Source organism: Semicossyphus pulcher, unplaced genomic scaffold (assembly GCF_022749685.1).
Source record: "Semicossyphus pulcher isolate SPU_LCO1_2020_fin unplaced genomic scaffold, fSemPul1.0.p SCAF_7, whole genome shotgun sequence".
NCBI lineage: Eukaryota > Metazoa > Chordata > Actinopteri > Labriformes > Labridae > Semicossyphus > Semicossyphus pulcher.
In genome coordinates, this window is record NW_027211748.1 from 21,644,821 (window position 1) to 21,770,000 (window position 125,180).

At 43.5% G+C, this 125,180-nt stretch overlaps 5 protein-coding genes across 8 annotated transcripts; 3 read left to right on the forward strand and 2 right to left on the reverse strand.

The window, feature by feature from the left end:
• Window positions 1–18,370: 18,370 nt before the first annotated feature.
• ednrba (endothelin receptor Ba) lies at window positions 18,371–23,015 on the forward strand. The gene is made up of 7 exons (XM_069684694.1): window positions 18,371–18,784; window positions 19,749–19,861; window positions 20,642–20,846; window positions 21,365–21,514; window positions 21,825–21,958; window positions 22,066–22,174; window positions 22,821–23,015. Exons 1-7 carry the CDS (start codon window positions 18,371–18,373, stop codon window positions 22,953–22,955), a joined length of 1,260 nt encoding a protein of 419 aa, XP_069540795.1. The 3' UTR covers window positions 22,956–23,015.
• An 11,032-nt stretch (window positions 23,016–34,047) lies between these two features.
• Window positions 34,048–48,467, forward strand: LOC138611504 (ETS-related transcription factor Elf-1-like). 2 transcript variants are annotated; one of them, XM_069684658.1, is made up of 8 exons: window positions 34,048–34,247; window positions 38,664–39,046; window positions 39,165–39,291; window positions 42,491–42,595; window positions 42,779–42,916; window positions 43,007–43,081; window positions 44,932–45,127; window positions 45,211–48,467. In XM_069684658.1, exons 2-8 carry the CDS (start codon window positions 38,987–38,989, stop codon window positions 45,800–45,802), a joined length of 1,293 nt encoding a protein of 430 aa, XP_069540759.1. In that variant the 5' UTR covers window positions 34,048–34,247; window positions 38,664–38,986; the 3' UTR covers window positions 45,803–48,467. The 2 variants fall into 2 exon arrangements, with proteins under 2 accessions (XP_069540759.1, XP_069540760.1); XM_069684659.1 differs by lacking the exon at window positions 34,048–34,247 and adding an exon at window positions 37,809–37,996.
• A 1,105-nt stretch (window positions 48,468–49,572) lies between these two features.
• On the forward strand, window positions 49,573–81,024 carry sugt1 (SGT1 homolog, MIS12 kinetochore complex assembly cochaperone). Of its 3 annotated transcripts, none has more exons than XM_069684660.1 (14): window positions 49,573–49,684; window positions 49,783–49,831; window positions 51,899–51,989; window positions 52,321–52,390; window positions 52,760–52,830; window positions 55,564–55,617; window positions 58,385–58,413; window positions 58,636–58,661; window positions 58,855–58,951; window positions 62,255–62,362; window positions 73,944–74,034; window positions 74,884–75,056; window positions 80,309–80,403; window positions 80,680–81,024. In XM_069684660.1, the coding sequence occupies exons 1-14, from the start codon at window positions 49,671–49,673 to the stop codon at window positions 80,711–80,713; spliced, it is 1,002 nt and encodes a 333-aa protein (XP_069540761.1). In that variant the 5' UTR covers window positions 49,573–49,670; the 3' UTR covers window positions 80,714–81,024. The 3 variants fall into 3 exon arrangements, with proteins under 3 accessions (XP_069540761.1, XP_069540762.1, XP_069540763.1); XM_069684661.1 differs by having other exon boundaries at window positions 58,639–58,661; XM_069684662.1 differs by having other exon boundaries at window positions 49,786–49,831.
• Window positions 81,025–81,975: 951 nt separating this feature from the next.
• On the reverse strand, window positions 81,976–93,237 carry LOC138612050 (leukocyte cell-derived chemotaxin 1-like). The gene is made up of 7 exons (XM_069685350.1): window positions 93,052–93,237; window positions 92,692–92,832; window positions 91,392–91,532; window positions 89,305–89,418; window positions 83,936–84,086; window positions 83,446–83,552; window positions 81,976–82,800 (listed from the first exon to the last, which is right to left on the reverse strand). The coding sequence occupies exons 1-7, from the start codon at window positions 93,121–93,123 to the stop codon at window positions 82,576–82,578; spliced, it is 951 nt and encodes a 316-aa protein (XP_069541451.1). The 5' UTR covers window positions 93,124–93,237; the 3' UTR covers window positions 81,976–82,575.
• Window positions 93,238–94,446: 1,209 nt separating this feature from the next.
• LOC138611792 (protocadherin-8-like) lies at window positions 94,447–98,397 on the reverse strand. Its single transcript, XM_069685033.1, has 3 exons — window positions 95,702–98,397; window positions 95,379–95,604; window positions 94,447–95,277 (listed from the first exon to the last, which is right to left on the reverse strand). The coding sequence occupies exons 1-3, from the start codon at window positions 98,162–98,164 to the stop codon at window positions 94,925–94,927; spliced, it is 3,042 nt and encodes a 1,013-aa protein (XP_069541134.1). The 5' UTR covers window positions 98,165–98,397; the 3' UTR covers window positions 94,447–94,924.
• Between the last annotated feature and the right edge of the window lie 26,783 nt (window positions 98,398–125,180).

The following is a 125,180-nucleotide window of genomic DNA, read 5'->3' on the forward strand; positions in this document are numbered from 1 at the left end:
ACTGTATAGTAAATGTCAGCATTTATTTAGTATGTTATCTCCTCCTCCTGCTGGTTTTCATTCAGCACAGACACAAACAAACAGAACCAATGTTGATGATGATCGTTCCCTGCACTGCTCTGTCTCTTTCTGTACACGTGTTAGTACTTACTGTTCATTTTTACTGTCCTCTTCCTGATGTTAATTTACAGTAAATCACAAAATACACACACACACGCACACACAGTCACTCCCATGTAGGATCCGTGGATTCATGGGGAGAAGCTGAAGCTGTAATGGGAGGCATGCATCACCATTCATGGTATTAAGAATCCATTCCAGTGTTAATCTACTTACAGTGGGTCTCTCTATCTCTCTCTCGTCTCTCCTGCAAGCGTAGCACAGGAATGAACAGATTACAAAGCTCAGCATGAGCAGCATTAAGGGCATGTGTATATCTAGAAGAAAGATACGATCAAATGGGTTTGAAAGTATGTCCAAAATAACACAGTGATGTTTATATTGGTTAAAGTAAGACAGGAGACATCCAGGAATCACAACCATTTAGAAAACATCATCTAACTTTACTAAATCTAACTTTTACAGTGGACCATGGCAAAAATAGAAAAATTATATATTTTTAGTAGTATATTAAAACAAAAAAAATGGAGTCTGCAACCATGCTAGCAGCTCTGTTAGGCCTGTTAGTTTACTTATTGTTGCTGTTGGATCACCTGGCTGTGCGTGTGCGTGCATAATGCTGGACAGTGTATTAATATCTATGGGCATGATTGTAAGTGACACAGTTATGTTTGAGATTTATAATAAATTCACCTCTTAGTTCCGTGTGTGTGTGTGCGTGTCTGTTTCTGCGTGTAATAGACGGAGCGAGCATCAGAATGAGCGCGCATGATGGAGAGCTTGGTGTGGGTTTCTGGCTGTTGTTGGCCCGTGCGCGGCTCGAGCAGGAATCTCCCTGAGGTGAAGCAGGCGTGTGTTGAGGAAGTGGTGAGCTTTTCCTCGTCTTCTGGCATCACCAGCGTATGCACGTTGTGCCAATCTTTATCAATACTAAACAATAAAATAACGTTTACTCCTGCAGAGATGGAAGAAGACACAAAATCAATGGATCTCTATCGTGCAGGCAGGAATGGCCAGAATCTTTGCGGGAGCGGGCGGGAGTGGAAAACTCACATTGCGGGAGCGGGCGGGAGTGGTCAGAAATCCAATGGGAGCAGGATTAAGAAAACAGTCCCACACAGGGCTCTAGTATAATGTTCACCATCTTGCGTGTTAGCATGCTGCCAATAACTGCTGATTAGCCCGTAACACACAGTATAGCTGAGGCAGATTGAAACATCTTTAGTTCACCGATATTTTAAGAGTTGAAAGGAGAGTTCATCCTGAGGGGAACATGAACGTGAATGATTAGCTCCAAAAAGATCAAAGCAAGCAGTTTCCCTCTTCTAATCACTTAAAATCTAGGAAAGGAAGGAGAGGGGAAGATGAACGTCTGTTCTTCATTTCTTGGCAATTTATCCAGGACTTGTTGAGATATTTTACTTAAATCCATAAATGTCAACGTCATGCGGGCACTTGATAAATCGGAGGGACGGACGGACAATGAATGTCTGTACTAAATATTGTTGAATTACAGCCACTAGATTTTGAAAAGACAAAATGTTCACAGGCTTGTCAGACTTGATAAAGGTCTGGAGGTCAGCGAGGTTCAAAAGTTGGGGAGGTATATAGTTCTGGGCCAAAGCAGTGACTGAGCGATGGATCAATAATACCACACATTCAGCCATGTGAATATAGCGGCTATGAACAACTAACATGTTGTAGCCTCCTCCAACTTAGCTATTTACTCCCTACATATTAAGGAATGTGAAGAGATGACCCTTTAATGCATGTTTTCATATATGGCGTCTTTTATTTTGAAAGTAGTTGGAGGATTTCCTCTGTTGTGAGAGAAATGGTCAGATTCCAAACTGGAGGGTGGGGTGGACCTCAATCTGTTTGTCTTGGATTGTAGGCGAACCAGACCAAACAACTCCGTTCATTTGTATTCCATCTGAAACACATTAAACTTTTAATTGTTTCCATGAAAATAATATTGGGGACACACACACGTCTGGCTAGATCAAACCGACAAAAGCAAGCAGTTTTCCTCCTCTTATTACTTCAGATTAAATCAATCCCAAGGGAGAAGACAAAGACAAAAGTACCAGACTACATTTTTCCAAACAACAGTGATGCATCTGCTGTACCACAAGAAGAGAAACATCTGTGGGTTTGTCTCAGAGTCACTACCTCTGCTCTTCACTCAGGCTACAAGTTAAAACCAGCACAGTGCCAACAGATGTGTGTGTGTGTGTGTGTGTGTGTGTGTGTGTGTGTGTGTGTGTGTGTGTGTGTGTGTGTGGACCTTCAGGGATTTGTTCCAACAAACATTGTGGCCCTCAGAAGTTGAACTCTAATGACTTTAAAGATTCCAGGACTTTTATTTCCAGAGCCAGCATAAGGTTCACATTTGAAAATTTGAGTAAAAACTTTTATGTGGTTTGTCAAAAGATTTGTTGCGCACATTCATGTTCAACGAAGGATTCATTGAAGCCACTTTCGTGATCTCTAAATATCCTTGCAGAGCGATTATTTCAATCTGTCCAATTCTTCGATTTACGTCCACAATTAAGGAAAATCCCATCTACCATCATCCCATCCCATTGGTTGCACTTTCAGTTTGGCACTATTTAGCAAGTGTAGCAATGCAAATACTCTGCTAAGATGGTGAACACGGTGTCACAATCCAGGGGCTGCATCCTTCGAAGGACGTATTTGAAGGCTGATTGCGTGGCTGTCCCATTTCAAAGGCTCTTTCAGATGCGGCGGGCAAATGCGTCCTCTTTTTCCTGGGGCGAGAAGGTTCCATCGGGTGCATTCTTGAAGGCCCAATGTATCCCAAGATTCATTGCCTGCCAATTGAAACAAGATGGCGGACTCCGTGTGAGGCCGATGACGTGTTTTAAAGCAGGTGTGCGCAGCAGACGACAAGCAGCGGAGGAGCATACTTCCCAAACAAAATATCCCAAGCCATATAGACAGAGAGTCACATCAGTGGAGGTCCAATATGCTCCATGATCCGCCATTGTGATGTTGCCACTCTCTCTCTCTACGGCTGTGAAAGTACTGTCACTCAGTCAGTCAGTCAGTCAGTCAGTCATTCACTCACAGACCTATGTGTAGGGCTGACCCCAGAGGTCAGCCAAAAACTAAAGCAGCCTTGAAACAAATTTTCTTAAAAATAATAGGTAAAGTTAGGTGACCCTAAGATTGCTAGCTACCGGTTGCTAGGAGATAGAAGTGGCATTTGGTGGCACAAGGGTAAGGGCGGGAGCAGCTAGTGACACAAAAACAGGAAATCCTCGGTAGACCAGACCGGACTCATTTAAGTTCGGCCTTAGCGGTCCACGCTCCTCGTAGCCTGTGTCGTTATAAGGATGCAGCCCCTGAATTGAGACAGACCGTCTTTCATATTCATTAGCTTAAGTAATAAGGTTAAAATACAAACAAGCTCTCAGCATCAGCACATTTTTTACTCTATTAACTTGTTTGCCTTGCTTTGAGTGGATTTTATTTGGGGATCAAACAAAAAGGGGAAACAATAACAAATGTTTATAGCTACGTTAGCAGCGTGGCTTTAAATATGGCTAGTTTATTGGTTGGTTGGCCACTTCCTGTACTGAAATTTCTCAACAACAATGCAGCTTTGCTTTTTATAGATTGAATAGAAATTTTGAGGTTTTGCATTACATTTCTGGACAACAATGGATGGATTTGATGTTAAATTTAGTACAACATGTCACAATGAGTTGTACTAGCTTTGATGAAAAGGGGGGCGCGGAAAAGCCAATTAAAAAAATGCACACAGTTTTGAACTGCTAGCATAGCATGGCTAATTTTGTGAAAGGACTGGCAGGTAAACGTAAGGCTGACGATCGGTCTACACCAAATGTCTTAACGACTAAGACAGAAAATATGACGAGTCATATCTCGGATATGGTAAAAAAAAAAAAAAGGACTGTACTAGAGTTTTTCTAGTCTTCCGACCAGTCAAAGTGCTTTTTCACTACATTCGCGCTTTCACACTCACATTCACACACTGATGGAAAAGGCCCAATCTCCAATCAGATCTATGCCCATTCATACCCGATGGCTATGCCACCGGGGGCAATTTGTGTCTTGCCCAAGGACAACCACCAACCTTCCAATTGAGAGACGACCAACTCTACCACTGAGTCACAGCTGCCCCTGGATATGACTGATCAACAATGAGGCTGCAGTTTAAGTCCAAGACATCGGCTACATTTTGGATTGAATTGGAAAAGCAGTATCCACTGCTAGGCAGGAGAGCCCTGGCTACCATCCTTCCTTTTGCCACATCATACCTGTGAGTGTGGTTTTTCTGCAGTTGCCTCAACAAAGACTAAATACAGACCAAAGCTGTACATTGCAAATGTACTAAGAGTGGCAGCCTCACAGCTGCATCCCAGCCTGGAGAAGATTTGTAGCACAAAGCACGCAAATACCAGAAGTGTAAATCTTGTAAAACAGATTTTCATCAAGTTGTTTATTCCCAGGGAGTTGGTCAATTTGAAAGCTGTTTCACGTTAAAATTTTGGAATATGCGTGCTGCAGTGACACTTTTAACTGCTTCCTCTGTAAAAGTGGCTAAGTGGTTCGTTTCTCAGTTTGAAGTCACACTGAAGTTGTAATTCTGTATTTTTTGCAGACAATGTTTTAAATACATTATGAAGATATAGGAGTTTGTTAGTAAAGGACGTGTCTCATAGTGTGTTTTAGTGTATATGGATGTGTGTTTAGGTGTTGATGTGTATGGTGACGGGTAGGGGGTGGGGGGGTGGAAAATATTTTCACGTACCAAATGGGGGCCGGCAGAAAAAGTTTGGGAACCACTGGTGTAACTTTTCCATCACAGATCATATTTTAAATTTTTTCAATAGTTTAGTTTCAGACCAAGTTGACTTTTGTTCGTGACTGAAATACAAACACTCATCAGCGGCAGCAGTGCTTTACAATAAATGCTAGTAAGCATGCTTATCAGCTAAAAAGATGGTGAACATGGTAAATACGTCCTAAACATGAGCATGTTAGATTTGTCCTTGTGAGCATGTTAGCATGCACATAATAGCATTTAGCTGCAGACTTGTTTTTGTTTCTTTAGCTAAAGTGAGATTAAAATATAAATTATAACACATCCTCTAAGTTTTATCTACAAACCTGCATCAATATGATTTTTATTCAAGGAAATTGTATGTTGTGGATATCTCATAGACTGTTTAAAATCATGGACGACTTGACAGCTCCCTATGAGTGAAACCAGAACAACTCTATTGCTCCCTTCTGACTGGCTGCAGTATAGGTCATAAAGCCCGCCTCCTCCATGTTAACAGATGGGACATGAGTCAAACTATAAAATCAAAACACACGTCAAATAAATGTTTCTCAAACATGGTTTCTGTCATTATAGTTCGTTCTTATCATGCTGATTTACGTCAAAGTGTTTTTCTGACAAGTTTATGCGGGACAGCAGTAGCGTGGCTCCACCAGCCGATCTCTACTGCATAGACTCTGGCTCCAAATAAGGAAGATGGCAGCGCCTGTTTCAGGGGTACTTTGGCTTCACTTTGATACAACGGGCAGGTGGTGGAGACTGTCCATATACAGTCATTGGGATATCCAACCAGTGTTGATGGTAAATGTTGGCGGTTGAAAAAATAATTTGTCAGTGCAGCTTTACTGAGTTCTCATTACACCTGAACAACCACAGCCTCGGCCTTGCTGTTCTGCGGTTTTCTCTTACCAGACTTGACTCAGTCAAAACTCTGTTAAACACATCCTTGTACGTAACATCATCCGCACTCATACTCTGGGATGCCATTTTTGCTGTTCCCAATTAGTTTTGGCAGAGACTAGAAGCCCAAGCGGATATTACCTTTGGATCTTCCCGGGGTTTTTTATATTATATCAGAGAGAGATAAGGTTGGACTTTGGCAGAATTTCACTTTAATTTTTCAGTCTTTACTTTAGGTTGGATTCACATTCAAAGGTTGAATTCAAGGCCAAGGAATTGAAGGCCGATCGACTTGCAGGGAAACTGTGTTAAAGAGAGAGCGACACAGGGAGGGAGAGGGAGTCTTTTTGGGCATCTTACATGCACTGAGCTCTGTCACTACACCATGTGAAGACTATCATGTGGTAAGTTTCACTGCTGGGGGAATGAATGGTGTACAAATGCAGTTTGAGCCGGTTTGATTACTGTGAGGGTCTCTCTAAAGGACAAGAGTCAGAGAGGGAGAAATTGAATTAGCAGAAGTCACAGATTCTCTCGTACTGAATGTTTTATAACCCTTCTACAGCAGCAGACGTGTCGACACCCCGCTCTCCCACCGGAGGAGACTACATTATTGTCTTTTTCAAAGATAAGCACGGCTTCGGTGGTGATCCTGACCCCGTCTGAGGTGAAAGTGTGTCTGTAATCGATTCACTCGCCGACGATGCTTTTGTGTGTGTGTGTTTCAGAGGTCCACATGTCAAATAAACACAGCCGCTTCCCTGGGAGGGAGGAGGAAAACAACGGAGACGGTAAAGATTAATCTCCTCTTTCAGAAGGGAGGGAAAAGGAGAAATAATATGCGCATCAGGGAGGCAGGCGGGGTGATATCTTTATGGTGAGAGTCCAAAGCGTGGTGGAAGGAAAGCAAAGAGTGCAGGAGTTCATGTGTGTAGGAGAGGACAGGGAGAGATGTGCAGACAGTCTTTATCGCTGCAGACAAAACGGTCACATAGACATTAAACATCTGGTAAACGTAACTGGAGCACATGCAGCAAACACGCATCATGTGAGCTGATTACACGTTATCACGACTTTCTATCAGAGTCCACATTTCGTATTTATCCCCGTATGTGTGTTTGTGCACGTGTTTCCTGCGGCTGTGTGATCTTTCAAGGAATATTTTTATTGAATTTCTTAGACAAATAAACAAAGACTACAAGAAGAAGGAAACTACATCCCTGGAGTAAGACAGGAAGGCACAGAAGGTCGGGTTTTATATTTACTGAAGTAAGAAAAAGAAGAAGGGTACAGAAATTAATCAACTCGTGTAAATTATCTTATAGAAACCAAGAAATTACACCATAAGAAAAACATCTGCACATATGTTTGCACTCACAGCCGCCCTCACTGCCAACCAGCAGCATCTCTTCTTGTGCAATGTGAAATATTTCAACTTGACGCCTTAAAATCGGCTGAAAAACAACAACACATGTACCCAGCAACAGCTAAATAGTTCAGATACGTCACACGCCTTTCCTTCCCTGTGGGTGAAAATGCAAAAAAAATATTGCAGGTTTTCTCCCAATTAGCTGTGTGTGTTTTCTCTCTCCTTTAGAGAGAGACACACACATAAGGGAGTATTGTGTGGATGTCATGAAGGGCTCAGTGTTAATGGACCGTTATCACAGGAGGACAGAGAGGGAACGAGAGAGGAAGATGGCCTGAGGGGGGAAACACGCACACACATACACACAGCATTCAGAGACAATACAATGCACACACACACACCCAAGCACATGCAGAGCTGCATCCTGGGTAGCGGGGTAGCCCGAGGGCTGCAGTGTAGTCATGTCACCGGTGCATAATGTCGATGTGAGGAGTGTCTGAGGGGCACAACCTCTCGTTGTTGTCTCTGAACAGAGCGGGAATCAAACCCTGGAGATGGTTGGAGGGGGGAAAGGACCCAGGCAGAGGAAGAGAGAGAGAGAGAGAGGGTGAGGATAAAAGGGGGAGAAAAAAATAGAAGAGAGGGAGATTTTACAACAGGTTCCTACCTGTGTAACAAGGCTACAACTGTAGGTCCCACCTTTGTAGAAGAACCTTGTAATTTAAACATGTTTAGCCGTTTAAGCTAAATCATTGGTCATTCAAAGAGAAGAGGACGAGCTCCGGCTGGGACTGTGAGTAATTATAAGTAGCCTACTTGTGGTGAAATATGCTAAAAGTTGCTTAAGTGTTCCTGTAAACTGAGTACAAACAGCAGTCCTACAGCGCAAGTAAAGATGAGATCTCCTCCCACAACCCCAAGGATCGGGTCGGATCATTTCTGCAACTTTCCACAACAAATAATCCCTCACTCACGCAAAGAAAGCCTTTCTGAAAATGTGACTCTTAATCCTTATTTTAATAACCCCCCCCCCCCGGCGTTATATTTTCAGTATTGTGCATCAATCAAAGATTTAGGAAAGGAGACATAAGGCTCTCAATAATAAGCATGCTAATGGTCTGCTAGCATGCTTGTTAGCTTAGCCTGTAGTCAGCAGGGCAATAAATTCATACTGTTTTATGCATTTGTCCCATAAACTCCTGTTTCATGACTTCTTAAAGTAATTTGCTGTGAAGTAGTTTAGAGGCAACTCGAACAGAAATTAGTTTCCCCCCCGCCCAGATTTAGTTGAGTGATATTTTAGCCTTATTCTGTCAGTGTTTGCAACATGCTAGTTAGCTTGTATGCTAATAAGTCAAGTGCAGAACTTTTTTCACACATAAATCAAGCCCCTTAGCCTGACTTGCAAATAAAAGTATATTTTTTAATATGAATCAAAGCGTTAATAAAGCACTTTTTATATTGCGTTTCCACATTTCAGGTGGATTACCAATCACTGTTGATGGTAAACATAGTTGTTTAAAACAGTGAATTCCTCAGTGTGATGTATTGAAGGAGAAAGTTCTCCTGCTTGTAGAGCCATGCTGACAATACGTACATGTAGCTGAATGCAGCCGCAGCCTCGGCCTCTCTCTGCTGCATTTCAGCCGTCTCAGTGTCCCATAAGCCAACAGCCTCTTTACCTGCTCTTACACATCGAAAACAAGACTCTGAAGCCTTCGAACACTAACATAACATTATGACCACCTGCCTAATATTGTGTAGGTCCCCTTTTGCCACCAAAACAGCCCTGACACATCGAGGTATGGACTCCACTAGACCTCTGAAGGTGTGCTGAGGTATCTGGCACCAAGACGTTAGCAGCAGATCCTTTAAGTCCTCTAAGTTGAGAGGTGGGGCCTCCATGGATCAAACTTGTTTGTCCAGCACATCCCACAGACGCTCGATTGGATTGAGATCTGGGGAATTTGGAGGCCAAGTCAACACCTTGAACTAGTAATGCATTATCCTGCTGAAAGAGGCCGCTGACATTAGGGAATACTGTTTCCATGAAGGGGTGTTCTAGGTCTGCAAGAATGTTTAGGTAGGTGGTACGGGTCAAAGAAACATCCACATGAAGGCCTCCGCTGGCTTGCCTTCTTCCCATAGTGCATCCTGGTGCCATGTCTTCCCCAGGTAAGCGACGCACACGCACCTGTTCATCCACATGATGTAAAAGAAATCGCGATTCAGACCAGGCCACCTTCTTCCATTGCTCTGTGGTCCAGCTCTGATGCTCACGTGCCCATTATAGGCGCTTTCGGCATTGGACAGGGGTCAACATGGGCATGCTGACCGCTCTAACATTAACTTTGTCAGCAGTTTGAGCTTCAGTAGCTCTTCTGTTGGACCACACGGGCCAGTCTTCACTCCCCACGTGCATCAGTGAGCCATGGCTAAGCACAAAAAAGGCTTGCTTTCATTGAAGCTTGTGTACCGTGATGGAGACATAGCCATCATTACTAATCAGATTTTATTCACCCACTAAGCTTTAACAACCATGACAATGTAGAAGTAATGGCTCGAGTACACATCTTTAATCCTATTCATCATGGTGCATTACATTTTCTAACATGTTGCAAATAATGATCAGTGCTTTCTGTCTCATGAAGTTGGACTTCTTACTGACACAAATAACCTCATTATATTTATCTAGCTGTTACCTGACATCACGTCTCTCTTTTAAATCATTATAGTTTAGTACACAATCCATAAACGCTACAAGCTGCTTTATTACATCTCTTGGAGGAACTAGTCGTGTCAGATATCGTCCACCTTTTAAATGGAACTGCAAATTTACCTGAAGGAAGGTTTGTTAATTCCCCTCGGTGATTTCAAAGCTTTTATTGTCTTATGCTTCTAAGACTCTTGTAATTGTTTCGCCTCTTTGTCGAATGTGTTGTCTTATAATGAATGTTTCTTGTTCTCCGATCTTTGTTGAACAAGAGATATCAAAATAAAGGCTCTGCCCTTGACGCAGATGGGAAACACCTTGAGCACAGTGAATTACAACACTTGTTTATATTATAATATTACTGTTGTATCCAAACAGGATTCCCGTAAGACTTTCCTGTAGGTCCGCCTTGTTTTTTTCCCCGAAATCGGACTAAACAGCACCTTTGAATTAAACAGATGACAGCAACATCAGATGAGGGGAAGCAGTGAGAGTGTGAAACAAGCTGTTAATCTCACTGTGATGTTCAAACGGAGTACAGCATCACTGTGAAAGTCCACGATCACAGGGAATCTGAAGTTCAAAAGAATTTAAATATTTATTTGATAGAAACAGAAGCTGCTTTCTTAGTGGAACTTCAATATGCAAATACGGTTTGTAAGAGAGATCCGGTGGAGATGAAAGGACAAAGACACTCGAGGACCAAACACAGAGAACAAAAGAGGTAATAAAGTGGCAGCTAATTACTCTCCGTTAAACCACCATCCACTTCACAGGGCAAAGGGCAAAGGTCAGCTGTCCTGTCAGACTCTAAGGGACAAGGACACACACAGGATATATGAGTAACAACGTACCTGTGGGCACAATCCAGCTGTAAAGCCAGCGTGTCCTGCTGCTAACAGAGTCACATCTGAGGCTGCATTATGTGTTCGCTAAGGTGCCCTCTTCTTGACACTGAAGGCAGTGAATCCTCGCTTGTTCAACACAAGTCGGCCCACTGTTCCAGCCGCTGTGGTGAATCTGAAGACGATTTTATGCTTTTGAAGAAACCAGCTTTGAAAGTTTCAATGGGGGGGGGGGTCTCCACATATTAACCAGCGCAGAGGAAGAGCTCCCGTTGTGCTTTTAATGTTCTGTTTATTGGGACATCAGTCAGTGTCAGACAAGCGCGGTGAAAGTCTGTTACTAATATAAGAAAGACTAAAACATTAGACTGAGTGACCGCTACATATTTTAACCAGTGCTGTCAGGGATTCTTTTAAAGTGAAAGTTGTGGAGTCATGTGGGTTATTTGACCACTGAAAAGATTCCTGGGCAAAGTTGAAACATATCAATAAAACACCATAAAAAAGGAATGACTGCAATACAGCAAGTTATTTAATTTTCTGTACTCAGCCCAACTTTCGGCAAAAGTCCCTGTAAACAACTATCTACTGAGCACCAACAGTTAGCTTAGCATTAGCCCCAGTGACTGCATGAAATTCAGGTATCATTGACTGTTAGCGAGCTGCCTAAGAAGACACAGCGTGTTTAAATAGAGACTCTTTGTAAGTACGTTTGTGTAAGGCAAAATTATTTTCTTTTGGTCGTGGCTTACTCGTCAAAGGCCGTTCGTCGAACGCGTTACAGGCTTAAACTTTAAGACTAGGAAACAAGAAACATGCTTCAATTTCAGAAACAAAATCAATTCCAAAATACAGAGTTCCACAGAAAATACAACAGAAACGTGCTGCAGATGGAAAAACATGCTTCAAAAAGAACTAAAATAAATACATTAACAGCAATTATGCTGCATGTACGTAAACATTGCGAAGTAAAAAAAAAAACATGAACCCAGAGATCAAATACAACACAGAACTGCGGGAAATGACCAGAACCCCGGATAGCGGTAGCATGTCATAGGTTTAAAACATAAACACATGGAAACAATGCAAAGTGTGATACACGGTAAATCTGGGAGTACTCTTCCCACTTTAACGAGACGTCTACAGCTGCCTCCCTTTGTCACGGTTGTCTTGATTTTCCTGGCTGACGGTCGCTTTCCTTTTTAGACTGTTTGCCTTCATCTGAGCGTCCAATTTGTTTCTTTTTCTTTGGATTTTCACTTATTTTTGAAGTTGTATCTGTAGTCATCCATCTTTTCTTTGTTTGTTCAGCCATAGTAGATTACTGTTTACTCGCAACACTTGCAGAGACCGGAAAAGCAGCCGCTTAGCTCCGCCTACCCTCTCTGGCAGACCAATCACTGCTGGGTGATAGAAAACACGTCACTAACTGGGCGCCGCTCGTGATTTTTTCTGCAAATGTCACCACAGAGATCCAGTCCATAATAATACTATGTACTGCAAATGCAGTGCCGTAAGCTCAGCCACCATTGTGTTACTTCTTTCGGCGATAGATAGTAACAGGCATTTATTTACATGAATATCTTTGAGATTATTACTTTAACATTACATTATGTTTCTGTACGTTATGTTATCATAACCTACATTTCCATACGTTACACTATCTTACGTGACATTATGTCAGGTAACCTTACCTTATGTTACTGCATTACAAAACACCTGTCAATCACCTCTGACTACCACCAAAGACAGACTTTATCGCTGTTCACACGGTCACCAGACTTTTGTTTTTTGAAGGACTTGTGTGTCAACCACAAAAATCCTAACTGACTTTCCATTTGCATTGTTTTCGTGCAGCTAGGATTTCATTGTAACACTTATAATGTGGTGTAAAGAGGTCACAATGATTCCTCATATTAAGACAACATACAAGTTGACCCACAAACTTATAAAAGTAACAGAAATAAGTGGGGAGTTACTGTGTTTAGTAACTGTAGTGTTGATGTAAAAATTGCACTACTCTTATCTGAACAAAGTTAGAGCATCACTGTAACATGTTGCACAGTAATAAATCACAGCCCACCGCTGGTCCTGTGAATATACAAACTGACGTCTTGATGGTGGAAGAAATATATCTGATATAAAGAAAAGCTACAGAGGAGATGTTTAGTGGTAGCTGGTTTACTGGGGGCCCCAGGGGTGATATAATTAGCCTAATATATTTAAAACTGTTGCAAGGGTTGTTTTGTTTCCATTGGACTGTTAATTTGCCCAAACGCCATCAAATCCCTCTCATTTCAAGTGTTGTAAATATTCCCGTCATAAAGTGGAGTGTGGTGGGGTTTTTATATTTTCATGTGATAAAAACGATTTTCACGATTCAACAGAGGGAATGTTTCACTGTTCATTACAGACTAAAGTTAGTCAGACATGTAGGGCCTCAGTGTTTGATAACCGTTGCCTCGGGGGGCTTGAACCTGAGCCAGAGGACTGTCTCTCCGCTCACAAGGCTCGCCTACTGCTCATAACATCTTAGGCGTGATATTGTAATCGCTCTGCCATCACATGGCATGTGGGAGATTTCACAGTTTCAAACATGAACATCGCTGCAAGCAGACGCAAACCACAGACGGGGAATACATGTTGAAATGTTGTTTAAGGACAAAACGTATGAGGGGAAGTTTGTGGTGAAACTTATTTGCACCGTTTAGTTTAGAAAAGTTTTAGTTTATAAACTTCTTGAAAAAAGTGACACTTGCATAAGAAGCCTAGATAGCACAAACATGCTCAAATGGAAAAAGTGAAGAGGCAAAATTTCAGTCACTTGACCAGCATCAGTCTGTTACCAAACACAGGAGGAAGAAGATGTATGACCTCAGAAGTTTCCAGTTACAGATTATCAGCGAACTCTTTGGAAACTTCGTATTCCGGTATCCAAAGGAATCCTTTATTCTGACAAAGGTCATACACAGACCTTGGAAAAAGTAGTGAAAGAAATCTTATCACAAGACTCTTAGTGAAACTTTTTGGAGCTTCTCTCGGCCTTTGTCAGAGAACAGCGTTTGCCAGCAGTCACGGAGATATTTCAGCGGTTTTGACCTCACAATGTCATCCTGTCTAAATCAATACATCTATACTGCAAATAAATGCACCACATGGTAAATGTACTGCACTTATACATTACAGCGCTAACTCCTCCAACACACTCTTTTACATACACACACACACTTATTGTGCAAGGCATCACGCACACGTTCATGCCTGATGGCTATGCCTTTGGGAGCACTTTCAGAGTTTTTGGAAGACTGGAGGAGCTGGGGGTCGAGCCGCCCGCCTTCTGATTGGAGGACGACACACTATTCATCTGAGCCCCAGCCGCCCAGATGTGGATACAGGCAAAGTATCAAAAGCAACATACAACCTGGTGCTGCAGTGAATGTTAAACTATAATCTATAAATGCATTTTATTTTGTAGGATCATTACATCGGGTCAATGCAAAGGCTTATTTTGTTTAGTCACTAATAAGTACAGCTGTTGTGGACTAAATTAACTATCGTGGATTGTTTTCTGACTCCCTCCAGCCTCAAAATAATTTGTATACAGTCCCTAAGTTTATCATGTAATAAGGAAATGACATTAACCTGGCACAAACAAACTCTAAGCTATCAGGACAAGGATACAGATCTGAGTCCACTCACAGATAACCCTCTCAGGTCTGGTGTTCGAGACATTTAAGCGAGTAAAACACAAAGATAAGCATCTTTTTCTTGAAGTCTGTAGCCAAAGTGCTGTATGGAAATGGTAGAAAAACACACAAGTCTCCCTAACGCTGGTTTTTAGGGCTCCACTGAGACGGTAATCTATCAACAGAGAAACACATGTGGCGCTGAGAGCTGTCTGGAGAGGAGAGGAACTAATCAGAATATCTGAGCCTCATGGGAAGGACAACACACGGCCAGTACAGGTGTTGTCTAGACTGTGCCAGAGACACATTTCAGGTCCTAAATGTAAAAAATTTCAACTTCATAACCTTTAAGAGAGAAGATTGAAAATACTCGCCAAAAGAATAATAATGTTTTACCTTTTATAAAGTGGAAAGGTGACAGAAAGGGAACTTCCAACGTTCACGACACCAGTAAAATAAGTTTTCATACATACCAGTGGCTACAAAAAAAGCTTGGTGTCATCTTGATCAATGACCAAATTGGAAATTAAAACAAAGTTCAAAAGTTAGACACTTTTTTAATGTTTAAAAATGTGACATAAAACGCTTTTAACACGTTCTGAGTACTGAATGTTTGCAGGTTTCTCACTTTAGGACAGTGTGAGGCACATTTTTAATCAATCAAATGATGGCCTGGTCTGTTCGTTGGTCGGTTAACAACTTTTGACAAGGTTCACAAAAGATTGTAACAAATTTTGGTGCCCTATTCATGTCCGCTACTGTTAAACTTCCATAGAGCACTAACAAGTAATTTTGACCAAAATACCTGTTAAACTAAAAACATTCCCACTAGCCTCAACTTTAGTTTGTTTACTAGAGCAAATTAGCAAATTGCATGTTAGCATGCTGAAGTTAGCGTATAGCTTTAGCATTGTTGTGCAGGAGTCACAGAGCCGTTAGCATGGCTGTAGATCTCTATTCTAAGAGTCAACATGCACTAATCTTTGAATCAATAGCTTAATACGATGAAGTATTGGACACATTTTTTTAATCAGTTATATGTTGGCCCTGAGAGCTTAACACACAGCAACTTAAGAAAACACATGCAATTTAAGAAAGCTTCATCCATTAGACAACACATGCAGCATTTAGAAAACGCACCGCAATACAAAACCGCTGCAAACAGAAAAATGCAGCCAAAACAAAAATGCCACAAACACAAAAACGCCACAAATTTTTTAAAAAAAGCACAAATTAAAAAAGCATCGCAAACACAAAAACGCCACAAATTTTTAAAAAAAAGCACAAATTAAAAAGGCATTGCAAATACAAAAACACTGCAAACACAAAAAAGACGAATAGAAAAATGCTGCAAATTCTAAATGCTGCGTTTTTTTCTGTTCATATGTTGAAAATTATTCTTACACTTAAACGAGTCACAATGTTTGTTTCCAATAACTTGCAGGTAGAAAAACCCCTGCATCCTGTAGGCAACATACAGAGGCGATGAGCTAACGGGCAGGAAACCAAAAGTGTTATGTGTTGTTGTGTATGGCGTGAAAGGTAATGATAAAGAGTGGAGTCAGTGTTTTTAGATTTCCATCTACAAAGAGCAAACATGCTCCGAGACAGCTCTGGATTTAGCATCTGAAAATGAAGATTGTTCTGTTTTTAAATTAGTGTTATCGAAAAAGAAACACTGATTTTATGGTCTGTATGATCGATGTTTCCACGGAGATGCGTAGACGGGGTTAAGAGCGTTTTTGTCTTGTGACGTCAGGCTGTGCGTCGCTATCTCCTTTGTGAGGCGTCACAAATGAAGCCACATTCTTTGCGGACGGACGTGACAACAACAGCGATGCTTCTAACCGTGCTAACGGGACTTTCTACATGTTTACACATGTGTTCAGTTACTCGTCCATTATATTGATATACCATCCCCCTTCATTGAAGCGCCATTGCAGCCCGCCAGATAGTCTTCCGGCAATAGATTTTTTCAGACTTTTGATTGGTCGCGATTTTCTTTTTCTTTTTTGCATGACTGGGTTATATCGGCGCCTGTTGGTGTGGCATTCTCATTTTCTGTTGTGTTTTACGTTTGAACAAGGTTTTTTTTATAGCTATGCTTGTGTAGATGGGGTTTTCTTTTTAAACAAAGGAGGAAAAAACTCTGTACCCGTGTACATGTAGACATGGCCTAAGTCAGTACAGTGAGAGGTTGGTAGGTATCAACGACGGCAGCAAAGCAACACAGAACATGAAAAGTAATCACTGCAGACAGAAAAGAGATCAGTTAGACCTCCATGTTTAAGGTTTATCTTTAAATGTTAAAGTTATGGCTGAAAATTCCTACAGGAATAAACAAGTGTGCAGATTTCACATAGCGTTATCTCCATAGAATCTGGTTATCCCTGCCGGGTGTGTGAAGTGATGTTTTTAGCGTGACATCTGGGGGACTACAAAAACACGGTGTGCCTCTCAAGCCAAACAGGTTAGATAAATGCTGACAACAACCAAGTAAATGAGTCAATAATTGAATGTTTCAGGGACTAATGTGTATTCTGCATGTTTTGTCATGTGATTCCACATCACAGTCAGTAACAGTTTGGCTAACATGGTGCAGCTATCTGCACATTGACAGCCTGATAAGGTCCACGTGACAGGACTGTTGTTGAAGCAGACTGAATGAAATGGCTCAATATTCAACACTGTTTTTATCTCACTGTTTACAAAACAGAAAAACAACAGGGTAAGACTGAAAACATCAAACAGACAAATAAAATCACCACTATCAATCCCTGTTTTTTATGACTTTATCATTAATTAAAATGAGGGCACTCTGATGAATAACTGAATAACTCGCTCACATCCTGTCTGCACTCCTCTGTCGTCCTCCACCCCTCCTCCTCTGATGTAAAGGAGGAGGGGTGGAGGAGGGCAGGGATCAACTCAGCAGATTCTTCAGACTGGTTACACTGACACTCAGTACTGGAGAGGAGTGAACTACAGACTGGAGCCTCTGGATCACAGACCTGGAGCTTTTTTTCACTGTGACACCAGGGAGGACAGCTGCTGGTGGAGATGACTGGACTTTCACTGCGAGGACCAAAACCATTAACTTTGGGAACTTTTCTCTGTGCAGAGGACTCAAGAGTTACTGGGGGAGTTTGATCCAAGGGGGAGAAATATTGGAGGAATTAACCTCAGTTAGGAGTCAGGTAAGTAAGAGGTTAAACAGGAGTGACTGAAGAACATTTATTGGTTTAGGGACTGTGTGAAAATGATTGAGGTGGCGAGGGGCTTTGATTTCAATTACAGATGTTTTTCCTCATAGCATGTCAAAACAGATTTAAATTGGTATAACCTGTTTAATAGTTAAAGCCAATCGTATGCATTAATAAAACCCGAGTGAGACCGAACCAGTTACTTTTAAAAATGTGCATCTTTATGTCAAAAGTATTGTTTTGATGTAGATGTTAAAGTAATTATATAGCAAAGAAAGGCGCAAACAATACTAATAAAAGATCCTCTGATCCTCCAAAAAGGTCAGACCCCATCTTAAACCCTAATATAACTCAAAATACCGCCCCCCTTTTTGACCCCCTCTCCCTCTAGTAATTTTTCAACAGTCCCTAAACTAAAATCCACTGTAAAGTTTTTGCAGGGTGTGTCTGCAGATCTTATTTGTGAGTTTTAATTAGTTAAGAAATGACAGCTGAGTGAGCTAAAGTCACATAATAAATCCTGCAGACTACATCCCTGCCAGACAATGAGGTTGTTTGATTCTTTAAGATGGATTTATAATGTTTCTGTAGTCACTTAACCACCCTGAAATCAGTACTTTCTTGCGATTTGTTTTCCAGTCAGAAAGGATCAGTTCAGTCATCCTTGTTGGATAAAAATTATTGACAACCAAACTCCAGGATGAAGACTCATACGTTCTGCTTGGGGATACTCCTCTTGGCGGGTGTCATCTTCACTGCCGGTGCGCAACAGGAGCCAAAGAAACAAGTGCCGCAGGACCCTCTAACTATCACCCAGAGACTGGGCCTCGTGGAGCGGGACGTTCAGGGTCCAGTGAGGCCCAACATCACTATGCCCCGACGCCGGCTGCCTCCAATGTGCACAGGACCCACGGAGATCAGAGACACCTTCAAGTACATCAACACGGTGGTGTCGTGTCTGGTGTTTGTCGTGGGTATTATCGGTAACTCCACTCTGCTGAGGATCATCTATAAGAATAAGTGCATGAGGAACGGACCCAACATCCTGATCGGAAGTCTGGCGCTCGGAGACCTGCTGCACATCATCATCGGCATTCCTATTAATGTTTACAAGGTGAGCTCTACAGGTGTATATGTACATACTACTTAGAAAATAAAGTTATAATTTAAGCTCGTCTCTTTAACCTAAAATAACGTGCATGGTTGTATATGTTTAATATTTTAAGGGAGACATTTCTTTTTTTAAAATAGTACAGTTACAGGCTTAATTTGATTTTGGTGGCGATAACAGCGTCCTATTTTCAGTCAATTCAAAACTCCCTTTGCTTTTTAATGAATTCTTCTTTCAGTCTTTGTTGTGCAAAATATTCCTCTCAAGTTTGACACAACAGCTTTTAAGGTCATAACTAAATATTTTGCTGCATTAGGACTTTAAATCCTTAAGACGGGAACCCTGTCTTAACAGAAACACACATGCGAGCACACACTTACACACTTGAACAGGGGGCTTTCAGGCAGTTTTACCTGTTATTACTTTACTGGATCCTGAGCCCCTCTTTATCCCTTTCTTTCTCAGGCATCTCTGTTGGGTTCAATCTGTGTGTGTGTGTGTGTGTGTGTGTGTGTGTGTGAGTGAGAGAGAAGCATCTGTATATTTGGGTAAGGGGGCAGGCATGTTAAAACAGCTGGTCATGGTTGCATACCAGAGTGGAGACAGGAGAGAGAGCGGGTGGTATGTGCAGATACGGAGCTACATATGAATCCAATTGATCTGCAATCAGTTGCCAATTTAAAGCAGATTTAAAAAGTCTCATACTGTAAAGGTTAAGCTGAGTTTTGTTGCTCTTCATCTCGCCGTGATACGATGCGTGTCCAAAGATCCTACAAACGTATTAAACGTGACAAAGAGGGGTTAAAACAGCCCTGGATATTCGCAGAAACCGATACGTTCAGGTTCACGCTTATCTGGTGAACGCTGGATGTCAGACGCTGGGAAAAACAACACGGGGGCCAGACGATTTGCTCCACTCCCTGTCATGGTTCGACTCAGTCATCAACTGTTTGTGTCCCTCTCTCAGCTGCTGGCAGAGGACTGGCCCTTCGGGGTGGCTCTGTGTAAGCTGGTGCCGTTTATCCAAAAGGCCTCGGTGGGGATCACAGTGCTGAGTCTGTGCGCTCTGAGTATTGACAGGTAACAATCAGACAACAACCCTTCCTCTCATTTAGCTGCTATTTGCTTGTACTAACGCTAAACCATCAGTCAGGGATTACGGACATGACCTTTGACCTGACTTTTGACCTCCTTCTTTCTGGTTTATTTTTACTTTGGTGATCTGTTGATTGATATGTTGTCAAATGCACTAAAGTCTCTCTGGACCCGACTGTAGACTACTATGTGAGCATGTAGTACTGTGGTATTTATAATCTTCAGATGTTACTTCATACCTGCCGTATATTTGTTTATGAAAAAAGCCTTTGTTAGTCAAAGAGCATATCTTTCAAACTCGCACCTAAATTATATAAAGAAATTAAATAAATTAAAAGAATAGTATGTGTGTTGGAAAGCACATTTTATTTGTTTTGTTTGTTTTTGCTGAGAGTTAGACGAGAAGATTGATACCAAACTCATGTCTGTACAATAAGTATGTAGCAACAGGCACAAAAAAAAGTTAGCTTAGCTTAGCACAACGGCAGGAAGTATATATACAGTATAGTATATAGTCTATATAATAACTCGCTCCCTATTTACTTTAAAAACAGCATGTTTATCTTAAGAAGTGCTGGTTAGCTTAGCTTAGCTAACACCGGCACACCGGCTCTTGATATATTGAGTGTAAAGACACAAGAGTGATATAGAGTGAGATAAATCTTCTTAAGAAAGTCGATGTGTAATGTTTCCCAAAAGGTCAAACTGTTCCTTTACCTTATGCTCAATTGTTTGATAACTGACTGCACATGTTGCATCTTTCAGGTATCGTGCCGTGACCTCTTGGAGCCGTATCAAAGGGATCGGAGTTCCAAAGTGGATGGCTATTGAAATAGCTCTCATCTGGATATTATCCATCATCCTGGCTGTGCCAGAGGCGATAGCCTTTGACATGATCACCATGGACTACAAAGGAGAGCACTTGAGGATTTGTTTACTGCACCCCATGCAGAAAACAGGCTTTATGAGGGTGAGCTGCGACACACAGACCTTCAGACGTTCATCATTCACACAGCTGTGACATTTCAGACCCTGCACACACTGACCCGTACAGACACACATGGCGATGCAGATGTTTGCACACATGCTGCACATGCATGAATATATGTGTATACTTAACATTAAAGCACTTACACTCACAGTCTTACTGCGAGAGTTTCCTGGGTCAGGGTTACAGGGAGTTTACGAAGTGACAGAAAGGGTTAGTAACTGCTCTTTTTGCTGACAGAAAATACTGTCCTGTCTGCATTTACAGTCACACGTCTTCAATCAACCTTAAAATAACAACCAACAGTTTTAAGTCTGCTGAGGTACCGTGATATATGGATTTTTTAATGCAAGTCAAGTCTGAATTTGAGACACATCCTGGAGGCCCTCACTCCGGTCCAGACCAGAGCGGGAATACGCTCCACCTAATTTACACCTGACTTGTTTCACCTGAAAGCTCCCTACAGATGTTGATACAGATGCTGCTTTCTCTCCGTGTAGTTTTATAAAACAGTGAAGGACTGGTGGCTGTTCAGCGTGTATTTCTGCCTGCCGTTGGCCTGCACCGCCATTTTCTACACCCTGATGACCTGTGAGATGCTGCGGAAGAAGAACGGCGTCCAGATCGCTCTCAGTGACCACCTCAAACAGGTTAGATGACGGCTTTCATCTTATTAAGCCCTATTTCTTATTAATACTGATGGTCCTCTTATTGTGGAGTTAAAGTGTGTCGCAAGAGCTTTAAAAGTTACAGTTCAGACTGTGATGCAGCCTAAAGCAACTTGACACTTCGACTTCATCTGTTTTCATTGCTGAAGAAAATTTTGTCCAAAAAAAAAAAATAAAAGTGTCCAAAGATACAAAAGTCCTCTGTGTCCAAACTTCATCATAGTCCTTTCTGGGCAAAAGCTGTCAGCACAATCTGTTCCAGTGATTTATCTGTTGTTGTGTGCGTGTTCAGCGAAGGGAGGTGGCTAAGACAGTCTTCTGCCTGGTCCTGGTCTTCGCTCTGTGCTGGTTGCCGCTCCACCTCAGCCGTATCCTGAAGCTCACCATCTACGACGAGAAAGATCCAAATCGCTGCGAACTGCTCAGGTGTGAAAAACAATACCTGTCCAAAATAGAGGACAGAATGGACGAGATAATTTGGTAGAAAAATGAGAGGTAGGAGAGTAATGTGTCGTGTCTGTGTCTCTTTTTAGTTTCTTTTTGGTGTTGGACTACATCGGCATCAACATGGCTTCTGTCAACTCCTGCATCAACCCGATCGCCCTCTACATGGTCAGCAAGCGCTTCAAGAACTGCTTCAGGGTAAGAGGCAACTTAGTGTCAGGAAATTATACTATAAAGTTAAAATATCTTACAGGAATATCGTCACATTTTGGGAAATACACTAATTTGCTTTTTCACAGATTTGATTGATAGAAAACTACCACTAGCAGCTGGTTAGCTTAGCCTAGCATAAAGACTGTAAACAAAGGGAAACAGGTAGCTTGGCTTTTGACAAAAGTAGCAACAAGCATCTAATAAGCTCGATATATTTTTTTGTTATTAAATAAAATAACCTAAAGACTTAAGAGTGTGCTCATGCTAAGCTGAGCTAACTGTCTGTTGGCTCCAGCTTCATAATGAAAAGAAAATTGGAGTGCCATCAATCTTTTCTTTATTTAGATTTTCAGCTATTTCAAACTACCTTTAAGGCAACAAAATATGAAAGAGAAAAGACAAAAGGGAACTATAGAAACAATTAAAATGCCTACATTTACATGTCTACAATCTACATGTTTGGGCATCAATCATCAGCCCAGAGACCACCTCAAACCTACACTTCTTTACGTCCAGGAGGCGCTCATTCCTGTGTATTCTTTTTACAAAAATGATTCATTCTTTTACACAGGTGTGTATTCTGTGCTGTCCAAGCCTCAGCTCTCTCCCTCCGCTTCTCTGTCTCCTCTAGTCCTGCCTGTGCTGCTGGTGTCTACCCGCAGAGATGCTGTTGGATGACAAGCAGTTGTGCATGAAGACGAAAGTCACTGAACGAGCCTCCGACCAGAGCAACTCCCGCATGACCAACAAGTCTACCACTGCCTGAGGAGGAACCACGCAGTTATATGTGACGACAAAAACTAACTATTAAAGTATGGATGACAGAATGAGGATGAGTTCTTGCTTCATCTAGAACTTTAAATGAAGTGTTCTTGAACTTTCAAGAGACGCACAACTGAGACCAATCTTTTTCTAGCCTAAAGTTCTGAACACTCGGCCATATGGACCTCTGCCTGCTCTCCCTGTCCGAGAAGAAAGCAGCATCAGAGCACTTTAGGAGCTCTTGAATAACAAATGCTTGTGAAGCAGCACAACTGGTGTTAGTAAAGCCAAATATCAAGAAACATGAGGTGACAGAGTTCAGCACAAGTGTCATGTAAAATGAGGGGGCAAAGGTCGGACTAGCCGTCATAGACAGCTCATCAGGCTAACAGCCTGGATAGTGAATGTTAACTAAGTCCAGCATTGTATGGACTATGTTTGAATGTGTGGTGCTGTGCTACGCGGCAACAATGCTACTAATGAAGTTTGTTCATGTATTTAGTTACTTATAAGAGATGTTCAGATACCATCTTTCCTTCCTGGTACCGGTTCCTTAAGCTACATTTGCGTATAGTCTGATACTGAGAACTCTTCCAATACCAGTACAATAAATAAATAAACATTATTATTATTATCATTAACAGCTTTAAGCTTTACTACTAACCCTGTATGGATGTGATATGATTCCTTACATCGTTCGAAGGCCTTGCTCTGTAAACTAAAGGAATCTTCACCTAGAAACAAGCTATGCTAACGTTAGCGGCTAGCAGCCTCTCTTGATGTCCCATGCCTGATGAAGAGTGTTGAAGAAACCTGGTTTTTAAGCTGAAACTGCCTTATTTTGTATTTTTACCGACATGTGTTGTATTTTTTTAGCATATAATTTTTTAAATACAGCCTTCAAATGTGTTTTGGTTTGACACAGTTTGCTGACTAACTTTGACTAACATTACATTCACTGCTAGCAAGGCACATTTCTTCTTTAGGCTAAAACATTGCTCGCAAGCTGCGGCCTTGATTTATATTTTTGCTCTCGGGGCTTCTAAGAAAGGAAGACACAAGTAGGTTTTTTGGTGGGGCTTATAAATCATGGTATCCAATTGGTGCGTTGACTTTAGTGTTGTGACGTTCGCGACGTTCAATCCGATTCTTTTGAACGGTTCTGTGGTGCGAACAACGAGAAGCCAGTCGTAGGTGAGAGCCGTTCTTTATATAGTTGTACCCAAATTTCAGTGTCTGCAGGTCAATGCAGGTCGAGTAATTTCGTGCTGATAAACCTAGTCCACGCATGCAAATTGAAATTATATGGGCGGGATGTCGAAGTTCGAATCTGATCCAGATCGTACCCTATTATTATCAGAGTGATTATTTCGCAGACGGTGAGCAATGAGTGGCTCTCGGAAAGGAACAGCGCCATAAGATCTGGCTCCCTTCAAAGAGCCGTAATTCCCATCACTAATTGACTGGCATACTCGCAAATACCCATTACCGCATTTCAGGCTGTATTGGAGGCATTTTTCGATACTGGTTTTGGTTTTGGGCGACTTATTGCCTTCAATATGTTTGTATTCTAGTATGAAGTTCCTATTTTGTACATATTATCAATTGTTGGTTCTTAAACGTATCGTCTCTGTGTCAATTTACCACTAGTTATTGAACTACTGATGTGTGATTTCAGCTGTGTGACTTTTCATCTTTTGTTTTATACTGTTCAATACTGGGCCTGTTCTCGAGGCTTTTTATGTATCCTGATGTATTTGATTCACACGATGTTACTCTGACTCTTACCTTTGATTATATGACAGTGAAAGGCGTCTCTTTTGCATTTATAAATAAAATTGTCTCATGAGAAAGTTATCATATGTGTGCATATTTAGAGAAAAGCGTTGACTTTCTAATAATTTATGACTGTTAATCTTTAAACTTTTAAGCTTGGTTTCGTGGCCTGACTCTGTGTGTGTGTGTGTGTGTGTGTGTGTGTGTGTTTCTTTGGGTGTGTGGCCTTGCATAAAGTGTGGAGGCAGGCAACATCATGTGATGGTGAATGCCAGCACAGAACATTACTGTGATCTCTCTATTTGTCTCAACTTCTCCACTCCGAGACAGAGAGAGAGAGAGACACACACACACACACACACACACACACACACACACACACACACACACACACACACACACACACACACACACACACACACACACACACACACACACAGCTCTGACCTGGGAATGTTCCTCCAGGCTAAACCAGTGTCACGCATGTCACATTAGCTGTCAAAGAAGCTCTCTGTCCTGTGATCTCTCACCACCCGTCCTCGACTCATCTCTTCATCTCTTCTCCTTGCCTTCTCTCTCTTCTTTTTCTGCCTGTTTTTCCTTGTTTTTCCTTTTTTTTTTTTTCACCTTTCTCTGTCCTCTACCCTTGTCTCCCTCCTGCCCTTTCTGTCTGCATTCCTATCCCCACTCCTCCCTATAATCTGCCTCTGTTCCTCCATTACACTTTCAAACAATTCAATGTGGTTTGACATTAAATCAAACCCACCGGCGCTGAGAGCAGACCTAAGTGAAATAAATCACATTCTGTACATTCCTGCCTAAACTGTCTCATTTTCTACTCCCAACTCAGAACTGATGGATCTGCTTGTGAAAACTGGCATCGGCCCTCCACTGATGTGATGGATTATCCTCCGAAATCACAGCTAGGAGAAAATCAGTCATCGAAAGTTGCAAAGAGGGCTCGTGTTCTTCAGGGAGCTACGTACTGAGCTGTCTATAAATCAAAGTGTAATTAGCTCAGGGTCAATTTAGAATCTCATATTTTGCTCCACAAAACGTGTGTTTGGAATTAAAATCATTTATTGGCACAGGCAGCTCTGATTTATGGTAATTTAGGAAGCATTAAGAACTGCCATAATCTATCATTGAGTTCATGCTAACACTTAGATTCAGTAACCTGCATTAAAGGAGTAGTTTTAACCTTTGGGAATTACACTTGATTGCTTCCTAGAAGAGATTTAAATGAGCAGGTTTATACCACTCTCATGTATGTAAATGGACTGCTCTTATATAGCGCCTTTCTAGTCTGCAGACCACTCAAGGCCAAATTACCCCCCGTGACAGGCACTGCCATCTTGCGCTGGTGACGTTATTTGGAGCCAGAGACTGTGCAGTAGAGATCGGCAGGTGGAGCTGCTGTAGCCGCTTCTGCTAATCAAAACACACACTTACCGAAAAAACAGCTTCTTGTGTTGGTCTGAAGCAGACGTTCACACATATGTAAACTTCATTGACTGTAGTGATTGTTTTAGTTACGTCTCCTCTCGCTGTTCCTCCTCTACTCTGCTAATCAGGAACAGATCGGCTGCAGGAGCCGTATCTGTCAACAGAGCTGTCAATCATCATTTTTACAGCATCAAATAACTACTTAAAAGTAAACTTGTCAGAAAAATGTAAAATGGACGTAAATCAGCATGATAAGAACTAACTATAGTGACAGAAACCATGTTTGAGAAAAATGTATTTGGCTTTTATTTTGATTTTAAAGTTTGACTCATGTCCCATCTGTTAACATGGAGGAGGCGGGCTTTATGACCTCTACTGCAGCCAGTCAGCAGGGGGCGATAGAGATGTTCTTGCTTCACTTTTAGGGAGCTGTCATGTCCATCTTTTTATACAGTCTATGTTTCATACACACATTCATACACTAAATTAGTGACATGCAAGGCTACCAATCAGTTAATCATTCACGCACATTCGGGAGCAATTTGGGGTTTAGTATCTTGCCCAAGGATACTTCAACATGTAGGCAGGAGGAGCTGGGGATCAAACCGCCAACCTACTGATTGGAGGGCAAACAACTACCTCTGAGCCACAGCCACCCTGAGCAATATCAAATAATAATCAAGTAAGCAGTAAAAATGATATTACAATATATATTTATATTCATTATCTAGCCTTTTTAGTTAATAGCTATATTGGATTGATTTACATTTGTCTTGTTTCTAACATTAGATGGCAGCTGGAGGAAACGGAGTCCCTGTATGGGACTATTTTACTGAGATAGCCCCAGTAAAGGCACAATGTGGTGTGTGCAATAAAGTCAGAAGTATGGGATCAGCAACAGCCAAAACAAAAAATACCTCAAACTTGTGGGCTCACCACTGCACTGCCATCCAGAGGCCCATTCTGACGCCATGAAAAAGAAGTTGGACCATCGAAAAAAGTCTCAACCACAGGTTACAGTCCCTTAACTCTTCAACGGACAAAATGGACGGCTTCAGACCACCGGACAAAGAAGATGGAAAAGGCAATTATAGAGATGATAGCTACAGATAACCAGCCATTCACAGTGGTCTCAGGTGTTGGTTTTCAGCGGCTTATGAGACTGGCTGAGCCTAGATACAATATCAAGGATGAGAAATTCCACCGTACACAGATGCTTGACAAAACATATGCTGAGGTTGTCACAAAGGTGACGACTCTGATCTCACCAGAGGAGGCACCACACGTGGCCGTCACAACTGGCTGCTGGTCAGGCACTAGAGAATCACTGATGAGCCTCACAGGACATTTTATCCAAAAGGACTGGAACAGACAGCAGGTTGTGTTAAATGTGATTGGATCACATGCAGCACAGTACATTCAAGAGATTCTTGTTCTAAGGGATGAAAGAGCCAACATGGTGAAGGGCTTGAGGCTAGCTGAGCTTCCAGACTTAAGCTGTACAGCTCACACTCTAAAGCTTGTGATCAACGATGGCCTTCCAGTCAGAGAGCTGTGCTTGACATTATTGCCACATTGAAGAGTTGTCTTTGGCCACTCAGTACTGGCCAAACAAAGGTTGAGGGCAATTCAAGAGGAGCTTGGCCTGCCAACACATGGCATCATCCACGCTTTTCAGACTCGCTGGAACTCAACACTGCACATGATGCAGAGGATGTATGAGCAACGGCGTGCACTGAGTGTGTATGCCATTGACCATGGCCATATCACCTCTCTATCTGCTGCACAGTGGGATATCGTTTCAAACCTGACCGAGACACTGGAACAGCTCGAGGAAGTGCGTAATCCCCAGAGTATCTGTGTTGAAACTGATGCTACAACAGCCGGGTCCATCTTCAGCAGGTGTCAAAACCTTACGGACGACCATGCTGGACAGCCTGACAAGGTGTTCACCGAGGCAGAGGACACAAAGTGTTTGGTTTTGGCAACTGTTCTTGATCCCCATTGACTCACTTCAGCAGAGACACTGGAGAAAGCAGAAGAATGGCTGAAAGAAGAAGCTGCACATGACTTGGCAGAAACAGTGGAAGAGACTGGTGAAGCGGAGGATCCAGCAACTAGTCAGAGAGTCCAGACCAATTCCCCTCCAACTCTTGTAGGCAGCCTGTATGCAAAACTTCTTGGAGCAACTCACGCAGTTGAAGAAGACCAGTCCAGCTTCGAAACTAAGCTTGAGTGTTACCTGAAAGAGCCAGTGGTGGATAGGAGGGCAAAGCCTTTGGAGTGGTGGAAGAGAAATGAGGGGAGATTTCAAAGACTTGCTGCACTGGCCAGAAAATATCTCTGCCTGCCACCCTCCACCGTCCCAAGTGAGCGAGTGTTCAGCGAGGTCGGGATCATTTACGACAAGCAGAGATGCTGCCTTTCTGGAGAGAATGCGGACAAGCTCTGTTTCCTTCATTACAATATCAGGCTTCTCGACTGGGACTACTGACTTGAGGGAGGGAAAATTGCTACAAAAAACCCCCCCACCTAGATTTTTTACAGTTAGGTGATGTTCAGTTCCAGATTTATACATTTATTTTATTTATTTAGGTATTTATTACTTTGAGATTGAGGTTCAGTTCCAAATTTATTTATTAATCATTTGAGTTTGATGTTCATTTCCAGATTATATTTTCTTTACTAGTTACTTTATTTATTTAGGTATTCATTACTCTTTGAGATTCATGTTCTGTTCCAGATTTATGTTTTTATTTTGGTACTTATTTGACTTTGACTTTCAGTTCAACAGTTATGTTTTCATGGGGTTGGGAGATATCGACCAATTAATCGGCTATCAGCTTTTTCCTGCTACAAATTATCGTTATTATATTGGCCTTTAAAAATCCACTATTGGTCGACCTCTACATTAAATGTGTTACCGCCTAATTGGTTTACCGAGCTTAGCATTACAATAGATAAAGTAAACGGTAACTTGGCTAGCTAATGACAATGTTAGCTAGCTATCGGTAAAAGGAGTTTGAGGCATAAACTCCTAGTCAATGGTAACTTGGCTAGCTAATGACAATGTAAGCTAACTGTCGGTAAAGGATTTTGAGGCACAAATTCCTAGCTAATGGTAATCATAGGTAGCTAATGACAACATTAGCTTGGTACTGGTAAAGTTAGCTTGGAATTAGTTGAATTCTTAACACTTGTCTGTCTTTCCTCATGAATTTAATTATGTTGTTTTTACTTGAAATATGACCCAGTGCCCCTCCGGATTATCACTATCTATTGTCTTTGAGCTGTTGATCAAAAGAGAAGGAAATTATAATGATTTGTCAGATTCTCTACTTTTACATGCCTTACAACCTGGGACACAGATGTTAAAGATTATCCTTTTGAATCTTTTCAGCTTTCCTCCCACCATGTGAATGTGGTGTATCAAGAGCCAGAAAACAGAGAGGGAAACCTGCAGCAGATTGATGCCAAAAGGTTAATAAAGTAAACTTTTGACAGACTTATCATGTTAGCTTGGCTGAGAGCTTTTTTACACTCAACAATCATTGTAGACTTTTCCTTTATTACATTCACTAAACTCGGGGGGGAACACTGAGGCTGTAAACCCTTCTTGGTAAACACAGATAGACACTCTGTCTCTCCAAACCCAAACACAGACATGTGTGCAGTGCTGGATTAGAGAGCTGGGGGTAGTTTTGTGTTGTGGGTCTCTGGGGTTGGGGTGTGAAAGGACCTGTTTTGACCCCATTGTGCTCTCTTTTTTCTTTAAACATTCTTTAATGTTTTTCTTCCCCAGCAACCCACCATTCTGCATATTTTCTCTCAACATGTGCAGCAGACATGTGCTAGTATACTGAATTCACATCCTTTTCTTACCTTTTGACGCACATCAGAATATTCCTGCATGCCAAACAGCACTGTAGGAGTATGCAAATATATGACACATTTAGCTTTTGTTACCTTCTTTTACCTTTTTGACTGTCATTCCTCTCTTTTGATCTCATTTGAAAACCCTGCGTCTGACAGAAATGTCATAATTTAAAGCACATTCACTGATCTTGAAGTACAGGACTTGCCTAATTCCTTCTTAGTGTTACAATATTTATTCTGGATTGAAAGCACAAGCTGAAGAGCTTTCAGTCTGGCATAGCTTCTACTAACATTTGGAAAGAACAAAGAAAATATGCTTTCATTATGACTGTGAAAGTATGTGTGCGTGTTGCCTGTGTGTAGTTCAGCCATGGAAGTACTTCAAGGGAAAAATGTTGAAGCAAACTCAGACCATCACATTTTCTATGAGAACAAAATATGAAGGTATGTGAGCTGGAGTCTCTGACTCGGTGCAGGTGTGTGTGTGTGTCGACAACAAGGTTCTCCAATTTGATTTCACACTTACAGGAATGCTTGATGAATGACACAAAATTGCAACTCATCGCTCACTTTCCGCTGCCTATAAATGTCACACACTTCAACAGACAACACACACACACACACTTGGTGCAGCAACAGAAGCAGCAGAAGGTGAGCAGACGTGGCCAGCAGAAGGAACAGATCAGACTGATGAGCGCGGACATGATGGCATTTCTTTCATCTATTTCCCTTCAGTTCTACATCAGAGGACATTCAGACTTTGTGTAAGAGTTCTACTCTGTTAATTAACCTTCCTTTATTGCTGTTTTGAGATTGTGACGACAAATCAGGCAGAGTTCACAATGAACAAGATACACGTGTGCTGTTTGCCCGAGCCAAATACTGCAAACATAATGTCAACATATGGCTGAAATCTAGTGAATGTGCACATGTTTGTAGTTTGTAGTTGAGATGTTGGATTATAATGATATCTACAGTATATTGGACAACAACCACAACTTATGGCAGTATCAGGGCTGCAACTTATTTTTAGAGCTTGAGAACTGAAGAAGCCTTTCAGATGAAGGGCCAAACGTCTTCAAGATCTTTAACCAAGTCCGGTTCAATTTAGAATTATTTTCAGCATCAAACTTTCTTCTTGTTATTTCCTGATTAAAATAAAATTCTAATTGTCGGTTTAATACATCTAATCAATTATTCAACTAAGGGACTGTCCACAAAGTATTTGGATTTGGTTTTCCCGCTCTGCCGGTCATTTGGTGCAATGTCATCCCCCACTCTCTACTTCCTGTCTCTCTTCAGCTGTCCTATCAAATAAAGGCAAAAGCCAAATGAATAATCTTAAAAGAAAAAAGAATAGACTGCAACACCGCCAACACAACATGTCCGAACATAATAACCTTGTTAAATAAGTATGAATTTCTTTAATTAAGCAATATCACATGAGAGGGAGTGATGTACTGAATATCATCACGGCTGTTATTTGGTCCCAGCCTCGTGCTGCAGATCATCACAGCAGTGCTGATATCCAGTACAACATCACGACCTCGAGTGTGATTTATTTTTTTATACAACAGTTATATAAGCAGCAAATAGTAGTAAACAGTAATAATCAACAACAGATTCTTTTTTGCTCCACTAAGGGCCCGATCAGACAGAACGCGCTTTGCAGGCTGTAAAACGTTGTTAAGGCAACCACCGAATCATTAGCTGTCATTAACCTAACCGTTACATTGTAAACTGACAGAAGGCTCGCCTCTCCTTTCATCCGATTGGACAATGAGAAAAAACGCCCATGATGTCAGGCGCTTTACTGCTTTGAGTTGAAGTTTTTTCAACTCGAGGCGCTTGGAGCGTGTCCTCGAAAACGCGAGGCTCACAGAGGAAAAAAGCGAGGCGCTCTGCAAAGCAAAAGCAGCGCGCAAAAAGCGTCCCTCTCATTGAAAACAATGCCAAAATCGCCGCCCCCAGCTGCTAAAACGCATCCTGTCTGATCGGGCCCTAACTCAACTAGTTCCACAACTTCACTGAAACTGGACTGTTGTTGCCAAGCAACCCAAACATTCTCCTGCACTCTGTGTCTACAGGTCACCACAGATCAGCTGATTTTATCATTTACATTTATCCGTTTGTTTTAATTCATCATCAACCAGTGAAATAAGAGTCTGCTGTGTGATTCAGAGCTTGATCAGTGTAGACATACACGGTATTCAGAACGCCTGGCTGAGGCGGAGTGATACACAGAGTGAAAAGTCCCAGTGATGTTGTTCTCTGTACCAACACTCATGGAATGTCTCTCATCCAATCAGATGACTTGCTCTGAACTAACTGTTGTATAATCATATCAATAATCATATGTCAGTCAAAATTGCGATTACTTAAGAACTTCTTGTGTGCATCACAAACTTATATGAACCCTGATCAGAAGCAAACCTTGTTGAAAAATGAACCTTGATGCAAAAGTAAGTTGTCTAAATGAAACTATTTATGCAAAACTACATTGCGAAAGAACAAAGAGACAAAATATAAATTTAGTAGAAGACAAAACGACTCATTTTCATACAGTCCCCAACTGTTGTATCTTAATACATTAGGCATTTTTTCACACTAAATTTAAAACAAACTTATCAGAGTTGTGACTCTGGGTGATTAGTAGATGACCTGAAAGTAATGTCTGTACTTTATTTTCACTGGACACCTTGCAGGTAATCAAACATTCCTCAGTCCCCCTCCCTCCTCCTCTCTCACACGTTTGGTGATAATAAAATCCTGCCCGTTGCTACTTTCTCACAACAGTATGGGAGTTCACTTTGTGTTTGAGCCAAACCAGCACATTCTTGAGGCTGCCTGCTGTCGCTAAAAGGAAGAAAATATTAGAAACAAGAAATGAAGGAATGAATGGTGTTGGAGGGGGGGTTGCTTTATTTATTCGGTTTTACCAGGTCAAATCTCACCACTGATCTGGGATGTATCAGATCAGATCAAAGGCAGAATAACAACAAGAAGATGCTGCTCGTTGCTCTTATTAACAGATGGAAATGCTCAAATCCTCATAACTTATCTTTGTAATAAATGGGTGACTTTAACATTCATAAATACGGCACATCTTTCTTCTGATCTGTTTGTTTCATTTCATAGATTATTCCTGGAATGACTGTGTGACCAAATCTTTTACATCAACAAAATAATCTCAAGAAACTAATCATGCTCCATTTTTATCTACATGTTTATACACACGTGACGTCTTTTCACCACAAGCTCGTTAATCTTTTTTGAGAAGTTCACAGAGTGGTTGATTATGCAACCGCTTGAGCAGTGACAGTACGCAGAGACAGTGCGGCGGGCTGCAGAGGGGCCTCGATCTCATGAGAGAGCCGGAGATTTCCGAGAAACAGATCACACAGTCCGCACCAGACCGACATGTGTTACTGAACCACAATCTGATGGTCAGAGAAACTCAGTATGTTGTGTTTTGAAAAAGAAAAGAGAAGAGATAAAAGGACAGGAAATAATGGTTTGCTCACACTTTGTTGTTCAGGGTGCTGCTGCAGAGCTCGGCCACTAGGGAGCATCAGGGACTGGATAAAGACAGACTTCTGTTTTACTGGCTGCATCTATGTTGCTACTGTGTGTGTAAAAGTATTTTTTTTGAACATATTTTTAGCGCCATTTATTCAGCCTAATTGTCAATTTAAGTATAAAATAAAACTGAAAAACACTTTTGTTTATCTGAATTGAAGATGAAATAACATATTAAGTGCAATGATTACACGTCCGCTGGCTGTCCACCCACATATAAACCCTTCTGCTGTTTGCTCTGCTCTCCGCTGCTTTACATTGCAAATACGCCCGTGTTTACATTTGCTCCGCTCTGACAATGGTCACTACGGGTTACCTTGACTCACAACACAGGTAACCAATCAGCGGCCACAGGGGGGGCTGTTCTGAGTGAAAAAAAAAGAGGAAGCAATAACTGACAAGAGCTGACGGGAAGAAGAAGAAGAAAAAAAAATCAACCCGATCAGCACTGATCTAAAGTCTGTGAGAGAGTTTCACTGCTGAGTGGAGATTCACAGGCGGAAACTGATCCCAGGTCTGTGAGCACACGAGGTTTTCTGTTTGCCAAAAGGGATGAGGACAATTTCCGTTTCACTTGTTGATCCTTAAGGCAGCTACAGACACAAGATATAAACACAAGGTAAGACCACTGCTTCTTACTCTGGACTACTACTGTATATATTTATTAATACTTTATACAAATAAAGAGCATGTTCGCAGCTCTTTGGGCGACTGTGTGCTGCATGACATGTGCTGAAGGGAAAGTGAAAGTGTTTCTCAGAGAGTGTGAGAGAGTCTCATGGCAGTTTGACGCAGTTTTAACACTTAGACAGAAAAGTTTATTAAAGAATAAGAGAGTTTAGTTTACTGTAAATGAGAAGCTAAAGGGGAGGGCAGCTTTATTTATATAGCACATTGTTATGCCCCACCCTGAGGTGGCCCTGTGGGGCGAACAACAACCCGCAAACTGACCCAAAATTAACTACGCAAAACAACTTAAAACAATCAAATGTCATGGGAGTTATTAATAGACACATTAAGGAACAAACGATTAAATAAAGATTAAAACAAACTTTAAACGCAGACGAAATTCAAATGCTTTAAAAGAGAAGAAAGAAGTGTTAAAGAAAAGCATTTGAAATATAAAAAGAAAGAGAAATAAAACCTAATAATGAAACACGATAAAACAAAGAGCTTAAAACCAGAAAATCTATTTTAGAAAACACACACATGCAAACACCAAGAGGTTGTAAAAACAGGTGTGTGCTGTTACCATCTCCACTATTCCCCGATTTCAAATCTCCTACACTCCCCCTCCACACACACGCCATATTTCACTGTGTTCATTTAACAAGGCCCGGTTACCCCAAGCAACAAGAGGGGCTTATCAGCTGCTCCCTCACTTGCTTGTTGTTATCAGCCTGGCCTAGTTCACACATACACACTCTCTGCCCCTTTCTGTCAAACACACCCGCACTCTCTCTATCTCCCTCTCTCTCTCACACACACACACGCACAAACTGGGGAATGAATGTTATGGGGGCTTATCAGTGTCCTGAGGGGCCTGGCAGCCACTTCACAGGCTCAGATCGCAGCGCCGAGGCCACAGAGACAAACCTATGTGAGCAGAGTGCTGATGAACACAGGCTGTGTGCTGTCACAGACGCTCTCTATACAAGCTGCAGGCTGCAGGGCACGCTAACAATGAACACACACACAAACACACACAGGGCACAATGGCAGCGAGTGGTGGCAACCAGTCAAAGGAAGAAAAGCACAAGTACAGATGTTTTGTTCGGCTGTGATATCACATCTGTGAACTGTAATCGTCTTTTTTACTTCTACGAAACGCGACATGTTTTGAACTACATTCATGGCCTCTGTGATAAACATGGCAGTGTGCCACAGTTCATCCAGAGCGTGATTTACAGGTTAGGTTGTTGGAAGCAGTTGTTATTATGTTCAACCTGTGCTACAACTTCAAAACAGTATCTAAATGTATAAAAGAAAAATCAGGTCACCTTAATTTACTTCAATATAACTGTAAATAAGATGAAACCTCTCTCCCCATGGGTGCAACTACTGTTTATTTTGTCAAAAGAAAAAATATTTGTAGTAAAAAACTGTAAATAACTTTTTCCCGGAACCCAAGACGATGTCAAATTTCTTGTTTTGGCAGACCAACAGTCTAAACCCCAAAGACATTCAGGTTAGGGGTGTAACAATCCAACAACGTGGATTCATATATTAGCACCATGGTCAATAATTCAATATCAATTCAATGACAAAGTGGAAACATCAATTCATATCAGTTTAAAGGAATAATCTCAAACTTTTTCATTTAAATAAATGTCAAGTCACTATCGATCCCCCAATTAGGTGACACAATGTGATTGAGCCTTATGGACTGGGTGTCTGTGGCGACATTCGCAGGAAAAAAATCACAAGTGGCGCCCAGTTAGTGACACGTTTCCCATCACCCAGCAGTGGTTGGTCTGCCAGAGAGGGTAGGCGGAGCTAAGCGGCTGCTTTTCGGTCTCTGCGAGTGTTGCGAGTAAACAGTAATCTACTATGGCTGAACAAACAAAGAAAAGATGGATGACTACAGATACAACTTCAACAATAGGTGAAAAATCCAAAGAAAAAGGAACAAATTTGACGCTCAGATGAAGGCAAACCGTCTAAAAAGAAAAGCGACCGTCAGCGAGGAAAATCAAGAGTTGCAACCATTACAAAAGGAGCCAGCTGTAGACGTCTGTTACCGATTATTGTCAGTGGGTGGCGCTCAAGATTAAAATATTTGAGATATTATCTTTGAGATACACAGACCAAAGACATTGTTCTTTGTATTTAAAGAATTGTTTTGTATTTAAATATCAGGAAGAGTTCATTTTTAAATCATATTTTAGTTGTTTATTGCGAGTTGGTATAATTTGTAAATTATTGCATTGAATGGGCCTTTCAGAAAGGTGGGCCTTTCCTTGTGGAGTTTGCATGTTCTCCCCGTGCATGCGTGGGTTCCCTCCGGGGTCTCAGGCTTCCTCCCACAGTCCAAAGACATGCTTGTAAGGTTAATTGGTGACTCTAAATTGCCCATAGGTGTGGGTGTGAGTGCGAAAGGTTGTCTGTCTCTATGTGTCAGCTCTGTGATTGACTGGCGACCAGTCCAGGGTGTACCCCGCCCTTCGCCCAATGACAGCTGGGATAGGCTCCAGCCCCTCGCGACCCTGAACAGGATAAGTGGTATAGATGATGGATAGATGGATGGATGTATTGAATGGGGCTGCACGGTGGTGCAGTGGTTAGCATTATCGCCTCACAGCGAGTAGTGGGCCTTTCTGTGTGGAGTCTGCATTTTCTCCCCGTGCATGCAGAAGTACCTCAGCTTCCTCCCACAGTCCAAACACATGCTCATTAGGTTCATTGGTGACTCTAAAATTGCCCGTAGGTGTGAGTGTGAGAGTGAAAGGCTGTCTTTCTCTAAGTGTCAGTCTTGTGCTTGACTGGCGACCAGTCCAGGGTGTACCCCGCCTCTCGCCCACTGACAGCTGGGATAGTCCCCAGCACCCCCTGAGAAGGATAAGCGGTATAGATTAAGGATGTATTGAATGTTTTTGATATCAGCAAATACAAAAAAATAAAAACAGTCATCCAAAGAGTCCATTTTTATCTTATCTTATGAAACTTGATTAACACCCCTAAGGGTTAGGGTTAGGCATTGCTGGTATATAGAGGGAAAAATGGATTCTGAAAAAGTCAACCTCAAGAAAGAAGACATTAAAGATACAAAGAATTTGTTATATTTTTGCTTACAGAATGATTCAAAGCAATTAATCGGTTATGCAAACTGTGACTCTGTTTCTAATCCCTCAGGTAACCAAGCTTTGCACTCTGTTTAGGTCATTATTTAAAAAAAGAAAGACTACCCCTCCTTTCAAGCATGAAAGTTTTACCCTGCTTCTAAACTAAACCATCCTCCATTTCACTTCTGTCCGTCGTGAATCATTGAGCGCCAAACAAACTGCAAACATCAGAGGAAGTCGAAAAATGAGAGGGCCATGCAGAGCTGGCATTGAGAAGTTGGCAGCGGTCTGGTGCAGGAACTCAGGAAGCGGTGCCTCCTAACAGAGCTGTGCTTCCTGTGTGATAACTGACCCAAACATGTTGTGCCTCAATTACACACGCACATCAACAAAAGAAGAGGAGCGCTCTCACTCTCTTTGGCAGAAAAACTCAGGGACGGTGACACTTTTTGAAGCAAAATCCGGATTTAAAATTGAAGTTTAAATGTCGGATCTAACTTTTTTGGAGTAATTTGTTCACGGTGGGAGATATATTGTGCATAAAACCTAAAAGCGGGCGTTATTTTTCAACAAAGTGGAGCTAAAGGTGAGTGCAGGTGTGCCAACTGTGTTTACAACTGACAGTTATAAGAGGGAGGCCGCTGAATAGGGGCAACAGAAGAGACTAAATTCACTCAACGGTTAATTTTATCCCCAGAAATTCCTACAAATTAAGGGTAAAGCAGGCATGGTCAGAGGAAAATAAGAGCACTATGTGATTTAGGTGGAGTAAAAAAGTTTGTTTTTCTAGTTCTGATATGAACGTCTGTCAGAGTAATGTTGTAAGGAATGTGCGCGTAACGCCCCTGAAACCTTGAACATTGTGCAAAGACATGATGTTTCGAGTTCAATACCAGCTGCCTCCCTCCTACGTGTACTACACACACACTCCAACACACACACATAGCTCAGGCAGGCACACATTGCAGTGCAAACGCTTCCTTCCTGTTTCTGGTTTGGCCTCTTTTAGAAGCAAGATAAGAGCAAAAAGAATGAGAGACTAAATGAAAGAGGGAAGCGAGCAAACTGTGACGTTTTCTCTGCCTCTGACTTCAGACTGTGTTTCTTTATTTGGACATTTTATTAAAAAGTCTAACTGGTAACTACCCGATATTCTCTGCAGGTGTTGTGCGCTCATTTCTCTAACGGCTCTCAACCTACCCCCACTAACCACCACTACCTCACACATTTGTTCTTGTTTCTCTTTCTGGCAGGTTCTGGCACACCACAGGACAGTTTAGCAGCCCCCACTTCCTCATCAAGAGCCGAAGCAGAGCAAGTGAACACGAGTTTCCTGTGACGCCTCCGTGTCTCTGGTCAATTACTTTACTCACATCGCTCTGCTATCACTCTCGAGCTGTGCTGCATGGGAAGAGACCGGCCTCATCGTATCCTTGGCAGAGCTCTCATTGGAGGATTTGCTCCGAAAACTGGACCTGTCAGGACACAAAAACACGTTATACCAATTTGTCTTCAAAAGAAAGCTGTGATGCCGTTTTCACACAGTTAAAGTCGTGTGTGCTTTAACAATTCAGTCATGCTGCAGCAGTCAGAGCTCATCTTTGACTTTGCAAGTGACCATGTTAACCTGTCACAGGTAAGTCAGTGTTTAGCAGGGAGGAACTGTTGATGCAGAGCTTGCAACAGTTAAAATCTGACTAATTGTAATCTGACCTAATCTAATCTTTGTGTGTGTGTGTGTTTTTGTGTTGCAGTTGGGGGGTTACTCAGATTACCCAGCGGTGATTGTGGAGCAGGTTCCCCACCCACACCTGCTCTCATATGCAGGTCTAGCATGTGAACAGACACAGACAGAGCAAGACCACCAGCAGCTGTTCAAAGGTCAGTACACACACACACTATACTATACACACACACAAGTTCAAGCCTTTACCCTTCACATTTCATGATTGAAACTCACCTGCCGTCCAGTGCTCTGTTCTAGTGTTTATTCAAGGGTCTAAATAAAGTCAAAACAAGCTAACAAAGAAAGCCAAGCCAGGCGCATGCGCAGTCGCATTCCTCGCACATGGATGGACCACCCTCGGCAAATATTCAGGAAGTGAAACAAAACATTCCTGGCTTCAGCCTGGGAAAGACAGTTAATGAATCATATTAGGATGTAGACGTGGTCATCTCGGGCTACAGCACACATGCTATAGCTTGTTCCTCACCAGTGCTGGGAAGTAAAAGTAAGTTGTATCGTTGTGTCGTGGTGTTTTTCCGGCATTATGCTGTTTGGAGCGAGGAGTAGAAGTTGGGCATGGCGAGGCTCGGTTAACGTTAGCTAGCGGTTACTGCAAAAGGCAACAGTTGCGGACAGTTACGGACGTCTAACTTTAAAACTACAGCCGTGTTTGTGACAACAACTCACCTGCCGTGTTTCTCTAAACATGGCTATTTGTTTTGGCAGGTCTTTTGCTGGTTTTATCAGGAGCAGAAAGTGTTTGAGCTCACGACAACAGGCAGCTGTTAGCTAGCAGATGTTCTGTAGCTGCATCACAGCCTCGTTACGTCACATAAATTAATCCGCACAAAACCATACGCTTCCTCTAAAAATGTTTTGCATATTGACATGTTTGTCGCTGGATTTGTTAAATAAATAACCCATAGCTGCCCATAATGTTTGTTTGAACATAACAACACTGTATGTATAGAGATATTACATTCAGATATTATTATTATTTTTTTAATCTAGCTCTGAACTTTAATTAAGGTTAATGGGTGGAGGGGAAAAGTAGGCCCACTTGATGGAGTCAAGGACAAATCACCAAAATGAAACTGTTTTCAGTCATCCGTTTTGGTAACTTAAGGGTCAGTTCAACCTCAAAAACCCATTTTCTCTCCAGTTTAGTGAATCTGAACTAGGGTTATATGCAACACGAACTAAAATTAAATAGAATTGCAGGTAAAATCAGATTAGTTTTCCAGCTCGATTCACAATGCGGTTGCACTTTGTCCTGCTCTGTTTGACTTCTCGAGAGGCACTGGCCTAATAAAATGCATTCTTTCATCCTACCCTTTTCGGCTTCTTTAAATCCAGGCTTTCCTCTTAATACCTGAAAAACGAAAAGTAACATGGAAACTAAATAAAAACTAAACTAAAACAAGTCAATTCCTCAAAATAAAAATACTTATGAACTCCAAACTGAAAAACCAAAATGAAAGACTGAATAAAAATAAAAACTAATGAACATTTCCAAACTATAATAACTTTGCTCTGAACCAGAGTATTCCTGCAGTTATCAGGGGGTACCTGGAAAAAAACATTACAGTAGCTCATTTTGGATATCTATAATACTACCACAATAACCAGTAACTTTAAGGGGCTGTACAGGGCACACTTCACCTTTCAACCAGCATGAGTCTGTTGTAACAAATCAACCCAAAGTTTTCTATTGAGAGTGAATAAAAACTAGGGGTGTAAGGAACCTTTGATATAGATTGATATATCGATGCAATAATAAACCGTTCAATATTATCACCTCAAATTGAAGATATCTATCCTTATCATCATCTTTAAGATATGCCTTTATTTGGAAATGTTCATGTCTGATATCAATCAAGAGATAAAAATATATATCAGTCACGCTCTAATTCAAACTCCCCTATTGAAAATCAATCAGCTGTGGGGCAATATTTTTAGATTTCTGAGTAAAGATAGGTCAACCGACAAAGCGCATGCAACATGCAAAAAATGCTGCTACGGCCTAAGATACTCAGTAAACAACAAACCTGGCCTGGCACAAAAGAAACAAAACGTTGACCCTTGTGCAAGCATTAGTTTTGCACCAAACATGAGAGGTGTAAAGTTAAGATAACGTACTTTAATTAAACTTGTGATTTACACCCTGAGTCAGCCAACAAGCTGAACAGTTAAAGTAGACACATGAAAGTAATACATAAAGGATTGAACTGTTCTTACTTCTCAGAGAGTTGCACCAAGAATGCTCACTTGACCAAACCTGCTGGAAAATAAGCAATATTTTCTTATCTGCAGCACAGTCATCTCACAGTTTTTCCCTTTGGAGATCACTATAGAACAATTCCCGGATAGGCCATCCCTTCTCTTTAGGAAGTAAAATGAAGGCATACGGTCTGCTTGAGCTGTGGTGGCAAGTCTGACAAATAAGATTGTGAACCGCTGCAGCTCTTAAATGTCTTTCAGTTGGTGTTAGGGATGCACCAATTGAGAAAATCAGGGCTGATACTGATGACTGTAAGTTTTGTAATTATTAATGCCCTCGTCTGGATAAGGGGCCAAAATTAACTTTAATTATAAAAAAATACATTTATTGAAGCCTTTATCACACTCTCTGAGAAAGCATGAATTCAATCTTTAAAATTCCCAACACATCTTTTTATTTAAACTTCTTTCACATAAAAATAATAATAAAAATAACCGTCTGAAAGCCTCTTTAGCCTGTTTTACAATCACCTGATCATAGTAAAAACATTTTTCAGTGCTTACATAGCCTAACAAAAATCTATCTGAAAACATAAATACTTTTCCGTTACAATTAAATTTACTGCACAATTAAAGCAGTTAAATAATAAAAACATCGGCTGCTGCCATCAGCGCATGCCACCTTATTTGCAGATGCGCCGATGTCTACCAACTCGGCCGATTCTGATGTTCAGCCGATGCATCGGTGCATCCCTAGTTGCCGTGGTTACATGGATCAAATCCTGTAATCCAGACACCTGTAATTTTATTTCCACTTACTTATTTAATTCATAATATAATAAATTGTATTAAAAATCACTTAAGCAAATGTTAAAAGATAAAGTAACCAGATAGAAATAGCTAGGCTCACGATGCCAATTTGACATAAAGGCATCTTGTTCATTTTGCTAATGGCTTTTTCCCACCTCTATTGCGATGACAGAAAACATATTCAGAGGGACATCATAAATATAATCACATTAACCTACATGGCTACATATATCCAGCAGTTATATAATGTGCTACTCACTGTTAATTTCCCTCCACCTGCTAAAAGTAGTGTTTGTGTGTCCCCCCCTCCTCTGTGCTCTGCAGTGGAGCCATGTGAAAGTGGAGAGGAGGAGACCATGGAGACACTTGTTGCTGCTGACTCGCTCCTCAACATGGACTGCGCTGACCTCTCGCTGGAGCAACATTACTGTAAGCAGACACGCACACAGTCTGCACTCTTTACATGCACAGTAACAGAGTGAAGATGTCCTAGTAAAACCTCTCCCTCTCTGCTGTTTGATGCAGGACGTGTCTGACTGCGAGCTGTTATTTTTAGACGTGGTGGTCAGAGTGCTGTTCTCTTTCATTAAATCTGTTTATGCCCCCCTGCAGCCCAGGCCTTCCTGCCATCTCTGGGTGATGTCATCTCTACGCCTGTTACCCAGGTGATTGTGGGAGCTTTTGAGCAGCCACAGTGGCACTCGCTGCACACGAGGAAGCCTGCGTCACAGCTGCAGTCCAGAAAGAGAGGTCAGTCACTTTCTGGGTTATCGTCCCATCTGAAACTAAATTATACCAGAGATCTTGGTCACGACCTGTTTTTCTTCTTCTGCTGCTCAGGGAGGAAACCTCGACATAGGAGAGCAGAGTCTCCCACACCTGACATTATAGTGAAGAAGGACAAATACAACAAAGGTAATGTCACACAAAACAACAGGAAGCAAGACTAGGTCAAAACCTTGTATGTGGCTGACTGCATCAGGTCAATGTGCGCTTTTGTTGGCAATGCGTTGCACGTACTGTCCTTATGAGGCCGATGACTACGTGTTTGAAAACAGGTGCGCGCTGCAGATGTAGGTGAGGACAGCAGACAAGCAGCGGAGGAGCAGCCCCGCCTACTCCTCAAACAAAGTATCCAGAGCCGTATAGACAGAGAGTCGCCTCAGTGGAGGTCCAATATGCTCCATGATCGCCATTGTGATGTCGCAACTCTCTCTCTCTACGGCTGTAAAAGTACCGTCAGTCACTCAGTCAGTCAGTCACATACAGACCCCCGTGTAGGGCTGACTCCGGCAGTCAGCCAAAAATAAGACATGCACCTCATTATGTTAATGTGTTTGCAATTTAACACGTTGGTCCAGTTTTATAATGAAATCGAGACATGAAACATTAAATCAGACCTCGTTAACTTTGGATAGAGCGGTACAAAGTTCACAGAGAGGATGTTAGTAATTGCTCAATAATAATCTCTTGTGTACAAAAACATGGATAAGGGGAGTTATATCTGAGGGCTGCACGGTCGTGTGGTGGTTAGTGCTGTCACCTCACAGCTAGAAGGTTCCTAGTTCGGCCAAGGGGGGGCTTTCTGTGTGGAGTTTGCATGTTCTCCCCTTGCATGCGTGGGTTCACTCCGGGTACTCCGGCTTCCTCCCACAGTCCAAACACATGCTCGTTAGGTTCACTGGGGACTCTAAATTGCCCATAGGTGTGAATGTGAGCGTGAAAGGTTGTCTGTCTCCATGTGTCAGCCCTGTGATTGACTGGCAATCAGTCCAGGGTGAACCCTGCCTCTCGCCCAATGACAGCTGGGATAGGCTCCAGCCCCCCCTGCAATAAGCAGTATAGATAATGGATGGAGTTATATCAGACAAACAGTATGCCATACCCATAATAATAGATAAATGAGCCAACATATTTTGAGTACTGCTCTCAGTGTAAAAAAAAAGGTACTATGGTGCTCAGTACAACATCTATAGTTTCATGGATAAAGAATGACTATCCAGCAAAAGCACTGAACTCAACAGGCCTTATGTCCTGTCATTCTGTGTTTGTGCGCTGACAATAAAGCTTGATAGTGAGTCCAATGTTAGAGGTGAGTTGGCGATCATCCCTCACTCTCATGTTGGTCTTTATGGCCTCAAAAGGAATATATGTTTTAAAGGGCCTCAGGTTCACCAGTATATTCTTGTCGTATTTCTACTCTGAAACATTGTCTGCAGCAAAAACGGTAGTATTTCACTCCAGCGTCTCTTGCTGGGCTGTTCCTTTCAGAGAGAGGGGCGAAATGCATGCTGGGTGTTGTAGGAATGTAGAATGGGCAAAACCACAAGCTGTTTGTTCAACTTCCTTCACAGCTATAGCTGCAATTTCAAATATTATTGCTTCTATCGATTACAGAGAACACCAGCTTTGACTGACGGAGGCTTTTTCCAGGGGCGGATTGCTCCTTTAACATCTGTCACTAATGCAGCAAGTGAAAGAACTTTTCTTCTATTTATACCAGAACCTTTTATCTCATCTCTGTTCTCCAGCAGGGAGCTATTGAGGTGAAGCCAAATCTTGCGCAAGCACAGAGCTCTTTTGTAAATGTCATCTCTGGTCTGCATAATAATGTAAGAAAAATAATGTAATTGGCCCATATTTCTGCATGCCAGAAAGCCATTATTTTACAGAGGCATGAAAAATGCCTCAGTTAGAAGGGTCACAGGGGATCAGTAAATTTGCTGACGCAACTTTCCATCATGTTTCCTGTGTTTGTGCTTCAGGAGGAAACACGCTGTACCTGTGGCAGTTCCTGATGGAGTTGTTGCAGGACCGACAGGTCTGCCCGCGCTACATCAAATGGACGAATCCCCACGCAGGAATCTTCAAGCTGGTCAACTCAAAAGCTGTGGCCAGACTGTGGGGCAAACACAAGAACAAGCCAGACATGAATTATGAGACGATGGGCAGAGCACTCAGGTACAGCGCTGAAATGCTCTCTCAGAAATGTGTGTGCAGATGCATGTTTTTTTTGTTAATGCTCTGCCTTTGTGTTCGTGTAGGTACTACTACCAGAGAGGAATACTGAATAAGGTAGAAGGCCAGCGTCTCGTCTACCAGTTCACCTCTCTGCCTGAAGACATGATTTATATCACAGACGGAGACGGCACCAAAGAGGAGGAAGAAGACGACAACAGTGGCAATGACGAGGGTGTGAGCGATGACTCTGATGACAGCACGATACATTCCAGTGACCAATCGGTGGAGGAGGAAGATTCACACCCACCACAGAAGAAGATGTCATCCGGCTCTGTTCGCACCCCGACAGCTCAGCGGACCAGGCCGGCTCCCAGACCCTCAGCCCAGCGCGAGACCGTCCTGCGACCTACAAACAACAGCCTGATCCAGGAGCAGCATTTACCCATCGTGTCTGCGGAGATGCTGCGGACCCTCCAGAACCTGCAGAAGGTCCAGTCCCTGCAGCCCACCGGTCACGCCTCGGTCTTCAAGACGGCTCAGCTGCTGCAGCTGTGTGAGCGACAGGCTGCTGCTGAGGGGGCTGTGGACTGTCAGGATGACACGTCACTCCCAGGACAGAAAACCTCACAAGTGGAGACTCCACAGCTGGTGCCTTTAACCAGCTCTGACCAGTAGAAGAGACCAAAACCAACCGCAAACACACACATGCACACACACTCCACTGACTCAGGACCAGTTACAGAGCTGCACTTGCTGCAGCTGCACCCCAGGGCCTTATTTCTGAAGCGTGAGACGCCTTTCTACAATTGCATTGAAACTATGCTGAGCCTGTGCTTGTCCTGCAAAATATAATTGACTAACTGATCAAAGGAAAATTAACAGCCAAATATTTTTACAATAGATGGATTGTTTTGGAGATTTTGAAGCAAAAATGTTCATCGTTTGCTGGTTCAAGTTCTTTAATGTAATGATTTGGAAAAGAAATGTCTTTGGGTTTGAACTGTTGGTCCAAAAAAAAGAAGCAATGAGAGACGTGAGGAGCATACCTGGCAGAAAAAAAATGCAACTTCTCTCTGTGCCTTTGGAGGACGCTATCCATTTCTCCAATGGGCCCTGGAAAACCTCCGCCAGACTACGTAAAACGCATCAACTGGCGGAGGCCAGGGAGCTCGCTAAACTACACTTTCTCAATCTAGATCGCCCGCCTCCGATGTCAGCAGTGTTTAGATGAAACCATAAAATGTAATCTGGTCCGTGAGGTGCCTCAAAACGCTGCCTGCTGTCCTGCTTTCCCTCATTCTCTCATTCCACATTTATAACCGAGTCGTGTCTCGTTCAAAATCGTCAGGTTTGAAATGTAGACTGCAGACCTGAAGATTTTTTAGACCATCCACCGGTATATTCTCGTCGTATTTCGATTCTGTTCTGCTTTGAGACATTGCCTGCAGTGAAACAGTAGTATTTCACTCCGGCGTACCTCGCTGGGCCGTTCCTTTCAGAGGGAGGGGCGCAATGCTTGCTGGGTGTTGTAGGAATGTAGAATGGACGAAACCACGAGCTGTTTGTACAGAAAAATTAGAAAAACAATCATTAGTTGCAGCCCAATAGCTTAAGCAATAGCCCAGACATTTTTCTGTGTTCTTCGTGGCAGCTGAACAAAGCACGACATATTTAGGTTGGAGCCTGAAATTGTTGAACAAGAGCTACTTTTATTGAAATGGCTGCAACATGTGGAATATGCACAAACCTAAAGACATTAAGAGGCTGTCCAATGTAAGTTTTAGCTTCATGTGGAAGACAGCAGGCTGTAGTGGTGAGCTACATGCTAATGTGAACCACAGCATCCCCTGTAGCTGTGGTTCAGAGCAGCCAAGCAGACCAATGACTGTTTTTGCGGTCCGCGTGGCAGCAGCATGTAGTTACATTTCTGTTTAGTGCACACCAGGCTACTGCATAGATTTAATGCAGAAGTATAAATCAGGCGTAAGAGCTGGAGGATTGATCTAGAATTATGTTTGCAGTCATGAATTGGTAGTAAAGTAATTCTACATCAGTGTGTCCTCCCTCACAGGAAGTTTGCATTAACCAAAACCTCACAACATCCACCTGTTTACGTTCGAAGAAGAGGCTTTAAAATCTCACGCCTTTGATCTCAGCTTTCTGTAATTCTCTGAAGCCATTCAACTCAACGCGACACCAAAGAGGACAGCCATGCACTGGAATCTACTGCCTCACTGCACCTCCTGCAGACACTCCCTCTGCTTGCACTTCACCTCCAGCTTCATGAATCTGCTCACCACTCTGTGCCCTCCTTTACTCTCGCTCTCTCCCACTCTTGTTTCTTTCTGTGTAACCATCACACGCTGAATCATTCCTCTGCCTTGAAGACGGCTTTGCACTAATGTTTACCTCTGCTGTACGTTTCTTCTCTTAAGTGCCTGAAGCTCTCTGTCCACCCTGTCCCTGCGTCCTCTGCTCCTGGTAATCATGAGGATATTGAGGGAAAACATTCCATATTATGACTGTTTTATTGTTGTTTTTGTAAGGATTACTGAATTCTGTTTGTATTGTGAAATGTTGAAAACAAGGGATCACTGTTATTTGTAGAATAGTACTTTAGCACTGCTGCTGTTTATAGTTGATGTATCTACACAGTGGACCTTTTCTTTTGTTGACAATCACCAGTGAAATGGTCATGTAGTCTTTTATTTAGCTACTGTAGAGTAATACTGCTACTATTTAGCCTCTCAGCTATGCACACATTCAGTTTAGTTATTATTATTATTATTACACATATATAAATGCATATATGGACCTCTGAAGCCTTGATATCTGTGTGTGTTATATACTGTATGTCTGTGAACATGCTTGACTGTGCCTTGATGCCATTTTCTCCCTCAGGTTTGTAAACATTTGTTGTACGCTCTATGCAGACTAAGCAGCTGTTCTTTTATAATGAAATAATGCTAGCTTAGTTATGTTAGCTTAGCCTCACAAAGCCAGCCAACAGAGTTCACCTCATTTGAAAAGAGAACAGCGTCTGTGTGATTAAAGCTGGCTTCTGTGACGCTGAATGCAGTTTGGATTTGTGCCTTTTCCAGGGAACCCTATGCAAAACTGATTTCACTTTAACAGTGAGCAAACCATTTGTTTTGAGTCCCCTCACTTTGCTTTATCTGGAGGTTTCTTGATACTGTAAGTTTTGATGATGCAGATTTGTAAGCTTGTAGCAGAGGGAGAAGTGGACTTTCTGTTGCTTTATTGTTTGCTTTTGTGCAGTCTGAAGGTGTTGAAAAGATAATGGTCTATTATATAAAATAAACTTAATTTTATCATTGCATCCTCACTCATTATTTCACCCCCTAATGTTCACCAGTATCTGTGGTAGAAAAAAAAGTGCATTTAACGTACAATTTTGAGGTATTTGCAGTTTATTGATGACTTATTTCATTTGCTAAACTACATTTCTTTAAAGTCCATATATACACTTTATAAAGAGTACGGTTTAGACCCGCTCTTTATTAGTGTCCTGAGATAGCTTCTGTTATGATTCTGCGCTATATTCATGAAATTAACTACACTTACTCAAAAAGGGTTTTTAACTACTCTTTATGGGGTACCTGTACTTCACTTTCGTATTTCTGTTTCCTGCTACTTTATACATTTACGACAGTTCAAAAAATATATTGTCCTTTTTAAATCCTCTGCAATTATTTGCTAACTTTAATCACTAGATACTTTGCAGATTCAGGTTTATAAAACAAAATATGTTCAATAAATACGTTTTTTCATTTAACATTTTTTCTACCTGAAATATTAAGATGAGCATTCTGTGGGGAAATTCACAGGCTACCCAGATGCAGGTTAAGGAATGGAAATCAGACCCAGAATATGCAAGTATATTTTGATTATTTCTACAAAATGGTTTCGTTACTTTTACCTATATTAATGATCAATGTACATCTTCCAATCATTGTTACTCTATCGGATGCCACATAACATTTCAAAGGGAATTGTAATTTTTTTTTTACTCCACTGCATTTTATTAAAATTAATGATTTCGCAGATTAAGATTATACTTAGCAAACACGAATGTCCAAAAGAAATTGAATAAATTGTTGCAGATTAATTAGCTCCCTTCTCCTCAAGCTACATTGCTACCTATACAGTAGTTACCGGTAAGTAGTCCTGTATTTTAACCGTATTATAATAATAATTCATTGGTATTTTCATAGTTTTGACACTTATTACACCACTTGCTTCTCCTGAGGTTAATAGTAATATTTTTGAAGTTAATTTACAAAAACATTTTTTTTTAATACCTATGAAATATAGTATGCTTTCATAGAAACACGTCCGTTCATAAATCCTCCAGGCCGGCAGGTGGCGCTGCGGCGGTGTGATCGCTGTGCAATCGGATGTTGACAGGCCTGCCGTTGGGCTCGAGCTGTGGCTGCTGCTGCTATCACGTTTCCACAGTCACTCCACATCTTGCTAGAACTTTCCTGCCACCACAAACACTGTCCACATCCACAGCAACGCCATGGCAACCGAACGGCAAGTGCAACTCAACTTATAAGAATTATACTTTAATGTATTTTTGTACTTTTGTTTCTCCGCAGCTTGTTAACGGTTGGTTTCTCCTTTCGCTTTAGCAGCTTCCCCGACAGCTTCATAGACGAAGATCCACAGAAAGCTCTCGAGGTAAACATTAGCGTTAGCTAGCCATAAACGAATAGCATCAGCGATTTATCCAATATCTGGTCGCTCTCTATGGTGATCACAATAATTATTACCTTTTCTGACCAGCAGTTTAAAGGAGGGAATTGAGGTTTCAGGTGTCGGCACTGATTTTGAATGGAGCTAGCTAACCAAGTTAGCTCACGTTTCCTGTTAGCATCAGTTTGAATGAAAAGAAAGTTTCAGTTCCATTTCTAAGTAAGGATGATATTATTTTGCTTTACTTATCAATTATTGAAGATGCAGTCTTTCTCTGTTAAAAGAAGGTATTACAAGACAACGTTACTGATTATCATTCTTTCTGTTTACATGTTAAACTGTTAGCATGACAAGCAAACAGTGTCATCTTTGACGAGATCAAATACAACAAAGTAACTAAAGATATTTACTTATTTTATTGACTTGTCAACATCTTACACACTTATTTTGTTTCATAGTTCATTGCCTTTTTACACTATTAACACTATTTCAGCTGCATTTGCAGTTCAGGCTAAACATGCTGTACTAGTATTGCTACTCAGAATCAGCACTTTCACTACTTTAGCTGACCCTTAAGTTATGTATTCCCCTCATTAAATGGTTGTTGATGACACTAAAAAAGAAGTGCAAAACAAAAGTAAAAAATAACACTAAAATGTGTCAGCTTTTAAATTAATGATGTTTATTGTCACTCAGGTTATACAGGCACAATCGTGTGAAATTATTTACCTTGGGTGCTCCATTTAAAAGAGTAATACATATAAAACACATATAAAGTATAGTAATACAATATGTAACAAAATAAGGAAGCAGTACTAAAAAAATTTAAATGTAAAATTAAATTAGAAAATGTAGAAGTAGAGCTAATAATATACATTAAATGGTCAAAATATACAAGTGTCTATTGTTACTTTTCCATGTTTATGACTTTTCTTTCTTAATCATACCAGTACTGGATGCTGTCTACTTAGTAGCTCTGCACAATAAATCACAATTGTATCATTAACTTCATGTAAAGAGATGGGATAAACCCATTGCATAAGACCGCCTGAATCGTAAAGAACAAGGAAAAAACATTTTATCTACACGCGTCATGCATTCACATTAGCATGCGTTTTTGAATGCAGATGAATCCCCAGCTAACCATCAGTTATTTTCGGATTAGTTTTAGTCATTTTGGTGATGACTTTGAGGTAACATGGTTGAGGAAGGAGAGAAGAGCGTGGACAATGTGGTTTGTTTGGTCTCAGTAGATCTGGGTACTGGGTAAAACAGGCAGAACAGCAGAAATACATAGCAACTAGGGATGGGCATTTCCAGCGATTTCAATATTTGCGTAATTTAATCACCTTTTGAACGAGTAATCGAGTACTTGCAAATTATATATTTTTTTTACCCTTAAAAAACAGGACTTCTGTTCTGTGTTGCTTGACACGTAACTCGCATGTTTTCCACTCTCGTAGCTGTTGTCCGGCGTGATGGTGGCTTGTACTCAACAAACGCCATCAGCTCACGGAAGCCTTCTCCTTCTACAACACTTAATGGGAGCATATCTCCAGTCACCATGTTCGTTATTAGCAGGATAATCTTCTCTGCTCTGGTATCATCACAACGACGTGTGCTAACAGGGCTAGCAAATGATGTGATGCGAGACTGCCTGTTGTCTGTCTCTGCTGGCTTCTCCTTGTGCTTTAATCGCATGCGGTTAATCATCGAACCAGTATTTCTATGATATACAAGTACATGTCTTGCACAGCACGTTATCGTCGTCTTTTTGTCAAAGTACTTCCAGACATCACTTTTCCTGGTCACGAAAAACCAAAAACAACGGGTGCGCGAGTAGTGTAACGCTACTCGAATAATGACATCAACAACGAGTACTCAAGTATTCGTCCCCATCCCTAATAGGAACTATAAGTTTAGCTAATATGCATGCCTTAATATATGTTTATTGAATGCACATCATATTGCCATAGCAATATTAAACAGTGTTTGCTGGTTTTCCTCATATCATGCAGGCCTGCCACTTACACACCCTCTCTTTCTCTGCAGGCACTTAATGAGGCGTTGCAGGGAGAGGCCGACAACGCTGAGTGGCTTTGCCAGCGTGCCTATGCCCACATACTTCTCAAAAACTACAGCTGTAAGTCTACATGCATGTGTTGACAGACCTGCTGGTTTTAACAGTGCTTTCAAGGATACATTTTCATTGTTGTACTTGCATGTAGAGAGTAACAATGTCTTTAGATTGTGTTAAAAATTGTCTTGTTGTTTTTTGGTAACTGCAAGTAAAATATTGAATTGTCTCTCAAACAACTGAGTGTGACTTGTTTGGTTGGACATTTCCTGAGATACTTTTAATATCCTCTACCTGTCAGCAATCACTCAAGGAAATTAGGGCAGCATGAATACTTGTGATGTAGCCTAGATGAATGCATATGTATGATAAACATTGTGATGTTGTCTCTCCACAGGTGCTGTTGATGATGCCAAAAAAGCCCAGCAGCTACAACCCAACCTCCCCCTCGCTTTCATGCGAACAGGGTGTGTACTTAAGTTTGATCATAAAAAAATCTAATCATATACATATAGGTGTTTCTAGTTTATGTGCTTAACCTACAGGAACAATTACTTTCTGTTATTGTACAAAAAATGTTACATCAAGTTTTTGGTGCTGAAGATTTGGGTTGTCTGCTTCTTAGAAGAGTTTGTTGACAGGCCCATCTCTCAACTTTTCTGTAATGAGAAGTGCAACTTTTCTCTCCAGACAGCCATTTTTAAGTTTATTTACCAGAGTTGTTTGTTTAATTTCTTTAACAAGGTTCATGATCCAGACGAGGTGTCACAAGAGGTCCCTTTTATTTTCCCAAGATGGTCAAGTGTGTGTGTCATGTTTTTCTCTCCCAAACACAGAATAGCGGAGTACCACCTGAACCACTATGAGTCAGCACATGCAGTTTTCACTCAGGGACACCAACTGGATGGTGAGTGCAGCTTATTTTGGCCTCGAGTACAAACTTTCCATCAACCCACTCTCTACCAACCACTGTTCGCAGCAGTGTCCTGTCTGCTTGGCGCTCTTCGTTGAATACAAAGTGCTGAACCTTTGTCACCGAGCTTTAGGGACAAAATACAACGCAGGGGGAATTTGTAACTCACAGATTTTATTATGCCCCCGAGCCAGCAACAGCTGTGGTCTGAGTCATTATGTTTACTGGTTTTTTGTTCTGTCTGTCCATCCCATTACTGTAAATGTAATAAAAGGCCTCGAGAGAATATCTTCAAATTTCCAAACAAATGTCCACTTGGACTCAGGGATGAACTGATTAGATTTTTCTAACGGCACAATTTCACAGAAATGTCTAATGAAATGCCTCAAAAGTCACAGGTCACTCTGACATCATAATGTCCTGGGAAAATACATTTTTCTGGCCATTTTTCTACGCTGTACACCAGGAGGTAAGATCTCCAAATTTGGCACAAATGTGCTCATTGAATCAAGGACGGACTGATGAATTTGGCTGTCAAAGGTCACTGCGACCTCATTAGCCGGGGTGAGTCGTCGGCATTATTGACGTCATCAATTACGGAAATACATCGACTTGTATAACGTGCGTCACGAAAACAAGAGGGCTAAGTTAAGAGCTTGAGCACAGTCAAGTTATGTGCGTGCAGAAACGGATCTTGTCACTCATTGCTGGCGGTCTCTTAGGGCGCCACGTTCTGGGGAGCGCTGGCATGAGCCCCAAACGTTTTGAATGGAGCCCCAGTACGATGTTAAATATAAGCTTAACTATTCTCTGCTCCACTTGTATTTACTGTCACTCTGCTGCTCTCTCTCCCTTACTTGCTCGACCACTCACTCAATGCGCACTTCACCACACAAGTTACGAGAAGAGAGGAGAGATGCGTTCAGTTGGGGAAAACTCAAACTCGATCTTTTAATATAGGGAAGGGAAAGAAGTCGGCCTCTGTAGTACCTTCTCATAACTTAATTTATGTTTAGAAGTAGCTTGTTCTGTTGTTTAATGAGCTCACCCTACTCGTTTTAAGTACTTAAAGTAACAATCTCGAATATTTCAGTTTTGTGCTCTTGAGCGCCACCCACTGGTGATAATCAGTAATTATGGGAGCACACTTCTCAATTTAAGTTGTAACTCTTGATTTTCCTCTCTGACGGTCGCTTTCCTTTTTAGACTGTTTGCCTTCATCTGAGCTTCGAAACCGTTTAGTTTAGGGTGTTAATCTCAAAGATCTCAGTCTCGTTCTCTTTGGCGGCACCTATGGCGATAACGGTAATTGCGGGAGCACACTTCCCAGATATCCAGACAGTGTTGCATGTGTGACGTCCACAGTTGTAATTCTTGCTTTTCCTGGCTGACGGTCGCTTTCCTTTTCAGACTGTTTGCCTTCATCTGAGCGTCAAATTTGTTTCTTTTTCTTTAGATTTTCACTTATTGTTGAAGTTGTATCTGTAGTCATCCATCTTTTCTTTGTCTGTTCAGCCATAGTAGATTACTGTTTACTCGCAACACTTGCAGAGAGCGGAAAAGCAGCCGCTTAGCTCCACCTACCCTCTCTGGCAGACCAACCACTGCTGGCTGATGGAAAACGCGTCACTAACTGTTCACTATTAATTTGATCGTTATTATTATTTATTATTATCGATATTAATATCATCTCACAGTGATGTGGAAGTCAGAGACAAAAAAAAGTAATCTTAAAAAATAATCTTTACAATAATTGATAAAATAATTGTTAGGTGCAGCCCTCATGTCCATCCCCCTCTTATGAACCTAATATCCCAGCGACTCCTGCATGAATTGTTGGATGTTACATCGGTCCAAAGGTTAATGATGTTACTAAATAGCTCGTGTGTATTTTGGGCTTTAAGACAAAATGGGCCATAATTGTGTTTGGCTGGAGGGATCGCTCCAGGGTGTCAGATAAGGATTAAAAGAGTCTGAAGCAGAAACTAGAAATAGTTCAAGTGCAGATCACGCAAGCTGGTTGAAGCCAGTGTTTGTCCACATAGGGCACGTATAAAGTCAGGACACCATAACTGTCATTTTCTTTTTACAAACATCAGCTGTGTTGTGACCAAAATCTTCTTACAGCAAAGCTACAGTGTCTCCAACGCGTGGATTATCACTTTATTGTATAATTCTATTCTATTTGTGACATGCCTAGAAATGCACTTTAACACTTAAAGCAGCGTTTCTATTATAAAATACAACTGGAGCCAACAGCAGAAGGTGAACAAGTAAATGCCACAGAAAATGCTTATACAGCATCACCGTCATCGAGGCAGGAACCCTTCTTCTGATGGATCTACTTTTTAGACGCGTCGTTACAGATACACCCGTTTAAAACGCATGCTTTAGGTACTTTTTCGAGTGCTGACCCTATAGGTCTCTAATGGTAGCCGAATAAGTGGCCAAAGTGGTCAGAATTACATCAGTGGGAGGCTAAAAAAAGAGAAACTAAAATGATCAGCGCTGTGTTTTAATATAAAGAGCTGTGAAATCTGAATCTTTGGAAACAAAACTATTAAATGACTTTAGTCTACTTAAGCACTCAGTGAAACCACTTTAAACTTCTTTCAGACCTCGATGAGGCCCTCAGATGTTCTCTCCACATGTTTAAATTGAAGCTTGACTGTATTTTACTCTGTAACAAAGCAAAACATTTTCTGTTCTCTTCTGTGATTTCCACAGTTTCTGACACATCGTTTGAGATCTGGATGAAGCGGTGCGAGGAGATGATGACCGGTAAGTAGCAGAACCTAAACTTCACTTTCTTTTTATGAAATTGGGCGAATTTTAAAGCTGATGTTGGTCTTTAATTTGAAGTTTATTAGGATATGAAACAATGCAAATTGTTTGAGTGTTTTGCATTTATTTAAAATGTTCAAAAGGGTAAAAATATCGGCCAGAATTTACGCTTTACATTTTTTTTTTATGGCTAATTTGGTCGTTAATATCCCAGAATTCTGGGCACATGCTTTGAATAACAATATATGCCCAATGAATGACTGAATTCATTAGACATCATCATAAATGTGTGTCTTTGAATTTCATTAATGTTGAATCAAATAAATATAAAATAAGCTACACGAAGAATCCAATATACTATAGGTCTAAAAAATAAGCCTCATCTGAACAAAATTCGCGTTTGTCAAATTGCCGTTTAGGTCAGTATGCTGCGGGGCTTCAGTGAACACAACTGCTCCGCTGCTTTTGCAAAGTTAAAGCCAACCTGTTGACACAACTTGCAAGTGATGAACCCTTTTTCCTCAGTGAGGCTTCTCTGAGCTGGTTTTATCCGGTTCTGGAGCGAGAATCCACGCTCTGCAGCCACACTCGACACAAGACTTGTGCTGGTAATCCTTGCCAGCTTTGCCCAGTCGGATTAGATTTCCCCGAAATCCCGAGTGATAGTTTCAGAGGCTGCGTGAAATTTCAACCCGCCGTAGCCACACCGCGCTGTCATCATCTACACTGCATCTCGCCAAATACCGAGATGCAAATGATGTGTCGCAATGTGCCGTTGTCCGTCTCCGCCCGTCCATCTCTCCGTGTTTTAACAGCGGAGGCAAAAGCTGTGTACGTTTATATTAGGGATGCATGATATTGGGTTTTTTGCCGAAATCCGATATGCCGATATTTTCCAACCGTCTTTGCCGATTTCGATAACGATATATTAGGCACATCATTTTTTCCACCTAATTGCAGAGAACATCAAGTCTCCCCTGTAGTGGAATTGATATCATGCCTACTCTTATTGTAGAGGCCCAGTGTCAGATGCAGCTAAACATAATACAGTGCTTTTTAAATTGTTCACATTCACCGGGCAATATAAGAAAATTACTTAAACTTTGGTTATGTACAAAATGGCATATTTATTTGTTTGTAACATTTTCTTTCAAATAAAACTGTAATATTCATACAACTTATTCCAATCCTGACAATCGCCACAACTGGGGCAAATTTTACCTCCTGCTCAGAACAAATACATAAAATGAAATCAGCCTTGCTGTCTGTCACTTTGAAACACTGCCATACAGCAGACATCTTGCACCCCTCTTCATGCTTGATGTAAGAGGCGTGGTGCAGGCAGTGCGCACACACACTTGCGCCAAGTTAATGTCGTAGCATTACGTCAAGCTGTTTTAGGGAATCATTTAGGCGTAACTAAAGCGTTGTTTTATCTGCGGAAAATATTGGCAGAAAAATGACGTGTGCCAATGCTGATATGTTATTTTTTAAGCCTGCAGATACTGATAATGTGCAGATACGATCGTGCATCCCTAGTTCATATTTAAGTTATCATGTCAACACGTATTTTAATAAACCCATTAACCAATTTAATGCACCATTATTCATTTTTGTAATATTTAGTTGGCATATTTTCCTATCGGACAGTTTGGCCGTTGGTGTCTTTATCTGCCGGGAAACTACACGCGATACCGGCGAAAAGCTGACAGATCCTGTCTAACCCCTGATATCAGCACGCAGTATCGCCCATGGCAGGTTTAAGTTTAAAAAAGTTTCAGACTTCATGACCCATCACCAGCTTCACTCTAACTTATATAAACTCTTTCCTCCCTGATATCAAACACTAAACTAAATGTCTCAGTCAGAGAGCTCATCAGCTCGTCTGATCAAACAAACCAGCTCGCACACATCCACGAATCCACAGTGTGCGTTCACAGTGTCGGGGTGTTTAGGCTGAGCTGCTTATTCCAATAAAAGATGCATGCCGTGTCTGGGCGGTGTGTTTCTGTCTGCCGCTGAAGCCTGGGCCCTCTGGATCATCTCAAGTAAACAAGAGCATGAGTTTTGACAAACACGCTTCACACCCGTGTGCACACGTACTCCCAGGGGCCGTATGATTCATCAGAGTTAACGTTACTGATGTTTGAAAGCTCCCGATGAGACCCAGCCCCTTCATAGCCCGCGCTCAGACGGCATCAACACACAAACAAACGCACACCGGGGCGTACATCTCCCCCTCCCTCTAAAACTTGAAAATCCCCTACTTGAGCTTGCTAACACCGGGAGCAGTCGCTGAGTGTTTCTTCTGGTGACAGTGCGTTCACCGCCAACCCACAACACACACACACCAGGTTACTCCACCACATGTGGCACCCTGCCTGTTTAAAAATACACAAACACGCACACACAGCCCCCCTCCTCACTCTTTCAAACGCGACCTCGTTAAGACGACATTAACACGCCTCCCATCATCTCATCTCTCTCTCTGTAATGAAGTCAGTGAATAATGTATGATAGCACGCTGGTAAACGGTGATCAGGCCCGCTGGGGCTCACGGGGCTTTAAAAGGGCGTGGACGGACCAGTAAACAAACTGGTGGCGAGGATGGGAGAGTGTTTGCTGTGTTAGGGTTAAAGGTTGTGTTCTTAAAGGTTTGCAATCATAACATTTGAGAGGCTTGAGTTCGCTCCTGTCAGCCTTAGGGGTGTATTAAATGTTTCCTGCAACACACTCAAATGTTTCTCTTCTTTTCTTTTCGCAGAGCGGACACAGACCGAAGGCATCTCTAGGGTGAGTTTCTGTGCACGGCCACATGGGGGCAGTGTTGCTCCCAGCATCAGTACACAGCCTGAGCCGAACGTATGCTCCTGCTTCAAAGAAGGAAGTCTTACTGAGCTTCTTTTGTTGTTGCTGTGTTGTTTTTTTTCCTCTCACTTTTTGTTTCATCCCTCTGCATTATCACCGCATCCTCCTCGCTAATTGTCATCCCGACTCGGGCGCTGCATGACCCAGCAGACACCTGCGGTTCCACCTGTGAAGTAAGTGCATGAATGTAAATATGCCTTATCTTTTTAATGTTTGTTTTCTTTATTATACCGGTCTAATGATTCACCAATCTTCAAAGGCCGTGCATTTTTTTCATGAAGTTTTTATCCTGCAGTCTTTTTGTAAGTGGTGAAAATTCAAAAAGTCCTCAGACTGCTTGATCACTCTCGTTTTTGCCTCTTGCAGACATGACTGGTACCAAACAGAGTCTCAAGTCATCGTCACAGTCATGGCAAAAAACGTTCCCAGGGACGGTGTGTGCGCCAACTTCATGGAAAAAGAGGTACGAACGCACACTCGAGTGCAGAGCTGAAGAGAAGACAGTCTGTGTTTTCTGTCTTTGGGTTTTTTGTGTGGAACAGAGATGGGTTAGCTTTTGGGCGTTTCCTCAGGGGGGCCCATTAGATGGGTCTCACACACACACAGACACAGACACACTCGCAGACACACACCCTCCCCATGGACCCAACTATGCCTCCAGTGGTGCCTTGTTAACATTGCCCCCAAAGTACAGATCTAAGAGCAATTTACCCTCCCCAGCTTCTCCAACCTCCTAATTGTCTGTAGATAGAAGACATAACTGATCTAGGATCAGCTTCAGAGCCCTCCAGGGACCACCCCCTTTCTTTCCCTTTTTCTCTTTCCCTTTGTCTCCTTCCACTTGTCTTTTTCTCTCTCAGAGGGGTAACTGCAGGGCACCCCAGGGAACGACTTTGTCTTTCCTAATAGAATAACAAACTGAGTTTACCCCCATTTCAAAAGAAATAGTTCACTCTCTCCGAATCACACAGCCACTCGTTACGCTCCCTCTGTGGTGGAAGTACAGATAAGTTCATATATTTTTACTAGGTCAGTATATACAGAAGAAATTAAAGATGAAAGGCAGCGGTTCCAGTTATTTTCCCTGGCGACTGAGCGTGTGTACCTACAGACGGCGCAGGAATTCAACTAGAAATGAATTTTAAGTCTTTGATGGTTTTGTGGAATTGCCCAAAAGCTACTTCAGCTAACTTTCCAAGCTTTTATCCCTGATGAACTATTTCTAACATACGATTGGATCCAAATCAGGAAAGTCCACTTTAAAGGAGCAGTCCGCCCCTGGAGAAAGCCTCTGTCAGTCAAAGCTGGTGTTCTGTGTAATCGATAGAAGCAATGATATTTGAAATTGGCGCCAAAGCTGTGGAGAAAGTTGTACAAACAGCTCGTGGTTCCGCCATTCTACATTCCTACAACACCCAGCATGCATTGTGCCCCTCCCTCTGAAAGGAACGGCCCAGTGAGAGACACTGGAGTGAAATACTACTGTTCCCAGTGGTACAGAAACAGGAAATATGACGAAAATACATCTACACGTCTACGTTACGTCTACATTTCAAACCTGATGATTTTGAACGAGACATGACATCAGAGGCGGGCGTCCTAGATTGAGGGAGTGTAGTTTAGCGAGCTCCCTGGCCTCCGCCAGATGACGCATTTTATGTAGTCTCCAGGAGGCTTTTCCAGGGTCCATTGGAGAAGCGGATAGCGTCCTCCGAAGGCACAGTGTGAAACTGCTTTTTTTTCTACCATAATGGCATTAGCTCCCCGTAATAGCATGATAGGACTGAAAATCGGCGAACTGGCCCTTTAATTCCAAGATGTAGTGATGCTCTGCACAGGCGAGTTGATCCTCAGGTGGGCACATTTGAGTCCTTTTACCAAGTGATGAGTGTGTTAGGAGTGTGAGGCTTTGGGCCACAGCCGAGGCCGTGTCCCCTTAAACAAGCCGCACACCGAGTCGCACTGAGTGACAGGCTGTTAGGAGCTGTCTGACCCCCCCCCCTCACCACCGGTCACCGTGTGGCTGCAGGGGACAGAGCGAGGATACTCCTGGCTGTCACAGCAGCCACATCAGATGACTATCCTCATAGCTGACACCTTCAACCCTTCACTCCTGATCTTTCTTCTTGTTTTGAGTGTTTCTAAACTCTGCAGCTGAACAGGCTAATGGGGAAAAATCCTGTTCAGTTTGAACACAGGGAAGTGAAGTTTTTATCAAAACAGGCATGAATATGATCGCTGTGATCTGCTTCACAGTCATGGTGCTAATTTGAATTCAGCTCCGTTACATGTTTTCATGCTATCCTCACAGATTCATCATGTTTACACAGCCACCATTCTCCTCTGGCGTTACGCTAAGGGTGGGCCGCTCATCTGCTGTCTGCTAAGTGATTTAAAGAGAGAAAATCTGATAAATCATCATCATTTCCCGCATCCCGACTAATCAACTGTAAAGACTACGGATAATGAAAATCCGGGGGGACTTATCAATATGCCCCTTTTAAACAACAGCTAACGTTTGTTTCAACCACTTTAACCTCAAAAATAATGTTTGACAGTGCTTAAAGGTTTCTGAATGCTAACATTAGCTGTTGTCTCTCACTTTAAATCATCTTTTCCACTGCTGATCAGTCGGGAAACAAAGAAATGAAAACAAGTCAGATTTGTTACATTTGTACGCCTTGCAGCCAGTGTTCATTTAGAAAAATATGATGAAAAATGGTCAACGACCTTTTTTCCACCACGAAGACGAGACGTTGACGAGCTAAAAATAGATCGTTAATAATAAAAACATTGAGGACAGGTATGTTTTGTTTTCGTTAACGAGAGGGGACTAAAATGTGCTCACAGAAAAAGGTGCGTTTTGCTCCTCTCTGCACAAAAAGGGTTATACTCCTTTCTTACCAAAATGTGTGCATTGACCCCTGAAGACCCGTTAATAAATGCAGATTGTCTCTTTTTCCATTGCCAATGAAGTATACTGCTTTTCTGCTGCCGTCTGACGTCACAAACGTGCCCGAAACAGGGTTAGTAAATAGTAGTACGCACAAAGAACTTAAATTATACTCTGTGGTAAGCAGCATGGAGGCCAGTGAAGATGTTACGCTGGTTAGGTCTTTATTGTATCTATGACTCATTCAGTCTATTTATAAAACTCGGCGCCGACAAATTTGGAACAATGTTCGTCATTTGACCCAGGTCTGAAAGCGATGGTAACCTTTCCCAGTAAGCTAAAAAGCCAGCTGTTAGCAGGTTTTTTGATCAGTGGGAAAGGGGCTTTAAAGTAAGACGGTAAATACCAACACTGCTGCTGTAGATAAGGCAAAAGAGGAATGTGCAGTATGTGCTACTGTAACTGCACAACTTCATTCTGTGGCTTTACATGCGTAACGTTACGCTCCAGAAGTTTCCATAAACATATAACCTCAGCTGAGGATCTATATTACCCGTGGAGAACATCGCCAGGAAACGATTGATGTAAGGACGGATGAAAGCAGATTGAATCTGTATTAGACTGATTGAATTAGTTTACCCGTTGACTAAAATGTGACTATTTATGAACTAAAACTGGATTTAAATGTTTTGAGTTTTCGTCGACTAAAACTATAAAGAGTAAAAGTGACTAAATGTGACTAAAGCTCCCGCCCACCCTGAGCGTGACGTCAGAGGAAAACAGCCGCTCTGTGAATGTGGTGAATTGTATCCAAACTAAATACAAGCAAATGAGGTGTGATGCCTAATGTGTGTGTGTGTGTGATCTCCTCAGCTCTCTGCTACGTTACGGATGGCTTCAGGGGAGAGCTACAACCTCAGCTTCCACCTCCTGCACCCCATCGTCCCTCAACAGAGCAACTTCAAGATCCTCAGCACCAAGGTATCACACTCACTCTCACTTCATGTAGTTAGTGAACATACATTTTAGATGATTGGACGTGTTGCCTGACAGACATTTTACTGTGAATGAGTAAGTGCATGTAAAGCAGAAACTAAGTGTGCGTGCTTTCAACACTGGTTGTGTTAAATGGTTTATTGTGATTCAAAGACTCAGAGAAGCTTTGTGATGTTGAAGCACAAGAGACAAAAAACAGCTGATTTTGGCCTCGCTGGGGTCACAGCAAATTTAGGAACCCATCAGCTGACGACAATATAGCCTGTGGGAGCAACAGTGAACATGTCTGGTTTCGCCAGCGTTGAGCGATAAGGACTTCCAGCCAAGACTTCCTTTTCTGTGCGCTGCATTGTTTACAGTCCAGTTAGCAACTTGAGAAGCGAAACAAATGCAGTCATTTCTTGGTTCATTAAATCCCCCAGAGGAGCGCCGGTTCATGTGTTTGTGGTGAGTCTTAGTTTCAATGTAAATAGTAAGTTACACAGAGGCTGCACTCTGGCTAACTTCAGCGGTATGAAGCCTAAAAAGCAACCTCTTTTTTTTGTGATTTACTTTAACGGGTCTTAATCTTTGTCAGGTTTGTCCTCAAGAGGAGAAGAAATTTACTTTTAAAATGCTCGTTTGTCAAAGGTCGGATCGATCATTACTGATGCTTTCATGGAAGTCGGGAAATCTGAACAGCTGTCATTTGTCTCAAGTTGAATTTTTGATCTAGAACAGATTGTTAGCTGTTGCATGCAGAAGTCTGTTTATAGAGATTAATAAGAAGCTAAATCATCATCAGATGACTGCTGATGAGAGACGGGATGTCATTACGGCAGATTATGAGGATGTGGATTTTAGGGATAGCAAGTGTTCTGGTTTCTGTTTGTAGTGCGCTTGTAGTCCGAGTAACATTGACCAATCACGTATCAACAGCTGCGGCGTATGCAGGAAAAACAGTCCATGTGGAGAGCAAAAGCAGGCAGAACGTAATCTGCCGTGATGACATCCTGTCTCCCATCAGCGTGATCTGACGATGATTTAGCTTCTTATTAATCTCTATAAACAGACATCTGCATGCTAACAGCTAACAATCTCTAGATCTAAAATTCAACTTGAGATGAATTCCCTTGACGCTGTGTCATGAAAGCCTTTCAGCGTTCAGATTTCCCGACTCCCTCGAATGCATCAGATTGATCCGACCTCCGTTCAACAAACGAGCATTTTAAAAGTAGTTTTCTTCTCCCCTTGAGGACAGACCTGACAAAGCTTAATTTTTACTTGTTGCTAATCTGCATCATGATGTTGAAATTTCAGCAAATTTCAGACCCGTTAATTGAAGTAAATTACAACAAAAACAGGTTATTTTTCTGTAAACAACGCAGCACGTGGAAAAAGGAAGTCTTGTTCACCGTTGTCCCCAGAGGCAGTACCGTCGTCGTACGGTAGCCTCTGGGATCCGAGATTGGGGTCACAGTGACGATGACTAAAGATAAAATGGCCTCAAACTGTGGACATGATGTAGCTGCCAGGGTTCAGTATGTAACAGTCATGTTGTTATTGGAGTATCTGCGTTTCAAAAGGTGCATTCAGGTTAAAGAAAAGTCAGGAAATATGTCACTTCTTCTGTGTAAACAAATGATTCATTTTACAGATGATACTGTATCACCAGTTTAGCACGTACAGTAATATTAGATGTTTGGTGTCAGATGTTTTCCCTGCAGCGTGCGGCGCTGTAGTGGAATATAAAAGCTGTTTACCACTTTAACACTTTCCTGTAACTGGAAAACATAAACAAACAAGCAGGAAACAACATTTTTAGGTCACAGAAGCGATCGACTTAAGTTTTGAAAGTCAATGAAAAGTCACTGAATTTTTTAACTCATAATCAGCGAGAACAGCGGGTGTAGCCTTGGTACTTACTCTCAACAATAAAGAAGCAGCCTATAAAACATGTCAGGGAACATTTTTTATGTCCCTATAAAGAAAATATGATGTAGTTATGTCACAGTGGAGAGATGCAGGCGCTTCTGACTGAGCTTCAGTCTCTGAGCTGTGATTTTGCATCAGATATTCTCTCTGATTCAGGCTTTTATTGTCTTAATAACTGAACAATAATTATTTTTGTGTCTTAATTTGAAATTTCAGGGGTTTAAATGTCAGAAAATAAAAGGCAAAGAAGACGATGTTAAGCAGCTAAGTGAGCCCGTGAGTGATCATCGCTGTGGTTAGCGCTCTCAGATTAACATCGTAATCTCTTCAATAATTTAAAGCAGTATAAAGTAGCCTGTCACTACCTATAATTCCTTAATGCTGCTAAAGCTCGCTGTAGCTGGAGTAGAAATGAGAAAATCCACTCTCGCTGTATACTGTACGGCTCCTGTGGAGACGTTCGCGAGGTTCATCTGAGCAGCTAACAGGAGATTCACACATGCACAAATCCTCACTCCCACACACACACAGGTTACACACACACACACACATTCATCAGCCCAGAGTTCCCCAGCACTGTTTAAGGTGATTATGGGCCTAATGAGTAGGAAGGGCACCTTTTTTTTTTTTTTACTATGGACTAATTAGTGTGTATTCTGGAGGATGTGGGCTAATGAGCGCGCTGGCTGAGTGTGTGCTGATTCAAGGTTGAGACCGCTGTCAGGTTTTAGCTGGCGGATCAGGAGGGAGGTTTGAGACGTTTCGATTGTTTTTTTAATCGTTAGAGGAAGTGTGTGTTTTGAGGCCATTGATTAATCTCTTCTTGGTGAAACTGTTTTACTAAACCTACTGTAAAAAAAGATTTATAAGCAAATGGAACAATATGGAAAAGACTTCATGTTGAGATTATTTTTATAGATATTACTTCTTCTTTTTTACTGTTTTACTTTTTCTCAGACTTGCTGCCTTCATCGAATAATTGCATCTCCTGAGATTTAGATGCTACACGCAGCCATAATATGATATCCATGAAGTTTCAGTGATTGCATTTCAGCTAATACCAAGCCCTTGATAAGTTTCTATGTGATCAATATTTGTGTGACAAAATACAGAGGCTTAAATCAAGCGCCTGAAAAGTTGTGCTGTATTCTAACAATTGAGAATGTCCAACCTAAGCTAAGCAACAGAACCTCTTTTACACCTTTACCAAGCATGGCATGATGCTGTCTAAAATAATTAAGATAAAAGCTGTAATAGTTTGAGCCCTTGTACTTTTTGCACCATAAATCTAAGAACACGTTGTACATTTGTTGAACATGTTTTGTAACATGCAGTGAAAAACGTGATGGAAATGCACAGGCAGCAGATGTAGCCTTGATGCAGCCAGGTGGGAGGTGTGGGGAGTTTAAATTGATCTAGATTAAAAACCACAATAGGTAGAGCACAGCTTAAAAACATAGTAGTGTGAGGTTGAACAGATATAAGGGATACGCAGTGTTCGAAGATTCTCCAATACATGACATCACAATAAGCAAAACCAGGATCCTTAAAAAGTCTTACATTAGTTTTTTTTTTTTAATGTAAGGTCATAAAATGTCTTAAAAAGTCTAATTTTTACTCGTGATAGGTCTTACATTTTAGATGGCACTTTGACTGAGACATGTCTGAATACTTTATCTAATCTAAACTGTCCTGTTAGCGATTTTGTGGGTTATTTTGTGGGTTTTTTTGTGGATTAGCTTGTTCACGTGACAGTTCACGGCATTTACGGCAGCGTGTTACGTACTCATTCATTCACAAACCTGTGAACGGAAGAAAACAAAGTGTTTTTTAACGGGGAATCTTAAGGGCTGAAGTGTTGTGGGTCCTGCACACGATAAAGGGGAATGGACACAGGCAGCGTATTTTGGATACGCGTGTGCCGGGACAAAACCGCTCCAATTTTATTCAGTGCTGCATTCAATGAAGCGTAGAGAGCCATAAACTGCTATGTAAATACTTGCCCACAACCAAGGAATCCATGTTCAACAATGTGATCTCTTCATGTTGGCTTCGATTTCAGTTTCTATCGAAGTTATTGATCAGCTAGATGAGCCGGCAAGGTTCATTTGAAAGAGCAATTAATCTGTACATTTCCTCAACATCTGGGTAAAACAATCCTATTAATCCATTCTCATTTATTTCTACATCCTACATTACCACAAAATGTATGCTCAATTAAGAAATACTCACGCACACTTTTTAGCGTCACCACCGTCCCTCTTTATGGCCGGGAATCACAACTACCACTGGCTTTGACACTCTTCTTTGCCGGGTTCGAAGCCGGTGTAGATTGAAAAGTAGATGCTGTGATGCTTACGTGTCGCACACATTCGTCTGACGCCACAGTGTCGGTGTAGATTCCCAGTAAGTCGACACCATTCGTACAATTCAAATGATTGATTAACTAATTGCCGTTTGTTGTGCTGTGCAAAACTGGTATACATTTTTCTTTGTTCGGGTCTTAAAAAGTTCCCAAAAAGTCTTAAATTTGATTTTAAAAAGTGTGCAGCAACCCCGAGAGAGGACAGTGGATGATGTCGGAGGAAGAGAGAGCGAGGGATGACGCCCGGCAAAGGGCAGAGGGTGAGAGTCCAACCCAGGGCCACCGCATCGAGCTCACCACTGAGCTAAAGTGGCGCCCGGGACCTGTATTTCTATCGGAGTAAAATCCATAGGCCTTTGCACTCTGCTCATAAAAATGAGCTCATCTCAAAAAACAGAAATCTCTAGAGGTAAAAAACCTCGTGAAGTGTTGACAAATATTTAGTTAATGCTTCTACAGTCAGAATAATTTTCCATCAGTATGTTTTGTGTATTTAGTCAGATTTTTGTCTAACAGTTTCAATTATTTCATGAATTATTATGTTTTATTGTTACTTAAGTAACCTTTTAGCAAAACTTTGGACAAAATTGTCTGCTAAATGAAATTGTAACTTGTCCACATTCTGGGGACATAAAGGAACGAATAAAAGACATCACTTTAAGGGCTGGGCGATATGACGATATCGTCACAACGATATGAAAATGTTTTCTATTTCGTCTCGATCGTGATGTCACAAAACTAGCGGCTGAACTGCAATTGAGTGTGACGAAAGGTTCGTGTCGGCTGCATGTCTGCTGCAGATGATCCTGTCAGCCCCGTCTTTCTACATGAGTTTTACCTTAATAACGGCCAAAAACTATTTGAATATATTCGCTTTATAAAAGTCATTTAGATTTATTATACAGGAAAGAATGAAGAGGCGTCTGCTCAACTGTAAATAATAATTAATAAACGTACATAAAATATATAAACTCATCACTCTTTACTTTACCTGGCTGTTTGCCACGATCTTATTTACATTAAAAACAGGACCTTAATGAACACACAGCGAAAACGGCCGCATGAACCGAGACAGAGAGCGAGAGTGAGAGAGATCGCACCGGAGTTACGTCCGTAACCTGTTGTTATTAATTCCAGTTTTACTAACATAATGGAGGTTAAGGCCTATGTGAGACTTTGTGTGAGCAAATTCAGCAGGAACCGCAATAAGGAGCTTTGTGAATGACTTTATATACCAAACAACTTCCTAGAAATGTAAATAATAAAGTAAAAAAACAAACAATCTAAACAGCTGCCCCGGAAACACTTCAAAATAAAAGCACTGTGAACAAACGAGGGGAGTCAGAACGCTAAATCGGGCTTTTACTTTGAAAAATCATACTGGAAGTGTTACTTTCCACAGGAAGAGATGTTAATATTGCTGTCAGAGATCAACACATTACATTTTCATATTGAAGGCTAGGGCTATATTTCATTAATTTTTCATCCTTAAATTGACTTGAAGTTCTCAAGAAACTACGTAGGCACAGACTCATTTGTACTGGAGGGTTCAAAGGGTTAAACAGTGACAATATGTCCTTTAGTTTATCTCACAGAGAGGAAACATAAAGGCAGCGCAGGAGCTGAAACTCCTCACCACAAAGTGCCGATATGTGTTTCTAAATTTGATTAGTAGCGTTACATAACCGGATGTCTGTACCGTGTGCATTTTATCCACTGGCTACACTGTGCCGAGCAGAGGCTGACCTGCACACAAACTGCCCCCTCTCAAACAGCGCTCACTCTCACTGTCTCACTTTTCCATGGCAACAGCAGACACTGCATACCAGAGGTGCACGTGGGCTGCAGCTCAAACAAGGGCTCAGTCTTAGAGAGACCACAGCTGAGGACGGTCTCAGACTCTCTCTCGTCTCCTCTACAGCCTCTGTTTTCTTCCTCATTTACACTCTTTGTTTTCTCTATTTCTCCTATCATACACACACACATACACGCACACACACAAACACACACACCTTCTGTCCTCCTCTTGCTGTCTTTCACTCATACAAACGCACACACTTCTCTACCTCTAGAGAAAGAGTGTGCATACCCTCCTTCCCTCCCACAAAGCCCTCACTGTTCCCTGGTCCACTGGGCTCCTCTGGTACACATGGACCCTACACACACACACACACACACACACACACACACACACACACACACACACACACACACACACCGAGCTCATAAGCCCTACACTGTTAACTGCGGCATCCAAAGGTTTCAGACAGAATTAAAGCACCTAACTCTTGTAAAACTCTTGAGGTAAAATGTGCACTCAGAGAGACCCCGACAAACCGCGCCGCCTGTCAGTGCGTGCCTCATTTGCATATTTTGGAGCCGTTTCATTTTTCTGAAGCCAAAAAGCCACTGGGGGAAAAAACATTGAAATGAACAACGGCATCAGCAAATCAAGTTTCCCCAGATTGGCATGCATCCCTAATGAGCGTTTTAGAAAAAAAATTGCATTGCCCTCGGAGCTGTTGATTCCCAACCAACGTGGCTCTGTCTGTCTCTGTAATAGGCTGCCCTGCACTCCGCGCTCCACAATGTTTACGCTTCATCTCCTCGCTGTCTTTAAAGACAACTTAGCAGGGGCAGGCTAAGCCGGCCGGGCACGCACGCACACACAAACGCAGAGGCTGAACAGTAATCTCTCAACACACTTGTGCCATTTACACAAAGTATTTGCTGTGTGTGTGAGTGTCGTCTGTAGCACATTATCGTCACAGCGACCTCCTCCTGTCCTCCACAACGACAGACATTCCAACCGCAGGGGTCACCGCCACAACGGGGAGCCAATTACACACCAGTGTGTTTGATCAGAACAGACGGCTGACGCGCACACACTCGGGGGGCGTGCGCGCAAACACACTCGGCGCAATTTCGATCAACACGCGCTCGTTCATTCAGTTCCAAACTCATCTCTTTTTGGAAAATAGCTAAAGTGGCGTCTCCGCTCTTTAATTTGCACGCCTGTCAACGTCTCAGAATGTTTATATTTATTTCATTTCGGCGTCTTTCCGGCCGAGTTTGTTTTGAAATCCGCAATATCTGGAAAAAGAGGAAGAAGATGTGGGGTGAGGAGTCGTGGCAGTTAGGAGCGGGAGGGGGGGGGCGATGGGCACAAACACATGTGACAGGCGACACGGGACCCCAGTGCCCCTCTGTAAATAGCATGTGTGCGCGTCCAACATGTGTGTCTGCGTGTGTGTCGTGCAGATTGTATAGTCCAGCCCCTGGGGTCCTGTGGGTTGGTGGCCCCTGTATGTGGCTCTGCTGTCACATCCCTTTACGAGCCGTTGCTTCGCCTGTCACACACACAGAAGCGCACGCGGAGAGACACACACACACGGCGCCTGGCCTGCCATATCCCTTAAAAGCCGGGAAACACAGATGTGGCAGCAGATTAATGTTGTATGGCCCAGGAGCACGCACACACGCACACACACTCTGACACACACGGAGCGGAGAGTTCTGCTGCACTTCACACCAAAGAAACACTAAAGACAATTAATGGCCCCCAAACACAGGCCGCTAACTCTAAGATAACTTTTAATTTGCATTGTCTAAAGTCTCAGATCGTTCACAGATCAATGTTACACGTAACAATCCGACAGGCTGCCCTGGACTACCGTTATTTATATCAGTGTACGTAAGTGAAAACAAGGAATCCATAAACACATTAAAAAGATATCTAATGATTTCAAACACCGCTACAATAGCCGTATCGGTCTTAACCGCAATTAGCAGCATGTGTCAGCCTTTACAGCAGGTCTGCTAAATCCACATTCTGATCCGTACTGAAGTCTTCAAAGCACCACGAGACCCCTGACAGAGCTCAAAGCAGCATCTGTGCCCACTCTGCAGGTGCGCCTGTCAAAAAAAGCCAGCCATTATTTGATAAGCCAACAGGAGCTGTCTCTAAAAATCTATTGAAACCAGTTTATGAAAAACAAACAGTCACAGCTGATGATCCTGTTTTATAATGAGAAATAAACCGACACAGAAAGGCTGATGTTTCCTTTATAGTTCAACAAAAACACAGGGTTAGGATTATTTTTATTTCTACTTTATTAGTTAAACATGTCCGCAATGGCAGGTGATATAGATGTTACATTACCCATGAGCCTCAGCTGCTGTCACCATGAAGAGGAAATCAATCGCATGCACGAATCAGAGCCGCAGAACATTTTGGACAGAGTAGAAACAGCTGCACAGGCCTGTGTGTTTAAGGAAGCAGACAGACTGGAAGTGATGGAGCCGCACGGTGAAGGGACGCTCGACCGCACGTAAAACAGACCGTTTGTCATATCTGAAGTTTGCATAAACACGACCGGACCGCCACTTTATGCAAATGAGCCAGTCCAGCTCGAGGCACCAGACTCACAAAACTCAGATTAAACTGTCAAACTGGCAGTGATGATCGAAAGTGCCCGAGGACTCTGTTACTGCATTGTTTTGTTTTTCATGCATAAAACTTCTTTCAATGTACTTTCTAACTGTAATGTGAGAGTTTGTGAGCTCGGTGCCATTTAACTCAACTCAAGTAGAAGCTCTGTTACTTGACTGCAATTGTACTCAAGTAAAAGTACTTGTGTAAAAAAAAGTCTCAAGTAAAAGTAAAAAGTAGCTCACCTAAAAAGTACTCAAAGTAAAAGTTACGTAGTTACTGTCCCACCCTGCTGATTTTTATAAGAAACAAATGTGTCCACGGTTACCGTCCACATGCATCCCAAATGAAATCACATGAGACTTTGTTACTGGGACCTGTGTTTACATGTTTTGGTGTCAAAATGACGACAGGTGGACCTTTTGTCAAAGAGTAAGATCCTTTGTTTAACCAGAAACAGCAGTTCTCTTCACAGCCACCAGACTCCATTGACAAAAACAGTAATTTTACCTTGCAGAACACGGGAGCTGCTGATGGTCTACCGCTGCCTCGATCGGTTAGTCTGTTTGTGTTATTGCGTGGTGTTTTAAAGGGTCGGTTCGGTTCTGGACTAACGTGTGTTACGACGTGTAGCGAGGCAGCGGTAGACCATCAGCGAGTCCCGTGTTCTGTGAGGTTAAATGACTGTTTTTGTCAATGGAGTCTGGTGGCTTTGAAGAGCGCGGCTGTTTCTGGTTAAACAGAAAACAAATGTGGCCTCAGAACTCTCTTCTGTCCCCATTCATGGCTCGTTGTTGCAGCTCTCCTTCTTCGTTTCGGACTCGGTGAAAATCGACTGGCGCTGTGGTTTTGACACGATGCATGGCACTTTGATCTGATTTTTGATGCGATGCTTTTGATTGGTGTCTGGTCCAAGTCAGTTTTTCTTTCTAGCTCATTATATCCGTAAATAAATATTCTACTCAGCAACCGATGGATTTAGAAATGTAGCAAATTACTTTATTTAAAACATGTAAAATGACTGACTTTGAAAAATACTCAAAAAGTACAAGTCAAGAAAAAGCAACTCAATTACAGTAACGTGAGTACTAATTAGTTACTTCCACCTCTGACACTAATTATGCAGATATTTGACCTATAATATGGGTGCATGGCCCATTCATTCAGCATTTGGCCAGTCAGATGAAGCCCCAGCTAGCAGTCAGATACCCTCAGATTAATTGTCAGTTTGGAAGGTAATGTGAGATTAGTTGCACGATGGCTGAGTAAGGGGAAAAAGAAAAAAACACTTGTGCTATTTTTAATCTTTTGTTTTCAGGAGAGAAGACATGTGCTGAACAATGTTATTTTATCTGCTGGTCCTCATCCTGCAAGCCTAGCATATACGATGCGTCACAGTGGACACAGTAATCACAGTGGAGACGCTCTGTTTGCACCTTCTGTCTGTTGTTGCTCCGACCACACCCAACATTAGAGCTGGATACGGTCACGTGTGATCTGTCATACTTGGGACACCTGTGGCAGTTTAGCTTGGTGCTAAATAGCCACAATCTGCATCTAACAATTATTTTTGCAATCAATTAATCATCTGATTAATTTCTCGGTTCATGTTTTTGTTGTTAAAGTGTCAGAAAAACAGTGTAAAATGCTGGTTTAATGTTCTAAAAGCCTAAAATGATCCATTCAAATGGTTTTCTTGGAGCAGCAGGCCCCGCTGTGACGTCAGCAGGCTGCAGGGGGAGGGTGGCCCAAGTTAAATGGACACACAGAATCAGGCTCTTTGCACAAACTTGCACAAAAGTTGTGCGACACATTCTTCTGAAGGCTGAATGTGAATTATTCGGGCAGTAACCTGTATTCTCAGCAGAGTTTCGGCTTTTTTTAGTCCCTCAGCCCGTCGCACTGCGAGCCAAAAAGTTAATTTCGGACACTGCACAGATGCCTCGCTGCTCACGAGGCCCTTTGTGGGGCAGAAAGCGCTGACACACACCGAAGTGATCTATCAGTGTGCCGCCGCTCGCACTCACTCATCACGTCGGTGCAGAAGGTAGCAGCGATCATACCGTCTCTTATTTCCCTCAATCTGCTCCCCTCACTCACGCCTCGCTCTCTCTGCCTCTTCAGCTCTAACCTCGTCTTCCTCCTGGTTCCCTCTTCTCCGCTGGCACCCTCATAAATGAATCATCACATCGCCCAGCAGAGCAGAAATGTTCCTTAATTGCACCGACATAACCAGCGCTGTCTTTCACATGCACACATATCAAACACACACGCCGTTAATGGGTGGTTGGGGGTGTATATGAGGAGGAGGAGGGGGGTTGGCATGGCGCTGCAGCTCGCGTGTCTCGCTGGTATGTGTGCTGTCAATGCCACTCAGTGTTAAAAGTGTCCGCGCCCTCTCTCCCCTCATTGTTTTCCTGCTCTTCCATGTTCTCCTGCTGTAATGATTTGGATCAGATGCTGCTGTGTGGAATTAGGATCTCCCCCCTCTTCCTCCCTCTCCTCCCCCTCCTCACCCTCCCTCCTGCGCGCTCCGTCTTTCACACTGGCCCTCTGGCTGACAGGCATCTCGTTAGTGCAGTATGTCTGTCAGTGAGGTTGGAGATTGAGCTGTGCCCCCGCATATCCCTGATGTCTCTCGCACACACGCACGCACGCACATACACGCGGGCTGACAGACAGTCTCTCTCTGGCCTCAATAATGATCTGATGTCCTGTACTTTTAACATGTCACTCTAATGGAAGCGTTATTTTTGTCCCGCGCCTAAAGAACACCATTTTGCTAAACATTGTTATCTCCCCTGTTTCCTCCTCCTTTCTCTCCTCTCTTTATCGCAACTCTCCTCGTCTGTCAGGTGGAGTTCAAGATGAAGAAGACAGATGCCATCAGATGGGAGAAGCTGGAGGGAGAAGGACAGGAGTCCAACATCAAACACTTCAATCCCAGTGAGTCCGCAGCTTCGGCGTTTACGCTCCTCTCCCTCCCTCCCACCCACCCGCAGCCTGTCCTCCCGTCTCTGCTCTCATCTCTCCCTTTCTCCCTCTTTTTCTCCATTTCTCTCTCTCGCTCTGCAAAGATCAATATGAGCTCCTGTGTTTGTCTGTTCTGCGCTGAAATGAGAGTGGGCAGTCGAGCCCTGCTGGAGTCTTTCATTAGTCCTGTCGGCGAAAGTAGGCAGAGAGAGGGAAAGGTATGACGGCGAGATATGACTCAGTGTTTTAGCCCACACAGTCCCATTACTGACAGGATTAATTACTTATGTAAGTGTGTGTGGAGGGGGAGTGAAAGTTAAGTGGGCAGCCAAAAGTATCCAGCTCAGCCTCCAGGACGCCCTGTTTATAAGAGGCTGCTGATAACTCTTCTGTTACATTTAAACACGATGTTTGACATCTGATTGCCCTTATGTCCACACTTGGCCTGAATATGTCCGCCGCGCGTCTGCTGCTGTATTTATGTAAATCTGCGTCTGGATTACATTCCCCGCTCTCCGTCTCCATCTCTGGTCGGGATTATATGGTGGGCGTATTTCATCCTGCGAATACAGAAATCAAATCACAATGTGATACTTTTCAAGTCGGATGATTCAGCAGCAGAGCGAGCAAAAATAATTTATTTCATGTGTCTTTCTGTGATTAGACGATAGTCAAGTTATTAAAACTGACTTCAATTAAAATCTCAATTAAAAACATTTGAACTTTTTCTCAGAAGCAATGAGGAATGAGTTCTTTCCAGTCATTTAAGAGCTCAGCTGAACCTATACAGACTCTGTGACACTGCGTTCCCCTCTCCATCAGACCAGTACCCGTCATCGTCCCAGCAAGCCGGCAAATGGGACAAGATTGTGGTGGACCTCGGCGAGGAGGAGAAGAACGAGAAGCTGGAGGGAGACGCGGCGCTCAACAAGCTCTTCCAGCAGATCTACTGCGACGGCTCAGACGAGGTCAAGCGAGCCATGAACAAGTCCTTTGTAAGTATCGAACAAGTCTCTGTTGGTCGTAATCACTAACTAACACGAGCATCTAGAGAGGGGAAACTGACTGGGTTTGTTCTGAACTAAACGTTATATGCAACAGGTGCATCTTCTTTTAATGAATGAAAAATTACAGTATTTTTCCCCCTCATGATGTTATTGTAGTAATCGTGGATGAAGGGTCATGCTGGCTTGGAAAATGACAGATGCATCTCAGGACACAAAACCTGAAAATTTGGCGGCAAAAGTTAATCTTTCGTGTGAGCCTTCATTAACTGTGTTACTTACATTAGAAGGTGTTTAAAAAATAAAAACATTTACATTTAAATCTCAAAGGTAGAATCTCGAAGATCTCAGTTTCGTTTTGATAAACTGTAATTGCAAGAACACACTTCCCAGATATCCAGACAGTGCTGCATGTGTGACGTCCACGGTTGGCTCCGGTTGTAACTCTTGATTTTCCTGGCTGACGGTCGCTTTCCTTTTCAGACTGTTTGCCTTCATCTGAGCGTCGAATCTGTTTCTTTTTCTTTGGATTTTCACTTATTGTTGAAGTTGTATCTGTAGTCATCCATCTTTTCTTTGTTCAGCCGTAGTAGATTACTGTTTACTCGCAACACTTGCAGAGACCGGAAAAGCAGCCGCTTAGCTCCGCCTACCCTCTCTGGCAGACCAACCACTGCTGGGTGATGGAAAACACGTCACTAACTGGGCGCCGTTCTTTTTTCAATTGTTTTTACTAACGCCTGGTTGTGATGCGTTACTAACACCAGACGGTGGCTGTAGCGCATCTGAAAGCTGTTTGCTATAACCGCAATCAAATAACAAAAGAAGAAGAAAGCATTCGCACCAGGTGCCGGTAAAGGGATGTAGCGCTGTGAGAATTTGAACTGGAGAAACATGCTGACATCTGCAGCCATCATAGAGTTCTGTGTGAAACTCCTTTGAAAAAATAAATGAAAATGAGCTCAAATTAAAACTTAAAAAGGTAAAACTAGCACATCATAAGTCTACAGCAGGCCGATCCAATTAGCAGCCTTTGATTTTTCTCTGGCCCGCAAGAAGCTGCCTACACATCCAGCTCATCCAGTGTTTCCCACACAGTCTTTATCTAGATGCTCAACCCAGGTTTATTAATGGCTGCATTAATATAATATGATATATATAATACTATGATATTATAGTATTTTTGACGACCCATTTTAGAATTTGAGAAATGTTGGGGCAACTGGAGCAAAGTGAGCAGATTAAAGTACAAAGTAAAGTAAATATAGTTGATACTTAAGAAGGATTAATACTGTGATATAACAAATAACCCACAGAAAACAGGGCTGTACATTCTTTTAAAATGTTTTCCGTATATAAATTTCACCTGTGTTTGACCTTCCAATACAAACTTTTTACAGGCAATGTTCAGAAAAAGTCACATTAGTCAACTTTAAGCAAACAAGCAGCTTCAAAATGTCTCTAAATGGACCTAAAGCTGATTTAAGAAAACTATTCATCTTCTTCTTCTAAGATTTATTGTTTATTTATAAGTCAATCCAAATGGAATATTGCATGACGAGTTTATCCTATTATTGTTGACATCTATAAACATTATACTGTAAATGCAGGAGCTGTTTGAACCATTTATTGACTGAGACTCTGTGTGGCCCGCGAACCCCCTGTTATTATCCTTTATGGCCCACTTCCTGCTGAAGCTGAATAGCCCTGCTGTACAACAACTATGCACAGTCATTTGAGCGTGAAGTAATGGGGAAATTTGGGGGTTCTTCAAATTGTATCTTTGCTTGAAATGCCCATCCCCAGTGGTCACAGCAGGCCATGGTTAACGTCCAACCCCTTTTGGCCTCTCCACCTCCATCAGAGAGACACACAAAGCTCGCCTGACAGTCTGGGCTACTCCTCTAAAACTTTCAAAATAAAGTTACATTTTACATAAATAATGTGCGCAGGGGTTCATCCAGGCAACAGCGAGATAACAAACTACTGATTAATCTGCGCTATTAACAAACATGAACAACTTTATTCTTAATAGTTAGCTTGATTCTACTGGAGGATGTGAAGGTGTGAAACACTGTCGATGTTCTCAAGACGGTTCACTCAAAATCAAGACGTCAGAAAAAAGTGGGGCTTAAAATCTACCGAGAGGTGTTTGTTGCTGGTCGGGGTAGCACACTCGCTGCTGACTGTCTGTTCTGCCTCTGCCTCCATTCTGTGTCCTCCCTCCTCCATCTGAATGAGCTTCTTGTCTGTGTACTTTGTTCCAAATACATACAGTCACCCATCAAAGTGAAATGAGTCACAACCGTCCTCATAAGACTCCACTGGATAACCAGCCGTTGTTCTCACTTTAGAAAACAAAAAGGCAAACCAGGCCTCTCCAGCTCGCCCACAGCCTGAAACACACCAACCCACAGCCGCACACGTGTTCCTTTAGGACACTGCTGTTCTCTCAACGTATATGTTGTTTTACCAGAAAGCAACATTAAACACAATATAACAAATAAAACTAAAAACTACCGTCACTTCCTCTTTAATTAAAGCACAAACAGAGCAACAAACCAGCGAAGATACATTAGTTATTTATTTACACGCTCATTATCGGGCGTGAAAGGAATACAACTCTGCAGCAGTGACAGATTGTCGAGTTAATGAGCTTCAGTAAGAGTGCATTTATATGTATGATAGGATGTGTGTGACTGCAGATGAAAGTTGATGGATGTTTGGGGTGAGTCAGCACACACGGTTAGCGAGGCTACATGATATGGATTAGGGATAGACGCTGCTCCTATCAGTGTTTTTAACGTTAACATGCCATCTTATTTAATGCCGTTGTTATGCAATCGTTTCATGACGTCGCATTGTTGTGGTCTCCTGCTGCAGAAACTCTAGTAGGTCTATACGGCGAACAGAGAAAAATGTTTGATGTTTCGGCTCACTTTACCAAATGTAACTCTGGTGCATCTTTGTGTGATTTAAGTAAAAAGGTAGCTGCGTCTAAATAGAGTAACACCAGCAACCTAACGAAACACAAGTTCAACAGTCTATAGATCTGAAGCAGTGCAGCGTGTTTGACTGCTTTGGCAAAGCGGCTAATGCTAACGCCGGTGCAAGCGTTTCTGCTAGTACGTCCTCAGTGCAGCCTCCGAGTCCCGGTGGCTCTTTTAGCAATGCTGCAGATGTGGTTAGCGTAGTTAACGCACATGGTTCTAATAAATAAACCTGTAGTTATTCAGTCACTGTTGCTAGCTTCGGTTATAAGCACTTCTAAGTTATATCCCAATTCAGCATCAATCAAGCAGCAGCCCCAGCTTCATCTGCAGTGGGTAACGTTAGCAGAAGTCAGAGACCCAAGTTATTCTCCATCGCTAAACGAGGGAAAATGACACAGTTCAAAAGACGCAGAATGTCACAGGGCTGTTGCCATGGTAACTGTAAAAGATGTATTTCACCACAGTGGAGTCAAGTTGGTTTTGGTACGCTAGTAACTGATAGATTGCCTAAATGTGAATTTTGAGTTGCCATGACAGCCAGAAAACTATTTTTGTATTGCTTATGATCGTTACTTCAACTACATTTACTGTTAATGTTAACTGTTGTTACTGTAGGGAGAGGACCACAGCCCTCAACCCCAGTTACATTATCACACACCCTAATAAAGACATCTGTATTTTTTATCATCAAGTAATGGAGAGTAGTATCGATAAGCTGTATCGATAAAATCCTAACGATACCCATCCCTAGTGAAGAGAAAACAGCTGTACAGATATGATTGGACTAGATATAGATTGGTTTCGCCGTGTACGATCAACAGGTCTTCCCCACGTGCTGAGGAACACATAGATTTATCTAAATGCTGCCAACATGCACAGAGACAAAAGACACCTGGACACTGCAGGTTCTGTGTGTTTCAAGTCTGGCTGTCAAAATTACTTGTTCATTTCAATTAATTAATTAATTACAGAAAAAAAGAATGCAGATTAATCGCACTCTGTTATCTGTGCTCACCTCATACGTCAATATTCCTACAACAGTATACGGCAGCTTTGAAAACATGATGGAAACACGTGACACAACGTTACCTGGCTTTTAATTTTACATTATTTTACCCATCTGAGATCGATCAATAAATAAGTGGACAATCTGCCCTCACTCTCTCCCCCGTACCTGTCGCGAGCAGGGTCTACTCACACACACACACACACACACACACAGACAGACACACACACATCCTCTCGTACGTCCCTATTGTAAGCTCATTGATTGAGCAGCGGTCTTTTCCTCCTCCTAAAATAAACGTGGATCGGTCACTGATTTAAATCTTATAAAAGGTGCCGACGTCATTTGGTAACGATGGATCGTTTTGAGATGCTACGTCATTAATAACGTCCCTCATGCACACGCGGCTCACGTGCTGAAAAAACTGAATCATGAGAGAAAATATTTCACTTTTAATAAAACAGTCAAATGGCAGACAGAGAGACAGACAGGAAGAGAGGGCGGGGCAAGCAGCTGTGTGTAGAGGTGCAGGAGTGTTGAAAAGATATAACTGTGTAGAAACAGGGTAATCCAGTAAGTCTACATGTGATGCTTCTCCCAAAAATCATTGGTATATGCGATTCATTGTGAAAGTCTAATTAAGTAGATACATTTTCTGCGACAGTGCTTGTTTCAAGTATTTCTTCTTAAAGGGCCAGAACACGCCCTGTGGCAGTAGCTGAGCCATATGTGCTTTAACTGTCGCACTCCGCATATGTAGCTGCATCCACCGCACATGTGCACATCACAATGTCGACGCTCCAAGAACATGTCGTGCAGCCTACATGTTAGATAACAAGATGACCTGATGCAGGTGGAGAGCTTCTGTACTCTCTGAAAAGGATTTGCTGTCACCTCGAACATCCGTCCTGAAGCTGACGGTGTTTAAACATTCATGCGGAGTTGTCACTTCTGCGTTTGGAGCAGACGACCTCGAGGAGAATAAAGGTCAACCTTAAATGGAAATAAGCTTTTTCAATTCTTTTGAGTTTCAGCTTCTAATGACGGAACAAAAACATCAACAATAACAGTCACTGATCAAAACAATAATCCAGCTTGTGCATCAATATTTATTCATTCGACTCTGCTAAAGTGAACTTATCTAACTGCTCAGCAATTCAGCAGATAGAAGGTGTTGCATAACTAAAGCTTTAATGAAATGTGTCCTCTGAAGTTGTTCCTCCGTCTGTCTCTCCCCCCTGTAGATGGAGTCAGGTGGTACGGTCCTGAGCACCAACTGGAAAGACGTGGGCAAGAGAAAAGTGGAAGTGAGCCCGCCGGACGACGCAGAGTTCAAGAAGTACTGAGCACCTTCTGTCCCCCCTCCCTCTCTCTTTTTTCCCCCCTTACTTTCTGTTTCTTCCTCATCTTTCTTCACATCCCTGCAGCCGTCCTCCTCCCCCTCCCCCTCCTCCTCCTCCTCCTCTTCTTCAGTCGAGCTGTTGCTCCAGTGTTCTCACTAAGTGCAGGGAGCCTCAGTGTTCCCACTTTCACTCTTTGCCTCTCTCTGCAATAACCTACAATCAGATGGGTTAATTTGAATAATCTCTCAGTAACATAATCTTTTTTTTTTAAGGCCCGTGGACTCAAAGGGACTCAAACATGACTGACAGACTTGAACTCTCCAATCTGGTTGCAAAACCGCGTTCGTCTGTTGTCTCCTGGTTTCCTCACAGCGTTTCTTTTATGATTTCCACACTTGTGTAAAAAGTGTAAAATTGTTAAAACAATTGAGATGTTTAAACTCTGATTGCGTTCCTGGCTCATGCGGTCTTTTCTGTACACTCAGTAAAAAGTCAACAGCAATACTGACTTCGTCTGGAGTCTGTGTGACACGTCAGCCAGGGGCTCATTACCGCTCGCTCCCTCAGTGTGATTCAAGCTTCAGTGTAAATAAAAGATTTGTTGTTTGGCTCACAAACCTTGTCTCGTGTTTTTATGCTCCGTTGTCTCTGGAAAGTGTTTTGGACGGCCCGGAAAGTCTCTGAAGGGATTCATCAGATGCACAAGCAGCGATATATTATGACGGGCAGCGGCGCTCTGTGATTACGTGCTGAGAGGAATGAAATGTGGCATCGCTGATAGCAGAGCAGGCGCTTCAGATACGCCTGACAGCTCGAGGACATGGTTTACGTATCGGGGGTTCGATTGGTATCGAGTCAGAGAGCCGGGAGTCGCTCGGCCAGCAGGAGGGGATGCGGCCCCGAGGTGCAGCTGCGATTTACAGTCACAGATGTGAGAGAGCTGCACCTCCCCTGTTCTCCATCCACATATATGCAGCAGCTGTAACTGTGAGGAGGCGTCCTGCCGCGGCAAGAGAGCATTAATATGGATCAGCCTCCTAACCGCATCATCAAGCCTCTCACACTGAGTTAAGTGTTAAATTCATCACACATCGTTTCATCTCTCGTGACGATCAAACGCCCGTTTGTGGCTCTGGATGGAACTCTTAGCTTCACAACACACACAAACACACACTCCTCCGCTATCCCTGACACACACGCACAAACACACCGCACCCATCCTTACCCCCTACCCCCGCCTGAGGCGGCTCTGTGACATCAAAAGGAGCTAAGCGCTTTGCATCGTGGGTAAGATCTGGGAGCGTGACGGCTACAGAGTCTTTAGTCTCATTAAAGAGTTCTAGAGCTGCAACTCTCACATTAAAGGACTCTGGAAACTTCTTTCTGCTCATCCCCTTGGAGCAGCTCCCACATGTGACACGTGTCAGGACTGAGGGGCAACAACGAGAGAGGGGGGTGTTCCCAAATTACACAATAATCAGTCAGAAACAATGTTTATTTAGTTTAAGTCATTAGAGTCAAAAAGAGGCGGGACACTTTAAAGTTACTTAAAAAAGTTTATTCAGCGATATTGCACTTTGAGAAAGATCCAACGCATGAACATGCATCTAGATGAAAGTTTGTCAGAGGAGGCGAACAGCACATTGTTTTAATGAGAGCGACTCATGAAGACAAAGAAGCAAAAAGAGACTCACACACACGAGTCCAAAACATTTCTCACTAAACTGATGGAAGACGAACAAAAAGTAGATCCTATTAAAGCCACATTTATTTACATTAAAAGCAAAGAATGAAAGAAAAGAATGATTACTGCTTTAAATACAAGATGTCCTGCACTTCCTGTGGGTAAATATCTGCTGGTATAAGTGATAGAAATCAATGCAGGTGTCATGGGTGTCAATGAAATCATGTCATAACCTCTGTTCTCTCTACAGCATGGCGTGTTGTTCAGAAGAATGCAGGTATGTTTTTTAATAAGACAAACACCTTTACATGTGAGCTCATGTCTGTCCCAGATTCTGTACCGTGCATTTATAATGTGTGGAAACATGTCCAACAGGTAACTACAGTCTGTGACGATTAGAAGCACCACCCCCTCCCTTTGAACCCCATCCCTTCCTTGTTTCCTCCTTCCTTCCCTCTACCGTCTCCCAGGTGTGTGCAGGCATCTACACCAGCCCCAAAATGCGAGCCACCCACCAGTTGCAGGGCATGATGATCCTACAGGCCACCCTGCAGCCCCGGAAGTAGTACGGCCAGGGGTAGTTCCCTCCGAGCGGCTCGCAGATCCTCTGGCAGTGGGTGTAGCCGCGGCGGCACTCGTGGCAGCACACGCCCTGGTGGTCCAGCATGGGGTCGATGTTCATGGTCTCCTGCTCGCCCTCCAGACCTCTCTGAGAGGAGACAGAAAAGACGGCGTGTTAGATCACAGCCTGCTAAGTGATACTGTACGTGTTCAGCGGCGGAGAGCGCTCGTTTCAAGCCAATTAAAAGTGGATTTCCGACAGGCGGGATGGGGGAGGAGGGGATGTTGTCAGATGTGGGTTTTTGTTGTCAAATATTTTCTTCTGCAGCGTTCTGCGTGCTGTTTACCCCCCTCCATGGTTGTCAGGAGTGTGTAGAAGGAGATGTGGGGGATGCTTATGGAGGGATTCGGAAAAAAGGGGCCCAACATAAGGGGTGAGGACGGAGGGCACGGGGGTGTGTATGTATAGGAGTCTGTGTGTGCTCAGCAGGGCAAAGGGGCCGAGAGGAGGAGGGGGGATGTAGTGGAATTATTCATACAGCCTGAATGCTGAAAGGAAAGCTTTGGACAGCCTCACATGCACGGGAAACACAGCCACGCATACGCTCAGATTTGCAGTGACAATCCGGGCCCCTCCGCCGTGACCCCGGCATCTGCTGCCGCTCGCACAGCTGTGAGAAACTCTCCTCGGAAAAGTCCCTCTCAGGTATCCCTCAGATCCGAACGGACAGTCTGGGACGCTGTAAACAAACCAGAAGGAGGAGGAACGTGTGTGTTTGTTTGTGTGACTCACCTGATAGGGGTTCTCCGGGTTGAACTCTGCCTCCACGTCCTCTTCCTCCTCCACGGCTGCCTGGCGGCGCTGGCGGGCGGCAGCGGCCCTCCTCTTCCTCTGGCCGCCTGCACACATCACAATGTCAGTATCTGACAGCAGACCAAATTTAGGAGCGCCGTGGCTCTAATGTGGCTCAGCTCCTGATTGTAGCACCGTTTCTCTGGCAGCATTTTGAAGTCGTCAGATGAAGTAAAATAAAAATTGTGTTTTGAGAACTTTTGACCTCCCAGCATGCTAAAAATTGTACTCTCGGCAGCTCGGAAACTTCAAAAGGACTTCTGCTTTTCTTTTTTCAGACTGTTTTTCCTTCTGTGGCTTTAACAGCTGCGATGTTAAATGGAAATTATCGAGCCCGTTTGACCCTCATCCTCTTTGTTTTGTGGAAAAGAAGAACTCACATAGCCTTAAATAATCTGTTTCACTTTCTCCAAGCTGTCTGTTTTCTTACTGGTGGAGTAGGTGGGACGGAGCCAGAAGATTGGCAGATCTCCACACAGGTCCTTTATCTTGTTGCTGAGGAAGGCCGAGTCAGAGAGGGGAGAGTCGGCCGCCACCCAGATCAGATCTTCCTCAAATTTGGCCGGCATCACCTCGTCCTCCTTCAGGGGTAAGGAAAGTGAGAAAAACAAACATCACAACAAAACATCTGAAGACGTCGCCGGCTGCTGGCGGCGTATCATCACACTTGTTTACAGATCTTGTAACCAGCCTTCCCCTTTAAACAGCCCACAGTCTTTGCATCCTGTCCGAGTCTAATCTGCATTAATGCTGCGCTGTTAATGCTCCTTAATACAACATAAAAACCAAGTAGTAAAAAAGAAGCCCCGGAGGCGTGAGTATACAGAGTTTCTGTGCGCTAACAGTTAGCTGTACACACAATGTCAGGACTCATCAGGATCTGAAGGGGAGGAGAGATTGGATGGCCTAAATTTGCAGGTTTCTGCAGAGAACCTAATGAGGTTTTCAGAGGAGAGACTGTGTAAACATACCGACTCTGAATCCACAGCCTGCAGGTGAAAGAGGAATTCTGTGGGGAGGATTTTACCCTGAGGCATTTGTTCCTGCGGGCTGCTCTGCACTCGCCACAGACATGTTGAGGGAATGTTATCCTCCAATTTTTTCACTTTTTTTTTTCCCCAGCTCAAATGATTTGCTGCAGGGACAAATAAAAGTGGGGGTCCTTCTGCACCGCTCGGCTGATAAGAGTTTATCTGACCCACTCTCCCTCGATGTGTGTGTGTGCGTGTGTGTGTCTGTGTGTGCGTGCTTATCTAACCCATATTTGCCATCACTCTAAATTATAGCAAATGACCAGCCTGCAGCAACCATTATAACAACATCTCACTGACTACACACGCACACACACACACACGCGCACACACACCAAACGATCATTTATGAGGCAAAGAGAGGCAGTAACACAAACACACAGAAAAGAGCAAACGTGAAATAAATGATCCTTTATGAGGCGGAGAGAGGCAATAAGAGCAGCCCTGCGTGATAATTAATTGTGTGCCACCGTGTGTGTGTGTGTGTGTGTGTGTGTGTTCGTGAGGGCGATTGTGGTGATGTGGATTTATGTGGATGTGAGGCTTATGCAGAGCTAAATGATTTTAATTATCACAGCCTCAATTGAACAATCACAGGCCGGGGTGTTGGTGTGCTGTGATAGCAGTCCACACACACACACACACACACACACACAAACATATGGTATATTCAGTCGACCGGGCTGTTTAGTGATGAGCACCCACACATTAAAACCACTTAGGTGTTACTGGTAGATCATCGGCTGAGATGATTCATGCTAACAGCTTCAGATCAGACGTGAGAACGTATAGTTGATCTCTGATGCTCAGAAGAGAATGCACAATATTTTACTATTAAAGCATTTTTACAAAGGAGCTTTATTAAAGGGCTAATTACAGATCTGTTAATGAGTTATATAAGTCGTCAATATGCTATTTTTAAGCTCTTGGGTTGCCAGGTTTGAAACATCCCTGCTGATTTAGCCGCCTTGTTGAGAGAAAGTAAAAGGTCACAGCTCTCTATTAATGACCTACTAACATTTATATCTACATACTGTCTATGACGGTTTATGACAGAGTGAGGCAGTGCTAATAACAGGTTGAGTTAGAAGTTCTATAATAACAAATGATCCATCCATCCATTATCTATACCGCTTATCGTGTTCAGGGTTGTGGGGGGGCTGGAGCCTATCCCAGCTGTCATTGTGCGAGAGGCGGGGTTACACCCTGGACTGATCACCAGTCAATCACAGGGCAGACACGTAGAGACAGACAACCTTTCACACTCACGCTCACACCTACGGGCAATTTAGAGTCACCAATTACTTTAACGAGCATGTCTTTGGACTGTTGGAGGAAGCCGGAGTACACGGAGGGAACCCACGCATGCACGGGGAGAGCAGCGCTGACCACTGCACCGCTTTCTCTCTCTTTTTAATGTTATCATTTGTTATACGTTAATTTTATTACATTATTCTCTACAGCTTTATTCTGAAAGGTCAAACTTTCCAATCAAGTCCTGATTCATCAGCTTAATAACAGATCACTTAAGATCAATTGAGCTAAATGCTTACAGCACGATGCTAATATGTTGTTTGGCAGGTTTAATGTTAACAATGTTGACCGTTTAGTTTAGGGTGTTAACCTCAAAGATCTCAGCTCTGTTCTCTTTGGCGACACCTATGGCAATAAACGGTAATTGCGGGAGCACACTTTCCAGATATCCAGACAGTGCTGCATGTGTGACGTCCACGGTTGGCTTCGGTTGTAACTCTAGATTTTCCTTGCTGACGGTCGCTTTCCTTTTTAGACTGTTTGCCTTCATCTGAGCGTCGAATTTGTTTCTTTTTCTTTGGATTTTCAATTATTTCTGAAGTTGTATCTGTAGTCATCCATCTTTTCTTTGGTTGTTCAGCCATAGTAGATTACTGTTTACTCGCAACACTTGCAGAGACCGGAAAAGCTGCCGCTTAGCTCCGCCTACCCTCTCTGACAGACCAACCACTGCTGGGTGATGGAAAACGCGTCACTAACTGGGCGCCACTTTTTTCTGTTAATGTCGGCACAGACACCCAGTCTGTAATACTGCAAATGTAAAGGCTTTCATCAGTGGGCCATAGGCTCAATCACCATTGTGTTTCCTCATTCGGCGATAGATAGTGACTTAACAGACATTTATTTACATGAAGATTTTTGTAATAAACTTAAATACTGGGAAACTAAAATGTAGCCCTAATAATGACCAACGTTAGCATAATTGTTTTGTCAGTTTTAAAGATGATATTTTTGCCTTCATGTATCAGACAGCTGAAGAGAGACAGGACATGTGGGGAGTAGAGAGTGGGGGATAACATGCACCAGATGATCGGCAGACTGGGAGTTGAACCTGTGATCAGTGCATAGAGGACTGTAGACTCTACATGGGGCGCCTGATCTACCAACTGAGCTAAACCAGCATTATAATTTTTCAATTTTATGTTTATTTGTAGCTTTTCCTTCATTTGTATCTTTTCTGTGATGTTTATGCAGCTGCTGTGATCACTATCGTGTTCATCTGTCAGTAAAGTTTTATCATCATCATTTCATGGCGGCCCGTCCAATAGTTGTTAAGACCAAAGTGGAGAACGAGCAGACAGACTCTGCCTCTCCCTTGAGCCACACTTAAACTCCTTTTTTTTTCCAAACAGGAATTTAGCCAAACATAATGTGCAGCCATTGTCACGCTTTTATCTCCACAGCTCTCCGCCTGCTGCGGGGACGAGCGAGGTCCTGCAGCTGAATTTCTACAGTGCTCACGAGGAGCCCAAGCTTAAGGTACTTTAATGGGACCGTGTTACAACGATGGAGAGCTACTGTATAAACAAAGATGTCCATTCACAGGGGGCAAGAGTTAGTGGTTAGAAATGAAGCCATTTAACATACAATAGCTCCGTATATTGCAGCCATTAGAATATAAAACAGCCAGTATCGGGAAATGATAACAAGATGAAACAAGATTACAGAGAAATAAAGGATCGTGACGAGCAGAGCAGAGTGGGAATTTAAAAACTATGATGTGGTTCATTGTGCTGGACGTTCCCTGTTTGTAGAACATACTGGAAACATGGGGAACGTAGTGCTAAAGCCTCGTGAGTTTAAGGAATAGGTTGAGTTTGATGAATGAACTGATACAACTCTGAATTTGTCCACTTATATTCAAGATCATCAGTGGACCCAACAGAGAAATAGTCCCTCACATAGTCTTTAAAATGAGGTTTTAGTATACTCTGATCAGCCATAACATTATGACCACTGACAGGTCGAGTGAGTAACATTGATTATCTTGTTACAGTGGCCCCTGTGAGTGGGTGGGATATGTTAGACAGCAAGTGAACATTGTGTCCTCTAAGTTGATGTGTTGGGAGCAGGAAAAATGGGCAAGGTAAGGATGGATGAGCGGCTTTGACAAGAGCCAAACTGTGATGGCGAGACGACTGCGTCAGAGCATCTCCGAAACTGCAGCTCTTGTGGGGTGTTCCCGGTCTGCAGTGGTCAGGAGCTACCAAGAGTGGTCCAAGGAAGGAAAACCAGTTAACTGGAGTCAGGTTCATGGGCGACAGAGGCTCATTGATGAGCGTGGTGAGTGATACAACAGAAGAGCTACTGAAGCTCAAACTGCTGAAAAAGTTAATGCTGGTTCTGATAGAAAGATGTCAGAACACACAGAGCATCACAGTTTGTTGCGTATGAGGCTGTGTAGCCCCAGACCGCTCAGTGTGCCCATGCTGACCCCTGTCCTACAATGGGCACATGAGCATCAGAACTGGACCACAGAGCGATGGAAGAAGGCCGCCTGGTCTGATGAATCACACTTTCTTTGACATCATGTGGATGGCCGGATGCGTGTGTGTCGCGCGCCGCTTACCTGAGGAAGGCATGGCACCAGGATGCACCAGAAGGCGAGCCGACAGAGGCAGTGTGATGCTTTGGGCAATGTTCTGCTGGGAAACCTTGGGTGCTGCCTTCATGTGGATGTTACTTTGACACTAACACCGACCGAAACATTGTTGCAGACCAAGTACACCCCTTCATGGAAACAATATTCCCTAATGTCAGTGGCCTCTTTCAGCAGGATAATGCTTCCTGCCACACTGCAGACATGTTTCAGGAATGGCTTGAGGAACACGAAAATGAGTATGTGTTGACTTGGCCTCTAAATTCCCCAGATCTCAATCCAATCGAGCATCTGTGGGATGGGCCCCACCTCGCAACTTACAGGACTTAAAGGATCTGCTATATGTTTGTGCCAGATACCTCAGCACACCTTCAGAGGTCTAGTGGAGTCCATGCCTCGACGGGTCAGGGCTGTTTTGGCGGCAGAAGGGGACCTACACAACATTAGGCTGGTGGTCATAATGTTATGGCTGATTGATGTAAATTAACTATCAGGATATAACAGGTAAATTAATTAACTTTATGGAGGCTTGTGGCGGATTTTGTTATCTTTGAACCGAGCAAAACAAGTTGTTTCCCCTGTTTGTGGTCTTTGTGCTACTCTCAGCTGCTGGCAGTACCTTCATGTGTATCACACAGACATAAGAGTTTTATCAGAATTATCTGACTCTCAGTAAGAAGGCAAAGAAGCAGATCTTGAAACATGTCAAGGTTATACATAACGCTGTAATCACTGTTAAAGCTCTTCAGTTCCTGCAGTAGAAAGAGGCTATTGATGAACTCCGTGAAAAGCAAATTCCAGTGCAGAGAAAAACCTGCTTTCTTAGGGACATTTAAGACGGACGGGCCAACCCACCAGGTCGAATGTCATGGAGTCCTTATTGAGAGCCTCCACGTCGGGCAGACGGGCCTTCACCTGGGTCTTTATGTAGCACTTCTCGCCTCCTGAGAACCGGATCCCGGTGATCCCCTGGAGAGGGCGGGAGGAGAAGAGGACAAACAGAAAGCTGAAGTTAGAATCCATCATCACCAGTCAGGTAGTTTTAGTCCTACACGAGTATTTTGGATCTATTATTACAGCTGATTTGGTAACATTTTAGTTGATGCTGCATTTTTGCACCATGTTCCAGATTACACTCAGAATAAAGGTCAAACTTACAATAGTTAAAAGGCCAAAACAGCCGCTTCACCGGTCTGATTGTGGTTCTTTAATTAAAGGTCAGAAAGCTCTAGCACAAGTTTCATGAAAATTGGAGATACGATGCATCTTGACACTGATTGGCCCAAAGAGAGACAGCATGTCTGCTTGTTCTTAATTTGTCTGCAGCTACAACGAGCACATCCCCCGATCCTCACGAGTGCTCATCAGTGTTTATGTTTATTTAATAAAGAAAAGACAATGCACATGAAGCGACATGAGGACTTAGGTCTGTCATGAAAATGTACCAGGTTTGGACACATCGGATAATCTTTATCAGCAGACCTTGGAAGGTTGTTTTATCATAAAAACATCCAGAGAAAACTTTCATCAGCTCATATTTAACCACATAAAACATAAGGAATAACTCATCTCAACTATACAGAAGCACAGAATTACAAAGTACATAGGCTTATGCACAAATACACTGACAGTAACCTCTCTTGATGTGATGCTTCTTTGTTCTGTTGGTTTAGTGTTTGAGGTATTGATGCTCGCTTACAATGGTAACACTTTAAAATACAGCCCGCAACTTACCGTGTAAGTACCCACGACTTATAATGTTATATAGTTGCCTCTAAAATTCCTAATTGTTCCACCATACCTACATGTAAGTACTGATACATGCGACAATATTACATTATAAGTTGTGGGTACTTATGCGGTAAGTTGTGGGCTGTATTATAAAGCGTCACCACTTTTTCCCTCTTGTTTTAGCTCTGTTTTAATTTGGTTTAATAAATCCGTTAGGGCCTGTGTCCACTAATGGAGTTTTTGTGCTGGCAATGCCTATTTTCTATATAAAACCAAAGCAGTTCAGCATCCTCAACGCAAAAACTGGTTTCCAAGTGTAGAGCTGCTGCTAACGCCGGGCAAGTTTCCTTTCCATCGTTTTTATGTTTCTTTGTATAATTTCCTTGAATAAAAGCGAATATGAAGCACACAGAGCGATTTAAAACAGACGTAGCTGTCACTACCGAGGGAGGCGGAAGATCCGCCAGACAACTTTTCTAGCCTAGCAACAGTAAGCGCTGATGAGAAGCGCTCTGAAATTGAGGTTGTGGGCGCAGCAAGTGTAAAAAAACGCAGTTAGTGGACACAGGCCTTAAAGCGAAGGGAGGGTCAGAACTTGAATTATGTAACATATCGGAGCACGATCCTCCGTCGTCATGTTTAGGTCAAATTTCACAATGAGGATATGAACTCAACTTTTTATCCAATGTTCTTACAGCCTGCTTTTAAAGTGTTTGGACCGATAAACCATGACACCTCAGTATTTAAAGCTCCTGTGTGGAGTTTTTAGCTGGTTATAACACACTGTGATCAATACTGATGCCTCTTTATGACCTGCAAAGCAAACCAGACCATCAGCACAAGATTGACTATTTCTATATAGTTATTTTGAATCCCTGTAACCGCTGCTTCCTGGTCGGTGTCTGGCGAGGGCATTACATATTTCACGCCAAAGTTTTACAGTTGATATGTTTGACTGTTAAAAGACAGCAGGGTCAGATTGTCTGCCAGAAAACTACTTACACATGTGAAGGACAGGACCAGCAAAGAGATAACTTTGTCCACAGAGGTCACCAACATCTACACAAACTAACACTCCTAATATGTCTGAAATTTCTGGTCATAACTTTTGTAACTTGTGTTGTATTATTAAGTCTATCAGTGTGTTGATTAGTCTGATTTTGTGCTTTTTTAAACTTGATTTTTGTGACTATGTTTCAGATCAAACTCACGATCTCAAAGTCGTGGACCTCCACGGCCTCGTCGGCTCCGCTCCCCGTGCTGAATCTCTCCATGTTGTTGGCCGAGTCGATCTCCATCGCACCCTCCTCCACTTTCCCATTGATGCTCATGCTGTAGTGTACGTTGTAGACCTGCACACACACACACACAAACACACAAAAAGGTTTCAGACTGGCATGTAAGGTATGAGCGTCCTGAGAGTCACCCCACCCACCGCCTCCTCCCCTCTCTGTCTTTCAGCCCTCCTCCAGTCTCACCCTCTGACTCTTCCTCACACGTTCACCTCTTCTCTTTTCAGGAATTCTCTTTTCAGACGACACTTTGATTCAAAGCTGTTCAGAAGAAAAACAATCTGCGCGGCTCTGCCTCTACAGAGCCCTTTCATCACGTCTTAATAGCATTTTTCTAACTTCATACTGGAAGAAAAACACTCAGAGAGCTTCATGTTCCCTCTCATCTCTTCCACCTCCTGCCCCTGGAGCATCAGCCGGACCAGAGAGCCCCCCCACCGACCCCCCTCCAGGATCCTCCAATACACACCGCGCAAACACACACTGCACACACACACACTCACACAACGCCTCCATTCACCAGGAAGGCTGCACTGTGTTTAATTTACATCTGTTTGCACACACACTGCAAAAACAGCCATGTTGGAAACTTTGCTCTGCTAGCGAGCCTGTTCATTCTGAGGACATTTGACCACTGAGGACTGAATGTTGCTTCCTTCCTGTTCGAAGCAGCTTGTTGTAAAAATGTCTTAAATCAAGTGTCGTTATTTTCACTCGATATGAGTGTTAAAGAGTTTTGAAAGTAGAGTCAAACAACTCTGGAAAAATAGGAATGATGAAGAGATCAGACTGAATTTGATTTTATTTTTGGTTCCAAGTCCTGAGGGACTGTATGAAAATGATTGGGGTTATGTTTCACTGTGTAAAAAGGGTGATTAACTAAAACTGCAGCATCCTCTCTAATTAGTCTCATTCCCTTTTAAATTGGTAAAACTTTCCCATCCTGAACATCTTTATTTAACTTCTAATCTCGAAGGCAGAATTGTCACCTGTGTGCACCTCTATGAACCATGTTTGCACTGTAGCTATTAACAGGAACGATGATATATTTATATAAAGGACAAGAAGAAACGTAAAGGTTATCCACAGCTCTCACAGAAACAGTGACTACAGCACCTTTAACTTTAACCTTTCCTCTCTAATAATTTGCACACAGTCCCTTATGAAAACGCATCGTTTCAGCGTAAATAAAAGAATAGAGATAAAACATTTCTCTTACGTGTTTCTCATTGTTGTTCCAGAAGTAGAACGCACCCACTGCCCCCAGCAGCAGCAGCAGAGCCCCGGCGATCAGCACCGCGATGCCGGCCTTCAGGAGGCGGCCGGTGGCGGCCGGTTTCACTGCCACGGCAGAGTAGGCCTGCAAGGTGAAATAAACACAGCATACACACGACGTCACCAATGCAACATAACAATCAAGACTTTGATGCTCACACGCACTTGTTTTCTGGCCATATGTGAAGCATGTAAAGGGTCAATAAGTGAACACCGTGGCCTCTATCTCGCCCTACTTCATACTTTATCACAGAGCTCCAGATCCCGGGTTAATTGAGCTGCGCTGGCCCGCATGAAAACTCACCGGAGGCATGAACTGCTGCAGGTCCTCCGGTCCCGCCGAGGCGATCGGTACTTTCTCTGAGTTCCCGGCCATGACTGGATCCAAACACCTGAGGAAACACCGGTCAGTCCACTAACACTAACACTAACTCCTCTCTCTCTCTCTCTCTCTCTCTCTCTCTCTCTCTCTCTCTCTCTCTCTCTTTCTCTTTCTCTTTCTCTCTCTCTCTCTCTCTCTCTCTCTCTCTCTCTCTCTCTCTCTCTCTCAGGAGGAGGATGGACACACACAGAGGCAGGTCCTGTTTCGCGCTGCTGAAACTGCGCGTGACTTTTCCAACTTTTGACTTTAAAATGAGTCTGTTTCCTGCTCTGAGTCTCTGAATCTTAAACAAACTTGATGACGTACACTAACATCTATTCAGCTTTTAGGACGATGGTAAAGGAATGATGAAGTTGTCTCCTCAGATCACCTTTTCATACACTCTCTCTCCCTCCCTCCCTCCCTCCCTCCTCTCTTTCTCTCTCTTTCTCTCTCAATGCCTCCTCAGACGGCTGCAGGTCAAAGGTGACTCTGGCGGAATGTCGCGTGCTTCCTCCAGCATGCAGACAGTATATTTTACATGAACGTGTGCAAAAAGCTGCAGCTTGCCGGACAGATTTTTTGCTTCGTATTCCTCTACATTTTCAAAAAAAATCCGACTCCAGAATTGAGTTCCTGTTATGGAAAAAATGCCCTCAATCCATGAATGATAATGGGGAGATTACGTAAGGGGGCGCAGCGTGCGCATTTGGCAGATCGACAAAAACATCCTGACAGGATCGCAAGAGGATTTGCTCACAAGGACTTCATGTTCTTTGACAAGAATCACCTGAGTTTGGATGCCTATCAAACTTATCCTCAGTTAAACCTCCTCTCCTGCTTGAGAGATTGTTTGGAGACGACGTGTAAATGCGCCTTTACGCACAGACATTCATACAATGTGCGTCTCTTTTAGCGCACGTTTCCCCGCGGTTATAATTTATCCAATTAAGCCCGAGCACATGTTTGATTCGTGTTTTAACATGCTGCTCTAATGAAGCAGAATTTACTTCACAAGTCGATGAAAACGGGAGAGAAAAAGAAGAAAGACGAAGGTTTCTCTTGATATTCATGAGCAGACAGAGTGATTTGCTGGAAAACCTTGGCGCCTGTTCTGGCATCTCACCAGAAAAATCGTGTTCTCAGAAGAAAAAACGAGCTGACCTTCTTCGGTGGGCTGCAAGGACAGACTCTCTGAGCTGCAATAACAGCGACGCCTGTTGGCTTTGACTCGTTTCTACCTGACTCATGCTCCCGCACGAGCATGCCGCTCACAGCTCAGCTCACCTGCAGCTGCATGGCGTCACACAAACACACCACTCTTTGTTTCAGAACAGTATTTCAAAGTTTATTTCCCCGCAGAATATCGTGATGATAAAAAAGAATCTGTACAATTACTTATTATTGCATTCAAATATTTTCATACATCAGTTATCAACTTGATACATTGTGGGTCACCGGCCCTTTAAACTGCACAGTTTCTGGGGCCATTGTTTAAATAATCAGCGTGCGTAAAGATCAATAATTACAATTCATATTTACATTTCTTTGCTTAATTATTACTTTTATAAAAAATAAAATCTCTGTATGTACAAAACTTGCATATGATACACTTCATGTCCAGCAAAATGTCTCATAAAGTGATTGATTGGACATCAAATGTGGCTTTTACAATCAAACAGAAACACAAATATTAGAGAGAAACGTTTAGATGCACACTCTCACTGCAACAGGAAGTCACGTGATTCTCATTGTCATAAATTAAACTTTATACATGTCTTTGAGAGTGAGCTCAGGTGTGTGCGCAGAGTCTGATTTAGACGTCGTTGTTGGGACAGTGCGTAGGGGTGGGGGTGTACACAGGCAGGGTGACGTCACTGATCTCCTGCACCCTCACGGGCCTGGGTGGGGTGACCAGCACGTAGTCGTACTCTCTGTGCAGCACCTTCTCGTACACGCTCTGCAGGCCCACTGTTTTGGGGATGTGGGCCTGGTAGTAGTTGTCCCTGCGGTTGGGGTCCCGGGGCAGGGAGGCGGTCTTGGGGAGGCTGCTGAAGGAGGAGAGGGTGGGGGCTGGGGAGGGGGCCGCGTTGGCTCTCACTGCTGAGGGGCTCCAGCAGCGATCCGAGTGACCCAGCACCTTACATTCACTGGTGCAGGCCCACAGAGCTGGAAGAGAGGAAGGAAGGGAGGAAGAGGAGTGAGATTCAGAACCAAAGTGACGTCACTTTTTACACAGACATTTTATTTTGAAAGGGTCTCTCTCTTACCATTTTGCCCCCCCATGGGAGGAACAACTACTCCATCCTTCTTCAGGTGGGTGTCCCCGCTGACATCACTGTCGCTGTCATTGAAGTCGCTGTCCCCCTTGCCGCTGTCTTTCCCGCTGAAGGCGGGGTCCCGGGCGGAGATGGTGGTGTAGGAGTTCCCCTTCCAGATAGTGATGGGCCTCACCGCCTCTTTTCCGTTCCCATACCCGGGCAGAGTGGAGTATCCCTGCAGGAGGAGGAAGAAAGTAAAAGTTAGTGTCAGGCTCAGATTGCTCTACACCTCCCCTCCCCACCTTTCTTAGTGTCCTGAAGGTGCCCCTCACCTCGTGTTTGTTCCCCCGCAGCTTGTTGTTGGAGTCAGAGTCGTACACGCAGGGCACCTCGCTGCCGTCCTCTGAGGCCGAGCACATGTCGCTGCCCCCGGGGTGAGCCGAGGTGAACCCTCCGGGCTGACTGCTGTATGAGTGTCCCTCAAAGCCTGCCTCTCCTTCCACACCTGCCGCGTGCAGAGGCAGCAGCGGGTTGTCCCCCACGTGGTTCCTCCCCCTCTCAAGCGTGCCCTTCTCCCCGTACGAGTCGCTGTCTTCTCCGCTCTTGTCCCGCTTGCGCCGGTTGCAGGTGGTGGCGATGAGGATGATGGCGAGCAGCAGGAGGGTGCAGCTCCCCGCCAGCACGACGATAATCACCACGGACAGGTCCCACTGCGCGTGCACGTCGTCCCCGCTGCCCGCCTGGTACACTGTCCTGTCGCTCGGCGGGGAGCCCGCGATGATGAGGAAGTGGAGCGTGGCGGTGGAGGTGAGCGCGGGCCTCCCGTTGTCGCTCACCGTCACGGTCACGCTTAGGGTCTCGTCCACGTCGTGGCTGAGCACCTGGTTCAGGTAGATCTCCCCCGTGGCTTTGTTAACGGAGAACACGGAGGGTTCACCGGTGGCCAGCCCGTAGGACAGCTCCGCGTTCACGCCCTCATCCGCGTCCCGCGCCTCCACCCGGGTGATGACGTAGCCGCTCGGTGCGTCCCGGGGCAGCAGGACCTCGGCGGAGCCGTTGTTGAGCGGCGGCTGAGTGATGACCGGCGCGTTATCATTCTGGTCCACGACCCGGACGTAGACGCTCGCGCTGCCGGACAGGGGCGGGGAACCTCCGTCGCTGGCCGTGATGCGGAGCTCCAGCTGCTTCACCACCTCATAGTTGAAGCTCCGCAGCGCGTAAAGGGAGCCGCTGGCGGGGTCCAGGGACACGAAGGTGGAGATGGGGGAGCCCATGAAGTACGTGTCCGCTAGTTTGTAGCTGACCTTCCCGTTTGACCCCAGGTCCATGTCCCGCGCGACCACCGTGGTGATGTAGGCGCCAGGTGCGTTGTTCTCCACCACCGCCACTTCGTACACCGGTTTGCTGAACACAGGCGCGTTGTCGTTCTCGTCCGTCAGCCTGATGGTGTACTGAGTGATGGTCCTGAAGGGGGGCGAGCCCAGATCCTCAGCCACCACAGTCAGGTTATACTCGGGGATTTTCTCCCGGTCTAACGGGCTCGTGCTCACGATCATGAAGCTGTCCTCGTACGCCTGCTGCAGTCTGAAGTGGTCGTGTCCGTACAGGGTGCAGTGGACCTGCCCGTTCGCGCCCGAGTCTCTGTCCGAGGTGCTGACCAGAGCCACGAAGCTCTCCCTGGCCGCCGCCTCTGTAATGTAAGCGATCCCCGCCGTGATGGACGTCATGGGGGTGATGGAGATCTCCGGTGCGTTGTCGTTAACGTCCTGCACCTGCACCACGATCTTGCAGATGGCCGGGCTCGGGTTCGGACCCAGGTCGGTGGCCTGGACGTCAAACTCATAGGTGTTCTTACTTTCAAAGTCAATCGGGCTCTCCAGGGTGAGCCTCCCGGTCTTCCGGTCCACTCTGAAGAGTTGTCGGATCTCTGCGGGCACCTGGTGACCGAACCCGTACACCACCTCCCCGTTCAGCCCCTCGTCCGGGTCCTCCGCGTTCAGGTCCAGCAGCAGGGAGCCCACCGGCGCGTCCTCGGGCAAGTCCACGGAGAAGCTGTTCCTGTCAAACACCGGGCTGTTGTCATTGTAGTCTTTCACCTTGATGTTTATGCGCGTGGTTCCGGTGCGGGACGGGTTACCCCCGTCCATGGCAACCAGCTCGAGCGCGTAAGAACCCTGCGTCTCCCGGTCCAGCTCCTTCATCAGCACCAGCTCCGCATATTTAACCCCGTCAGCCCTGCTCAGCACGTCGATGGAAAAGTGGCTGTTGACGGAGATCTGGTAGCTCTGGATGTAGTTCTGCCCAACATCATCATCCACAGCAAAGTCCAGCGGGATCCGCGTGCCCACCGCCGTGTTCTCCGAGATCTCCAGACTCGACTCTTTCCGGGGGAACTCGGGGGAGTTGTCGTTGATGTCCTTGACCTCCACCTCGACGTGGATGAGTTTGAACTGCTCTTTGGAGAAACTGACCACGTCGAAAGCGATGAGGCAGTGCAGGGTGTGTTTGCAGATCCGCTCCCGGTCTATCCGCTCCCCGATGCTCAGCTGCCCGTCGCTCTCCCGCAGCCGGATGAAAGACGAGTTGAACTGTTTCATCATCCTGAAATTGTTCCTGGAGCCGCCCGAGGAGGAGGCTGAGGAGGAGATGTCCTTGGCCAAGTTTCCAATCACTGTCCCCGGTGCGTCCTCCTCAAATGTCTGATATTTCACCGTCTTTGCTTGTGTTACAGCAGCCAGGCTCGCCAAAGAGACGCACACGAGCACCAGCCGCCCGTTCCACCCTTTTCCTCCCATCCTGACACCTTCACTCCAAAATAATGTGAAATTCAGCAGACTGTCCGCAATGAGTCAGTTCAAAGTTTCAACAAAACGCAGCTGAAAAGCTTCTCCTCTCCCTTCTTTGTCCACTCTCCTGGTTGTTTCTTTCCTTTATAAAGCCAGTAATAAATATTCCATATGTCTCTCAATGCGCACTGTGATGCGCTCCGCTCTCTCTCTCTCTCTCTCCCTCTCTCTCTCTACTGGAGGTGTGCTGCTCTCAGCGCAAGAGGGCTGCAGTGTCTGCAGGAGGGTTTATACGGCGAGGCATGCAAATGAGCCGCACTGTGACCAATCCGGGCTTTAGAGGGGGAAAAAGGGGGACTTCAGAAAGACCTCTAAACCCTGTTTAGAGATTCCTGGACTGTGCGCAGAAACTTGGCACCCAATATATGGGCTAAACGCGCGGCTTGATTTAATACTATAGTTTCCGTTGCTTGTTTATGTTCCTCGGGCTGTTAAATGAGTCTGCGCACCGGCACATGGGGGGGAGCGCAGAGATGCGCAGTGTCCCTGAGCTAGAGGACAAAGCATTTGAATAGGAGTATCTGTTCAGGATGCTATAGGAGTACAAGAGTGTGGGGAGATTTATGCTTACACGCTGTTCGGTTGGATCCCCGCGCGCGTGTCCTGCTGGAGTAAAAGCAGTGAGAGTGGGGCTGAGCTGTCCCGGTGACCTCCCCACCTCTGATCGCAAAATAACTTGCGCGCACGAACCTGACGTGATTTGTGTTTTTTTCTCCCACCTCAGAGCGCCCTGATCCTCTCACACACACCGATAAGATTTCATATAATGGACTGATGATAGAGCTCGCAGAGTGCTGAGGCAGCTCCACGCGCAGAATAATGGCAGGAATGTGGTGTAACTGGTGGTAATAGCATCATTTTATTCTCATTAATAAATTCCATAAATTTGCTCTGTCTTCTATTATTCATCCCCCCAGTGTGATGTAATCCACTAATTGTTTGCCTATCAGATCATATCTGAGGCTGGAGAAGGACTAGATCCACTTAAACATTGATTTTATTCTAATTCGGTCTCAGCTCAGATCGGCTCACGAGATGTCCCGTGCGCGCGAGAGAGAGATAGAGGGGATTTTTTAATTAAAGCCGGTGTAACGGCCCGCTTTAACATGAGACTCTGCCTGGCCTCGGCTGCCAGAACACAGAGGCGCAGGTGAAGACGACTCACACACTCACTCACAGAGGCGGTCACGCGCGCACTCACACAGTCTCGCACGTAGCCGTTACAAATGGGATTTGGCTGTAAACGCAGGGGGGATTTATCAGGATTTCAATGGTGAGATTATATCAAAGGCGTATGAAGCCCTCGTTAGCAGCGGAGGGATAATGGCGTGGCAGGGTCTCCCTTTGCAACCGTCCATGCCGGCATTGTGGCCCCTGAGCCGGTCTGTGGGGACCCTCACCCCCGCTGCCTCCGCGCAGGCCTCCACCTAACTGCAGCATAATGAGGCTGAGCCACATGCAGCCTTTGTACCATCCCTCCACCTCCCTCCTCACCCCTCTCCCCCGGACCTGCCCCTGCCCTGGCCGCGACTCCTTTCATTACAGGGAGATGGGAGATGAATTGGCCCCGACATCAGGGTCCCTCCTATTAAAATACATTTAGAGAGCGGCCGGGGCCCCGTCACGGCTCTTTAAGAGATTTTCTCTTTCTTCCCATTGGACTCACTCTCTCTCTCTCTCTCCTTCTTACTCCCCCCTCCCTCTCAGCCTGTTCAGGGGCAACACTTGCCTTGCAGTAGAAGCTAATATCAGTTGGCATGTTTTATAAAGAACCCATCTGCCACAGAAAGTCAAACAGGAGACACCTGAATGGACAACATCTCGTGAAGCAGCTTGCAGAGTTAGACACAGTCAGGCCTGTCCTGAGCCATCAGAGGAAGTGTGTGATAATGAAGGACATCACAGATGATATGTGAGAGAAGCATTGGTACTACTGACACAAATATTTTAAAAGTTATGTGTAATGGAGAATAAATCATTCACTCTAAAGTTGTAGATCAGTTGTTATCCATTAATGACACCTGATGTGTTTCCAGGTTGCTGCCTTTCATTGATTGGCCTGTCAACATTCAGGGACAGTAAAGTGTTTCCCTCATCTTGTTATTTTTGTTTACTTTTGGGTTGTTGTTTTCTTTCGTCCTCTATGGACATGTTGTTTTGACTTTATGGAACATACTTGATGTAACTTTAAAACCACTTGTTCTCAATGTTGCACTTCAGTTCTGTCTGCGTATCAGGTTTTATCAATGTGTTGCACATATGTGGGCTTATTAGTTTTTTCAGAATACAACATTTTAAATTAAGGTACTTTGGGTGGGACTTTTATTTTGAAAAGAAAACTGCTCAGGGTTCTGCCCCCCTCACTAATCCAGTAATTTTAATACAGTCCCTTACATAGTTGTTGAAATATCAGATTTTGTGGCGCAACCATCTGGATAAAAATGATTAATTAAGAACTTTACAGTTTTATTAACTCATTACCAACATTAATAACTGTGTAATTACTTAATGTAAAGTAGGAACAGCATCCAAAGGATAGCAACCCTAAACGGTTGTTATTAATGATTATAACTGCAATTAAGGCATTACTTAATGGTTTATAAAGGGTGCAAAGTAACAGCACAGATCAATAACAATATGAAGATAAAATCTAAAAGCTCTTTCTCTCACTCTGTCTTTAAAGGCTCATTCTGTCCAGACTGAAGGCACAGACGTTCATTTACCCTCAGTAATAATAATAATGATCACGTGCTCTCTGCCGCTGTGAGAATCACAGTTTCTTCTTTTCAGTGTGTCTGTCAGTCTGACGCCATTCTTACGCTGTCAGCATTCTCTCACACACACAGAGCAGAGCAATCAAAGCCACATTACACTATAGCCTATATGTTCAGTCTCGCCTCGCGGATTAAAACTCTACACGTGCACGAGCGCGCGCATTAGAAAAGACAAGGGAGACTTTCTTATATGGTGTTTGACGGGCGTTCGCATCCTCACCATCCCCCTAAACCAAATCTGTCATGTGAAGGACACACACACACATCTTAAAGAGAAATTAAAATAAGTCCCTCACGTGATCACCGTGTCACTCTCGCCCGTCTGCACGCGAGTTCAACAATAGCAGAATTAGAGAGAGTCTCCAAAATCCCCTCTTTTCTTCACGAGACATATTAGCATTTTCTTTAACATATATAAATACATCTTTAGAGGACCCCCCCTCCTCTCCTCTCTTTTCTTTTCTTCACCATTGTGCGCCCATTTGCTCTAGTGATCGCCGGGTATTTGGGGTCTGAAGCCGCTCGCCCGACCCGGCCTCTTGTTGGGGCTTATCTCATTCAGATGGAAATAGGCGATTTGGTCTCTTTTGTCCGTCAGATAAGCGGTGGAAGGGGAGAGTTGGTAGAGGGAGCAGGAGGGTGAGAAAGGAGGGATGTATAGTGTGTTTGTGTGAGGGAGAGGGGGTCTAAGATAATCGATCAGCCCCCCCACACCCCCACCCCTCTCAGCTAACCTTTGCTTAACTCGCGTGCCATCACAAGCACAGAGGCCTAATTGGTTCCCAGCACTAATTATCCAATTATCGCCTCTCCACCGGAGCTCCGCACTCCAGGGCTCGTCTAATGGCCTCATCCTCGACACTATTGATGAAGATGATTAGGACTGAATGCGCCCATCAGCTCCAGAGTGCAACACTTGAGAGACTTGTGTCACGGCCTCTGTTTAGAGGTCTAACAACGACAGATCGCTCTTCACTCGCACACATCCAACCTGTATTATCCCTCATAGCTTGTAGGAAAAATGAAAACCATGATGGAGTGGAGTTCAGGTTAATTAGAGGCTTTTGTTGGGTGAAATGGAGGTTGTATGTCTGGCTGTCCTGTGAGGTCACAATATGTCAAGGAGAAGTGTCCACTCAAATTGTGTTTCTCTTACACTAAACGTTATTTAGAAGTTGTTTCTCTAAGGGAGTGTATGAAAATTACTTAGGTGAAGATAGCAGGGCGGTTCAGTTTAGTAATACCTTACCTGGGTTATTGATTGACCTGGTTATTTTTCTATATCTGAGCCTATTGAGTTAGTGGACTCAATATTTTGACAACACTTTTACATTTTTAAAAGCTGTTCTTTGTTCTGCTTCTCCAGTGGTTGAAGTGGTCTGTTGGTCAAACACAACAACACACAACACATTTTTAGGATGTCACCGCCATTCATAGAAGTTTTAATGCGTGTTTTTCACTATTAGCAGGATTATAACCAATACATTAAGAAAAATCAGCCAATAGTTTAATGGATGATGTGTGTTTTGTTTGAACCTCCCATGGATGACTGTTGTACCAATTTATTACACAGCTGTGTTAAATACTAATTCTGATTGGTTAATTACAGCATTCCAAGGTCTGTTATTTCTCGATAGCAGACCGTTGTTATGAAGAACAGACTGTTGCTAGGGATGCGGCTTTAATCACGCAATCTGGAGGACTAACTGTTATCATATCAACCTGCCAAAAGAAGTCCGGTAAATTTGATGTCTGTCTCTTTACAGAGGGAAAAAAGGAAAAGAGACAAAACAGCAGAGAAAACAATAAAGGTTAAAAGATGCAAAAATTGAAGGTTATGACAGAGAGGTCTACAAAACTGAAGACATGACGTAAACATTAAACAGAACACAGTACAGTATACGACGCTGAATGGAAATGAAAATGTCAACAGACTGACAGTGACAAAAACCTCAATCAGGTGCTGCTCTAATTCATGCGGTCCGTTCACCGTGTCTAACTTCACCATGAGTGGAAATGTTTCCATTTAATGTGAGTAATAACAGATAGCTTTGCTCATTTTAATGTGAGTAAAAACCAATGACTATATAGATGAACAACGTGTCTCCATCTGCTCCCATTGTACGAAATTGATGCCAAAATAGACCCTGTGATAGGCGCTGCCATCTTGGGATGGCGACGTCATATGGAGCCAGAGTCTGCGCAATAGAGATCGGCGAGTGAAGTGGCCGTAGCCACTTTCGCTAACCCAAACACACACTTAACTTACCGAAAAAACAGCAAGGATCCCGCATGCTGGCGCGTTTAACAGCATAATAGCTTTTCTGTGTTGGTCTGAGGTTAACGTTCACAGGTATGTAAACTTCAATGACTGTAGTGATTGTTTTAGTTACGTCTCCACTCGCGGATCGTCCTCCGCTCTGCTCACCTGGAACTGATTGGCTGCAGGAGCCTAATTTGGATTAACGGAGCTGTCAATCATCCTTTTTACAGCATCAAATAACTAATTAAAAATAAACTTGGCAGAAAAATGAACACTTGGACATAAATCAGCATGATAAGAACTAACTATAATGACAGAAACCATGTTTGAGAAAAATGTATTTGGCGTGTATTTTGATTTTATAGTTTGACTCATGTCCCATCTGTTAACATGGAGGAGGCGGGCTTTATGCCCTATACTGCAGCCAGTCAGCAGGGGGCGATAGAGAGGGTTTGACTTCACTTTTAGGGAGCTGTCATGTCGTCCATCTTTTTATAAAGTCTATGGTGATAACAGCTAGCTTAGCTCATTTTAAGAGCGCTTCTAGTTATCTGTTGCTATGGATGCAGCTCTCACTGTGAGTGTAACAGGCAAAACGGAAATATAATCATATTTTAATTAATAGTTTGTGCCAATAGTAATTAGCCATGTAAAAAGTAGTTACATATCAGTTTTAAACTGTCACCAACTTACAATAGTTTACCCAATTTAAAGTTTATAATCTTTAAATTAGAGCAATTTTCTCTCCAAGAAAAGTCTACAAACCTTCAGACGAAATTCCCCACAAACTTCCCCGCCAATAATTTGTTCACAGTCCCTAAATCATAAACATAAAAATGTTTCATGCGTCTTAATGGAGGGCTGTTCGTTGAAACTCCACCAAACTGCAGCGTTAATAACTGTTTTAATGAAACAGCATAATTGCTCGTGCCAGATTAAACAGGCTATTTAGCATTAAGATCTCAGCAGCAGGGGAGCACCAGTCTCCGTGTAAGGTTGCATCACACAGTGAGCCGCAGAGAGACGCATCTGAATGCAGCAGCAGGCCCGGACTGGCACCAGATTGATAACGTCCAGTTACATTAAACATTTATTCTCTCTGTTTCTTTTAGTTAACTTCTGCCCCGATCCATCACCCTCCACCCATCTGTCGCTGAGAGCTGCAACACTTTGAATAAATTCCTCCCGACAAACAAAGCGCTTAACACCTCATGAATGCAGCTTTTTACACCGCAGACACAGATTGTGGGGAAACTTTAGGGCCGGAGGAGTAACCAGTGCAAAGAAATCTGTCCCGGGACACTCCCTCCGTGCTTCCACTTCATTACCGGTATTGTGCTCGGGAGCGCGCAATCTGTGCGGCCGTCTCCGCCCGGCCCCGCCAGCTTTCTAATGACTTTCCAATGATGATTTAAAGGATCGCAGGCTCGATTCCCTCCAAAAAACTCCTCCCACCTCCCCTCTCATTCTTCCTTTCACTGCTTTTGAGTCTCGTCCGCTTTTGTTTGGAGCTGTTTCCATCACTGGCCTGCTTGATTCAGGCTGAGGTCAGGAGGAGCGCACATAAAGATTCACACATCAGGCCTGAATAAAGGGACGATGTATGGAGGGGGTTACATGACCCCTGCCTCGGTCTAGTTGTTGGAGAAACAGGGGGAGGAAGAATCAGACTCTTGTTTCTCCAAAGCCCTTATTTTGTGAAGGAACTTAAAGTTAGCGCGTGAGGTGATGGCTCGGGGGCGGCGTGTGCGCACACCTGATGGTCGCAGCGCGCCAGATTGTGCCGTGCTGTGGGTGAACAGATGGGGGAGGATGAGTTAAGAGAAGCATGGAGGGGAGGGGGTGGCAGACGTCTGCGTATCACTCATGTGAAGTTATGTCTCCCTTTCTTCTCTTGGTCCACGTGCATTGGAAAAAATAGTCCCCAGCATGCCGATGATGAGCTGCAGCTGACTGAGCCAAAAGCAGGTGGATGTGGCCATAAGTGCCTGCGATCATTCACCGATCAATAAGACTTTATCTGAGGCTTATAGGAAATCTATAGGACAGACTTTCACCGGCCAAATGGTTCACTTCACATCCTGCAGACACAGCAGTAACATACCACACTGAATCTGTTAGAGATGGATCTACAGCTCAGTTTATATCCATGTTTATATAAGAGTATTAAAGCAACATTTTCTATCAGCAGCCTCAGAGACAGATCAGCTCCATCACGCTCTGTTATTTATAGCTGACACGTGAGAGAGTCACAGGAAAAGAAACTCTGACAAAGTCGTGTTCACACAGTTCATACAGCTCGGCTCGAACGTCAGACACTCAAACTTGTGTCTAGACTGAAATATCTCAACGAACATACATACAACTACATACTCGATGAAGTGCCGTGAAGTTCTGTACAGAAATGAATGTTCTCGAGGGAATGACGCACTCTGATTCTAGCGATACCCTGACATTTACTCTAGCACCGATATGAGCTCTACATTTATTGAAATATCTCTGTGTGAGATGGATTGTTTGCTTGAGATATCCTCGGCGCCCAGAGGAGGATTCCTTATGAGTTTAGTTGTTCCTGGATTTTTCCACCAGCACCACAGTCACTAATTTAACTTATACAGTGAATTATCAACTACATGGATTTAGGACCCCAGCGTAGCTCAGCGGTTAAAGAGCAGCTCCAGTCATGTTTTAGGACATATAAAATGCTCTGCTTGAAATAATAAATTCTGCCTGATATGTTTTTTCTGCAAAATACATTTAATTACCTTCTGAACCTGCATAGGCCCCGCCCACTATGCTAATTTACAACTGCCACCTCCATCGTGAAAGCAAAAGTCTCTGCCATCGTTTAGCGGCAACTTGTTAGCTAGCTTAAAATGTAGTAATTAGTAGTAGTAACGTTAGCATTAGCAGTCAGTAGTGAGTTTGCAAAAATTAGCTGGCTCACGCATCGCTGAAGTGGTTGCCATAGGGCCCAATCAGACAGAGCGCGTTTTGCAGGCTGTAAAACGCGAGGCGCACCGTGCTGCCTTTTTGTTGAAGCCTACTGTTGTTAAGGCAGCCACCGAATCATAGCTGTCATTAACCTAACTATTGTCTACTGACAGAAGGCCCGCCTCTCCTTTCATCCGATTGGACAATGAAAAAACGTGCACAGAGCGGAAAAATGCAAGGTGCTCGCGCAAAAAGCACCCTTCTCATTGAAAATAGGTTACACATAATGATATGCATAGCGTCACCCCGTCCACTACTAGCTGCTGAACAGGGCAGTCAGTGGCTGAATGGATGAAAGCTCCCAGGTGAGCAGATGGCATCTCGGGGATGAGCCTGGGACGCCAGGAATCACTGCTGAACCCTCTGGAGGTGTCGTGGGTCTATCAACGCAACACTGAGGAAGGAGGGCGCCCACTTAAACCCTAAAGATGCCACTGCTCACTTGACCACCATGCAGAGTCTAGGCAGCAGCATGCCTCAGGTGAGCAACTGAGGGATTGAACTGGTGAACAGATCTGTCCAACTACAAACATCAATCCAGATTGGATCTGTTCTCTAACATCTGTAGGTCAACAGATTTTTATTTTAGCGCACATTTGATCTTTTCCTAAAAGAGTTTGGACTGCAGTCGTTTTGTTTCTCTTTGTAACACAGTTTGGTTTTAGTTCAGGCAAGAACTCACAGTTTAGAGAAGTTTAGTTTGGGCTTAAATGAATGGTCAACCTTGTACTTTTGTTTCACAGGAGATGTAACAGTGAAGCAGAAGACCAACAGCATCCCTGAGACTGTCAAAGAGCGACTGCTACATCCTACAAAACCACCCATCAAGGTAAACATCTGTGTTTAAGGGACTCCTGTGCTATAGTAGTCTCACTGTGCTGCTCGCATTGCTGTAGTCTCCTGCAGTCATCATTATTAACCTTTGCTATGTAAAAAATATTCTCTGCCCAACGGTCCTTTTATTTGCTTTTGGGGCTTTCAGCCTCTTCCAATGGTCTTCATTCAGAGACTGCAGCTGTTTCTTGTGCCATCAAAATAGCACTTTGTGTTTCATGTTGACTCCTGACTGACTGAACAGCTTTACTGGTGTGTGAACCGACACATCTCCCAAACAACAGGCTCTGCTCTGCTAACTGTCTTCTTCATCCTGATCACAGACGCAAAATGCTGCTGATGATCAAAGATTTTCATCTGGAGTCAAAAACAAACAAATAAGTCTTTTTTTTTTTCCTGCTCTGTGAGCTCCGAGCATTTTATTTTTAACGACACATTTCATTATCATAGACAAACTTTGCCACAGACTTGATTCCCATCATGAATAAAAACATTCGGAGGCTTATTAGCTCTTTAACTTTAAGCAATAACCCACTAACCTACTTTATAGACTCAGTGAGTCACACAAGACAATCACTGAGTGCATTAGCAGCCAAGGTGGAAACGCTTCTTTGCCTGTTTGATAGGCAACACAACTCCCACTCTCACTTACTTTGTAATTCCTCTCTCTTATCTCCTCTCCCACTCCTCTCCCATCTTACCTTTTTTCTTATTTCTCTCTCTATTTCTCCACATTTCCGTGCCGCCGCTCTATTTAGAGCGCAGCACAGGGCTATATTAATGTGAGTAAAGAGGATTGTACAGGTAACACCGGTCCAGCTGGCAGTAAACTCGGCGGTGCGGCTCCTCTCTCACAGAGCATTAAAGCTCCCCTGTTTATGGAGTCACCCTCCATAAATAACACTATATAATTCTCTTTGAACGTTACAGCACATGCTCCATATAAAACAGCGCAAAATATGAGGGGACACCATGCACACCCACGCATACAGTACACACAGGAGGCAGGAGCGTGCACGCAGCATTATGCATCAGTGTGTCCTCTCTGCAACACTTTGAAGGGAAGGCATTGTGTTCCCTCGGGAGAAAACAACCACAGAAGACAAATAACTATATTCAACAAATAGTGTATATGCACCAAAACGCCTCAGACCAAAAAAAAGCTGGAGCATCTCTCCTCTCACGATGGAGCTAATCAATATTTCAGCAGCCCGGCCCTGATTGTTCATGCAGGCCGTGAGAGGGCTAATGAGGCGGAGCTGCAAAGACAATGTTCCCACCAAACTAGGCTTTCCACTAAAGGACCAAATTATCTCTCGCACTGCGGGACGAGTCGCTCCGCCCGGGACGAGACTCCGCAGGGGTGAACCTCTGGAGACCTTCAGCCTGACAGGTTACGACGAGTCAAACCTGTGTGAGAGCACAGATGTGGTTCTCCCTCTGATCCGCTGTGTCAGAGTCCTCGCAGCTCTCATGCTGTTTGTTGTCAGAGGACTTTGAAGCGCGCTTCATGAGGGCGACGAGGTGTGTGAATAAATGACACCTGATGGACTGACAACGAATCGAGAGCTCGGAGTTTAGTTAACCACAAATAGATGTTTGAATGCGCTAATAAATATTTAGACAGAGGAAACGTTCGAGCAGTGTTGCTAAGGGACCGCATAAAATTACTTCTGGTTCAGAAAAGCGGTGAAGTTCTAAGTTTTATATCTGCCTTCCTTTGTTATATACTTAATAATTGTAGTTTTACTTGTAAAGAGTTGTAATTGTTCTGTTTGTCACTGTGTACATTTTAAATGCACAGTCGTAGTCCAGTTGAATAAGTAGTCCACTGATTTAGCACTGCGCTAAAAAAACTTCAGGATGTCGTCTTTTTTAGTCCACTTATTCAACCTACCCCCTACATTTCCCACAATGCAACTCAACTGCATTCAGTTCTGTTGAAGATTAGGGTGTTTTATGCTAGTAGCAGCTAATGCTGACCTAGCGGCAACCACCCTGGGCTGAAAAATACAACCAACGGCGAAATGCAAAAAAACTGCAGTTCCTCAAATGGCCACTTGAGGCCGGCTCCAAAAGTGAGTCAATCCCCATTAAGCCTCATGTTAAACTTAACAGAAGGATTGAAAATTTTTACAGCCTGGTACAAAAAACTGTTTTGGTCTCTTCAGCGCAGGGAGTCAGGACTGTCGTTGGCCTCGCAGTCAAAAGAAAAGAGAGGACTTTTTAATATAACGTTTACCCAGTTTAAGTTTCATTCACAGCAGTGATTCCAGTTTGTACCACGAGCCAGATACTTTTATTTATTTAAACCACTTAGCTCAGCTATCACCACAAAGACAATCTCATTCAGTGCAAAAACAAAACTGTGTTAGTCAGCTTATGAATGAGCCATTGACTCTATAACTTAAACAACCCCGCTCGCTTCTCACCAGCTTCACCCTCTCATCCATATATGGTCACTTCCAGCTCAATCTCGGAACCCGTCGGCTACAGTCTGACGATGTAATAGCCTTTGGGGACAACAATGAACATGTCGGGCGTGTCCGGTTTAGCCAGCAGTTAGCGATAAATGATTTCCAGCCAAGACTTCCTTTTCAGATCCTTGTTCAGATCAAAAGTGATGAGAATCTCACCCCTCCAGATATGTCCGCAAAATAAGCGGCTTCATTTCTTGGTTCATTAAATCCAGAAGCGTGACACAGCGTCAAGGAATTAATCTCAAGTTGAATTTTAGATCTAGAACAGATTGTTAGCTGTTAGCATGCAGATGCTGATGGGAGCCAGGATGCCATTACGGTGCATTACGTTCCGCCTGCTTTTGCTCTCCTTACGGACAATTTTTCCTGTGTCTGCGCAGCCTGCTGACACGTGATTGGTCAATATTACTCGGACTAAAAACGGAAACCAGAACACTTGCCATCCCTAAAATCCACGTCCCTGTAAATAGAGATTACTTCTAGCTAAAAAAACATGGCCACAACCAAAATGCCAAAGTCGAGGCTTCAGAACATCAGTCCACAAAGTACTGTGTAACTTCATTCACCTCCTTCTAACTCCTTACACCAGATATTAAACATCTGAAGCCTTGTAGTCTTCAATCCCAGCCGATGCTGACTCAATGTGACTCGAGGCGGCGTCAGTCGGCTACATGTATTTGCAAGATTTCTCTCAGCTCCCTCTGGAGCCACAAAAGTCTTTATACAACATTTTTCACATATGCAGCAGTGCTCCCTAAGACCTGTGAACACGCTTTGATGTCTAAGTGGAGCCCTCCTTAAAGATGCACAGGTTTAAATTGGGCTACAGGAGTGAATAAGTGGTGCATATTTAACACTATTATAATATTTTGACGTGTTTTGTGCGGTGCAAACCCTGGGGAGGGCTTTTTGTTTACACGTTCGAGCTCTCTCTTCGCTGAAATAATTTGCACACGGTCCCTAAATGTGACATTAAATCTTTGATCTGCACTTCACCCCGAGACAACCTTTTGTCTTCTCACTTGTTTATGATGCTGGAATAAAGGAGTCGTGTGGCTGCAGGACTTTAAATTGAAGGGCTGAAGTTATAAAAAGCTGTTAGCGTGCGACACTTCGGCTCCCCTTCGCCATCAAAGAGGAAAAAAAACACACTCAGAGATCCTTGCAGGCACACAGCAGGCTACACCCAATTATCTTTGCTCACAATAAATGAGGAATAGTCAAATTAGTATCGGGTCTGGAAGTATCTTCATAGATTAGAAAATAAAAGTGGAGGAAAACATCCTCAGTCACTATTCCTCACAGACCCTCGACACAAAGCCAAATGTAGGCTATTTCATAAAACTACAACCCCGTGTCATCAAAGCGCTCCCTGCGGAGGCGTTATTCTTGATCGCTCCTCCCGTCTAAGCGCCCTATTTCTCCACATACTCATCTTTGTTTGCAACACTTGTCTCGCGTCACCGAGAGGAAAAAACCCGCGTTCGATTCATCTTAACAGTTTGTGTGTCGCTGGGGAGAGAAATGGGTGAAACTTTAAAAAATGCCGGCTTTGTTGCCAGAGAACAGACGGCTGACAAAGTTTTATAGAGGCAGCCATGAAGTTCTGCCTCATTAGATAGAATAGCTGTTCTATATTCAGGGTCTCTGTGGGGCTAACAAACGCAATGAGTGGGCCAAACTCGGTTCGTTCCGCCAGAGCGAGAGCCCTTTTGTTTGTGTTCGGTGGGTGGGGTTGGCTGGGGTCCTTCAAACCCTGGATTTCACCACAGCTGAGCAGACTATGTGAGGAGGAGAGAGAGCGAAATGGACTACATAAGAAACCCTGCAGGATTTCAACTTCCACAGCTTGTCCTTAAATGATTTAATCCAGTTGTTACATCACGGCACAGGCCCTGACTGATATCCACCACACAGTGCGAACGACTACAGGTGTTTGGTTTCCCACGCTGTCGCACAAAGAAGCATCACGCTTCAGCCGGGGGTTCAAAGGCTGACCGACATCTTTGTTGTTAAGATTTTAGATGACTCACAACCAGAGTTTTTCAGAGCGATGTTTCAAAAGATGACTTCAGGTTATTTCAATTAGGCTTCTGTTTTTCTCACCATGGCTGTTTCTATAGTGATGACGACATTGTACTCACCAAAGTAATCACTGAGTTTTTGGATTGCAGCAACGTTTCTAAAAAGAAAAATGGCCCGAAAGGCGGCAAGAAACACGAGCAGCAGATCATCAGTCAGACAGATTAACTACACGTGATTATTTGGATCTTAAACACACTCTTGATAATGCTAATACTCTCTGCACAGGACAACTGTACGCATACACAACAACAGTGAAAATCCAGTGTTTAACCTTGTAAACATCTCCATGTGGTGTTCTTCATGTGCTACAAGACATATCAGGGGCAACATCAGCAGTCATCTCCACGGCTGGGCCTGTCTGCTTTTAAACTGCAGTGTACCAAGGACAGGCTGAACAACACGTTTTCAGATTGGCAGGTTTGAGACGTCACGAACCTAAGGAGCCAATCCCGTTAATGGACGGGGTGACGTTATGTATATCATTGTGTGTAACCTATGGCAACAACTTCGGCGATGCGCCAGCCTGCTGTACCGTTTGCAAACTGACTACTGACTACTAACCATAACGTTACTACTGCTAATAACTGCATTTAAAGCTAGCTAAGTTCAACAAGTTCCCGCTAAACGATGGCAGAGACGTGTTTTGTTTTAGCATCGGAGGAGGCGGTTGGAAATTAGCATAGTGGGAGGGGACTATGCAGATTCTGGAATTCTTAATGAGGGAGGAGGAGGAGATGTCTCGGGAGGATTTTTACAAGGTAATTAAACGTATAAACATATCAGACACAATTTATTAATTCAAGCAGAGTTTTTATATGTCTTACAACATGACTGGGGCTGAAATAATTTTTGCTGGTTATTTTCTGACGGCATGTTTCCTCCCAAATCTCAGCAGGTACCTTTGTCACCACAATGTTAGCATAACTAGCCAAACAATGTTTAGGAATAGTGGAACTTTACACATGACGATATGAGTCCGATGTCTCATACTGATGAACAGACTGAACTCTGATCTGACTCTGAAGTTGCTCTCAGCTGTGTGTTTCAGGGTCTCTCAGCTTGTTTTGATTTTATAGCAACTTTACTGGTTAAATGTGTCGTCTTTCTCATCATGTTCAGCAGCAGGAAGATGTTTTAAGTAAAGAGGCTCCGCTGTAGTGTCTATTGTTTTTGTTGTTAAGACGAATCATCAGGTCCTGAGTCGCCCTTTTAAGACTGAGAGGCCAAAGCACACAGCAGGAGATGGCCCTTGTTAGGCCGCTCTCTCACCTATTTGACATAGTCTGTTTGGTTAAGCGGCTGCACAGTGGTGCAGTGGTTAGCGCTGTCGCCTCACAGTCAGAAGGTTTAAACCCCGGTTTGGCCTTTCTGTGTGGAGTTTGCATGTTTGTTCTAAAATTGCCTGTAGGTGTGGAGTACTATGGCAGGTGTGGTCAAACATGCACGTGCCCAAGGTGACATCTATAAAAAACATTATTCCAATAGAACAACAGGACAAATATTACTAACCATTAGACAAGTCATCTTTTCACAAGTCCATTGCATCTAAGTAAGTGTGCAGGCTTGTCTTCCTTCCCTTGCTGCACCTGCGTGATGTGCGTCTTAACCTCCCTGCTCACGACACAAATGGACAAAAAGTCTGTTAATGCAGGTTTAACCTCCAGTTTTAATGTTGACTGTTACATCTTAAGTTTAATTATGAAAATTGTGTCATTTATTTTGTCAAATCTCTGATTATGTGTCATTATTTCTAAATGTCAGTGCTCTTAAAAAGCTCCTTCGTGCCGCAGGAAAAACAAAACATGCGATCAAAGCTGAGAGCTAGAAATAACCAACATGCAGACCTCATGCATATTCTTATCATGGTATCTTCTTTAAACAAAGCCCCGTGTAAGTTAAGGGCTCTATAGAATAAGAGATAACTTATCATTTGCATGAGTTGAATTTAAAGTATTTTCACCCTTTAAACCGCACAGTTCAGTCAGCGTTCATAGAGCTGTAGCAGTGTGATCAGAGGGGTTTACAGGGAGCACACAGAGAGGACTCGGCGTGTTTATCTTGCACATGTATTTATATTTTTAACAGTGGCACTAAGTCCAGCAGCAGAGGAGCTGAATATTAATAACACCCACAGCCTGAGTTTAAGGACACATCTCCGAGTTGTCCTCCTAAAAAAGATTAGAGGATTAGGAAACCATCTCCAAGTCGCTGTTTCATGTCTGTGTCCCAGATTCAGATGGTTTGATTTCACAAAGCAGCCTCACAGCTCTGGGCCCAGATAATGGGGAGGAATGCGCACAGTGTCATTATTTTCATCTCGTTCTGCAGCAATCATTTATTATAGGCGGTGTTTCATTGATAACTTAATAGGCTTAATGTCTATTCAGGTCGGCGCTCATTAGGGGCTAATAATGCAAATGTAACACAGGCTGTTAGAGGTGTTTTGCACGCTTGTGTCTGAGGACGGGGGTATTTGTTGGGCAGATGGACGCAGCTCCGGGGCTGCCCTCACCCCTGACCCCCCACAGATGTCCCAAACCCAGGCACAGCTCCGGTGGAAAATCAGTAATACACCGGAACCGACGTGTCAATACGCAGGACAATTAGGCGCGTTTGAGCGCGAGCTCAGGCTGCGCGGAGGCGCTCGCTGCTGCGTGAAACACGCGGTGATGAAAGAGGCAGAGAGGCCATGCGGTGCCTTTCTGTGCAGCCTGTTTGACCGATGGCTCTCCTCTGAATAGGGCTCTGGTGGTCATACATAAATTAAGAGGTTAAGTGAGCCATCAGGAACAAATGTTTGCATTTATTAACCGAGAATAAAAGCTCCCACAGTGAACCCGCAGCCTGGCTTTCCCTTCAGGGCGAATTCTTTAGTGCGGGCCTGAAATTAACTTCAGTTTAAGCTATAGGAGAGTCTATATCAGCATCAATCAAGTCAAATTACCCTCCACTCAGACAGACTCTTATTATTTCTTAATGATAACGGAATTCTGCAGGTTAATAAGACCGCAGAAGTCAGGAAAAGTCACCCAGCTGTTAAATAAAGACAGAAGCGACTATTTACGCATTATTTACGCATGCGCAGTTTTATAAACGGACATCCAGGAATCACATTTATATGAAAAAAAAAGTTAAAGCGCTAAGCAGCGACTTCATTAAGACATCAGAGCCGGAGCTGCTCCTCAGGCTCGTTATACAGAACAAACAGCTCACATGTGAGGAGGGATCCCGCAGGAATGCATGAGGCAGGTGTAAATTTAAACTGTTAATGAGCCGCATCAAAAGCATCAAAGGCGCGTCGTGCTGAGCCGTTTTACCATTAGTCCATACTAGACAAAAGCCATCCGAGAGTTTTCCTTGCTAAACGGTGCAGAATGGGTCCGAGCAGCGGGAGTTTTATTGTGGATGTAAACCCCCGCGGACTGCAGAAGGCTAACCAGACAACTCTTCACTCCAGACTCTAACGAGACAGATGAGACGGTTGCTATTGGACAGAGTGAGGTGAGATCCAGTCAGGGGAATTACAAACATCTCATGAGCTCCTATTATGAGATAAAACTTCTGTCAAACATGGCGGAATCTAATGTTTCACGAATATGACCCCAGGTATGATCACGTCTCCTGAAGTCATGACTAAGAAAAAAAATAAGTAAAAAATGAGATAAAAGTTGCAAAAAATATGTGCTTTCATCAACAAATGTGACTTACAGCGCGACACATTATATTTATAAATTCCGACTAGCGCTATCTTGGGTAGCCTTGTACAGTGACCGACAACTGCAATCGCTCTGCAACGGCCAAAATGATTTACATTAGAAGAAACAGGCTGCAAATTCTGAAGCGATGTAAATTAAAAAAACACATGCAAAAGCCCAAATAAATTCATCACCATCAAACGCGCTGCAGGTACAGAAACGATGCAAATCCAGTCCACAGAGCTGAAGTGCTCCAGGCCTGTAGGGGGCGTTCTGTGTAACAGGTTTATTATTACCTGAAGCAAAGGAGAGGAGGGGGACTGAGGAGGGGTCACATTAAGGTGAGCAGTAGGCTACACCCCCCTGGACTCTGACATCAGGGCTGAGTAAGACACGGTGGGGATAAGAGATTAGCATCAGTTTGTTCCCATCTCCAGAGGCCTGAGTGAGGGTCCGGTGGGGAAATCTCCGGGATGCCAGGTGCCAAACAGGGCAAGAAAACCACCGCGCTACTGTTTTTCTGTCTTATTCTCTGACTGTATGGAAGCGGCATATGAAGCACAGCTAGCTGCATGGCTAACAGAAGCTACAGTTAGCAGCGGTTGCTTTAGCAAAGCTATCCATTGATTGGGAGCAATTTGTCAGCAACAGTTGGGTGATTTCTTTGCTCATGCTAAAAGTTGTGTTTTTGCACAACAGTCACTGGTACATCTAAGTGCCTTAAATCTTTTGCACTGAGCGCCCCCTACAGTTCTGGAGCACTTCTGTTGTGATGACTGTATTTGCAGCGCGTTTGATGTTCATGCATTTGTTTTGGCTTTTTGCAGCATGTTTATGTCATTAGCAGCATGTTTCAGTTGTTGCATTTGTTTTGGGCTTTTGATTGTGTTTTTCGATTTATCGTTTCAGAATTTCAGCCCGTTTCTTCTAAGGGAAATCGTTTGTGCCATTGCAGCGCGACTGCGCTTGTCGGCCACCATAGCATTGGCTAGAGTTGTCCACTTAAAAGCAGAATACAACGACACAATAACTTAATTTTACACTTCTACATTACGCTAACCATGAGAGTAACAGAACTTGTAACAAACTAACATTTTATGATTCAATTATGTGCTCAGTGGCTTTGTAACGCTCAGCTATTACATTACGTACAATGGTAAGCTAGTTAGCTAGCTAGCTAACATTTCTGCTTGTGTTGAAAGAGGTTAAAGACGGTCTTTGATCTATTGTTGCTGATTTTAAAACAGAAAGGAACATTTGAACACATTAATGCCCTTTTTACAAAATAATGTAATATTGAACTAGCTAGCCATGGCTAACAGTCATAGCAGAACAAGTAGCTAATGCTTTAGCAGCAAAACTGTGTTTTTATTTGAGCTAGGGGGATGTTTTACTCATTATGAATCCAACTTTCATGAGCAGTGAACATTATCTCTGTCTGTATGTAGCATTAATGACATGTGAGATATTTAAAGTCATTGATGGAGGCAGTATTCAGATCACTCTTCAGTTAACTTAAAGTAACATTAAATCGTTAAAGTTTTCACAATAAGTAACATCTCAGTCTTATTCTCAACATCACAGTGTCAGAAGTATAACGCAGAGAAAAACCCTGCAAGTGATTATTATTATACAGCCTGTGTAGCATCAGATTACCATTTGTAATGCATTAATGTGCATCAGTCGGAGTCCGAGTTGGAGCTAATTTGAAAGGAAAAGTTTGACATTTTGAGAAATACACTTATTTGCTTCCTGCTGAGAGTTAGATGAGGAGATAGATCAAACTCTCACGCCTGTAGGCCAACAATAAATATAAAGCTGGTTAGCTCAGTTTAGCATTAAGACATGGAAACAGCTAGCATGGCTCTGTCTGTAGGAAATAAAGTTCTCTCTCACCTCTCAGGCTCACTGATAGACTTTTATACTTGAATGTGTTTGTTTTGTAAATAAACTTACATTTGCTGTTTTACAGGAGTTGCGCACCTGGATATTACTTGTCTGGGAACTTTTTTTGGGGCTGCCAGCAGAGATTTAAAGGAGTTACCTCTTCAAGAAACAGTCCAGCATGTGTCCCGGGTAAAAAGGTAAATAGTTGTTTTTACATTTCAGTTTTTGTATGGACTAAACATGTAACCTAATTATATGGCTGTAGAGGCTGTGGAAGGCACTTGTGTACAAACAGAGGCCTGTTAGCCTTTATGCTAAGCTAAGCTAATGGGTGACTTCATATATGTAATATTTTCTTATATTTTTATATCTTAACAATGCCTTCCAAAGCTCATCATATGTTTAATAAGATCTTAGATTAGATAATAAGATCAGATCTATCGGAAGTGATCTAGTTTCTCTTTGTATTCCGAGTAGTATTGATCAGTCACGTATCAGCAGGCTTCAGTTGTATGCAGGATAAACGGTGTGTGTGGAGAACAAAAGAGACGAGGGACTGTAGCAGGGAGCAGCTTGATCTACCAAACAACTGTCCTGGAAACACATCAAGATAAAAGCATTGTGTTCAATCCACAGACTGTATGAAAAGATGGACGACATGACAGCTCCCTAAAAGTGAAGCCAAACCCTCTCTATCGCCCCCTGCTGACTGGCTGCAGTATAGGTCATAAAGCCCGCCTCCTCCATGTTAACAGATGGGACATGGGTCAAACTATAAAATCAAAATACACGTCAAATACATTTTTCTCAAACATGGTTTCTGTCATTATAGTTAGTTGTTATCATGCTGATTTACGTCCAAGTGTTCATTTTTATGATCGACAGCTCTGTTGACAAATCCGGCTCCTGCAGCCGATCTGTTCCTGATTAGCAGAGTAGAGGAGGAACAGCGAGACGTAACTTAAACAATCACTACAGTCATTGAAGTTTACATATCTGTGAACGTTAACCTCAGACCAACACTAGAAGCTGTTCTGCTGTTAAACACGCCGACGTGAGTCATTTGCCGTCTTTTCAGCAAGTTAAATGTGTGTTTTGGTTAGTGGACAGTACGTCAATATGGCGGCTCCACCAGCCGATCTCTACTGCACAACTCTGGCTCCAAAAAACATGACCAGCGTAAGATGGTCAGCGCCCGCCTCGGGGGTATTTTGGCTTTACTTTTTTGCATTCAGAGTAGATGGAGACGCATCGTCCATCTTTATTTACAGTCATTGGTACAAACGAGGGGAGTCTCTTCAAAGAGATGCCAGCATGGGCTTTTAATTTGAAAATCATCCCGGAAGCCATAACATACTTTATATTTCATGCCAGCTAGGTATAGTCATTTACTGTATATTGCTGATACAATGCTGCAGCATGCTGTGAGCCGCGGGCAGTATGAAGCATGACATCAAATCTCAACTTGATCCTTGCTTCTTAAGTAGCCCAGACTAAACAATGCAGTTCTCGAAAAAAGAAGTCTTGAGTGGAAGTCGTTCATCACTAACCGCTGGCTACACGGAAATGCCTGAAAAGTTCACGTCGCTCTCAGAGGCTTTATCGTCGTCAGAAGATAGCCCATGGGTTCAGAGATTGATAACATCTTTATGTATGAATTGGTCTGCCAGGTTCATGCCGTGCAACCAATATTCCTACAAACAATATTTCCCTCTGATAATGGAGTAAAAAGTGTAACAAACAAGTAGAAATACATCAAGTTTGTACTTTAAGGCGGAGTAATGAGTTCCTTTCTGCTCCAGCTTTACATCCATCTCAGAGAGGAACATTTCACCTTTTCCCACATCCACACAGGCCTTCCAGTCCAATCAATATTTCTTTGCTGTATTATAACGTTTTTATAACAACAATATATTAAAGTCTCTCTGCAAACATATCAGACAGACACACCTCCCGGAGCCACGTCCTTGATAAAGCACAGGAGGAACTAACTCGGCGTAATAATGTAGTATGTTTTCATCTGAGTGAAATTGACATCATCTATCACCTGTGAACCAGAAAATACACTTTTATCTGCAGAGAAATCCCCTCTTTTACTGCCTGAGTGACCTTTTCCACTTTATTTCCTACATCAGTGTGAATTCACGAGTGCACGGGAGCGTAAAACTTTTCCATCTTGTTCCTGGCAGTGGAGACGAGTAGTGAACGCTCACTAATACATGGCAAACTGTCCTCGGGCGTAGGAATAACATATTTGAATGATGAAATCCAGCACGACTCCCTCCCTTTGGCAGACAAATTCCCTTAAATCCTTGCATCTCAGCAGGCACGTAGGGGTGGGTTTCGGGAAATTAGGTGTGTGTGTGTGTGTGTGCGCGTCTCCCCGAGGGTTGATGGGAGGTTTGCGTGTGCAATATATGCACGCTTGCTGTAGGTGGGTACGTGTGTGCGTGCCGTTAAATAAAAGGCAGCTTATGCAAATGAGCTCGTGTGACCAACTCGAGGGACGACGGCGGTGCCTCACGCAGTTTTAATATGCAGCTCTACCAGTGTTTTACAATCAGAGCTCCATCAGGGCTGAGCAGCAGCGTTCAGAACCATCAGACGAGTCAGCGGCCTCACGTGAGGAGACACAGAGGATGTCTGAGTCTGAGGATGAGTCTTAAGAGCTGCAGGAAGAATATAGACTGTGTAAATAACGAATGAGGCCACCGTGATGTCAGCTATTGGTTTGTTGACTTTTTGAAGCATCATTTCGGCCGCTGCCATGTTGGTTTTTCTGGAGCAGGAAGTGACCATATTTGGGGGAGACGGTGGAGCTTGAGAGGAGCGAGGGGTCGGCAAACGCTAAGTTATCAAAGCTAAACAGTCTGTGCCTGTGGCTAACTCATTAGCAGGCTAATAAGCTAGTTAGCATCATGTTGCAGGCAATGAGATTCTATTTGTGGTGTTGGCTGACTGCAGTTGTTTCTTTTTCAGACTACTGAAGCTCAGAGAGTGTGGGGAAGGTAGAACACTTGCAGGTACCTTGACCACTCCTCCATTGAGAGAGTGAGCGGCAGGTGAACGAGACGAACCGAGTAACTGAAAATAACAAACCTTTGCATCGCTACTGTCTGCTGTCTTCTCTGCGGGGAAAGGTCAACAACAATCCTGACCCCATGCACTGTTTGAACACTGAAGAACTAACAAGTCAAGTATGGTAAACGCAGAAACTGTGCAACATATTATTAACATAGTAACATATTGATATATAATGATTGTGAGATTGTCACTCACTGAAAAAGTTTAAGGTCAGACTATTTGGATGGCCAGATAGAACCATAAACCACACATCGAGACAGATTATTTGTCCCATATTTGCATGAAAAAAATACAACAAATAACCTCTCCGGTTATTTGTGGTGTTGCCTTTTGGAGACTTTTGGAGTGAGGACAAAATGCTAAAAATAAAGAAGAAAGAAGTTAAAGATTTAATATATTAAATTAATAATCTCAAAGATTTTCTTGTAAATAAATATCTGTTAAGTCTCTATCTGTCGCCAAAAGTGGTAACACAATGGTGATAGAGCCTGTGGCCCACTGATGAAAGCCTTTGCATTTGCAGAATTACAGACTGGCTGTCTGGTGCGACTTATGCTGAAAAAAATCCCAAGCGGCGTCCGGTTAGTGACATGTTTTCCATCACCCAGCAGTGGTTGGTCTGCCAGAGAGGGTAGGCGGAGCTAAGCGGCTGCTTTTCCGGTCTCTGCAAGTGTTGCAAGTAAACAGTAATCTACTATGGCTGAACAAACAAAGGAAAGATCGATGACTACAGATACAACTTCAAAAATAAGTGAAAATCCAAAGAAAAAGAAACAAATTGGACGCTCAGATGAAGGCAAACAGTCTGAAAAGGAAAGTGACCGTCAGCGAGGAAAACCAAAAGTTACAACTAGAGCCAACCGTGGACGTCACACATGCAACACAGGATATCTGGGAAGTGTGCTCCCTCAATTACCGTTTAATCGCCACAGGTGCCGCCTAAGAGAACGAAACTCAGATTACCACTTTTATTCCTGTTTTGATAAATGAGGCTTTTATTTTGAAAGGATGCTAAACTTACTTCCTTTTGATTGTAAAAGTGTCAGGAGTCAGGACAAAACAGTTGAAATAAACTTCAACTCCTTGTACAGTTTTCATGAATATAAAAATGAGCTATAGAGAAAAAACTCTTAGTTTCAGGCTGTAAACATGTTTAATCCTGCTCTAAAGTTTTAACATGGGGCCTAATGGGGGTTGACTCACTCTTGGAGCCAGCCTCAAGTGGACACGAGAGGTACTGCAGTCTTTGGCACTTCTGCGTTTGCTTATCTTTTGTGCCCTGGACGTTACTGTCAAGTGTGTGTCCCACTTCTGGCCTTTGGAGGCTTGATAGGTGACGACCGGAGTGTGTGACACACTGGTTTGCAGTCTGCTGTTTGTGTGCATTGTCAGGGGGATAACAAACAAGTGAGGGCCGTCTCGTCGTCGTCCTCCTCCTCCTCCTCTCCTGTCCTCTCCTCCTCTCCAGGCCTGTCACTCATTTCTCATCCGTAGGACAGCGAAGGTGGCGCTCCTCCAAAGTGTGGCCTACTTTCCTCCACACAGAATGGAAATGAGCTCAACTTATTTCTTTGCGAACGTCTGTCTGATTTTAATTAACATCACAGTGGATGTGATGGGGGGAAAAAAACTCTCGCTCTGTCTATATCTTACAGCGAGTCTCGCATCCGCCTTCTGTGTGAGGAAAGTGTGTGTGTGACAAAGACAGCGAGCTCAAATCCATAATTTAACCGTATGCCCACGAGCTGCACACTGCAACACTGATTTCAACGGCTGCTCTCAGGTCTCACATGAACACACACACTCCTCCTGCTGCTGTATTTTTAATTGTTGTTCGTGTTCTCCCTCCCCCAAACACACTGTATAGCACACAGTACAGTGTGTGTGCGTGTGTGTCTGTGTGTGTGTGCAGCGCGGCCTGTCCCTCCCTCCCTCTCCTCTGTGTGTTTGTCATACGGCACACAGAGAGTATTTATAGCAGATTCTGTCAGACATTGTGCTGCATTTGTGTGTATTCATTTGGAAATAATAACATTGACAACTGCTTGAGAGATGGAGGGGCTGCGAGAGGGAGAGCGTGTACCCACTAACGAGCTGTATTGTGCTGCAGGCGATGTGTATGATAGCTTGAAGCCGCGCTGTGTGTCTGTGTGTGTGTGCGTGTCTCTCTGTGTGCGTGTGTGCGTGCGTGTGTGTGTACTTATGGCAGCTGAGGGATCTTAACTGTCTCTTATTTTTTATAATTTTTTTATGCCGCTCTCTCTCCCCACTTGTTTCCTCACCTTTTCCCTCTCCTCCCCTCCTATCTCCTCTCCTCTCCTTTCCTCATTTTCAAACTCCCCAAAACTCCTTTCTCCTCTCCTGTCTTCACACCTCCCCTCTTTTTCCATCACCTGCTCTCTCCCCTCCTCTCCTCTCTTCTAATCACTTCTACTCTCCACTCCTCCTATCTTTTCTTCTCTTATTTTCTCTCCTTTCCTCTTTTCCTTTCTCCTCTTTCCTCATCCTTCTTCCTGTCTCCTGTTCTACCTCCTCTCCTCTCTTCTACCTCCTCTCCTCTCCTCTCCTCTCCTCTCCTCTCCTCTCCTCTCCTCTCCTCCCCATTTCCTTCTATCACCTCTCTTCTATTTACTCTTTCTCTCCACTCCTCCTATGTTTTCATCTCTTGTTTCCTCTCCTTTTCTCTTCTTTCCTAACCCTTCTTCCTTGTCTCTACTTTTCTCTCCTATTTCCTTATCCATTCTCCTATCCTCTCTTTCTATCTCCTCTTCTAAGTCCTCTTCTTTCTATTTTTCTCTCTTCCTATCTTCTCTCCTTTACTCTCTTCCCTTACTATGCTCTCTTTTCCTCTCCTCTCTCAATATATCCTCCCCTCATCTCTCCTTTCCTTCCTTGCTTCCTATGTCTTCTCCTTCCCTTCCTAACTTTCTCCTCTCCTTTCTTCTTCTCTTTGCCTCTTCTTCCCTTAATTTGGTCAATCCTCTCCTTTCCTTTTCCCTATTTGTCTTTATTCTTCTCTTCTTTTTTCTACCTCTCCCATCTCCTTTGTAGCTCACCTTCTTTCCTTTCCTCTCTTCCCTTGCTATCTCCTGTCCTTTCTTCCCTTCCTATCTCCTCTCCTTTCCTCTCCTATTTTCCTATCAAATCTCCTCTCCTCTCTTTCCTTCCTATCTCCTCTCCTCCCTTTCCATCTCCTCTCATTTCCTCTCCTTCCTTTCTTCTCTCCTTTCCTCTCTTCCCTTTCCATCTCCTATCCTTTCCTCTCCTGTCTTTATATCTCCTCGCCTCATCTCTCATTTCCAACCCTGCCTCCTATTTCCTTTCTCTCTACTCTTTTCCCATCTCCTCTTTCATTTTTCTCCTTTTCTTTCTTCTCCTTTCTACCTTACGCCTCTCCTTTCCTTTGCCACCTTCCCTCTTATCTCCTTTCCTTCCTATCTTTCACACTCACCTCCCCTTCCTTCCTCCCTCCCTCGTCTCCTCCCCCCTTGTTCACACTCAGGAGCAGGTTTTTGTCCTGCTTGGTCCTAAACTCTCCGCTCCGTGCCGTTGTTTAGAGTGCGATGCATTATCCATCTCCATTCCACTTTGCTCACTCCACTTCACTTCAAGTAGCTGCAACTTATGAACAACACACACTCCCTCTGACACACACACGCACTCGCAAACACACACACTCATGTGCCGACACGCAGCGCTGGGATCCCATTAGCTTTAATATTTCAGCAGCGTCATAGCATTCGCCAGCGGCCTTGTCACCGCCTGCTCCCGGGGGACGCAGATCCTGGATCAGCCGGCTCGTCCTCTCCCTCCAACATCAGCAGCAGGACTCAGCTGACCTCCAACGCTGTCCCCAACACTCCCAGGAGTCCCCCCAAATACCCACCTCCCCCCCCACCCCCTCCGCCGCTGCTGCCATCTCGAGGGAGGAGCAGGAAGAGGGGAAGAGGAGAAAAAGAGGGCTGGAAGGAGGAGAGAGAGGAGGAATGCAGAGGCGAGCCGTGGGAGGGGGCGAGGGAATGAAAGTAAGATGAGCAGAGAGGTTGTGTGGGTGGGCTATGGGGTGCTGATTAGGCCCTTGGTTTGAAGTGCTCAGCAGCTTACCCTCGTGGATGTGCACGCACACGCACTCACGCACACACATTGTTTCCTCCTGTCTTTATTACTCATTCAGTGCTACAAAGGCGTCAGAAGTGTGCGGCGAGGACAGGACGCCACGTTTACGCATTCTGTTAGAAACCGGCTGCTCTTTGAGCTGAATATTTCCCTTTTGTTCTGAAATTCATGCCTGTGATCAACTGGATGGAGAGGTCTGCTGCATAATGGAGTTGAGTGTGTGTGTGTGTGTGCGTCTGTTTTTATGTGTGTCCATCTGCGTGTGAAGAGCAGAGCTGAAGAATCGGACGGAGCTGTGTGATACGGCTGGCAGGAAGGTGTCTTTGTGCCCACCTGAGGGATGAAAAACTCATCACAGCACGCGGAGATCCTTTGTGCTCAGACGTTCACCTCTCCAGCGCACGACCGCTCGTAAGGCGGCTGTGACAGCGTGAGGACACACTAACCCTGACACACACACACACACACACACACACACACACAACCAAACAGCATGAGCTATGTCCTGTGAGTTATAACTCATGCATGATCACTAAATGGAAACATTTGTTATCCCCGCAACAATACAGCCGGAGGAGCTGAATCTTTTATGGCTCCCTCGGCCCCCCCCACAGAAGCCCCACCCAGACACACACACAAACACACTACGACACACACACAGATGCTGCCACACGTTGGAGCTCACAGGTCATCCTCCTGCGAATAGAAACCCATAGAGGCCGCACAGAGGCATAAACAACCACACACACACAC

Excerpts from the sequence above, each read along its gene's own strand:
- LOC138611792 (XM_069685033.1), bottom strand. The coding sequence starts at position 98,164 with ATGGGAGGAAAAGGGTGGAACGGGCGGCTGGTGCTCGTGTGCGTCTCT. Across the intron at positions 95,605-95,701 it reads TGCGGGGGAACAAACACGAG|GGATACTCCACTCTGCCCGG; the intron begins GTGAGGGGCACC and ends CTCCTCCTGCAG. Across the intron at positions 95,278-95,378 it reads TCCCATGGGGGGGCAAAATG|CTCTGTGGGCCTGCACCAGT; the intron begins GTAAGAGAGAGA and ends CCTCTCTTCCAG.
- sugt1 (XM_069684660.1), top strand. Across the intron at positions 52,391-52,759 it reads CTCGCTTTCATGCGAACAGG|AATAGCGGAGTACCACCTGA; the intron begins GTGTGTACTTAA and ends TCCCAAACACAG. Across the intron at positions 58,414-58,635 it reads AGACCGAAGGCATCTCTAGG|CAGACACCTGCGGTTCCACC; the intron begins GTGAGTTTCTGT and ends TGCATGACCCAG.
- ednrba (XM_069684694.1), top strand. The coding sequence starts at position 18,371 with ATGAAGACTCATACGTTCTGCTTGGGGATACTCCTCTTGGCGGGTGTC. Across the intron at positions 20,847-21,364 it reads AGAAAACAGGCTTTATGAGG|TTTTATAAAACAGTGAAGGA; the intron begins GTGAGCTGCGAC and ends CTCTCCGTGTAG. Across the intron at positions 22,175-22,820 it reads GCTTCAAGAACTGCTTCAGG|TCCTGCCTGTGCTGCTGGTG; the intron begins GTAAGAGGCAAC and ends TGTCTCCTCTAG.
- LOC138612050 (XM_069685350.1), bottom strand. The coding sequence starts at position 93,123 with ATGGCCGGGAACTCAGAGAAAGTACCGATCGCCTCGGCGGGACCGGAG. Across the intron at positions 89,419-91,391 it reads AGGTCCACGACTTTGAGATC|GGGATCACCGGGATCCGGTT; the intron begins GTGAGTTTGATC and ends CGCCCTCTCCAG. Across the intron at positions 83,553-83,935 it reads CCGTCCCACCTACTCCACCA|GCGGCCAGAGGAAGAGGAGG; the intron begins GTAAGAAAACAG and ends TGATGTGTGCAG.
- LOC138611504 (XM_069684658.1), top strand. The coding sequence starts at position 38,987 with ATGCTGCAGCAGTCAGAGCTCATCTTTGACTTTGCAAGTGACCATGTT. Across the intron at positions 42,917-43,006 it reads GCTGCAGTCCAGAAAGAGAG|GGAGGAAACCTCGACATAGG; the intron begins GTCAGTCACTTT and ends TCTGCTGCTCAG. Across the intron at positions 45,128-45,210 it reads ACGATGGGCAGAGCACTCAG|GTACTACTACCAGAGAGGAA; the intron begins GTACAGCGCTGA and ends GTGTTCGTGTAG.